The 109503-nt window shown below is 43.9% G+C and overlaps 6 protein-coding genes across 6 annotated transcripts; 2 read left to right on the forward strand and 4 right to left on the reverse strand.

Annotated features, from left to right (window-relative positions):
• Positions 1–18670: 18670 nt before the first annotated feature.
• On the reverse strand, positions 18671–67821 carry LOC128709669 (homeobox protein Hmx). Its single transcript, XM_053804675.1, has 6 exons — positions 67809–67821; positions 55503–56822; positions 55182–55370; positions 51250–51252; positions 42839–43026; positions 18671–18874 (listed from the first exon to the last, which is right to left on the reverse strand). Exons 1-6 carry the CDS (start codon positions 67819–67821, stop codon positions 18671–18673), a joined length of 1917 nt encoding a protein of 638 aa, XP_053660650.1.
• A 2767-nt stretch (positions 67822–70588) lies between these two features.
• On the forward strand, positions 70589–71242 carry LOC128709670 (general odorant-binding protein 69-like). The gene has a single exon (XM_053804676.1). It carries the CDS (start codon positions 70589–70591, stop codon positions 71240–71242), a length of 654 nt encoding a protein of 217 aa, XP_053660651.1.
• Positions 71243–76375: 5133 nt separating this feature from the next.
• LOC128719271 (zinc finger protein 33B-like) lies at positions 76376–78481 on the reverse strand. Its single transcript, XM_053812896.1, has 3 exons — positions 78335–78481; positions 78152–78270; positions 76376–78083 (listed from the first exon to the last, which is right to left on the reverse strand). Exons 1-3 carry the CDS (start codon positions 78479–78481, stop codon positions 76376–76378), a joined length of 1974 nt encoding a protein of 657 aa, XP_053668871.1.
• Positions 78482–79353: 872 nt separating this feature from the next.
• On the forward strand, positions 79354–99452 carry LOC128709672 (centrosomin). Its single transcript, XM_053804679.1, has 9 exons — positions 79354–79445; positions 93136–93176; positions 94261–94529; positions 94668–95252; positions 96022–96213; positions 96309–96344; positions 96924–97912; positions 97943–99090; positions 99160–99452. Exons 1-9 carry the CDS (start codon positions 79354–79356, stop codon positions 99450–99452), a joined length of 3645 nt encoding a protein of 1214 aa, XP_053660654.1.
• Positions 99453–101372: 1920 nt separating this feature from the next.
• LOC128709674 (ubiquitin-associated domain-containing protein 1) lies at positions 101373–104034 on the reverse strand. The gene is made up of 8 exons (XM_053804681.1): positions 103739–104034; positions 103056–103348; positions 102828–102988; positions 102429–102634; positions 102047–102368; positions 101809–101973; positions 101609–101747; positions 101373–101551 (listed from the first exon to the last, which is right to left on the reverse strand). The coding sequence occupies exons 1-8, from the start codon at positions 104032–104034 to the stop codon at positions 101373–101375; spliced, it is 1761 nt and encodes a 586-aa protein (XP_053660656.1).
• A 1162-nt stretch (positions 104035–105196) lies between these two features.
• LOC128709680 (40S ribosomal protein S8) lies at positions 105197–106498 on the reverse strand. The gene is made up of 4 exons (XM_053804690.1): positions 106495–106498; positions 106078–106184; positions 105602–106001; positions 105197–105306 (listed from the first exon to the last, which is right to left on the reverse strand). The coding sequence occupies exons 1-4, from the start codon at positions 106496–106498 to the stop codon at positions 105197–105199; spliced, it is 621 nt and encodes a 206-aa protein (XP_053660665.1).
• Between the last annotated feature and the right edge of the window lie 3005 nt (positions 106499–109503).

Below are 109503 nucleotides of genomic sequence, written 5' to 3' on the forward strand. Positions count from 1 at the left end.
GTGGCGGTTAACGATGAGGAGGGAAAAGTTAGGAAAAAAGAGAACCGATCATTCCTACCTCCCAAAGGCCCACCGAAGGGATCATCCCGCGACGCCGGAACGCACAACCATTTTAAATGATTATTTACGACGTGTGATTTTCTACCGGTCACCACCGAAACGTTCGTATTTCCAATCGGAACGAACTGTATCGGTGTCCATTTTTGGTGGCCGTGGCGTGTGTGCGGTGGATTTAATTATGACCCATCGCTGCCGGCTCTAAGCCGTTGTCCGCACGAGTATGCCCACAGGAAAACCTCCAAACCGAGCGACATAGAGGGAGAAGCGCACAACAACAAAACCCCGGTGGCAAACTTCATTATCCGAAATAATAATGATATTTATCATCATTAGAACAGTTAAAATTATCATCAACACTTTGCGTTCCGGCGCACCCCGGACGAGGTTTAAAACGTGCATTCGAGGTGCGTTTTCTTCGGGTTTCGGGCTCGATCAATGCATCCCGGCCAAGTGGGCGCAAGAGTGCGGTTGAGTCTTTTTCTCATCTGGTTGTCGTGATGGACTTTTCCCACAACCACCGCTGGTAATGTAAATAAATCGTAAATTTTGTCAACACCGGTTTTCGGGCCAACGGCGTATCGCCCGTGGGGGGAGAGGTTGCGTATAATCCCAGCCAATAGGCGTACACTGGGAAGATGAAGGCTGGTTTGACTGTTTCTTTGCTTCTTCAGTTAACGGAACTGGACAGATTTAATGAGCCGCTGTTCGGAAGCCGATGAGTCGATGCCAGTAGCAGCTAGAAAGGAAGAACTTTCGTAACAGGACCCGTGCGTATCCGTATCATAACCACCGGAAGAGAAAATGCTAACCGTACGTACACACCCTGAAGCTATTATTCGTATGCGGATTTGCCTTCCTCAAAAGAAGCAGGTCAACATCTGTTGAATCGATTTGTTTTCCGTCGCAGGAATCGGAAGGATCGTTTGCTTTTCCAGCTGGATTCCCGATTCTCTTGTTTAATGTTTGGACGATTTTGATTTCCTACCAAGTGATGCGTATCTTTATATTTCCTTGTATCTCCTCCGTATCTCCTCTCCAAATGTCTCGACAGAGGAGAATTATGAGCTCAAAAACGAGTCAATAGCATCAAAACTATCTCAGAAAACAATAAATAGTGGACATGTGGACAATGAATAACAAAAATACTTCTCCAAATTATTCTAATTTTCCATAGAATTTCCTTTATCTTTTACTAAACAATTTCTTAGCTAAAATAATGTTAGAACATAATACAACAGCAAACGAAATTAGCTCAATTCTGAACACAAACAATCATAAAACACGATGGTCTAAGAACGTCTGCGATAATTATCGGTGCCACTGGCCAAACGTAAATCCTTCCGGTTGTTGATGATTTTCACGGCGCAGGAAAAACTCTTCTCCAGCTACAACCTTGACGGAAACCCAACAGACAAGAACAAACGTTGCTAATATCATCCGCCACCAAAAAGACAGTGAAACGATAATGCAGACTACGACACAAAAAAGTTTTGGGAATTTCCGAATTCAATTTCCGCAGCTGGTGGTGAAAGGGGAGTGCAGCTCTACCGGCAGACCGGAACAGTTGCCAGGATCAACAAGAGTCGGACATTAATACGCACCGAAAACGATCCGATGGACATGGATATGGTTGCGCTGTTAATGTTTTGCCCCAAAAAACAAGAAGTCAATAGCAGCCAAACGCTCATTGCTTTCCCTTCCCTAGCTTCCTTCTGTTATCCTCTCGTCTATTATCCTTTCCATTCTTACGCCGGATATGGTCCGGCACACGGTGCACCCATGACTGTGCAGTATGACAAGGTGACGAAGGTGTCGCCATGGTGACGCGGAGCAAAAGATTAAGGGTATGTTATTGTTGTGCTAATTTCCGCCGAGTTTCTTGTTCAATTAACAGAACCAACATCGGAAATCGATAGCCAAACATGGGTCCAAAATGGACGGTGCTAAAGGATGTGATGGAAGGACCTGATGGTAAGCAGAAAACCGGAACCGAAATCCAAATCGGAGGTCCTAAATCCGGATGATCAGGATCGCTTTTTTCCATATGCTGCTTTGTGGCTGTTGTTGAGTTTTATGTTGAAGAAATGACTTTTTTCCTGAGAGGGGTGGGAGAGAGGTTGGAGGCGGATTCTGTTTGCGTCCTGAGCTCGCTGTGTATCCTCTCTTTATCCTGATATTGTACCGTTCCTCTATGGGTCCGATCTACGGAAGGTGGAAGTGTAAAAATCACAATAATCCGGTATGTTTGAACGTTTGATTGACTTTTAGACCGCTCGCTATTGTTGACACTGTTGCCTATTGGCCTTTTATTTGTTTGTGAGTTGTTGCTCTTGCTGTTCGTTTTTTTCACCACCTGATCTTGCTTGAGGGTAAAAGGTACCATTGCCCTTTTATTACGAAGATCCTTTCCAGTAAGATTATTTTAATTAATTATATATCACATGTCACAATTAACTTCACTTAATCAATCATGCTGAACTTGTCAAAACCCATCTGAATGATTTATATTATTCATGAATATAAGTAAAATTTATTCACATTCCTCACAGTTTTTATGTCTGCTATGCTATAAGATCTATTGTTTAACAATCTCTTAAACTTTATGATTTTATTCTCAATGAACTAATGGCTGTATAATTTTATCGCACACTGTGAAAGGCTGATAAATTCGCAGTTAAATAACAAAACAAGCCCTAATTTACATTTAATTTTACTTTATTACACTGCTTTCATATTTTACAACCTGTAATTGCGCTGAGCTCGCAATAAAAAAGGGCTTGTTGTAAGAAACCTTTTTAATCGCTGCAATACAACACAGCGACTTCACTTGGGCCGAATTTTCTTCCCGCCGGAGTGTAAAAACGATTGTCATTCCTTGCGTCTTTTGTGGACAGAACCATTCCAGGCACAAGGCCAGGGCACAAAGGCCAACGTGGGCGTTAAACATTTTACGATCGACCGTACATGCTGTCGATCATGTCCCACAAAATGCATGTCCCGCGGGAAGGACAGGGAACAGTACTGTGCCATCCGTGCTGTGTTAGAATACCTTCTACAAACCTTCGTCTTCGAGGGAGACGATCAACCGTGACGCAAATTCCACGGGTTAGCAGGTCGTGCTTTCGAGTTGATTAGACCATGTATAGGAAGTTACCCATTTACAGCATCTTTAAGCTCATCAATTGCGTCCATTCGCTGGAAATGATCGCTCCCAGTCAAGGATGGGTCGTGTGAAAAGGTAAACATTTAAAGAAAAATAAAAGCAACACGTTGTGATGTGTGTTGTTTTATTATTCCTTTGTTGTACTCCACACTCCAGACATCGCTCCACCCATCACCCGGTGCTTTCGGTCTTTTGCTTTCCTCCCAGTTCGTGTTTTAGTTTCCTTTGCCTGTGTTTGCTGTAGGCCATAGCTGGTGTTACAGCTCTTATTTCTCACCTTACTGTTTTATGTGCCAAGCTTCCATTCCTTCCACAAACACGCACGGCCGAAATTCTCTTCTCTGTAAGACCAACACCACCTGCCAGGGTGGTATATGATGTGGCTGGCATGCTCCATCCAGCCTCACACATTAACTCCCAACGGTGCATAATGCTGCCCCGTCAATCGCCATTTTCTTTCCCCTCGCGTGTCTCACGCTTGTTAGGTGTGTTTGCTCTTTTATGTAACACACATTTTAATGAAAAATACATACCACTTGAATGACTAACGATGGGGCAATAAATTATATACTGAGAAATGATTACTGACAGGCAGCCCACCTTACGACAGCGAAACAAGGGGAAGAAAGAGACGGGAAGGAAAGGGAGGAATGGGGGAGCAAACGAAAGAATTGACATGGCAAAAGCACTGGCCGCTGAAAACGCCAATATCCTTGGGCGAACGAGAACAAACAGTTAGCTTTGGCAGGCTCGTTTGGTTCGCGAGTGATCAAGGGAAACAATGCAAAGAAAAGGGACAAAAAAACACTGGAAAATATTTCCATCATAAGGAAGGGGAAAAAACAATCCTAGCTTGTGCTTATGTTTTATGGAAAACATCAATTATTATGCTGAAAAATAGGCAAAAAACGATAGAGCAAATATCGTAGTGTTGTTTTCGTTGTTTTATGAAGATGTGTTTGGTTAAAATATTGCTAAATAAATTTATTTCTCATTTGTTCACTTCAAAAAAAAAAACTGTTCTAAATCCTTCAACAAACTTTCAACACTTTGCTTTTTCTCCCGAAAGAAATGGCGTACGTCAAAGCGAAGCTGCAGACATCATCGATTCATCCCACACACAGTTAAACGGTTTTGCATTCTCCTTCATCCACCGTTCTCTGTGCGTCATGGGCCAGTCTCCATACGCTGGAAACCACTTAAGAAACGGGCAGCGAAGTCGAACCAAGTGCGTCTGTCGATAAGTATTCTGTTGCATCATTAAATCGAAACGCTCAAACGTTCATAGGCGGTTGAACGATCGAAATGAGAAGGCGGTTTAATTTGATTGGAAAAAAGAAGGAGGAGAATGGATGGAAGCAAACGGGTGGTGGTAAAATGGTTTTTGTTCTAAATGTTAGTTTTTGTAACATTTAAACCATTATCAACTATTAGAAGAATTGATTTGCTTAAAGTTTTATTCGAACAATCAGTGCATTGAAATTTTAAGTTCACAACCAGCAGCAAACGCATTGCTGTCGGAAGCAATTTAACAACCTACGAAAAAAAACCCAACAATTGAACCATTTTATTGGGCGCTTTAGGACGGAAGTTTCTTACGGCATCCCTACGTTCGAGGTACCCCCTCATTTGTCCCGAAACGATTCGCATTTTACGAGACTTGATTTAATGTGATTTGTTTGACATTTTCTTCGAATTCCCGATCCAAATCATCCGGGTCCGATGCCGAGTGGCCGACCAACTGTTGCCGAGGGGAGCCATTCGTCTGGAATGCTCTGGTGCTCCGGGCCACGGTCGTTCATCTAGTTGGTGAGGCGATGAGTTATGAATATTGTTTGCCCTCCGCACCATCAGCATGCACTGACGCGGACCGGTGAAGCTGCGTAAGGGGCGCAACTTTAACTTTACGCCTCATTAACACCGTGTTTTGGGCTGCTTGCCAAAGTCAAACAGGGGAAGCGTATTGGAGATGCGTTTTGGAGACGATGGAGCGGGTGGAACATGGAGCAGGATTTGCCTTTCAGCTGGTGGCATTGTAGTTTTTAGAGCAGATAAAAGCGACGGAAACAAATTTGAGGAAACTGTAATTGGTACTATGAAATATTCATAAATAATAGTTGCAAGGAAGTGAATCCTATTCCTTGGAAGTTGATATCGATTAATGTCTAGAAGATAGAAATATCAACTGACACTGTTCAAACGGTGCTTGTTTTTATTGTGTATTTTTTTAAAAATTATTCTAAATACTTTACATATAATTGTGGAACTAGAATCAATACAAACAGAATTGGTGGAATAATTCTTAGAGTTAGTTTCCGAATAAGTTCCGAGTTATCTCTATTTAGCAATTACAAGAAATAACAACTTTAAATGTCATCAAACGCCGTAGAGGGTCCGTTCCACACCTTTGTTGTCTTCAATTTTAACATATCTACATTAGCGTGTCCCACCGATAATTAGTCAGCGAATTTATTTAACGGACACTCGGCATTTTTTCAACACACACTTCTAATGGGAGACTCTACAACAATCCTGCGCCAGCTATTCAAACCTTCCAATCATCGTCCCATCGTCATCTTTTTAACCGAAAATCAAACGTAATCAACTTAAGGATGCATCTCATAAAATGGACTTTTTGTCATTGGACAAACCCATTAACATCCGGTCCGTCCGATGTTCTCTAGGTCTGCGTTGCAGGGAACAACTTCAGCTTCGCAGTAACATGAGATGGCACTTATTTCATGTACCGAAATTAGATTACATGTTGCCAACCGACAAGCTCCGGACCCCGAACGAAGTCGTACTGCAATCGAGCAGGATCATGCTTGCAAAAGTCACCCATAATCGTCAAACCTTCCCTTGGTGTCGATGCAGCGATCGGACGGAGGGTCGAACTCACCCGGCCCGGCCGTATACGCTTCTTCACATATCGTTACCGGTGCAACGCCACAAGGGTAAATAAAGGCGTCGAAAATTGTGATAAATAGTGAAAGCGTTTTAATAAAAATAAATCACATCCACAAATTAAGCCATCGGGTCACGGCGCGCTTGGCCGCGTTGCCCCGATGACAGTGCTGATATTCCATTAAAATAAAAGCCGCTCCGTTGATGAATTTTGCACGCTGCGCACTCGCTGCAGCTTCGGTACGGAACCGCGGGTAAAAACGTTCCTGTTGATTGAATTAGCAGCATCGGCCGAACGGGCTGTACACCACTCAATAAATTGAATTTATAATCGAAAATTAATTGATCTCGATGAAGTGCCCGGGGACGGGTTTGTTTTTCAATTTTGCTAAACGATTCGCTCGCAGTGCTGGGGAGCGCATCCGTTTGCGTCGAGTTAGAAGTGATGCTTGTAATCGCCTTTTTTGTCACTGTTTATACAATGTTAACTAAGTGTGGCGATGATTTGTAGCTAATCCGTGACTAAGGTAATTGTAGAAAGAGAGTAGTTGGAAGTGTCAAGTTTATGATTGTTGTGTATTTGTTTCATCTTTAGCAGAAGTTCATGTCCGGGAGGGATCAAGGGAGGATATACTGTGAGTAGGCTAATATAGTTAAGGCAATTCGGATACACTTTGTTTTTAATTAAAGCTATTTAAAGCTTAAAACCCCCGAATAAAGTATTGTTACTGTATAAAAATCTAAAAAGTTTGAACTGTTCGAGTACCTGACTGTAGAACTCTCCATAATAGTTCTTCTCAACCACCAAAAACCTTCAAACTATTGCACATTGCTTAAATATCCCTGCAATCCAATAAAGTTTATGAATATTTCTTTCCCCGATCGAAAAACCCATCTTTCCATCACTTTTACGAAAAAATACCCACGAATGTTCCGTCCACAGCAAAAGCCTGTAGAAGGAACAAAAAAAAACAGTCCCATTTTGCTGGAAAACGATCAAAACGGTTAAAAGATTATATTGTTTACGATTTTCGTTTCACCTTACGAATGGGATTGTTTAATTTCCCTAACAAGCGGCAATATAATCTAGCCTATAAAAGAGAGGCTGTGTTCCATCACATTGATTGGTCTGGCTCGAACTATAAGCTGTGGATGATCTTTTTATTTTTGCTCGAGACCACCAACGTGCAATGCATCGGGTACAGTGGGCGCGTCCAAGCGATGTGGCTTAAATTATATTATAGAATGTCTTATATTATTTTTCAAATATGCTCTAAAGATGTATAAAGCATTTTTGTAACTTATGCAATAATGCTCAAACAAAATTTTCCATAATTCATTCAACTCGAAACTGTGATCGTTTGTCCCGTCGATCGTTACGATCGCCCGAAGTGCGCCGATTTGAACGCTTTTACCGGCAATGGTCGGTACAATTGCCGGGCGAAGGCTAGCTGACCCTTTCGGTCAAGGATTCGTCCGCTATATCACGAGAAGGTACTATCCGTCATGCAGGGTTCATCGGGAAGGCACCATAAATCTATCGCCATAAAACTTTTAATCGCCTTCCATCGGCGACGGCGCACCGCCCTCGAACAATTCTATTTCAATTAATATTTCCTATATCACATCAATAAATTAACATAAAAACCACCAGTCCCGTGCGTCTCCGTGCCCGCATTCATCACCGTCCGGTGGAAACTGTTGCTCAAGTTTGCCGAGCCGAGCTATTTATGGCCAGGACCCCGTACGCGCCGTACTGGAATGCTGAGGAATCCTTTGCGCGTCTTTTATTGCACCGACTTTCGGGGCGTATCGGGGTGGCCACTATTGTACGCACAGTTGTGCGTGTCGGTGTGTGGAACTGTTCCATAATGTAAATCGCACATTTTAATAGTTTATTATTGGGGAGCTATATCACGCCTCGTCCCTCGTCCCCGGGGTTACAGTCGATCCTTTTCTCAGCTGAGAGTGCTGAGTTATTTTCATTTTATGATCCATCGCTTTTGATCGATTCTGTTCATCATCAGTCAGTCAGCACGGTCGAAGGCTTAAGATACGCTTCGGTAGAGCCCCAAAAGTAGCCCCAGTGTCATCATATGGTGGAGAAGATGGAACAGGTCGTAATGAGAAGTGACAGAATGAGGAGATGATTAAATTTATGGTACGTAGTTTACACGCTGTGGCGAAAACGAAACGAAAAAAAAGACAGAAACGGCTTTACTCCGATCCGTCAGCGGGGCAATTTATCCTAACGAACGTCGCTTTAAAACGTCGAACACATCATGATCGACCATCGACCGTATGATCGGCATGGTCCGTTTTGGGAAAGCTAGCCAAGGTTGGTGGTGTTCTGCGCCGGCCACATTTAAACACTAACCGGTCACTCTTTCTCCCTTACTCTCTCGCTCTCTCTCTCTCTCACACTATCCCTCGATGGGGGATGAAAATTGTTAATCGAATTCTATTGACTGTTGTCCATGTTTGGGATGCTCTAGCCCGCCCAAGTGTGCGATGGGCTGTTTCTAACAGCAATGCCAACCAGAAGATCTACACGAAAAACCCCAACCGAACGAAACAAAATCGAAAACTGGATGAGCACGAGATACATAATCAAAAATAACACCGCAATACCGCAGTTCACCAATAAAGTGTCATAAATCTTGCAGTGAAAAAAAGGGATTAGTTCGGGCGGGTTGGGCCCCGTTCCGTACCGGCTTACCAGTTTTGTTTTTCCGGTATTTTGAAGCGGAATGTGTTTTTATGCGATTTAATCAACCAGGCGGCACGAACACTGGCAATGAAAATCCTACCCTCGAAAGCCATTGTTATGACCGTTCGGATTGCGGCTGATCGATTGGTGGATCGAGAGTTTGTTTTACGCTTTTTTCTTTGTGATCACTAATGAAATTATAATACGTGCTCGATTTTGCTGGGACCTACAATTTCTAAAATGTGTGATGCTTGTTTAGATATGATGCACAATATTTAAACTAATACATGACTGTTTCACATATTTTGCTGATGTATTGATTTTTAAATCATCATACAATCCAAGCGGAACAAACGCAACCAAAACAAATCATTTCAAACAAATAAACTCACACATAGATTTGAATCCTGCTATGATTTATCTAGCGCATCTTCATCCATTTCCTTCGCGCTCCACAGCCCCGAAGACACCCAGGCTGCCAGGCCAGGCCACACACAAAACAATGTTCCATTTTGTAGCAAATTTGATTTGATTTCTTTCGGCATTCCAGCTGCCCATACTTTGGCTCCCGCCTAACCCGCCCTTTCGCACATTTACTTTACCCCAACCCAACCCGGCCACCGAACCGACCACGAATTCTGGCATCTGGGGAGCATTGGGTACACGTGCGAAAAAAGAAAGAGAGAGAGAGCGAGAACGAAAAGAAAAACAAAAACCCCCCCTGCAACAAACGGAACGATAAATCTTTTGGCGAAACAATTTTTCACCGCACCCGTTGCCGTTGCCGTTGCCGTGACGTCGTGGGACGCGTGTATGATTTTTCGCAATAAATTTTGCATACCAGCAAACCGATTCGCGCCACCGATTCAGCGCCACCCAACTGGTATACTGGTTCGCTTGTTCGCACACACCGCTTCGTGAAGTCGATCGAAATGTGGAAGCGTGAAACAGACGCGAAAGCTTTTCGGTGAGCCTGGCTGCGCTGCGGAGGCAAAGCAATGTAGAGAAATCATAATGCACGGCAGGGTTTTACTTGCCCCTGCCCGTCATTCAATTTCCGTGCCGCTTCCGGTCTGTTCGGTTGGACATGGGTAATTTTTCATCGACGGTTCGATCGGCTGTCAAAAACTGTCAGAAATCGAAGCACGGGGCCAAAAAGTTCGCAATAGGCACGAGCTCGATTTAAGGCTATCGGAGGATCTTAGCACACGTACGCAAAAGATTCGTTGAGAATGTTAAAAATGTGTTGCGAAGAGTGTTGGATGCACATCGCAGCTTATGGTGCTGGTCGGCGAATCGACGAAATTGTTTATTTATTTTGTTTTATTATTTCGCCTTAACCAGCTCGAACGCGATTTTACCGAAGGTTTTGGGTGCTTGTATGCTTTTCCCAAAACTCATTATGGTTTAAGCTCTCTGTAGCAAGAAGTTTTCCACTCTGCTGCTTTAAGACACTTCCTGTTAATAGAAAATTGACGTACATTCCCCGTAGACGTCTTCAAATTTACATTCTATTATTTTTAACTCTTCACCTTCCGTTTTGTAAAAGGTAAGATTTGGGACAATGTTTTAGTGGTCACGTTCCATGAATCCCACAACTTTATATAAGTAGATGTAGCTCTTGCTGAGATATGTCTGATATGTTCGCGCAGTAACTGATGGTAATTGTGAGCAGAACTAAATATTCTAACCTGAACCGCAAATGCACCACCAAGCCAGGTTTTTTTTTCTAGACCTTAAAAGTCCTTAGTGTCACTTATTGTTTCCATCTAATTTTGTTCTCATTCATCAGCTTAAACAAACCAACCACCATTTAAAAAAAACTTTGCTATAATAAAAACCGTACTGAAAACATTAATTGTAAGCCATTCCTTTGATACTTTAACATGACATTGATTAAGGTTATTATCCTGTACTTATACATGGTGCAACATTGCTGCACACGTGAACTCGTTACTAACTGATCCATCAATCGAAAGAAATAAAAGAACCTCTTAAGAAGCATAGTTACTATCGCACAAAAAACCCCACTAGTGCTCCCATTCACTATGCACGTCGATCCATTTTTTTGTATCTTTCTTGCCCATCTGATCAGGACGGGTCTGTCCGGCGATGTGTGAGCCGTCAGATGAACGTGTCAGAAAACCGGTTACCCTTTTGGCTACAGCCATCCTGGGTAGCAGGAAGCGGTCACACTCGCAACCCAGCACGAAATCGGAGCGATTGGGGCAAGATTAGCTCCCAAACGGTAGCTGGCCGGCTGTCCAACACTACAGCGAATCAAACATCAAACAAATCGCCCAGCGCAGCATAAACGCAACGGTGTGATCGGCCGCCGATCCGACGTTTCGCCGTTCGACCAGCCGTCAGCCGGCTATCAACTCGTTTACGCGCCTCTTCGGACATAATTAAAATTGATATTCGCTGCGAGAAATTAAATAATTTCAACTGATGAATTACAAAGTCCCCATCGGCTGGCGGGATGAAGGAGGACAGTTGGACTGCGTTATGCTTTTTTTTTTGTTGTTGCACGCTTCACATTCGATCCAGTCTGAGGCTCCAAGAGGCGGCTGCTACTGCTGCCGGGTCGGCAAAATGTGATACGCTTTCAGATTTCCGATCTTTTAATACGCTCGGTGAGTGACTTTGATTCTCACTTTGCCGGATTTGGAAGCGGTTTCGGTTGCTCCGGTGTCGGTTAGCTTCAAAGATCGAATGTCACGTTCCCTGGTGATGTTTTCCTCTTATTTTCACGTTCCATTCAGTGTTGCGCGTCCACATTCCTGGCCGCGGATAGCGTAGTGTTGGTGGAACGGCAACATAATAAAATATGATTCGTTCGCGCAATCGTACGCGAATGGATGGATGGCAAAGGGGTACGCTATGGAGCGGTACATTTTCTCACGTTTAATTGCATTAGCAGTTAATCTTGTTGGCCCGATTGATCGATTAGGCGGATTGGTTACAAAAGTGGAGTCGAGATAAATTTGTGGTCAAAGGGTGGATGGTCCGGTTAACGGTCACGGTGAGCAGTAGGACCATATTTCAATTCAGTTTGGTTGGGTGGTTAATCCATTTATGCTGCAGAAAGATTGGAAGCATGTTGGATGTAGGCATTTAATATCTGTGTATTAAATGACTAAGTGTATCGCCGATAATGTGAGCTGAACATGTGCTTACTTGAGGCAACCATTGCCATTGAAGAGATGAAGTGTTCATAGAATTTTTACAAATTTGGGAGCATAAGATGCCCTGGAATTCTGAGAATGGACATCAAAGGACTCTGTTAAACTCCAATTGAAAACGGACCAGCTTTTTGTAACACAAAACAGTAAGTGATCTCTGGAGTCTGCTCGGCTAACTCCGAGATTGCATACCTCAGTCAAATAATTAACATCTTAGCCCAACAGTGAGTGTAATGATCACTAATCGAAATATCTGATTGATATATTGAGCTCACCTATAGTACGAGACGTGAAAGAAACCTCCAAGTTTTTAAAACTTTGTAGTGTTACAACAATAACATCAAAAGCACATCAATCATGAAAGTTATTGCACTATTTTTGAAGTCTACAACAGTCAATTCCAGTATTCAGAGACAGAAATAACAGCAAATCGTGTGTGATATCAGCATTTGCGTCTGTCAAGAAGATTAAACGGGTCAGAATTGCTTTTGAAACACGAGAAGTAGACACAAGTGGTGTTATTTAATAATTTAATTGTTTTCTACAATAATGTATGTATTTGGTTAACACTTCCCATCCTACTTGTTCAAATAAACTCCGTCTAAAGAAGCCGCCACAAAACCTTCTAAAAATTGGAAAAATAATTAATTATGTTGCAATAAGTCCACCGATATTAGATGTAACTTTAATTGAGAGTAATTAATAACATTAAATTACAATCAGCATCACCCAGCTCTTCGATACGTCGCAGCGACATCTACATTTTATCGATCATTCTAATGTGGAACATCAATCTGGCGATTTCTAAGCAATTTGTTTGTTTACAATAAATCCCCGGGTCCGTTTGGCGATGATGAACAAGAAGCATTGCCACACCTCGGTACGGCACACCATCCGGACCCCTTGTAACCCAACGTTACAGTTTGATTTGGTGTCGCATCCCTGCCAATGCGGCCTATCACGGCCGTAATAAGGAAGCACTGATGTCTGTCTCGAGATGAGTGATCGGTTTTCCCGGGGTAAGATAAATCGGTGATGAATTGGGGTGTAATTAGAGTGACAGCTTATTAAATTGCACGCCAAAGGGAAACACCGCTCCGACATCGGTTCAAGCAGTAGTCTCTGCAAAAGCTGGCTTGTTCCCTTCCACTTTTTGGACGAGATCACTTAATCGGCCTTGCTATCCCACACCCCGTGCGAGTATGCCCGGGAAAAATGGGAATCCGTAGGGAAATGTCCTCCTTACAACCACGACCATCACCACCATTACGGTTGGGAATCAAAGTTTTCTACAAATTAATTGAATACATTTAGGCAACAAAAAAAAACAATCCCCCCACGAACCATCGCTGAACATGGACCGGAACATCATCTCCGCATCCATTCGGACGCTTCGTCGTCCATTTTAAAAATATATAAGAGACCAATTATTTTCTGTTTAAAAATCGATTATAATTTAAATGAAATGACGGATTTGCTCTTGTTTTGTGACTCATTGGGTCGGCTTTCTGCGGTCGGTAGGATTTGGGGTGTAATTATTTTTATTTTATTTTTGAGCGTTTTCCTTTCTTTCCCGTCGTTGTCATCGTCTTTCCCTTCTACTCCGACTCGAAGTGGAAACCTTTTTTAAACGGTTGCTTGTTGAGGTGCGGTAACATACACCGGTGGTGGAATAATTTACTCACACCGTTTGTTCGGCGTAAGCGTGAAAGAAAGAGGACAAAATCGCACCTTGCGCGATGACGTGACACACAACAAAAATGGCCGTTTAAAAAAAAAACGCTAGCAACCGCTAAATGCCCTGCTAGCAAGATTAAGGGGCTTTTCCTGATGAACGGAGGTATCGTTTTTATTTGGCTGCCGAAAACTTTGAGTAATCCCATTCGCATCGTAATTATGCACGACACACAACACCAGACAACAAAAAAGTACTCAGCCTGTAATGGTTCCGCTGGTGTTCGTTTCCTTGGTGACGGAGAAGGATCTTGTTCCTTTTGCACCTTCCAATGCTGGGTCGGTACTTAAACAATAGACGATTGTTTTCAGCACCATTAGAGCCACATTTAATAACTGAAGCCAGATCTTGAGGGCGTAATGTTTCGGGGGCTGGTGATGGTTTTGTTTGATTGCCTTTTTTCTTCTTCGTTGCGTTTGTATGATCCAGCACCATCAGCTAATCGATTCACGGCATTGTTGCAGGCTTAAAGGCTTTTCTTTTCTGGCTGGCACTTGCCGATGGCAGCAAGTTATGGCGTGGCCACTAATCTGTAGGGATGTTTTAAAATAAATATCATCCCATCAGCAGTGACACCATTACGTTCCGAAAGCGTTCAAATTAGATTGGATCGGCAGAAAAGCTCCATCGCCGGACAAAAACTGGGGGGCTGAAAAAGTTTGTTTTTCGTTTTGTTTCGCTTTCCCAATTGAAATAAGATGGCAATTTAATGGGTGAAATTCAGTTACACAAGTTTCGGTGTAATTGTTTATGTTTTTTTTTTTATGCCCAAATCAAGTTCTTAACACAGTATAAGCCGAAATCGGGCGATTGGACAAGATAAGAGCTCTCATCAAATTGTGGTAATTTTATATTAATTTTGCAGATGATGTGAAAACCCATTTTGGTCCTAATCACATGTTCAATCTGTGGCTAAATAAACAACGAATAAAAAGGCACTTCGGAATATGAATTTCATCTCAAATACATCTGTTGTCTAATAATCAAATTCACACCCCCTAACACGCTCCACCTTAACAACCCCCGGAGCGGTGACTCTTTTTTCGTTCTCCAGTTTGGTGGAGCCTTGATTATGCTGTCCCAATATCAATCATGAAGAATCCAATCAAATCTCATGCGAGATTGACGCACAGGTCAATAGATCTATCATTTTATATCCGTTTATCAAGTAAGGGGCTGAGGGCTTACAATATTAGAATAAAGCAGGATTTAAGCAACGAAAGACACCCGACAAAACTAGGAAAAACATACACCCAAACACATTACCATACGCAGTTGTCCAATACAAAGCAGTGGAAAAACTTTGAAGAAAACTAACCTCAAATTATGCGCAAACCAAACATTCGAATGATAAGTCAACATTGTTGCCAACAGCAACACATTGCAACGTCGGATGATGACGATGAGGATGCCGCTGGTGCTGGTGCTGAACAAATTTCCATACGGGGCGTACCAACCTTTACCGATGCGTTCAATATTTATCAACCGTCTTCGGGGTTGTCCAATCATCCGGCGTTCTCGCCCATCAAGATGACCGCCCGACTGCTGCATTCCATCACGTTTCACCACTCTCGCCGCTTCGGTAGCAGCAACTGTCACTTGAGAAATCCCTTGCCTCCTTAGACCAGCATTTTCTCGCCCACCAGACACAGCGCATCGCTGGGGCAATAAGGAATCAGTTCGTGACGAGACGTGCCTGCACCTTTGAAAGTGGATGATGTGGACGAGCTGTACCGGAAGCAGGTCGAAAAAGCGCCCCAGCCAGATTAAAATGCTACTTCCAGACAAGCGCAACGGACCAAACCATTCGATTATCCTTCCCATTTCCATCCATTGCGCTCTCGCACTGCCTGGCCAGGCGACGCAACCCGTAATAATGCCAAGGCAGATGTGCGGTGTGCGGAAAAGCTTTTGTGCAAAAAGTCAATCAGGATATAAATATTTTTCCCCTGGTTGGAAAATAATAAAAACGAACACAAATCAAACGCTCGATATCGGATTTTGGGTCCCTTTTTTTTTTTTTGCTTTCGGGTTTGCAAAACACAATAATACGATTTCGAAAATCCATCAATACCTTTCGGATGGTCTTTCGGATTGTGTTGGGTGCTAGGAAAGGTGTACATTTTGGGGTGATTTTACCAATTTTCTTGTTCTGCTTCTATTCTAATATGTCTGCGCGAATTGGTGACAATTTTTGGCAAATGCAGCAAACAACACACACGCACTCGCACCAATCATTCGTAGCACTCAGCAGTGCAGTTTAGCAGGGAAGATTAATTTATATCGTCTTCGCCGGGTGAGAGTTTTCCCTGTTCCGGGGGGTTACATGTCAACAGGCCGTTAGAGGACCGTCTCTCGTACACCCGAAAGACATTAATGATACGGCCATTGATAGCAATTAACTCGGAGTAAATTGATCCCATTCTGCTCAAAAAGGGACGCGAACCGATTTCGCTTTGTCGTACTGCTCGGAAACAATTAATTAATGGTTGTCATATTGGCAAAATGCATGTAACAACTGTTCATTATGCTGGAGATATAGCCATAAATTAGTACAACAAATAAGCGTAATTAGATCAGGCAGCGAAATTGAATAAGTGAAATAAAAATGTGCAAACATCTCTTAATGCTGTGTATGGTTAAACAAAAAAACTAACGTTTTTGTAATAGGTTCGTCTTTCAGCGAGGAAGTGAAGAAAATATATCGAAATTTCATTATATCTATTAATAAGATATTGCCGCCTCACTTCGGAGTCATAGCTGATCACATAAGAAAACTTCTGGCCAAACGCTATTAGGAGCAGAGTTTATTGTAAGGGTACGCATTAAAAACTGCCTTAGGCATCTTCCATGCTCCCAATACTTCAGCATCAATTTTTCTAAAAGTACCTAGGATATTTGTGAGTTTATATTACATCAGCTTTGTTTCTTAATTATTTGAAGGAGTTTTAATTTGGAGGATTTGGAGGGTATGGCAGCCTAGCTAGCAACGGTGACAAATGTACCGGCGGCAAATAATTATCAGCAAGTTATTTTTAAACTCTAGCGTCAACGAAAGCAAAGTCATTTTCATGAGACCAGAGTTCTATTGAAAGACATCCGACTACATCGTATTAAGATACAACGGCTGGACGTTACTACCATCATCAACAGCAGTCTACACAATTCTCGAAAATGCTCCAAAATGAATGCAGATGAATTTCTAACACTGTACAACTTTAGAGTGAACATCCATGAATTAAGCTTCCTAACCCAAGTCAGAAGCCAGAACGAAGGACAAAGGAAGGACCTTAGACAAGATCATTCGGAAGGTAAATCCAAAACAGATTAGCTAACATCAAAAACTGGTTTCCGGACTACAAGAAGATCATCTATTCTTACGACGTTGCACATTCTTGGTGAGCTTCTGTTAGACTTCATCAATGAGATCGGAATCATCTTGAAACTAGTAATAAACAAATTTTAAAGTAGTTTCGGATACAAAAGTCAACAAAACAAAAAATCGTGCTACCCAATTTCGATTACTTTCCAGTGTCTTTATTAAACTTTTGCTGACTGTATTGTTGGCGTACCGTTGACGTACAGTTTTGCTCACTTCGCTCAAACCCCCATCGTACTACTGGTGGAATGTACTGGGTGCTTTTCTATTCACCTCTTTCCTCAACACAGATTATGTTGCTTTTTTTTAATTTCTTTCCACTGTTGCGAATCGCAATTTCATTTAGTGAACTAAAACATTTGTATTTGTTACCTCCATTCCTTAGCATTTTTCGTGTTTGTCGCATTCATCTTCCCTGCGGAAAAGATTCGATTCAGACGATTCAAATAGATTACGTGAGTGTGTGGTGGTAAGGTGTAAAATTAAATGTCCTACTACTTTATACACCATTTCGCTTTGCCTTGCGTTTACTGTTTGTTTTGGAATGTATTTTTCGATACAGTTGCAGCTCAAAATTTATGTCATTATAGGATTGGCTTTGTAAAATTTATACATCGTTTTTTTTTGTTTAAAATCAGCACCAACAAAATGAAACGAAAGAGTGCAGAGTAAAGGAAGAGCCTTCCTGTTCTGGTAGCGTTTCCTCTTCTGTCTTATTGCACCTCGCATCATTGATTGATTTTTGAACAAATGCTTTGGAGTCTTCCAAACGAATAACGAACTTACAGCACAGAGAATCGTTTATTACTGTCTGAGCACATCAGACCTCGTTTATAAATTATATGGAATGCCTCGTCGTGGGTTTACAAGGAACCTAATCGTACACAATACGCTCTATCCTATGCAAGCTGCTTCCGATTAATGCTTTATCGTGCATAAAGTATTATCCCTACCGTACTGGTATGGCTTCCGCTAATTGCTACTTTTACTGTTTGTACACTAAAAAACCCCCAGCTTGAGGAGCATGTTGGGCCACCCTGATCCGGGGTGTTCAAGAAATAAGTCTCCTACAGAATAGTATGATAGAGTGGTAAAGTACATACATACAGTCGCCCATCGATTTAGACCCTCCCTCGCTCATGCACACAAACAATCATACATCATACATTTACATAGCGTCCCTAATTAAACAAAAGTAAGAAAAAAAAACAAACAAACTGGTACGGCATATCATGCGAGTAAGCTTCATCTGCTTCTTCCACGGCTAGCTTTTTTAGTAAAAACCGTGCTTCTGGCCCTGAATGGCTAAAACTAACGTGTAATAAATTCGATTTTTCATTTCGCTTCGTCTCTGCGTGTGCGCGTGTTTTGTGATGTGATGCTGCATCCCTTTTTCCCTATATATATACTTTGCATCCCTTTCAAAGCACCACACGTACAAGCACATACATGGTCGCTTCGATGAGTTATCACTGATAAGGTCGGTGATATAGTCTTACCCCTGGGGGGGTGGCGGACGCAACATTCGCTAATGCTAATGTCGCATGTCGTCCTCCATTCGGCAGCGTTTCCGTTGGTTGCTGCCGGTGTCGACTAGATCCAGGCTCTCGGAATCGGAATCCATCGGTTCGCTGCAGTCCCCATCGCCATCGCCCAGCTCTTCCTGTTTCCGTTTGGCCGTCGCCATTTCGGCCGCATGTTTCTTGCGCCACTTGGTGCGTCGATTCTGGAACCATACCTGGGAGGATAGAGAATAAGCAGAAACGAAACAAAAAACACTTTAATTTTGTTTGTCAAAATAATTTAATTATGTATGTCAAAAAAAAATATCTTCAAAAAAACTGCCAAACCATACCGATGGAAAAGAAACACAACCTCCCTATAAGACGGACAATGACTCGCAGTTTCTTTACACCGAATCCCCTTACTCTGCTCAATGATCATTATCGGCCTCATCAGCAGTCATGTTTTAATAATCCGCTTAACGTACCGCGGCAGATGCGAAGCATTTACACGGCGGCATATCGATCGTCGGCACAGATTTCAATGGGACGGAGTGTACTCACCGCACGATCTTGCGGCATAAAAGTATGATAAATCTCTGATCAACACCGGCACTCTGTGCGTGATCCCGCCGGCATAATATGAGATGATTGTAAGAGAAGTTTTAATTGTGCTTACTGGTGCGGAGGGACTATAAAATCTTGGGAAATACGAGAAGATTTAGTATGGAAGTGATGCATCTGTAGCTCTGGTGAGGTACTTTTACTAAATAAATACAATTCTAAACAATGCAGCAGTTGTTCATCAATTGATCACCAAACAATCACTCATTGTCGAATACAAATACAAATAGCAATACAAATGCGAGATCAGCAAAGGACACGAACACTGAATTCTGTACTAAAAAATGCACCAACACATCACCGACCTCTCAAAACATAACCTCAAAATGCATCCCGTTGAATGCTGCCAGCGCAACCAATGTAAATAAATACTCATTAATAATAAATTTCATCCCGAACAGGAGATGGCAGGAAATGGAAGCGAGTTGCTGATCCTGTTTCATCCCTTAAACGCAACTTCCCTGACAAATGATGGCAGGCAAGCCCACGAACGCAGAAGCGTCCATAATGACGGTGACAATCGGTTTGATCTGTGGAACTCGCGTCGCACCCCGTTCGCTGGATGTCTGACAGGTGTAAGAGCCTGTGTCCCTACACATGTATCGGTTACGGGACGCGAGTTCCAGCCTGCGCTTATGGTCGAAAAGAGTGTATGTATGTGTCGTTTTTTTTTCTCTGGGCCGGAAGGGTGAAAACAGCAGCATAATTAATCATCCTTCGTGGGCATGGTCGATGAAATGTGGCCACTGACCGTCAGTCTTGTTGGAGAGGGACCACGAGATGGAGTGGTGAGCTCAGTAGTAAATACAACGGACACAAGACAGAGAGAAAACACACGGCAGGAAAAGGGACATAACTCCCAAACTCATCGATTGACATGCGAGGCATTAGCGATTTTCCGGTTAGTGAACGATGGAAACAGATGAAAAAGTGTATCACTTAACAAAAAATAAAAGTAAAACCATCCGATGAAGCTGATTTCAATGAACAAACCGACAAATGAGAGTCAGCGGGCAATGCTCGCACTGGTGGTAACAGTTGGAACCGGCAATCGTCCTGTTGTCTACCCTCGAGCACGGATTTGTACAATTTGAACACAGAGTAAACAATAATTAATTGATTGAATATTGTAGCGCTAGTCTGTGTGTGTGTGTGTGTGTGTTTGTGGAACGATTTCTGGGGAAAAAACCCATCATTTGAACACAATTCCGCCGCTAGATGAGGAAGGTGAGAAATGAGAATGAACTCGTACGCAAATGATGTTGGATATTTATCTTGTGAACAGATCTTTAAAAGTATTATAAAACAATATTAAACTGTCTGGTAATGTTGCTAGATAACATTTATTAAATTTTTATATGTTTTGAGAACACTTTGTAGACTAATTTTACTTCAAATATTACATCTCACATAACACAACAACTCTACGCATGGTTTACGAAAGATGTAAAGATCAATTTAATTAAATCCAACACGCTCGGAAAAGTCCTCCACTTCAGTAATGTAAAGCCAAACCACCGTACCCAAGCTTGCACCAAGTACGATAAGTACTTTGCAGCTATTCTAGCCACCGTGAAAAGGTCACTCCAAGTCATGCAGCCAAAAACCCCAAATGGGATGGGGTTAGATGGTTGATATTCTTCACCAACTTTGCTAGAATGTTTCATACACTTGGTTTTTTTTTTTGGACAAAATGCAGCCAAATAACCGAACACAACACACGCTTTTATGAGCGGACCCCAACAATATACGCCAGCCGGAATGCCGGAACTCGTAACTTCTAAAAAGCCCTTGCGGCAGTAACGCTACGCTTTTGCATGTCACACGCAAGCTGAGTGATTGATTGCCCCGGAAATGAAGCGTTCCAATGATGTCTTGGGTCTCTTTTCACACAAACCCCCCCCATTTTAAGGGTGATGGGCTAGCTCATCTTCCCAAGTTTGGGAGAATGGAACGAAACCGTGGCACTTTTATGATTTAATCAAGTGCGATGCATTGTCTGTGTGTTTGTGTGTGGTTGTGGGTACTTGACATTATTTTCGGGTACATGAAGGACCGCTTTGCATGTCGGACGTGATGGTCTCTTTGAGCAAAAAAAAAAGAGATATTAAAACACACACACACCGAAATGTTTTTGCCCTGAGTTTCTGGTTCACCTAAATTATTCCAACGCTCTCCAACGTTCTCTCCAATGCCGTTGGAATGTCTCCAACACGTGGCATTGCTGGCAGACCCACTGGTGCACTGCTAATTTTCTTCCATTAAATCTAGATTATATCTTTCACCTTGGGAGCTGTCGTAAGCGCCTCCATTTCCACCCCAACTGGGACCCAACGGATACCCTCCCCAGTGCGAAACGGAAGCTGTGTAAATGACCATTAGCAGAGAGTTTCGATGTTTATGCTTGCGGTTGAATCGGTCAGCCTGGCCGTACAGTGCCCAAACCGTAGACTCTTCGCCGACACACCTAATTAGTATGCAATACTCACAAATGACCAAACACACCGGTGTCCGATCTACCACCAGAAACGCCTTGCAGCACCGTCCTGTTTGTGAATGTCGTGGGGCTGGGTGCGTTTTGTGCACGTGGTTGTTTTAATTTACTAGCTGTAACACGTGCAATTATGTGAGGGTGGCTAGCGCATTTAATGTCTGCCAGGCCAGAAGCATTAGTAATCTCACATTCGAAGAACGCTGGCCGCATTAAACCCCCCGTGGGGCAAGTGTAAAGATGTTGTGTAAAAGAGTCGCAAACGTAAAAATGATGCAACTGATTGTCCGATAGAAACATAACACAAACGACTACACACGGCTGTTCGCATTGTTTGGTCATTTTGCGCGCTGGTTTCAGATTGTGTTACCTCACCCACGTGCACCGATGGAGTTGTCTTACCGATTTTTATTCACCTCTTGCTTTCTTTCTGGAAGCCTCCTTTAATGTCCGTACCGGATATCCGGCACATACCCAACCGGATGGGGTGTTGGGATCCTTTTTTGCCTTCTCCACGTTCGCAGTGAAGCACGTTCGTAGTGGAGTGTATGGAGTGCACTGATTTATATTAATATAATCTTCATTCTCATTCCGATTGTTTCGTGCCAAAGTCCGGAGAAAGCAAATGGAACACATGTGGCTTTTCGGGCCGAGACAACCCTATGTTGCCGCTTCCAATCGAGACAAGCAGAACCACACACACACACACGCCACAATTCATATGCTCCCTCGTATCGTAATGGGAGCAATACAAAAAATAAATAAATACAGCCAAATAGACGAGATTTCTGCTCGAGGAATCGATGGAAAACGCCGGGAACGTACTTCGGGTACTGTAATTGTGACAACGCTCTCTGGCCACAGTTGATCATCGTTTTCCTCTTGCACGTAATTAAAGCTAATATAATTAATTTTCCCCATTTCCCCATTTCGCATCGCCCCTTCGTCTGTTCGCACCACCGGTAAAGGCACAAACAAATGAGTCTGCTCCTTCCAACACTCACCCAAGAAAGGAAGGTTTTTGGAGCAAAAAACAGGGCAACGTTTAAACAGGAACAGGACTCGATCGGTTGCCTGGTGGTAGTACAGCATAATTATTACTTTTAAATGTGTGTTTATTAATGAAGATTCATTAATAATCGTCAAGTGGTATTAATTGGCCCCTAGCAGCAAGGATTTGAAAGGAGCGTGTCGTGCGGTGGGAGTAGGGTTCACGTTTTTGATGGTAAAAGTTGGAAGATAACACAGATGTAGGCTTAAATGGCGATGCTGCAGGAGCAATGTTATTCATTAATGATGAGCTAGCTTCGTTGGCAGTTTCGTGTCAAGTGGTTTAAAAGGTTTTGCAGTATCGATTTCTTAAAGTTTAATAATTGATTCTAACACGTAAGGGATACAAGCATGCACTAATATGAAATGAAAAGAAATCTAGAACTCTTGAGAATTGGAAGTAACATTTAAAAATAATTTAAAGCGCCAAGGGAAAGGCAGAATAACGAAAGTAAAATCAACTTTAACTAAGAAGAAGTTCAATAACTTTTTTAATTTTGAAATAATTCAGCACTGTAACGGCAGGTGATTGTAACGAATATTAATCTACACTTTTCTATTGTTGGAAGCCAACTCCACAAGACCCGACAAACTTGCACAAACACTTGTATCAAAACTGTTGCAGCAATGGATTGTACAATAACTAGCAATTATACAAAGAATAGCAAAATGAGAAAGAGAGTGAGAGAGGGACATAGAACCACAGAACCACACAGCACAACACCGTGCATAATCATGAAAAGCATAAAACAACAGTCAGTAACACCACGACAGCATGGTGTCCGGGGTTTGTGTTTTTGTTTTTACGATATGACATCACTTTTTGCGTGATGTTTTTTTTTGCATTTAATTATGGAACAATTATGTTTTAGAGTTTTTTTTCATTTCGGAGTCCTGCCGCTGCCGTCCTCAAGAGTTTCGTGTTGAAAGTCACAGCTATGTAAATCTATTAAACTGATGGTAGCATTTTTCTCATTAAGTTTTTGTTTATGCTCCCTGTGATGTGTCTCACCATCCTGTACTTGAAGACAAGAGTAGAGAAGTGGAGATGGAAATGAATAAACAGTTCCGTACATCTCATTCTCCAACTTCGGGCACTTTTGGTGCCGCGATTTTTCGACTGAGCATTAGCCCCATTACCTAAGTTAACATTAACAGAGTTTTAGCATTGTTCAATGCTGGGCAGAATTTTGCACCTTCAAGTGTGCTGTACCGATCGATGCATTTAAATCATTTCATTCTTTTCATAACGGCAGATGTAAAGATAGCATAAAATGATCGTAAAAACAATTTAAATTTGAATGAACAACAGCTATTTGCAGTAAATGGGATGACGCGCAACTACATCCATGTCTATGGTTTATATGTGTCTTTCCGGTTTTATCACCTAACGGCCATACCCGGTGACCCTGTGCTGCATTCCATAGCTGCTGCTCGTAAACAGAATGCAATCTTTATGGCCACCTTCTTCGCGTCTCCGTGGCCTTCTTCCGTTCAGCAGGGACATAAAGGGCGGAAAGAAACAACCGTACTCGTACGCGCGTTCGTTTGTCCGCTGGGTCCCATTTGCTTTCCTCTTCGTATCAGTCTCCTCCAGGGAATGCTATCAATTTAATGCAAACATGCTAACCCGCTGTGCCGGTTTTCCATTTAAGTGCGCTCCTTTGCTCGGGGAAAACCTTTCGCTCCATTTCGGGCCCTTTTATGGATCGGTTATGTGGGAAAGAAAACACTACAAAAAAGAGAATTGTGCAACATAGACATAGTACACAATAGAGAGAGAGAGCATGAGAGAGAAAAAATGGCGAAACGAATTGCTTCCAAACATCTTTTTTTTCGGGGCTATGATAATGTCCGGTGCAACACCAGATCATGATTCAATGCACACGAGGCATTGCCGATTTTTTTGCTTCATCAAATGGAATGCATAGCGGTTGGAGAGACAATCATACATGCGAGGCAATCGAGGCTAACGCCAAATGCAAAGGGGAAACCGTTATGCGATGACCAATGGCAAAATGGTTGTCATTCCGATGCGACGATAAAGTGGCATGGCATTCAAAACCAAAGCAAAAAATAGAAGAAAATATTGCTTCCCTTTTGGTACCTCCTTTCATTTTGTCGGACCCAAATTCTTCCATTTTCATTGCAGTCCGATTTTGAGTGGTTTTATTTCTTCGCTCTTCCAACTACACAGCAAACACAAGCAAGCTGCCATTGAAATGGATGACTTCTGTGTGCCTCCGTCCCATCATGGCGAAAATGTGTCCTTTTCATTCATCCCAGCAGACGACATTTCCCTTCCACGGGCCACCAGTTTCCACTCCAGTTTCAATTTATTCTGCTCGAAATTTCGATCAAGATATGCACCGAATTTTAATTGGTTTATTGCTCTTGCTCACATCCCTTTCTCATCGGTGGAGTCGGGTGGGTTTTGTTGTTTTTTTTTACAAAATATTCCATTTGTCTTTTCCCCAACATTTCCCCAACAACAATGTGAATCCATTTGGATTTTAGTGAGCTCCAAACGGGCTTATCCTGAATGCTTGCTTTATAGAGCAATGGCGCCACGAATGATGTGTGCTGGTGGTAGTGATCGTGCATCTTGCAATATTATTGCACACCTTTACTGATGCAGTTCCTCTGGCACTCGTTTGATCGGTTTCCATCCCTGCACTAATTGATGTCTCTGCTCCAGTTGGCTCCAATTCGTTATTCATTTTTATTACCGTCGAGTTATTCGATTGCGAGATTTCGATCCTTAAAATTTCAAAATAAGTTTTCCATAAATTGTTACATACAAATTTAAGTTATACATAAGTTATATTTAAATTTTCAAAACATATTTCAGGTGGTAGCAAAACAACAAACTGATATTCTAAAAATATAATTATCTCATATTTGTTACATTAAAATTCCCGGGAAATTAAAAGTTATTCGTCTCTAGTTTCATTTTATATCATTTCCATTGTGCAGACCACCCAGTTTGAGCCAGAGATGATGATCTGCATTTTAATTACGGTCGCGTTTAAACTTTTGCCGTGAAATATCGTTAACGGAACAAAGCAAAACAACTTCTCCGCCATCCGCAGCAGCGTTCTATAACTGCATCTTCAAGAACTCCACCACCCATGGGGACCCACCCTTGAAAAAAAAAGACTTGTAATTATGATTCTTGCTTTATGAATTGTACCGAATGAGATTAAAAGTTGCAGATAAAATTTGAATGCAAAAAGAAAACAACAACAAACACTTAAAGAAAAAACTACCCCCTATCGTGCTTGACCCTTTCGTTACAGGGTAAAAGGGTTTCAATGATAAACCATCCACCACCATCCAACGGTAAGATAGCGAATTAAGAATGTATGTCTTATTCGCATGTATAACAAGGGACAATGTTCGAAGATGAAACCCCCCCCTTATCTTCATAACCCTTTTTTTCTTGTTATACACTCTGCACTTTTTTATGAGTCTACTATCATTGCGCAGTCTGATGTTTTTTTTTATGGTATGCTCTTCGTTTTTTTTTCTCTCCGCTCAGCTTTAACTGCGTAGTATTTCATTAAGCAAAAGGGGCTTGGGCTAGATGTCACTGCCTCACCATCGGGTGCCACATCGTGAAACAAATTATGACTACCGAAAGGGACAATAAAATGATACAAACAAATCCAACCGACCACGGTCGCACCGGTGACAGGCAGGGCGGGAACGATTAAGGTGAGGATGTGAACAGTTGGACGAATTTTAATTAAAATACTCTCCTTGCGGTCTCCAGCGGTTGCCACCGGTCAACGCAACGTGGTAAACGCATCTCCCCGAGTGACATCCATCGGGTTCGGACCCGTTTGAAGATTGTGGTTTTCCACCGAGTGTCTTGGTGGCCTCCCAAAGTTGGCCTCCCAAAAGTCTTTGTTTGACTTAAAGCTCAAGCGGTTTGGTCGGTATGTGTACAGCCGAATAAGCTCTCAATTCAAATTTGATTCGAGAGGCTTGAAGCTAATTAGAAACCAATAATCGTTTCGAAAGGTAAATAGATCTGTGGTTTAATAAGCGACAACTTAGCTCAGTCACTAAAGGCACAGAGTGAGGACATTTAATCTACCTCAAAAGAAATGCTTTAATTATACATGACTCTTTGCTGGTTTTAGTGAACAGTCCAAATTCGCCAACTTTCATCTCTAAAATTGCTGAAAACCAATTAATATAACAATAGACTCAATTAAGTCCATTAACAAATGTAAACCTTAGATGAATTATCTGTGTTTGAATTTATTTTTTTGAATAAGACACTTTAAGATACGTCAAGAACGATACTAGAATGTATTAAATTACCAACACTCATTCTTCAAATATTAAAAGACAATCCGAAATAGAAAAGAAACTACAAGAACGATTATTATACAATGATTTGATGGTCAATATATTAATAAACCAGCGAGAGTATCTTTCTCAAAACCTTTCATCAACTCACAATCGCTGCAGCGAAACGATAACCCCACTTCGGTGCTATTTATTGCCACCCAATAACAACGCAAATAAAACAATCCCCTTCAACTGTAAACATGGCATTCGAACGATGTATAAAGCGTGATTCTGTACAGGCCCACGCTTCGCTTACAAATACCACCTAAGCAAAGTGGCCCACTACTACCACTACTACCACCAGCAGCGAAATCCTCCCAGTGCAAAACATCCCTTCAACCTCCTTCCCACGGGCTTGAGTGTGCGCGTGCTCACACTTGTAAAACATCGCCAATCTTACAAATTTGGCCCTTTGTACAACATCCTGTCTACATCCGTCTTGACACATGCTGCGGGGATGAGTTTCTTCCCGGCCTGACGCGCAGAATGGCGGTTTCGCACTTGACTCCCTCTGCGGGCTGCCCGCATTTTTCCCGATTCCTTTCTTACAGCTACTGGCACTGTCTCTGTCGCTCTTTCCAGTTCTCGCCATCATCGTGTCGCTTTCGTCCTGGTGCGAAAGAAAATGCGCGGGCGCAAAGGGAAAATGATATCCGCTTTTCATTCTCGGGCGCCACCAGCTGGGAGGGCGTGCGCTGCATTGAATTGATGAACATTTTCCCGTATCTGGAAGGATGGGTTCGTTCGACTATCAACTTTCGGTGCCGTTCCTCGTAATGATGTGATAAGGATGAAGAGCCGGCACAGCCCGAAAGTGTCTCGCCTTTCGGATTATTATAACTGATGTGCGAATATTGTACATTTACTTTGAACGGATTGTTTGAAATTCCCCAAACCAATTAGGTTTGCTCAAAGGTTTTGAAGTAATTGTTAACATTATTGGTACATTATAATAGGGTATATTCATTTTTCATCCAATTCGAATGTAATTCCCAAGTAAAATCCTTGCTCATTGCAAATGTCACAACGAGGTTTGCAGCTTAGATTCAAATATATGTAGCAGTTCTTTTGCGATTCTACGACTTCTATTGCTCAGCTTAATTTCTGGCTTTGACTTCGTCTCAAAAATGACGCGTCTCTGTTCAGTCTTCCTTCTTGTCAGTTCTCTTCATAACTGAGGATAAAGTCGTTTAAGGAATTCTTCAGGTGACTTCACTTTCAACGTACAATTTCTTTCATCTTAGAAATTTCGTCATTTAGCTACTTAAGGTGCACATCGTCTATTACGAAGCAACAAATTTTACCAAACTTTTCCAGCATTCATCCAGCCCAAGGACACCCATGGGTCATCATCCGCTGCACACCTTCATTCAAGACCAAGTCCCACCAGAGATGCGTGCAACAAAATTAGTTCACCAAAACCGATGAAATGTAATTGAAAAGACACAAACTTTTACCCTGGAACAAAGAAAAGCGAAGGCTCACATTGACGCATCCCATTGTTCCCTCACCACCCCAAACACACCAAACCGACACTAAAGATCATCATCAGCTTCATCGTTTCGTTCGCCTGTTCGCTGCTGATGGTGATGGTGGAAAATTTTAAACGCAATATAATGTACCCATCCCAGTGCCATATTTGGGCCGGCTTCGCCACCAAATTGTCCTTACTTGCACGCTAGCATAGGCCACAGTTAGGCAGAGACGATAGCACTCTGGGGAGACATGAAAGTAAACAAACGAATGGCCAACAACAAGAGAAAAAGATGAAACCCATAATGGCGCACAGTTCGAAGCCCATTCGAAGCGCGGAAAAACCCACAGCCTACGCTGGACGACCCCGTCCGATGTGGTTTTTGCTGCGGTTTTTCTGCGGCAACTTCGAACGCTCTGGACGATAAAAAGCCAATTTTAAAACATTGACTTTTTATTGCTACCCAGAGAAGAACCGTCCGTATTGTTCTGGTTATCGTCCGATTTATTCCTCCTGTTGATAATAATCATACGCCAATGGTTAGGATAAATTTGCCTCTTTTTCCAGAGATAAACGATTACTGTCACCGGTCACAACTCGCTTGACGTGGTGTGCGTTTTTCTGGGGGTGGGTTTGTTCCACTACCAACCACGTGTACGAAATTGAACGAGGGACTATCAGCGCGATAATAAATCGTTTGTTGTTGTCCTTCTGGTTTGCTGCCGTATTCGAACCGTGTGACAGAAGTAACTTTAAACAACCCAACGACAAAGAAAAAATCTCTCCTAGATGTAGAACATATTTGTTGTTAAAACTAGAGCGCTTTAAAGGTCGTTCCAATGTTGTTATCGGCAGGGATAACTGATCTGGTTTAACGCTTTTTAAAATAACAACATTGACACGCGGCCCAACTGTGTCTATCGACTGGAAAATCGGTACACCACGAAGTACCACGTGTTAACGATAGCCGACACGCGCCCTGAGTCTGCAGCATAATGTTGACAAATTAAGAAGGATAAAGCGGCATACGCGTAGCCATGTTTAGAGCTAATCGAATTGAAACCATGTATCATTTGTAAGATGCAAAACGTACCACGCCAAGCGATACCCGCAGTGGAAGCATAAATTTTACATCATAAATTTCAGCTTAAAATAGCATCTCTTGCAGCCGGGCGGTACTGACCATCGGACCAAGATTAAGGCTTCCACCATTACGCTTGCTAAACTACAATTTCCCAACAGCACAACTGCCATCGAAACCAGCACAGTCGCCATTACCCACCAAAAGCGCAAGCACATCATCGACCATTGGCTTCGCCTGCATGAGGCACATGATGGCAAACGATGATGATGGCCCCCGTCGTGGCCCACCATCGTGACGAACGCAGCGAAACGACATGAAGCAAGATGACGATGATGGTGATGAGGATGACGATAAGGTTGATTATTATTTCCAGCAACTGTGTTCGGAACGAAACGAAAAACTGACCATCCGTAGCGAAATGTCACGTCAGTACGTCCCCGTACGGATCGTAATGTCCAGCGCCCTCCGCTCGTGTGCGATACCCCTCCCGGGTGCGCGATACCATTACGTACACACTGGGCCTGGCGTGATTCACCTAATGATGACGACTAATGATCTCACCATTGCTATCTTTGACGACTTTTTGGCGACCCATCCTGCAGCGCCAAACGAGCCCCGAAACCGATGTGCTGCCGGGTTTTGGCCGGGTGGCTAATGGAGTTGGATGGTTTCAGATTCTTTGGCTACGGTTCATCCTTAACACTGCGGAACGGTTTCGAATTTCATCGTCCTGGTCAACAAACCCTGGTCCGCCGCTCGGATTTGCATTTAGGGAAATTCCTGCATGTCGTGTACGCATCCCATGCCTTCAGGGAAGCTAATTATTGCGTCGAAGCGCTTTTTTGGGACACGGTGCAACGGTGCACACGACCACACGATGTATTTGCTACGAACTGGAAGTGCTGGCAGTTCGGTCATACTAACCATCCACGGTTGCACTAAATGATTATCTTGCCCTGTTCCTTTCGCGCTTATCGAATTTCTCGCTAGATCGCAACAGTGAGGAATGATGTTTGGATGTCCGCAAACGGATCGTGTTCTTTGCCCAGTGTTCCGGCGGGCAAAGAATGGTTTGAATATTGATTGAATTTTATTGAGTAACACCAAACCATGGCCATGGGGGTACGACAATCTTGCACTCGGAGCCACGCGAATCGGACGCAGCGTCGATGTGTCATGTGTTGATTGGAAAGTATGAATCAGTGATTTATGGTGTTGTGTTTGTGGCGATGAGTTTTCTGCTGCAAAGACGATGATCATTATCGACTTCATCGGACATCTAGCTGCAGTCGATAATCTGTGTCGGTGAAGGCTGTTGAAAGCTGTCTTATCGTTTTATGCTAGCCCCAGAGTAAAACCTTTTCTTTCTCATCAATTTCCATTGTGTAACGTGATTTACCGATGTACTTACGAGCGTTTATTGAAAACATTTTGGATTCTCTTCTTCGCGCAATTATGCCTTTTTTCCCTTGCTTTGTGAAACAAGAAAGCAAACTTTGTTGATCACTTCATTATTCTTAATTAAAATATTGAATTGAAGGAGAAATTCATGAAATCACATTCCTTAAATTCCCCTTCCCCGTCATCATGACTCGTCGAAACGAGGAAGTGTGTCTGTCCTTTATTATCCTTTAGAGCCCACTTCTCGAGATCTTCACGAGCTAATTCAATTGACTTCTCATCTAATTCGATAAAGAACCTTGAAAAATCACTTCCGCTACCCTTTGTAATGGAGCAGAGCACTTTCCACATTCCACACCATTAAGCAGCACCCTTCGCGACCGTTCACCCACGGTACATCCCTTCCATCAACCGGGACACAATTTAATAAAAGGAAGCGTTTAGCGAAATTAAATGCCACCCTCCATTGCAACACACGTTCCGCTTGTGTGGCGATGAAGATTTTGCATCCCTTTCCAACAGTGTGCGGGACGCGGTGTGTGCTACGGTTCGGCCACATAGGGAACAGGTTTGCGCCTCCGTAACATCCCTTCCCCCAGAAAAAGGCGAGGAAAATCACGCAACGCACAGTAAGCTGTCAATTTTTCACGAGCCTCACATGGCACCTCGCATGGCTGTCGAACGGGCACTCGGACATCGAAGGGCAATTTACACCATTTGCCCTGCGTTCGGTCTTTGAATTCGCCTTTTGCTGCTTTTATTTGTTGCCGTTGCCGGATACGCCAAACCAACGGACAAACAAACGAACATCCCCTGCGATTTTCCGCGTGCGCATTTTTCGCGAACTCGGGCCCAGGGTCAGTGTGGTCGGTTGTTTGTATGTCATAAATTAAAAACGATTTATCGGAAATTAGGGCGATAACAAGGGCGCTTGTGGATTGCGGCGAAAGTGACACCGGAGGAAGGAATTGACAAATAAAATCCTTTTCATCTACTTAATTAAACACGACCATTCCCCGTCCGAAAGTAATCGTATCTGGAGCCGTCCGATACGAGGTCCGTCCGACCGAAGGACGTGATCGTTTAGCTCGGCTAACGCCGTACGCTCGGAAGATCAACTCGAACAACATTCGAGACGTTCGTGCTGTGGTGCTCTGGTGGACAAATAGTTTAATCATTATTTATGAGTGACTTGATTTCTTTATCCTTTCGCTTTGCCTTCGTGTTTGAGCATCTGTTCGTCCAGAACATTCTGAGTGAGCGTGTAGGCATTTGGCTTTCCTAAGCGTGGAGTGTCCCTGTTGTTGTGTGGTGTCTGGCTATTAATTCTATGCTTTTGTTTATACAAAGCTTCACCATCTACGCGACTGTTCTATTGTACACATTCTGAATAGAATTTATTGGTATTACCAATCGGAAGCGTACCCCAGTTCATTCTCGTAATGAAGGAATGCAATGCCAATGTTTTTCTATGAAGTTTCAGTAACCAAGTATTCAATTGAGAAGAGATTTTTTTTCTTTTATTTTCTTTAATTTGTTCTACGTTTCATTCTTTTCCGAACTGCACTTTTCGTGTCACACACTGTTTAAAATCGAATCAATTCCAGTGTGAAAGCCCATTCAATGTCTAAAACATACAGTGTACCAATTTTCCTAGTGGCCAAAGACGGACTCATACATCATACCCGGGCATGTGTGGCCGTTCGGCACAACCCTAACACCGGCATGGGGACGAATGTATCCTCCGCAAACCTAACTGCCGCCCACCAACAGCGACAAATGTATTCCGCAATTCAACGAAATTCCTTTCGCTACAAACGGTACCATTTCTAAATCGCTCCAAACCCAACCCCACTCCCACACTTCCTCGGCCACCTTTTCTTCGCACCCACCGTATCCCTTCGCTCCATCGGAAAGTATTTACATAAATGCTTACAAAGTACTTTGAATAAAACACATTTGGATCACAAAGTGCGCACAGATGCAACAGCGCTCGAGCCAGGGCCGAGTAATCCACGGCGGACGGGCAAAGTTTGGCCGGACTTTTATTGAAACGATCGATCGACCATTTTACGACGACTGCTACTGTACTGCACCTTGCCACGGGTAACAGTTGTGCAATAAGGTGACAGTGAAAAATACGTCACCGCACTGCAGCGCGAAATAGAAGCACCGAAATGGGAAATATTATTTATTGTGGCAAACATAGTTAGAGAATAGTTGTTAGTTGATTTTTTTCTTTGTTTTGCTTGAGCATTTTGTGCAACAATTTGGTACAGAATTTGATGTATTAGGAACTCAGCTGCACCTGCATTGTTCTGGAAGAAAATATGATTAACTAATCAATCATAGAAATTCTCTTCGACCCTACTGTATTATTATTATCATTTCAAATTAGAGAAACGAGCAAAACAAAGGGACAGATAAAACTGTCGAAATACCTCCCAAAACAATGACAAAACATGGAATTGAATAAAAAAAACAACATTTACAAATCCCAATTGCTTTCACTGCTACTAACGAGGCTTAAATTGAATTCTGCATTCTAATATTCAAGATTTATGTGGAATTATTTCCGGATTATGAACGCATATGTTACAATAAACACCCTCTCCCGATGATGATGATGGTGATGATGATGATTCACCCTTCCCGAGAGCGGAAAAGAGATGGACAGGCAAAGAAACAGAAAACCAAATCCCGTCCAGCGTCCAGCGTCAGCGCGTTGTACTGAATCACAGCATTAGGTGAAAAATGTTACTTTATTATTCTTCTCCCTCTGTCTCTCACTCTCTTTTCTCCCACTCCACGATGGCATTAAGGGCTAAGCTATGCTTTTCTTCCCGGTGAAAAGTTGCCTTCCTTCGCATCAAGCCAAATTTTAGGCCATAACACACAACGCACCAAAAACCCACTTTCATCAGCTGTTCTAATGGCCGTCGAGGCGGTTGGTTCGGTTTGTTCTACAGATTTTATGCCACGCTTTCTACCATGCACCAAATTTTCAGCATCATCATTAATATCCGGCCCTTCCGACTGGCAACATAATCGTCGGCTATAATGCCCCAGCCGTACAGCACATGGGGTCAAGTTTGGCAAATGGTCCAACACCACAACGAGTCTGTTGTTTTCGTCCTTCTGGGAACGGAAAGCATTAAAGTTTTGGTTGGGGGGAGCTGCTCGGAATAATTATTGAAAGTTTTAATACACAATTTACAAATGCTAATTTTGAACTGATTGAGCCCAAAGACTAAGGACTTCGGTTATAGCTTCTTCGAAACCATGGCAACAAGATGGTTGTCATTACAGTCTCTGACGAGTGGACAAGCGACCGCGGCGTAGGAGGCAATGCATTGAGTTCGTTTGTCTTTTATTCGCCTTCAAGCATTCAATTAGCATGTAATGGTTTTGCTGTGTGTGCACAATATTGTTTTTTGCCCATCGCCTGGCACACGGCGGAACGGCGAATGATCGTTCGCAATAAATTTTATATACCTATAGCTTGCTACACATTGTCAACCCATAAACAGGTTGATTATGGTACGCTGATGCTGATCGTTAAAATATGTTCGCTTGTTCTGTGGGGCAAATTGAATTCTCCACCTACCCGAATAGCAGAAGGCACTTTATTAAGGTGGAAAGAATTTAATTATTTGTTTACAGCGTGACACAGTTTTAATTACCCCGGGGGTAATAAAGTTTTGTGCGGCTATATCGCCCTGTCCTTGCTGTTGTTTGTTGAGTTTCCTTGCAGTCCGTAGCACTTTGCAAATGTAAATTCCATTTTTCACCAACATCGAGAGCAAAACTTTCCATAACCCCCGAAAACGAAAGTGCGTTGAACATTTGTCTGCTCGTAAATTGGCTCACAATATTTTACAAACGACCTACAAAACAAATCGGACTCAATCAATGATCACCCTCACCGGTTCGCTAGCCTGTGGCCGTCACCTTCATGACTTTTCGTTCCAATTTCACCCCAATCACCGTGTCCACTACTCGTTTCGTCCTTAGACCACCATGAGGGATTTGGTAGCATATGGTACAATTAACAATTTTCTGCAGCATATCGTCACCTCATCAATTTTGTAGAGCAGCTAATGTTTAGTGAGCTCATTGGGTATCACATTGCAGATATGTGGAATATTGGAAGAACCAAGAATTTAGGGCAAAAATATTCTTTCGTGTGATGTTAACGTTTTATAATTGATATATCAAAACTAAAAAAACAGTTTGTAAATAAAAAAATAGGCAGCATTTCCATTAGGACACACCAACCATAGGCGATAGATGCATCGATGGACAGTGTAGCTACAACTATCCTCGTCGTGTTATCTGCTAAAAAGGAACAGACAATCAAACCGAATCGAACCGTACCGATCGATAAAGGCACAAGCACATCATCCAAGTACATACCCCTGCTAGCGGAACAATCGATAACAGCTATTTGGTAACGCTTCATTTCGACTTTATCAGCAGAAAAGTAATAGATTATCATGGGATATTGATTCAATTTTCTCCGATTTTTATAGCTGCACGGGACGGTCCATTGCCTGCCTGTTTTTTGGGGTTACCATCGAAACCCTGTTTTAGCACAACCAAACGTTCCACTAAAAAGCACCAACACATCCACTGCCAGGGATGAATACTGGAGCAGGGTTCTCTAGCCGCCCAGCTCTCGAACGACAATCAAATGGTGATGAGGAATGTCGGTTTTTTATTATTATTTTCGCTTTTGTTGTTGGATATTGTTTGCTTCTTCTTCTGCATTTGTACGCAAGATGTCTTTTCTCGCTCGTGCTTAAATGTATTGGTAAAGCTAATGCTAAGGATGCTCTTTGGAGTTTCCCATTAAATAAAAAATAAACGGGTCTCATCCTTCACGCACACACACATTCACCAACACGCAAACACCCCCAAAAAGACAAGAGGATGCCCACATTTGTGGCAGTGTGTTTATTTTGGGTTGTATTTTTCTCCTTCTTTTTTTACTTTAGCCGATTTTATGAATTGCTATCAAAACGATATCTTTGATCGTGAAATTTTACGGCCCCACGATTGTCATCGTTTCGTGCTTTTACTGCATAAAAACACGCTCGTCTTCTGGTTAATGTCAGCCATACCAAAACATCAATCTAATGTGATCGGTTTTTGTAACATCGGCCACCAAACACATCGGACGGTTGTTCACGGAAAACAAAAGCTTTTTTGGCACATTAAAAACTTCTTAAATCAGCCTGTTCGGAACCGGCGCTGCTCGACGAGCGACGGAAGATGATGCTGCTGTCCCCGAGACCTAGTGTAGCAGGCGAGGAATTTTTACAACACTCTCGTTCGAAGGTTTGAACAAGAGGGCCAGTGGTCAGGTTTATGGGACATGTCGCGTCTACCCCTTGAGAAAAGCCATTCAACGGTATAGCGAGAAGATCGACGGGTCGAACTACAACCTGCTTGTAACAATAGTGCAGCCACAAACACAGACACTGACCGGTTGGCTGGCTGAGAGATTTCGATGAGCGTGTCGATTTATGGCAGTTTCAAATTGATTTTTCCACTATCATTTCTGACCGAGTGGGAATGTACGGATGATGCATATGCGGTATTGGTGTCGGTACAATCTTTATGACCTTTTATTGCACGGCTACATTTATCTCGAGGAGTCTGCTTCCTCGGGCTGTAGAGGCCGTACACAGGGTGAAAGATTTCGCTGCCCCGGTCTACATACCGATGTGATCATCCAACACCACGCTGCAGACCGATCGTTACGGGCGCGTTTGATTGATATATGATGAGAATCTTCCGTGCCGAGGGTCATAAAATCATCGCCCCATTTGCCAAGAAGGTCGCGGACGAAGAGCGAAAGATCGGCCAGCATAGCCTCACAAAACGCCAATACCGGACGTTTATGGCATCGTTTTAAGATAAACCCAGAGCGCAGTGAGCGAAACGCGACGAAAGAGTGGACCGGTAAGGTCTGGCCAAGAGGCTAACATGAGTGCGACTTAGTCCGTAAATAATCTCCCCACCCAAGGCTCATCCTTTTCGATCGCTAATGGTTTTCCCATTTCTATCTTAACTAATTTGCTTATTGATTTGTCGTGTTTCATCAGTGTTTGATTGCTTATCGCGTAGTGGTCCAAAAACCATCGCTCTCCACTACTTTTGCCACTCCGGTCGAGATCCGTTGCACTGATCAATGTTCCTTTTTTTCGATAACATACTGCAAAACGACCAATTTCATCATTGGCGCCTGCATTAATCGATGTGCCGGAACATCGATCGATTGTATCGTCCGCTTCGCTTCTCCGTCACTTAATGTATGCCTCATCCATGACCACATTCGTGGCGTAACGTGTTGGCAAAGAAACAGGTTAATTGACTAAATGCATCATGATTTTTATGGCATGTTAATAAAATGTCCGACAGCATCATGATTGAAAGGCATCACCTCTCGTTCACGGCGATCTTCACCTTTTTACATGCATTCAGCAAGATGAAGATGATGTTTTATTGCATGGCATTATTATTTGCGAACATCAAAGCCAATCCATTATTATAATGTTTTACTTTAAATTAATACATTTTACAATCACACTGTTTAAAGGAAAGTTGCCATTAGGAAAACCTTGATTAGTGTTATCAAATTTATCTTAACTCACTGTTACTTTGTGCACTAATTGCGTTCTCGCAACAATCCTTTCCTTCACCAATGTCACAAAAAATAGCAAAAAAACACACCGAGTCGAACCGGATATCGCTCTTCCGGGCTTTGTAATTATCATTTTAATTGCTATTAAATCCTGCTCTACAGCATTTTATCTGATTGGTAATCCCCATTTAGTAAAGTCAACCACAGCTGAGCCGTAGCTCACATCGCCATCCGTAAAAAGGCTTACTGAAAAACGGTGGGGGAAAAACGTCACATCAAAATGGTTTTCCTGGGCGTCTTGCCTACATGGAAGCCTGGCAGAAACGTCTTAGGCACTATTTTTTTCCTTCCTAAAACGCAGAACCCATTATTTGCCACATTGCCTCCCGTAAACGATGACGACAACGGCAACCCCGAAACCGAATGAACCGAAAATGCCAGTTCGCGGCAAAGACAGTACGCGGCGTAACGAACGGTTTTAATGGGGTTTTGATTGAATCTATTAAACTTTTGTCACCGCCACCGAAATGAACCGAACATTCATGCCTGGATATCCTTTTCTCTCTCTCTATCTCTCTCTCGAGGGAATTAAGTGTGACTTTTCTCAGCCGCGATTCGGGAAGTTGCACTAGGGAAATAAAGGAATTGGGCGAGCGAGGGTTCAAATACCTCGACCGGCTCGTAATAGACCATGACGAATGGTTGGTTTCGAAGGGTGAAACTCGTCGTAACCGATTACGGTACCGTGCCGGATGATGCGGTTACCGCCAGGGATGGCCAGACCCAGGATCAAGGATGAGGTGGCATCTGAAAATTTGCATCACAAAGCATCGCTGAAAACTGTTGTCCCTGTTTTGGGTTGGCCTCATTTTTTTCCTGGCATGCTCGATAACGGGAAGGAAATTACTAAGTGATTAGGTATGTTTTGAGTCACATCATGTACGCTCTGAAAGAACGATCAACCAAATGACTAATTATGCCGCTACGGTACGCAGTCAAAACGGGATAGAAATTTGATGGATGTGCTCTAGCAATAGCACAATAGGAACTGAACAATTAGAGCTTCTTCATTGTCAAAACGAAAAATAAATGGCAAAATTATTAAGAATTATTGCAACACATTTAGTAGTTTATACCGAGCCCAACTATTTATCCGATCGTTAAGTTTAATAAAATTCCAACCCAATTCCAATTTAACCATCTCCTACTTTCTCCTCCTTTATGTTTTTATTTTGTCGATTAATATAACTAAAATATCCTTGCCATTACCAACCGGGTCGACACCATCGGCAAAACGTATGACTTTAATTAATTTTGAACCGGTAAAATTCCCAGTTTTCTGCACCATCATTGGAACCCTAAACACCCATGGCGGGTAGTGTATGAGTGCTATGATATGGTTGGAAAGTATTTACATAGCCGTTTTCCTTTCGAACAGAAGGTAAAGCCCATCGTAAGGATTATTTACATATCACGTATGCTTTCCGTAATTAAATTTGTGTGCTGTATCTTGGCTTAATTGGTTTACGAATAGAGGCCCTCGCACAGGAGCCTCACCAAAGGCGTCTAATTCAACTGGTGAGCTCATTATTAACATGATTCCAAGGACAATTATTTTGTAAGGAGAGTAAAAGTTTGTTCATTGAAATAAAAGTGTTTTATTTCGAGCAACACATTTTTTTCTGCCTGAATTGTTCGTCGTTCTATTGATTTCTGCTGAGAATTTGAAGAGAATTCAATTTTTAAAAAAAGTTATTCAAATGTATCTTCAGAGTCATGAGAATTATCAAAAGATTCATGAAGTCTTCAAAAGTCTAATGAGTATTAGTAGAATTTTCATAATTGAACTTCAGATCAGATTCAAGGAACAATAAAATTGATCATCCTTTGAGCTATTACAAAATTTTACTATCTGATAAATGTTGAATAAAACTCTTTCACAGAAGTCTCTTGCCTGTATGATTGCTACCAACAAAAATGATTCACTGCTTTTCACCTTATTCATATGCTTTTTTCCTAACGAAAACGATCCCACAGTGTCGGTAACCGATTGAGGGACAGCAACAGCAAAACAAAAAGCGCAATGACGCAGAATCATTTTCCACCAGCGAGAAAGCAAATGACAACACGACAACCCCTCAAACTCATTCTTCCCCTAATACAGAAGTTAGAGTCCCCTCGCTCATTGGTCCCCTTTGGCGAATGTTGTGCCTTTTCGGCGGAACACATGTAGTTAAATTAAGAGGGTATTTAGGGAAGATGATACCGTTTAAACGCTTTCCCCACGCGTGTACCCACTCACACCGTTGGGTTGAAGAGCGGGAGGGATCGTACAGGGCACAACGGGACAACTTCTCGATGTGTGAAACGGTGTGCAGGAAAACGACCGGTTTTGTCTCCATTACCCATCATCGACATGCTGCTTAAAGGTTGTCGTGGGTAGAGCGTCTAGAAGAATTCTTAACCGTCGTAGTTTCTTCGTCGGTCGGGGCGTTTGCTTTTGCATGGCGAACACCGCACACGGGAAAGAAACCGCCCGTCGATGAGGTTTTCTCCCGTTCAGCTCCCCAATTAGGGAAATTGCATGATTATATAGCTGATACTAGTGACATCGCTCCGTCACGAGGCACGAGCTCCGTCGACGGCAAGACGACGCTGTACGGACGCCGTGTTTTTGAGCGCACAAAGAACAGATTTGCATTATGTTTGCTAGTGCGGGTATGATAGCGAAAGGATAACATGCTGGCAGTGGGTTGAACAAAGGATTTTCATTTGTTCATTTCTCTTACCAGCACGTGTCGTTGCTGGAACGGATGAACAGGGATGATGATTCTCGTTATTTTCGCACCATGTTCCGCTCTGCTTCGGTGTGGAGGGCTGAATGTTTGTTTTTTCGGGATGGGTGTGGTGTTTTCTTGCGTGAAACTATTAATGCTACGCTTGGTGTAGGGTATTCCTCTGGGAGAAATATTGGATTACGTACAGAAACATAGCAGTGCTGCATAAATTTGTTCTATCATCATTTCCCAGCAGCACACATTATTTCTCTACTCGATCTTTGCTTAAATTCTCCTTATCATTTTTTAAAATATATAACAGAGATTTGTATTTTAAACGCTAACTCTTCAACTTCAAGTTATTTACATTTCTTTACATTCGCATCTGTTAGAAAGGCCTCATCCAAAGTAACAATAAAATTATAGCCACACTATTCCAACCTCATAGACATATCAGCCAAACATGACTTACGCATTCTACGCAAAATCCCAACCTAATACCCACAAATCCCCTATTTGACAGAAATCCTTACAAATCGAACCATTTAAAAAAAAAAGCCATCCCGACTCGGGAAGGGATCACCTTCAGGATAACGAGTGAACCATGTTCCCGTGTGTTACAACCGCATGGCAACGACCAACAAATCGGTAGCTTTCGGGGGTTACCCTCAAGCTCGCTCAAACTCAAAGCTGTCAATCAAAGGTGCTAAAACCCTCAATTGAAAAACATCCTCACCCAATTACCCAATTTGTAAACAGTGGAACGCGGGCTCGACCGCACCGGCCAATCGGCCAATCCCCGGTGCAAGCTATCCCCTATCAGTGGTATTCCCGTCCATTTCCCATCCACCGAAAAGACGACCCTTTTGCCTTGCGTGTCTTTGCAATCCCTTTTTCTAACCAATGCACACACGCATTCGCATAAAAAAACCCTCCGTGCAAAGGGGTGGCCATCCGAGAAAATGCGAAGGTTTTAATTCAATTGACCACCACCGTACAGCCGCCAGATACTCGGGACATTGTGCTACATCCTGTTCAGTATCAACATGAAGCAAGAAAAAACAAAACCAACATATCGACAAAAATGTTCCACCGCCCCCCGGGGCGAAACGACGCTACCAGACCAGACGGAACAATCAAAATCCCATCGATTATCCTTACAAGCCTTTCCGTTTCGAGTTGGTGTGGTTTAGAAGGTGGTGATGGTTGTGGTTCTGGTTGCGACCGTGTGGCGTCGTAACTGACTGACCCTACTCCCAGCTCTGCTTATCTTGTACGTACTGTGCGGGTTTGACTGCCCAAGTTCTGCATTTTACGGGTCGTATGAGGACAACGTGGAGCAAATCGTCTTGGTATTGGAAGCGATTTGTCTCAAAATGTCCAACAAATCGAAAACGTTGAAGTTGTTGAGTTTCTTGATGGAATTGATAGGCAAGCGCTTTCCAATTTAAAATTGCCGTTTAGCTTACACATACAGATTAATTTGCGTAACTATTATCTTAAATTACCTTTTTGCTGCATACAATGAATCTATTTTCACTCGATTTATTGCAACTTCTGTGTTCTTAAAAGATATAACTATGTTCCAGGGTTTCCCTTTACAAGATTCATAAAACTGTTGGCAACCGTTCAATCGATACATAAACCACGATTTAATACATGTTACAGCAAGGCCCCAAATGAATACCAATGTCCATTGGTACAGTTTAGAACATGGTCTAAAAATAAAAATTGGAGCCTCAGTGATGTGGCTGGATATTGTTCAATAACCTCAGAGCGGCTACAAAACAATCAACTCGCAATAAAAACCGGCACGTACACGCACAGACACACGCACTGCTGGCTCGTAACAACCGTAACCAACCCGCCGATCTAATATCAATGATTTATCGCTCATACCCCACAGTTTATAGGCTGTAAAACTGGGTGATTGAAAATCCTGCAGCCTTGCGAATGTGGGTGAAGCACGAGCACAAGTCAACAGTAGCGTATATTTATATTGCCCAGCCATTCCACCTTCAACCGGACGCTTGGCGGGTTCTGCTTTTGGGCTGCGACAAGGGTTAAAACCCGCATCCCGACGTTCGTAGACATTTTCCGATCGGATTGCGGTTGTAACCGCCAATCAGAAAAATGTGTTACACTCTCCAAACAGGGGTTTCGCTTCTTTTGTTCGGTGGAGGTTGATTTCCAAGGATCGCTTCAATTTCACCGAAACCCGGCAGCCAGTTATGATTTTTATGAGGTGCAATAGATGTCCGTAAAAAGGGGCAACTTCGGTAACCTACCTTCACTTGTGACTCGGTCATACCGAGCGCGTACGCCAGCTTGGCCCGTTCCGGACCGGCCAAGTACTTCGTCTGCTCGAACGTCTTCTCGAGGGCGAATATCTGCTGACCGCTGAACGTGGGCCGGGTGTGCTTCTTCTTGCCGTCCTTGTCCTGGGCGTGATGGCTCTGCGACAAGCTGGCGGACACTGGACGGGAGATTGAAGAGAGGAAAAATAAAAATTGTCAGCAAAATGTAACCATTCGAACGGGTGGGTATTAGAATCCGCCAACATCCAGGAGGTGGAAGATAATTAGACGTGTATGTCTGGACCATACGGTGGAGACCGGTTCCACACTCCCGAATAACCTTCCTGTTTTCCTTCGGTAAAGCTTCCAAAACTCCGGTTGACACGGGAGACGCAAAGGCCACCGCGCCCCAGAAGCAGCTGTCACCGACGTGTCGTAGCTCCAGACCGCACCAGGGAGTTTACGTGCGTCGCATTCGCAAACAGGCGATGGCGTGCGCGTCTTGTTAGCAAGGTCGTTACAAGCTTCTCGGTATTTTAAGATTATTGCTTACCACTACTGGTGGCATATTTTGGAGCATTTTATAACTTCATCTCGCAGTGAAGATGGCAACGAGTGTACGGTGCGTGCGAAATACGCTGCTGTTTACCTTTTTTGCTGCGTCCCTGGCGTTGGGAATAGCTGTCAAATTACATGCCACAGTACAGAACCGCTACACACGTTGGTCTGCGGTACGTCAACTTGATGATACGCATTTTTGTAGGACTCTCCGTAACTTTGATATTTTTTACATAATTATATTTGTATTTCTTATAATTTTCTCAATACGGATGAAAATTGCTTCATTCATCTCTTTTAAAACTATCACTAGAAGGATGCTGTTAGGAAACATTTTAATGCCGACCCTTAATTTCACTCCATTCATGGCAGTACACACAACCTCCATGAAAAAGAGTGTCAAACAACGGCGAAAATCGTTATATTAAAGCTGATACAAATCCTTTAAATCTCATTTTTCACCACATCGCTACAAACAGGGCGGTACAAATGTTCCGCTTTTCCGAAACACGGTACAAAACAGTCTGTCAATGGACGTGGAAAGGAAAAGCCTCTTGTGACGATAAACATCGGGAAAAAAGCAAACGAAAACCCTAGTGCCTAGAGCACACATACAAAAAAAAAAGAAGTGGTGCCACGTGGGTGCAGAAACAAATTGGCTAACAACGAGAGAATGCCGACGATGATAGCCGCGTCGTACAACAAACATTCACCCCGCCACGGTGAGCTGTGGGTCGTTGATCAGCAAACGCAAAGACGATGATGACGGTGGTGATGATGATGTTGTATAGACCGTACGGTGTATAGAGCTAGGAGGCTGTATATATATATGAGAACAACCCCGGAATCGCCAGCGGTTTTCCGTGGCGCGCCAAAAGTGGTCACAGCTGGCAGGCAGAAAAAAATGAAACGCTGGGAAAAAATACATTTGTGTTGTGCTGTGAGTGTTTCGATTTTTTAGATGTGCAGATTGATGAAAGTAGAGCAAAATGTTTGCCTTGGCAAACAGCAAACATTGTGTGTGTGTGTTGGGAGGAAATCATAAATGTAACCTATTAATTCATTACAATAATTGCTCCAACAAGAAAAGAATAGCAAATAAAACATCCATTTGGATAAAAATTTGAAGCACAAAGTACATCACTAGCTTTAATCCCCAATAATCAATTGAAACACTGACTAACACTGCAACAAAGCTGCACAACATTGTGCATTGGTACTAATTTGTTGCGACATTACCGAAACATCCACACACGCACACAATTAATCATGAGCAACGCGCTAATGACAGTCGAAACCAATTTGAATACAGCGTAAATAATGTCGCTTCTGTTTCGCGTATCATTTCTAAATGGAGTGATAGCTGCCACGAGCCGTAGCCGTTTTATTGGCCGGAAGCTTTTTTTTTTGTTTGTGTTGCTCCTATTTGTGTCCTATGCCTCAATGTCTTCCTCAGCTGACAGTGATACATTGTAAATGACGTAGCTGTTGCTGGCGCTGTCGCCTGGACACAATACGCTTGGCGAAATAGAGAATTAATATCTAAAACTAATGAAACTCTAATTAATGTCCCAAAAGCGCGGGCAACCCTCCCCACGATAGGCGGGAAGATGGTGTCACCAGCTCTCGCAAACACACCAATCCACAAAAGCCACTGGTGTTTCTGGAAAGCGTGGAAAATTATATCACAAAACGAGCGATTCGGAAATGACATCCGCACCTCCGGCATCCCCCTCGGCTAGCCCAGATGCTTTGGGGGGAGGCGATAGATAGCCAGGGCTTTCAGAGTCCCCCGCCATTACGGCCGATGGGTCACAATTCCGGGTGGAACGGAATATAATTAAAGCGAAATAATTATGCCTATGACATATGAATGTTGGCCAAGATAATGAGAATCCGACCGGCATTGTGGGGGTTGTTTGAGCATGGCCATTATTGCACTGCCGAATGTGCATTCGATGGTGTTCGCTTGCGGTCGCGCACACAGTATCTGATCAAACCCCGTGCGAACCCTCTCCCGGGTTGATTGGGGGTTTGTTGTGCGAGCAAAAGGTGGAAATGGTTCGTGTCGTATGTCGCACAGAAGGCATAAAACATCGATTCGGTATAATTATAAAATAAACGTAACATTTATTACAATTAAAACTACATAGAGGCGAGATGGGATGTGATAGTAATTAATTGATCGGGCGTACCGGGAGACACAGTGCGTGCGAAGGATGAGTGCTATCGGTACGGAATCCCATGTCCAAACGGGTATTGGTGATCGTGAGTAGAAGTAACAGCAACATGACGTTTGCGATAACGGAATATGGAGGATCTAGATGCGCTACGAAGATTTATCATACGACAGATGCATGATTGTAAGGCTAATCTTCATGAATAGAATAGGGTTGAAGTAATTTATTGTATTTCTGACATCAAAGTAACCGTTAAATAGAACATTTTCAATATGCAATATGTGTTATTAATACCCATACATTCATTTAAAAGGTTTGTTTCTCCAATCAAACCCATAAAACCAAAGCATATTTAAGGCAATGAAAGAGTTCACTGCATTTCATTATTTTCTGCTAGTACTTTAAAGCTAAACTAACAGCGAAATCACGCCTTGCTCATAGCAGATAAGTGTTCCGAACGTTATTTCAATCCCCGAAATCCCATCCCAACCGTACAATTCAAACCCTTGTTGGTGTTCGCCCAATCGGAGACCGCGCCAGGGACTGGATTAATTATTCATATTTCCACCATTTTAACCAACCATTTGTATGTAAATTTTTACTCCTTCTTTTAAACCCGTTTTCCCAAAAATTCCAGCACCATAGCATGACGTTGGAAAGAATGTGAACCCCTTTTCGCAATCCAGGACCGAAATTGATCTGGACCCTTGGACCTACGGTACCGAACACGGAACACGTTCCGAAAGGACTAATAGTTCCACCAATAAAAGGCACCATTTCCCAGCGGAAGGGAGCGGTGGTAACGCTAAAGGATGCGTTTCGTGCGGGGCAATTAAAACGGCAATCATAATTAAAGTAATGAATGCGATAAATATTTTACCCCATAGCGCATCACTCCTCAGCAGCAGTAGCGTGCTGCCTTTGTCTTTGCGCATGTAGCGTGTGTAGAAAGTTATAACCTGCAAACGTGGAGATTGGCAAGCGAAAGGCATGTAAATGGTTCTTGGAGGGCGCATCGCTATGGTCGTAAAATTCATTCCCGGCCACTGTCACTGTTCACCGTCCCGGGAGCGCGTAACCGAGCCACGGTTTTGGATCGTTTTTGGGTAGCACAGTCGGATTTATCGATTTATGATCTGCTGCAACCACCTAATCACGTATATAAAGGCCAAATGTGCCGTCTTCCGAGTGATGCAGTCAACCTCGAGGCGGAGATATCGAAAGGCTAAATAACCAACCAACTCCATCAATCCTGCCTACGGTCAAGCCAATCAAAATGTTTCGCTATTCGCCGGGGTCTTGCCATACAGCGACCAGTGTCTTAGATACGCAGCACCACGACACGCAAAGAACGTTTGACCAAAACATTCGTACAAACCATTACAAATGGGCGATAATTCTTTTACGACCATTACCGGCCCCATTCTTAATAGAGCAATTTTATGGGCTTTTGAACGGGGTTGAAGCGATATAATTAGCGCAGCAAGCGGAACGTCCAATGACCATTCCCAAGGACCGCACCATATCGAGACATTATCGATGAATAGTTCGCTTTGGTTTCTTAGGTTATGATGATGATGATGATGATGTTGCCGTTCTTGGCCCATAGTTTCACCAGCTACCACCATCTCGTTGGTCAAGCGGAAGAAGGACGAAAAAAAAACAAATCAATTTTATGACCCGCCCTGTGAGCTGCCGGACGTAGGACGGGGAGCAATTTACTGAGGCCACAAAACAGGACACTAAAGAGCAAATATTTGACCAAAAGCCAAAAAGGACATCAATTAAAGGCTATTTTATTTCAAGTAGAACGGTTATTATGTTGCCATAACTTATTGTTGTTAGGTTGAGTGGAGTGCTGAGCTCAGCTAGTTGTTTAGCTTAGACACTATTTGAGGAAGTGCATTAAAACTACAGCGAACAAAGCTAATTTTTTTCTACCTTTTATACTCTTCATTAAAAACGAATGGAAGCAGCGAACATCTTTGGCAACAATTTCAACTATACACCCACTTCCACGTAACCACAAACATTAGACGAGGCCACATCGCAAACCTCAACACACCGTGGTGACCGCGTAAAGAAGCTGTTACACCAAAGCATCCCCCCTGTCCAAACATCATTAAACAGTGTAAAGTAACTAGAACGATAATGATAACGATAATCACCGGGAGCCGTTCGCTCTGGCAGCACTTCCAGCACCCGATAGCAAACAGTGTCCAACTCGTCGGAGGTTTCGCATGCGTCGCCGAACGAGAAAACACCCATTAAAGTTAGCGGAAGCTGCGTCACCGTTCGAGTGAGCCATAAACATAAAAATGCTATATTAAATCCAAGCCCAACACCAACACCTTGGCTTGGGTCTAAGACGATGGCGATGGAGTATCTGATACCGTGACATGACAGAGGGGAATAAGGGTATCAGCTGTGGAACAATGTCGTCTTTTTTCCACCAAGAAAGACAACACAATATGTTAAGCATACCGACGGCCAAACTCAAGCGTTCTTTCACTCGAATCTTGGCGAATGGTGGAAAAAGTCCTCACCGTGTCTTCCAGCGGGAGAAAGAATTTGTCGGTAGCATCAGTCAAGCGGCAGCATTCTGCTGCATAATGGCCAGCAAATGACGCGAAATACTGCGGAATTATAACATTTAATGATCATTAGTCTGGAAGAGCTGTGGCGGGAACCGCCCACACGCACCCACAGGAGTGATTGTGGGGAAGAACAGCAAGTGACAACCGACAGGATTCATCCACGTTCAGGCCTAATGCAGGCCTCACAACTAGAAAAACAATCACTCGCCTATCTCTTTCTTTGCACGGTAGCTGTCAACGGGCTGGAAGCTGTGGCACGTCAACTTCATCATAGCGTAGGACGATCGGCACAGAATGGCACAGCGCACTTTTTTGTTTCCGTATAGCTCCAGTCGCTCCGAACCTCGGAAGGCATGCCGGTTCGATGCTGGCCACGTCATTATCGGCAGATGGTGCTTATTATATTAACGACACATCACGTGATGTACCCCCGACATTACATCCCCCCGTGCCCGGACGTCCATGTTGTTAGGTAGACACATTTGCCTGTCTTCATCTTCGCTGTGCCCGAAAAACAGTTAAAGTTTAACACTCGTTTTTTGGTTGTTTGATCAGTGCACTAACACTTCTTGGAACCAGTAACAACGTGATCTATTAGACGATGGTTTAGTTGACAGGTTAGCAACAATTTAAAAGTAATATTATTTATAAATTATCTTCTCTGTCCAAAGTAAATAAAAAAGTTGGTTAATTAATTTTTTTGTATTTAAGTAAATTGTACAACTTGTATGAAAACAGATCTTCAACGTCTGCCCATTTCCCAACGGGAACTTGGATCAAAATAAAAAAAAATCCTTCCAAGAGCATTCTTCCACATACATTCTTGCACATCGAAATAAAGGGGAAAAACCCTGCACACATGCATACTCACCCACACACACACACACAACCAAGCTGGGAAAATCTATTTTCCAATACGAACACAAGCGCACGGAACTGCAGTTATCTCGCTTGCACAAGAAAACGCTCCACGCAGCATCATAATCATCAACCCCCGAACACAGTTCTTACACAGCTTCAAACCCCCTCCGGTTCGGGACATAATATAGTAAGGGCACACATACAACGGTACCATACCAATATCTATGTGTGGGTGATGTTTAAAACATTCGCCCCCTCCTCCTGTCACGAATCTCAGTCCGTCACATCCCCCGCAGTACGGATATGGCGTCCCGGGGTTTTGCGCTCGAAGCGTACAAACTTTTCCGTTTTCCCCGTCGGGTGGTGCCGACGTTTGGGGATGGTTTTTTGAAGACTCTGTGATTGGATGATTATGGAGCAACATCATTATGGCTACGGGACGCCACGTCAGAAGTGCACGCTGGAGCCGATGGGTGAAAATTCGTCTCACACAGCTGTGTGGAAGTGTGTCAGCATCGATCTCAAGATGCGAGCAGTAGCTCGCAGGGAGCGAATGGGCTCCAACGGTGTATCCAGCGAGAGATACTGAATCTTCACCACTATTCACCGCCGTTTTATGTATATTTATGAGGGCAGCTCGTCGGAAAATGAGATTTCTTTCTCTTCGCTATCAGCTGAATTGTGCTGCACTGTGTGTCTGTGTATGTCCTTCTGAAGGAGCAGAATCTGTAGAACGAACGAGATCCTTGCCGAAGGTTTCTCCACGTTCCTGTCTGCCGATACAGTGAGCGTAAGCTGTGCCGTTTTTTGTTTCATGCTTCAGCGAATGGTGCAAATGTTTCATTTATTTATGAATGTATTCCATTTTGCTTCAGCAGCCCCTCGCGTTCGTGTTGTTTTCCGCACAATCTATTTTCTAACACGTGTCTCGTTTCCGTTTTCATCGCTTTATTGCAGCGAGCCCCAAACAGGCTCGCCAACCGCTGGCAAACGCCCGGAACATACATATTTTTCGGGCCTTCATTTTCACCCATAGAACACCCATTTCGGGGCGTACTGAACGGCGCCATATAATATGCGTTTATGGTCATCAAATTTAAATCGAATCTCATCAACAAGATCCTGGGCGGTTGGGAGGATTTTTTCGCTTTGCCTCTTTACGTCGAGCGCAAAAACGACCATCGACCACGAAGAACAAATGATTTGATGGTGTTTGAAACACTAGACATAGTTGGACGCATGTGGCCGCCCGGAAACTCGGCCCCAAAACCCCACCCTCCCGGGTGGGTGCTAGGGTCCGCGCATAAATAAGGAAGAGACACTTTGTTTCCAAAAATAATCAACAAGGTATTTATGAACAAGTCGGGTCCGAGAGGATACTGCTGATTCAGGGAAAATAATGATGCCATCGGCATTAATGTTCCACTAGGTCAGGGATTGGGAGTGTTTAAATGGAAAACATTCATGGATGACATTACAAGAAAATTGTTTAACTTAAGATTATAAATTTTATTGCGTACATATCATACAATTTTTATTGAAATAAAAGAGCCGAATTGCAAACTCCTTTAACTTCGGAAATGTTAAAGTCTCGGTCTTATAGGAATACGTGAAAAGCATTTATTAAATGATTTTACAATGAACAATTTCATTCATGGTCCTTTAATGCTTTTTGTGATTTTTCATCTCCTTTCAAAAAGGATCTTCTCACATACAGCTCTCAAACGAACGATTGCAATGTACGACTGCAGCTTTTTTGGTGTGCATTTTCCATTCTTTTCGAAACTAAAACACACCAACCAAACGGACAGAAGCACCGCTGAACGTTCGTGTGCGGAGTTGCATAAAAACATCGCCATTCTCCACCAAAGCGCATCACCACCATCGCTTATGCATGTGTGTGTGTGTGATGGTTGACTGTATAAACGGAAAATTCAAACCCCACCATGTGAAACCATGACCATTTCCCTTTATACCCAACCCAGCACAGACGCTGCGGTCGGTTGTGGTCGTGCAGGTTGTGCAGCCATTTTTATTTAAATCCACCCCGTAGTACGAAGTGCATCGATTTTTCTCGCACCCTGTGAAAGCTCAGCCAATGCTGGGATGTATCTGTTTGGTTTGAGCTTAACCGATGAAATTAACTTAAGTTAGAAGTAGTGGTTGTAAAGAAAGGGGGGGGGGGGGGGGGGAAACACAATAGAACTGGCTGTAATTGCACAAATGCAATTAAGTTCGATGAACTTCGCAACACTCAAAGCGTTTCCATCGTAAGCACAGATGGACAAAAGCGAAATGGAATAAACAAACCATTTCCATTATCAACACCGCATTACATATGCACTTGTCGTTGGGTCGTTTGGGTTCCATATGTGTTTTTTTTTTGTATCGTAAAGGTAATTGGACGTCGTTGGAATTATAATCTCCTTTTTTGTCTTGGGTGGGAAAATGAAACGATTTTCAGCGATTAAGAACATTATAATTGCCCCGGTGGTGTTTTATCGGCCCCAGAAAAGAATATGCTCACGTGAAAAATCTCGAAACGTCTCGAGCGCCACTCACCTTCTGCCGTCGACAACCACTACCATGCGCAACGTAAACACTCCGTGTGTCAGAAACCATGGCACGTTCGGCTGTTAATTGCATGTAATAGAAATGTTTGCTCGAGAAATGTCGACCGTACGGATCCGGGGACGGAAAAGCTTTGCGAAGGAATGTGGCGTTGGGGACGGGCAGAGTCACCACAAGCGATACAGAAATTACCGTATGCTGATCATATGCCGTGTGCAAGAATATGACGGTACAACACATGCCGTTTATCGGGTCCATGATTACTTCCTCCGGGGGAGGGGGGAGGCGTACCGGAAATATGGCCACCCAACGGGCACCGGGTACGGTTTAATTAAATGCAATAAAATTCCAACCATCGTGAAATCGTGAACGCACGCTGCATATCTAAACAAACTGCGATGGGTCACGTGCCGTGTGTGCTCGGGGTTAGGTGTTCCGTTTGTCCTTCGATTAGCTCTGAGTGATGGTGACGATTGCTAATGTCTGATAAGAAAATCGAACAGGTCGATAGCCTGTTGTGTCTGTTGTGGAAATGAATCGTCCAGGAATTTAAGTGTTTTAGGAATTACTTAGAACGTCTTTATTATACTTCTAAAAAATCCTTTAAAACACTTCCCAAATCAGCCAAAATTGCACACATGTTACACACTCCACCATCAAGGAAATTATTCCATTCGTCATACCCCTAAACAAATGCTGTCTGATTTGATCGATTGGAACAATATTTATTTTTATGACCTATCGATACAATTGACGTGATAATGGGCGCGTATCGTACGCTGATAATGCTATTTATTTACCTTCCCATCGGGTTAGCCGTGGAAATTCCCTACTCCCATCTGCCAGCGTGTGTGCATTGCGCATCGATTAGTTAACCCCATAAGGTAACAATTGTTGCTTTACGACTTTTTTACGTACCTCAAATCGTGATTTTACACCACTTCACTTGTAATCAGATAATCAGGATGCTTTCAACACCGTTGACAACATATTTCACCTGATGAAATTCTCCGTGGTGGAGCTATCACAAGAACATTGTATTTACATGAAGCTGATTGAATCTAATCCTTTCCACTGCCAATATCTTCCGGAGTACGTTACGATACAAAACACATCCCTCGGTTGGGTCTCATGGAGATTGCCTTCTTGTTCGTGCACTTTGAACAACTCCCAAGCTACATTCCGACCGTCCAATCCGTAGAAAATCAATAAAGAAACAATTTAACAGCTGTCTATCGGTCAATTATCTCTGTCAAAGCATCATCACCGGACATGCTGGTCCTTATTTCTGCACCAGGAACAAGAACGATTCGCGACGATTAAAATCACTCTTCAGTATAGAAGGGAGATGAGGAGTGGCCAGCCGAACTGTGCTCCAACATGTTTCGAATAATTGATGATACTTTCCCAATGGGGTTGGAAAAACTGCCCGGACACTGGCCGAGCTTCCAGGCCAGGCCGCCCGATGTCACCTTCCGTGTTCGTTTGGCCACCGGGTTTGCAATTTGCAGCAACTTCATCAGCAAAACACCGGACATCGACAAGCACCCGATGGGAAGTGCCTCGTAATTTCCACATCATTTCAAGAAGCACGTTCACCGGCACCGGACCATAATACTGACCGCCTGCCGTTGAGTGCAATAAACGAGCGCGTACCGTGCCTTCCCGGGTAGGCTCCTTCTGTGGTGCTGTTTAGACACAGGTCCGTTCCAATTTTCAAACCAATTCTGCTCGGCCCATCATCATCATCAGCAGCAGCAGGAGCGCAAGCCCCGGGATCATCATTATCCGGCTATTGACATGCAATGGACGACTTATAATAGAGAGTCAAAAGTCTGTTAACGTGTGCCGGTGACTTCAGAAGTTCGTCCAGTCCCGGCTTCCCAAACGGATTCTTCCGGCGGGCTGCACCGGACACAAACGTTAGTGCACAGCAGCCACTGACCGATGCAACGGACCGATGGCCCACAGCCTGCTGCATTGCATTGGGCAACCTCTTAGTCATGTCGTTCATCCGGTTCGGAATCCTGGGAACTGGGTTGAACAATGTGCACTTGGTACAGGTTTGCCACCGGGTGTGTCACGCATCGCGTAGCTTCTAAATCGTGACCCTGTCTGTGGAAAATCTAGCTGCAAGCTACCCGTGGCGATAGGTCTGCAACTAATACGCTACCCGATACTGGATGACTTCAGATGCTAATGTCCCAGATATCGACCACTCAAGGGACGCATCAGGATGTAGCCCGATCGGGATTTAAACACCGATACAAAGGTACGAAACCACTGCTCCACACCAACTCCCGCTCAATAACGCACGCTGATGTGATGGTTTCCGAAAAGGCTCTCGTGTGTACAGGCCGAACATGCACAGTGTGCGTACAATGTTTCCGGCGATTCTTCGCAACACCAGTCCAGACCACAGTGAACGGAACTCGTGCTAATAAGTCGATACATCGGTTGTTTGGAGACAGTGTGGCAAGTGTTGGCAGTTGCATGCGTAGCGTGAACTAAGTGACAAAGAACCATGGGACAGTTATCTGTCTGTCCAATATCTAATGGATCGTTGGAATAGTGCCCAAAACGAAAAGGGAGGCTATCGAAACGAACTGAGATGAGCAAAATTCATTTCTGATATCTATATATCAATAAACTTACAGGCCTACAGTGAATACGTTCATAATACATCAAAAAGAAGGAAATTACAAGTGGATTTCGAACTTTCCTGGAAGTTCTCATTTCAGTTAGTAAATATATTTATTTAAATTGAAATTTACTGATATTGTTTCTTCCTATTTCTACGTTGCTTCATCAATTACTCAAGCAGAACCTCAAACATTCAAACAGGTATTGGTATATCTCGCTGTGAATATTTATTTCCATCAAATTTATACATCAACAATAGAGTCATTCACTTTTGATGTCCTTAAATCGCTTAAAATCAGCAAAGCCCTTTTGCATCATAAGTGATATCACCGACAAAACTATTCGCCCAAAATTCATCAGCAAAGATAACACACCAATATATCCCGATAGCAAGTACCCATCATCCCGTAGCACTACAGCTAATTGCGACCGAAGCTTACAAAAACAGCGAACTTAAACATAGCATCAATTGCCCTCACTTTCTCCCCAAAAAACACGCATCTTCCCCAACGGACCCAAATGTACGTTCGCCCTGCATAAGTGTTATTGAAATTAATGCGACGATATTAGAGCCCAATTACACGCGCTGCACATGTCTGCGCACAACACCCGCCACCGTAGTGAGGGGTAGTGACGGACAGCTTGTAATCGACACCGTATGGTAACCCCTGGGACACAGGCACACTATGGCCTACTGTCTGCATCGACAGTTTTTGGACCGTCGGCTTTTACGACATTCAATCATCGTTTTTACGGCGATCCATCAAATTTTCGATGATTAATTGGACGCACGGGCGGATGGTGTTTTATGGTACCGGCCAGGAATGGGGCACGATCTGCGTGTCACTTGCGGGGTAAAGGGTTTTCCGTGCCCCTTGGGCGACACTGCAATCAACGAACGTGTGCAGAGCGAAGGATACTTACTGGAACCGAGCCGATCTCGCCATGCCATCGGGTTGGCCACCAACCCCTGCAGTCCGGGCCAGTACAGATGCGTTCGGTCGACGAGCGGGCCGGCGTGTGCCTTCATCGGACCGTTGGCGTGGTTCTGTGACAGATACTGCGCCATGTTGGCTGCCGCAGCGACGGCCGCCGTGAAGCGGGGCATTCCGCCTGCAACGAAAAGTTCAGCACGTGCGAATGGAGATTATTTTCGAGTCCATCGGCTAGCAAGCTTGTACCGAGTATTTTGTTTCAAACATCTCTGGCACAGCAAAAAACCCTCCCAAAACCCATCAAACTCACCTCCTAAGGCATTCAGTTGGGCGGTGGTGACGGGTGGTGGCCGCGACAATATCGTATCGATACCGTGCGGATTGCTGGCCGCGCTGGAGTGTGTTTGCGTCTGTGACACGGCCGTCTGATGACCACCGGGACTCCCCGGACCGGAATGGGGCCCTTGGGCGGGGTGTTGCTGTGGGTGCGAGTGTTGCTGATGCTGGGCCGCCTTCATCTCCGTCATCGAGTGAAGAGCCGCTAGCGGTGGCCCGAGAAAGCTCAGCTGCAACTTGTGATCCAGCATGTCCGAGATCGTGTGGGGAGTTTTACCTTTCGAGCCTGCCCCCAGATGGTTGTGGTTTACCGCTCCGGTACTGTTGTTATTGTTGCTGTGCAAGTGATGCGGGTGATGATGGTGATTTAGGTGCGGGTGTTGCTGGTGTGCCAGCTGATGTCCAACCGCGGAGAGAGCGAAGGAAGCAACCGACGACCCCGAAGCGTTTGATGGCTGATGACACTGGAGCGATCCCGGTTGTGGGCCGCAGGTTCCACCGCCGTGAGAGAGATTTTCAGGACTTCGGGACGATCCGACACTATCTTCACCGCCGTGCGGACTGCCCGACAGGGGATAGCTCCCGAGTCCCACCAGTTCACCGTCCTTCGTTTGACTAGAGTACGAACGGGCACTTCCCAGCGGACTTCCGCACGATTCGTCGGGCCGATGTTTGGAGCCGGACTCCCGACCTTCCGGTTCCGGACTACCTTCCGAACCGTAGTTACTACTATTGAGCCGCCCGTTTACCGGACTGTTGCCGCGAGATCCGTCCGGCAGGATGTTGATTTCGTCGTCCTGGTCCGGTTTCTCCTGCTCTATTCCGTAGGACCCACCGAGACCCGCCCCGGTAAGATGCTCCGAAATGGCCGAAAGTCCCGTGCCGTCCACGGAGCCGTGATACGATCGTCCGTACGGACTGTCCGCACCGTGATGCTGATCGTGTGCACTGTCGCGCGCTATCGCCCCAGTGCTGCCGAGGTACAAGTTGACCGGACTGCCGGTATCGCCGTGATGTGCCGGAACGCCGGACCGAAAGTGGGTGCTGGTGGCGTGCTGCGAAAGGTTCAGCAGTGAACCGGCGGCACCGGGCGGTAGGGCAGGATGGCCGGATGTGTCGTACGTGGAGGACGGCGACGTCGTCGATGGATCACGGAAGCCGAAATTGCTGCCGAAGCTAAATCCATGCGTTCCGAGCAGTCCAGGTGATCTGAAGGCCGCCAGCGTCAACGCTTGGTACCCGGTGCGTACCGGGTCGTCAGGACCGTACGACTCCGTCCCCGCGAATGCAGGCGCTGCCAATATTCAGCGCCTCCAACGGATATCTGCACTCCCGACGCAATAACGCCTGTGCCACGCGGACACCTTCAAAAATCTATTATTCTTTAAATGTTGTTGATCCTTCTCTCAAAATAGCATATTTATCTGAGCCTTATCATCAATAACCTGAATTCAAATTGTAACACAAGCTATACGTATCACTTTCCTACTAAATGGACACCGTTTTTTAAATCACTTTTTGTATTAAAATTTTCTTTACTCGTGCAACATAGGTCAATTGATACACTTTCACTTATTTCCATTCACTCTTTCCAACTAAACAAATTATTTGTATTGCCATAAACACTTCGTGCCTGAAACTTTCTTCAAACGCTTCTGTCTAAGTTTTTCCACAACACTATTTTTCCACACACTGGTAGGTTAAATATGTCTTCACTGGTCCAGTGGTACTCAACTCCTCCAATATTTGTTTATAATTTTACCACTTTATATAGAATTTATTTCCAATAGCTTTGGAAATTAAAATCTTTTACGCATCTTTTTGAACAACTCATTAAAAATGATCATAATCACGACACAATTCCATCACAACATGACACTTCACGCACACGCTCGGTTAGTGTAAACCCCGCACGCACACAAAACACATCCGGATGTTGCGAGGCAACGTGCTAGAATGATGTCGACCGCCGCAATTCGAACCGGATCAGGTAGGCCTCGATATGCTGTTTATCAACTCGCCAAACGAATCACTATCAACGCCACACACACACACACGGACACGATTACGCAGGAAAACAATGGTGTGTAAAAGCGATCATCAAAATAGACTTCCCGTTTGCAGTGTCGTCGGTTTTCTCGGACAGAAGTTTGCTCCGTTTCCGGCGAACCCCGTACAGCAGCAACAGCGAACACGTCCCGTTCTGGTCAGTTGTTCAACATCTTCTCAGCACAGCATCCCAAACGTCTACCAACGACCCCGGCAGCGGGAGAGATCCGTTCGCTCCGCCCATCGATTAAAAAGGGATAAAAAGGTGGAGCACCGAAGTATGCGCTGGCTCTCGGTATACGCACTTACTGCTGAAGTGAGAGCGAGCATGTACGAGATGACTCGAAAAAGAACAGGACATGTGTGCAAAGAAGCGTTAGGAAGCGAGAGACAAAACATAATCCATCCAATGTCTACGTTTGCGCACTAACAAGCTGCACAACCACATGCACAGAATGACAAGCGGGGCAACATTAAAGCAGCATAAACGATGCAACCTATCCCGCTTATGCTCGTACAAAATGCCCGGCCATGATGTGATGGCGCTTGGTGTCTTTTTTCATGGAATGGAAAGTCCGGAAAAAGGGGCAACGTAGAGCAAACAGGGTGAGTTTCCATCGCAGTCAATGCACCAGTTCATTAATTCTTCGCTCGCTCTCGCTCCGTCTCTCATCATCTCTCACTCTCTCTCTCTCGATCGTGTGCTCCATCTTACATCTGCTCCTCATCTTAAACTTGTTTCCCCCCCAACCGGGCGAAAAGGCTTCTATTTCACATTAGTACCAACCTTTCCGGTGAATATCCCTTCACACAGCCGAGTTTCAGGGGAGGGTACACACTTACACACGTGGCCCGTTTGGCGCGGCAACATAAACAACCACAAGTGCCTTCCTGTGCGCGAAGTTCATATATGTGAAGCTAATCCTTTTTTTGCCTTTCTTTTTCTTCTGTTTTGTTTCATCCGCCCGTTTTTGTCTTGCATTTTCGGGTGGCACCATACAAGCCACCCACATTGCAGCACGGGCTGGAGGAGAGTTAATGGGCCCACCCGCTAGCCCGCAAGTTCCGTATCTTCGATTCGGTTTTTACTCATTTTCTATACAACACAATAATGATGTTCAGCTTACAGCGATGCCTTGGCGTTTGGTTATCCGGCCGACCCTTCGGTGGGTTGTTGCAGGCTGGCGCGGGACGCGGGGTTGTTATAATTTCGTAATTTTTAGCGTGCACTTTGTCTTTGTGAGGGTGAAAGTGACTGTGGCATGGCTTCCATGGGCGGGCTGTCACCGGGGTTCACCGGGCGGGGTGTGGAGAAGAGGACACTCGTCGGAAAAGAAGAAAGATTATCGTCAAAGGTGACATCCGGCGCTGGCGATTGCGCATAGGGTGCAGCAGATCAACGACATGGGGTCGTGTACGGCTGTTGTAATCCTTTTCTCGCACCATTTGCATAGCTCACACACACACGCAAACGTACTGGTTCTGCAATTTTTTGCGTGTTTTTGCGAAGTGCATTCAATTCTTTCTTGGTTTTCTTGTTTCTAAACTGTTTTACTGCTGGGATGTTAAGTAAAAATTAAAAATTAAGAATGTTTTTTAATGCTAAAATATGAATGCGAAGAGTTCTAGACAACCAATGGCCACTCGATAAAATGTTTAGCAATTTTCCTTCAATTAGCACCGCAAAAACAAATAAATACAAAGCTAACGACAGTTAATATTACACTGCCTAACGATGTCGTAGAGTTCCGGCCAAAACCAAACCCCAACCTCCCAAAAACCAAAACACCGTCCACCTTCCCTACACACCTTGGCATAAGTGCAACATGCTGCACATACGGCGTGCATGCACACGGAAAACGAAACCCACAAACACACAACGAAAAATAAACTTCAGCCACCTTCACCCATCCATTCACAGCTCCCCGTTTTTGCGTCCACCAGGAAAAAATGGAAAATTTGGAAAATTGTGCAAAAATGTTGTTTGCACCCTGAGAAAGCTTGAAAGTTTTTTTTTTGCTGACGGGCAGTTTGCAGCTGCCGGTTTGTGCAATCGGAATTATTATGGGAGTTTGTACGTATTCCGTGTGCCGAAACTTGCATTATTACCAAATGTTTCACCTGGTAATGTTTGGTGCCGTTTGTTTTGCTTCTGTGTTGGCTCGAAGTTGGTTCTTGCGAGTGTTTTGAGTTTAGTTTTACAGAAATGGTTAAAAACATAGTGATATATACTAAGGATAACAACTTATTATGCATTAATTGTCTTGCCATCATTAGCAACAAGTAAGTCGATTAGCTTCAACTCGTTACAAAGCTAATCACTTTGAACTGGTTACGGTTGTTATGAAGCGCAAGAAACCCCAACGACTCTACCACTTTTAAACACGTCCATGCCGGCTTCTCCTCAGCACCTTTTCTATCTAAACCACATCACAAATTAAACTGCCGTAAAATTATCACACCTTACCGAATGCATCCGGGACCCATCGGTTTTGGGAAGTTGTGCCTCACACTCCCGATCCCGATGGGATGGCCGCTGCAATGGCGAAGGTAAAACGGAATGAAAAAAGGGAATAGGAAATTGAACGGATCCCTCTTTAACAATGGCTAATGGATGGGTGACAGTCGGTCGCATTGAGCGCATTGTCTGTTGATCGTTTGACTTTTTTGCTTTGTAACTTTCCAACCCCTAAATAGGTTGCTTTCGGAGCAGCGAACGGATATCCGGTATTTGCTCCGGTGTTTGCTGCTGTCTGTGCTGAGATTCAAGCTAGTTGACTTGAAGCTATTTGACCATGGATTAATTTATAGATATTTATCTATAACTACGCAATGAGCCTCAAATAGTCTAATATGTTTCATAAAACCTTGTTTAAGATATGTCCTCAAATATAATTAACAATTTATTCAATCAATCGCTCAGACATCAGGCATCCTCAAACCAGCTCCCTTTTCACAAATATGTCTGTTCTGTACGTTCGCATAAGCTATTGTTTGCTTTATGTGGGATCGTTCATTTCATTAGGCACCCCAAAATGATGTTGACTTTTACGGGCAATTCGTCCTAAGCCGTGCCATTGTATCCAACCATCCCGTACCTGATTTTGGATGAATTTTTCAGCTTTTCAAACTACACAAACCCATGCCGATGTACGTGTGTGTGTGTGCAAGAATGTTTCATTTCCGTTCCCATTTCCCACACAAGGGACCCTTTTCGACGACTGCAGGGAGTCTATAATATTCAGCTAAAATTTTCTACGCCTCATCGTACAATCCCTGTCGGCATTCCGTCGCCGCATTGCTGCAGTTTTCCATTGACCAGGCACGTTATTGGTGACGTGTCTGCACAACAGACAAATGGGCGAGCAAAAGAGGTGCCAGAAAAGGTACATTAGCGTTTATTATCGTTTTGGGGCAATGGAAAATAAGATGTGATTATAAATTTATGATAAAATCAATGCAGTAAAATTGTTGGAAAGAATCATCATCATCAGCAATGAAAGTAATTTTTCCCCATGGAATTCATGTTAATGTTTGTAGGAGGAAATATAATTGTTCGTATCAAGTACATCACAAAAGCTTATTAAGAATTAAAACAGTCTTAAACACGACTAAGTCAAACTCCAAGTTAATGATCATCCAGCTTCTACCCTTTGCAGCTAAACGACGCTCGCACTCACAGCATTTAACGAGTTAAGCAAAAAACCATCATCAACAATTAAAATGAACTCGCTGAAAACGATTCGTGGCATAATTTATGAGCTTCCAACTAACGCGTCCTCCTAATTTGACTCCAGTTCCCCTTGCCTCCATGTCTTCCAATGCGTTGCAAACCAAAATACAAAAAAAAACCAGATAGTTTTCCATGGTTGACGAGGTTGCAGTGTATGCAACCGTCTGTTGTGATCACTTTTAATGATTCACAATTCTCCCGGCACAAAGACAGAGCTATTTTTTATGGGCTAAAGGGAGTCCTGTGCCGTTTCTGTGTTGTCTCGATGCCATCCCGATGGTACTTTGTTTTGTATTTATGAGCGCACAATTTTCCAACACGCAACTGTAACTCACGGAGCCATAGGACAACTTCGCAGGTCCAAATTCCCTCGGGAGCAATCTTCCACCGTTCGGTGTGCGAATGGAAGCCAATGGTGTTCAGTTTCCGGTTTGAATCTTCCGTCGTTTACCTTTCCATTTCATCGACTCATTCAAACCAAACATTCTTTTACCGCCGCCATCGGTACCCCCCGGTAAGCGGTTCCGGATTCAGCTCGGTGCGACCCTTCCCAAACCCAGATGAGGTCTTTTCAATTCTCAGGGCGCAATGACAAACATTCGCACAAACACACGCAGCCAAGCCTGGTCAAATGCCTGTAGTTCTCATGCATATGGGCATTGGTTGGGTATAATAGATTAATTGACGTTATTTATGGACATTTAATTGCTACAAATAAGTGACACTAGAGTGAAAAATTATTATTGCTCCCATTTCGAGCGAAGTGCGCACCGTTTAGAGAACCCCTCCTCTCGGGTACCCCTGGACAATAATGCCTCGAATCGGTTGCTCAATTGACAGAGATGAAAAGCTCAAGCATCAACGAAACACCCCGGGATGTGCGCTTTAGATGTGATCTTTACCTGACAGAAAAGGTGTACGATGCAGAGTGCACATTTGCTACCGATGTGATGCGGATCCCGTACGGGAAGATGCCGATTGCTCCGGTCTGGTTATTCCGCTTTACATCCGTAGTGATACACTGTTAACCTATCCGTTGTCGGATGATGCCTTGCAGCCTTTGTGTTCGGTATGGTTTTTGGGGAAACGCTTCTCAATGGTCAATTATGTTGTCTCCGGTTAAGCGATACCGGTCAGCCTTACCAGTTGGAACTGGATCTCCTTTTTTAAGTGCGTCCATAAATCACACTCGCTGAGTGGTGTCGACCGGATGGACTTCCCATTCTAGCGCCATCACTGCGTGTAACTAAAGGGTCGTTATTGTCAACTGGTGATATAGTTATTATCGTAGTATAGAACAGTTACAACGAGCACACAAGCGTTGCAAAGCATGAGATGATCGATAACAATCGTAGATTATTAATAACAACTTAACCGAATTTAAATTTTAATTTTGTAGATATTCTTTTAGGTACCTTAGGTACCTAATACACTGAAGGTCTAGAATCGAGGCTAAACTGATACACCGAATGCATCGGAAGGAGGGAGGCGAATCACTATCGTAAGGAACCTGGAGGATGTTAATTTGGTTGCCCCTGGACCAAAAGATTATAACCTAGTTGCTGTCAGATTTTTAATATCTAAAACCAACACACCTACCATATCCGAGGCATTATCGAGTCTGTGACTCTCTCACAAGAAAAGGTTAGTATCATAGCATTAAGATCACTATTTGCTTACACGAGGCGTCGAGGCGTTGAGTTCCTGATATGAATGGCTAATGGTGTAAAATCTAGGGCTTTAAAACATTAATCCTTCAGAGACAATTTACTCCTCAAAGACTATCTGTCCTGTCCTGGAGAGATATTTCTGGAAAATTCCACATTCCTTCTGCAGCTCCAGATAGCCAATATGTCGTGGTGTTTGGTATATTTGTATATTTAAACCGTACTGAATGACCAACAAACGGCCTTGTCACTTATAGAACTAACTTAAGAGGCTAGGAAAAACAGAACAGAGACAAGTATAACGCAACACCAATTACCTAATTTAACACTAGTCCCAGTCGAAACAGTCAAATTTTTTATTAAACCTAGAAGCCATAGCCGCCTTAGGATTATTGTCCCTCGCAAGTCTGTTTTGGTCAGTTTTCAAAGGCCTAAAGCATCTTAGAGTACGATCAGGTACATTGAAATTGACTCTACTCAGTGTTCATTTAGATTATGAAGAATCCACTACAGAAGCGGCCACTACACTTTGTAATGCGAACCCGACCTATCCAGTTGCTCTTCTCCGCGAATATGTTCATAGTGTTTACTGTTTGTTCAGACATAATCTGTACTATCCGAGAGAACGTATCCTCAAAAGACACTCCGATATACGTTAATGTCTTCAGCTTATTCATGGCCTCCCATCATGGGCATTGCTGATCTCTTTAAACCGCATATTGCTTTTCAATATTAAGAAATCATTTATTCGAACTGCTTGTTTTCTCAATTTTTCATCTTCTGTCCATTTGTAAAACATTTTTATTTACCAACCAATAGCATGAAGCATTCTTATCTGTCAAAACATAAAAATTCAATGATTACAAATACCAAGGTCCACAGCATTGAGAATAGGATGATATTATGGAAATTTCTCCGCAAGCGACTCAGAACTCGCCAATACGCGTCTGTATTCATTCGCCTTATCAAACCGAACCACTTACAATGTACGTTATTGCACACATGAACTACGTCTTTCATTCGATCAATGGACGGTTGTTTTGTGCAATCATACATTTGATCACCGATCCAGAAGCGGGTCTGTTGCTTCCTTACCCTTTGCACCTAAATGGCGCACTGTGATTTGGGTGCGGGCTCTGCAGGGTTCGATTAAACGCTGCCAGCGCCCTCCTGCCGGTTGTCGGTTTTCTTTATTTTCCGATCGAACGGACACCGAGCGCACCAATAATTGAATCTGGAAAATATGGTAATAAAGGTGTATCCTCTTTTTACTGTCCCAGCACGTGTGCATCGCCGGACTGTGTGCTGGCGATGCCATAAACCGCAAACCCCGTACGCTGTTCGGTATCAATTTGCCACGACTTTTAGATTTCCTTCCGATCGTTGGCGGGCGGTGGAGTATGTTTTTCCGACTCATGCTATTGCCTTTTTTGCCCACTGTGTGTGTGTGTGTCAGCTACCGTTTTCCTCTCGCAGTGTCAACCTTTCACTGGGCGGCGTTGTTATTTTACTTCACAAATGTACATAGTTCGATTGTTTTTCGGTGCTACAGCGCGCCACATCGTTATGCTTATTGTGCATGCTACGGAGCAGTTAAAGCATTCGTTGTCTATTCGGTGCACGAACTTCGGTAAAGCAATCAAAAGCTATACAAAATCAAAGCTTTGGAAACTATGCCAAATGTAACCACATTCGTTCTTTAGCATTAATAGTGATAACGCATGAGTAGATCACTGTCGCTCTTTTGCTTAAATAAATGAAGCTGAATTGTTTGTCAGTTCTTAACCGATGGCCTGTATGCTGATTATACTTTAACCAACCTTTCGCCACCGATTTGTTGCACATGATGGCTACGAGCAATGAGGAAAATGGGAAAATTATTGAAAACCAACACTTCCTTTTATATCTTCATCACAAACACCGTTCAATCCGTTACATTCTTGTCTAATCGCTTCTTCTATTTCCCTTGTTCCAGCACAAAAAGAAAAGCGTTTTATGGCAATAAAACTATTCCCATATCGATGGCGGGCTACCGTTCACAACAATCGGAAAATCGGGCGCGGTTTGCAAGCGTCGTAAAAAAAAATCGCATCCAAAACATCAAAAAACCGCATCCACTTTTATGTGAATGTTGAATGAAACCCAGGAAGGGGGAAAAAACATGCTGGCTGGTGCTGTTGCCGAGAGCATGGCCAAGGAAGCAATAAAAAATGGTATTTGAAACCCGTTTTTTTGTGTCCGAGTCACAAAATGACAACAAAGCCAACCATGGCACCAACCCTGCCCATCCGTTGCATTGCCGCACGGATATCTATTTTAAGGATCTTCATCTTCGATCGTTTCGCACCGATCCCGATGCTACTTTCTGCGAAACGCACACAATTTTGTCCTGGGCCGCACTGTGTTTTACGCGATTCCGTTTTTTTTGTTTGTTTTAGCGTTGCCTACAACCATTCCCCGAAACAATCGACCGGGAAGAAGCATAAAACGGGGAAGGAAACCATTCGGACCGCTGCGGTTTCCACCGCTGCAACCGAAAGCAATCAAGGGAACGTGGAACGTGTTATTGTTATTATGATTGCTTCACATCGCAATATTAAGGCATCGAAGCGACGGGAGGCCGTATGATTCGCGGCCACACCTGACCCGGGAGGCTGCCGAAAACAATCCTCCCAAAATGAATGCTCAACCGTACGGAGATGGCAAAAACCGCCAAACGGTGGGCTCTGTTATTTTGGAACAAAAATACGCATGTGAACCTATCTCAATATGTGAGGCCCTCGGTTTCTCGACGGCAGGCAGCACTGTGCCCAGCATCAAAAAGAATACACCTTTATATGAACACCCTTCGGTGGCGGGGCGTAGGCGCATCGAAATTGCCTTATTGCTAGCGGTTAAAGGTGATTGTATACGGCGATTTTATGACCGATGAAGCTGTTGTCATGATTGTGTCGCGTTCGATTGCAAACTCTTGCCATGCTGGGGAAGGGGTTTAAATGGATTCGCGATTTTTGAACAGTGCCATCAAACGTTTTTTTTATCCTTCTTGAGGGTGGCATGGTGCAAGAAGACATTCAAAATAGCCCCTTTTTTTCTCTACCCAACCGCTCGTTTTTTGATTGCCTTTTTACTAATATCTTAAGCAATTCGATAGTGGCCGAAATTTATCTCTATTAAATATTCTAAAAGACAATAAAAGCATGTGAATTTGTTACAATATGGTCAATTACAATATAGAAGCCGAAAGTTCTTGACATTATTAATTTCAGATTTTGTTTCTTTACTCTCTTCGAATAGATGGGTTTTTAGGACGATTAAGTGAACCTTTGCTGATCCCAATCTAATGTTCTTTCGAAGGAGAAGATCATCGAGAGCAAATAAATTTAGAATATTCGACCATTTAATACTCGTCAATATCTGTCACAGGCTTTATGGTCCCGTTTTAAGGACAATCCTCCACTGTTCGCTACAATGAGGAACTCTATAAGCCGTACGATGAACAACAGAAAATTCCACTCGCCAGATTCCGGTGAGTCACGTCATTAGAATGATACCAGACGGCCCAGTCCGTCAATTCCTTTTAGGTTGTCCACATGGACAGAGGAGTTGTGGTAGGCACAAATTGAGTCCACCATAAAGGCTAGGATTATGGATTGGCAGATGACGGTTTAGTCGGTGATGATGATCACATTGTCAAGCTTTTCAAGGTGAAGGCAGTCGAACCCAAGAACTCTAGATCCCCTCGTTGATGTTAAAAGCTAGGATTAATTAGACGTAAGTCCTGGACTGTAATCATTCCCAATATTTCTCCATTTCTAAGCCTTGGTAGTTCCTCTCAGCGTATCCTCAATAATGCGTAGACCCTGTTGTGCGGCGTGGCTTCATGTACTATCCTTGTTCATTTTATTCGAATGATTCTGTGCACAATCCGGACCGATCAAATCACTTCACCTGATCTCTATCTTTTTGCACCCGTAACGAATAGACTAAACTACCCTTAAAATCGTTCCCCAGCAAACAACAACAACCACATCGAAATGCCCTCGCTGCATGCATATTCGGCACCTTCGAGAAAGATAATCTAGTGAATTATTATAAATTTGCAACATCTGCATGGAATAGGTTCCGCTAGTCGTGTGCACGGTACCCCCGACACCGTACCAAGCAATCGTCGATGATCTGATTTATTTATCACCAACATACAACATTTGCTTCCCGCCTTCCCGATGAATGGGACTTGGGAAGTGCAGTTTTTGCTTTTTGAGACAAATTTATTGATTTCCCTATTTCCCCGAAATGGTTCGATCGTTGCGCCCTACGCGAAAGTGCGCGCTAGTGTGCGCTATAAATTCCTAATGCGCGTGACCTTGCTCAATCAATTTTTACCGCCCATTCGATTAACTTGCCCGGAACGATGCACCGTACGGTACTGTTGGTCGTAAAATTTATTTAAATTTTGCACAAACTTACACTTTGGCAGCGGATTGGATGATGCCAAATAGTGAGCAGAATCGTGGCCCTGTAGTGCAAAAACCGTCCCCGGCGAGCGGACTTGCAGTTCAACCGGTAGCGCTCAATTTTTCATGCAACACATGCCAAACCTATAACAAATTATTATTCACATCCACTTCCGATCCGATCGAAGTATTTACGGCACAGAATTGTGAGGGAATTGAATTATTTAAAAAAATAAACCCTCACTCTTTTCAGTTACGACTGCGTGCGTGTTGGTGTTGTATATTTGGCCACGCAGTAAGTAAGTTATAGTTTAGACCTCCAGGAAATAGAAGAAAAAAACATCTTCATGATCTTACGCGAGCACTTGCCTTACCTCGGGTAGCCATTTGGCGTTAACATACGGATTAGCATATTTTTTTAATTAATCAAGTACAATCGTTAATTAAAATGTCCATTCCGGTTTTGCAGGGTGGAATGCTTCCCGGCAGTGATTGTTCGCCAAAAAAAAAAAACAAACGGAAACAAATAATCCTCATTACACCGTCCACCGTCACCGGCTGACCGATGTTGAGATGAAGACGATGGAAAGAAGCAAAAAAAAAAGTTCCCTCCTTGCGTGAAGCAGTCTATGGGTGAAACTTTTCTCGTCCACCCAACCAAGGGGTAAGAAAATGTCATCCAGCGACTGAGGAGGAAAAACCTGTCACCAGCCAATGGCGAGATTGGACACGAAGTGAGAGGGAGTCGGTGCGCGAAAATTAAAAGCACAGTGCCGGCAGAGAAGAAAAAAACGTTATTAAAAAAGAAATCACATCCTTACGGCTTCGGTGCTTCCCAGTGTGACGAAGAACATGGCCCCGAAACAGAGAAAGAAGTCAAAAAAAAACAAATCTCAGAACCTGCCAACGCCATTTGTCAATGTTCTTGGGTTGACAAGGAAATGAAAATTAAAACACTCGGACGGCCGAATGGTGGGTTCGGTGCTGCGTGATAAAATTCACCAAAAACAGAAGAAAAAGCATCTACAAACGCTACGCCTAAAGTGCTAAACACTAAAAACAAAGCGCAAGGTGCTATTTAGGAGAAGCGCAACAAAAAAAAACGCCAGCCACGTCTCCGGACGATAAGATGTGACTCGTGTGACGGAAACAACAAACGGCAGCAAAACGGAAAATACTACAATTTGCCGCAATCGGAAGCAGCACAAAACAGAGCCCGAATAAGAAACATAATATCGGGGAAAATCTGTTTTTCAACGCTAATGTATTTGCCTGTATTCATAATTTATCATCCAATAATGACCCATCGTTTTCCTCGCAATGGTCACACAGCTCCGTACCGTGCCTGCCGGTTCGGCTGTCGTTGAGCATTTTTGCCGTTCGAGTTGCAACCATCTTGGCCAAACGGTAGCAACCGACCGGTTCGGTAAGTTTGTGCCACCGATCTCGCCCAATTCGAGCGCTTCTTGCGCTCCCAATCAAAAGGCCACTTTCGTCCATTATTCAAATTCGATTTTCGATTTCCAACTCCATTTCCCGGTGGTTCCAACGACGCACAATTGCTGCAAGAAAAATGACCTCCTCGTATTCCGCCTTCCCTATTCTCCCTGCCGGCACGGACCCCCTGACTGTGGGGTTCCATTTTGAATTGACTTTTGCACGGTGCTTTCGCGCAGGGGCGACAAAACGGCCGCTGCCAAACTGTCAATTGATGGAATTGATTTCGCCTAGTGCAATTTTCATTTCCACTTGCGACCCATTTGCTTCTCCCGTAACTGATGGCGTAAGTTTCTGCAAATCTTATTTCCCTTTCCCTTTTGCATCGGAGGGAGGCCACCACCAACACCGAAAAGTAAGGAAGCTTGATCAACGATAATTCTTCATTACAATCACCGTCGTTTTTCCTCCCCGTTCCCTGTTTCGTGCTTTCGCACGCTTTAATGCAGCCATCCATTTGCAATTCTTTTTGAATTTCCCTTTTCGATAAGTACACCGATTTAGCGAGCAAAATCGGGAAAAGTTTTTCTTTCATCCACCGAACACCAAACGGGGCGAAGCAAACGAAGGGAACGAACGAACGATTTGGTGACTTTCCGTTATCGAAATATGAATTGTGCCAATTATGAAATTAAAACACATTTATCATTTCGCCAGTGTTGGTGAGGTGTTTGTTTCCATCGGCTTGGGATCATTCATGACTCGAGGCTTATAATTATTATTATGTTTTTGTATGCTTTATTATTTTTTTTTTCCTAAAATTGAATTTGGAATTCATTTCAGTTTAACAAAGGAATAAGCCTGATGAGCCAGGGTGATCTTGAACATCAGAATTTGGCTTAGGATTTCGGGTTTGGAGGAGTTTGCTACAATAGTTGTGAAATGATCTACAGTTTCGAGGAGTTTTTGGTTGTCATTGCAGCTCTGGCTGAGGTCCATCCTCATTTTTGCATCCGTATGCTTCTGAAATCCCTCGGAGATTTCACAGATTATGATGATATTTGTATAGTGGAACGTAATGCTGTTGCTACCCCTCTGATAAATATCTTCCAAAATGGCCGACTTAATTCAACCGACCCTTAATTGGTGTTCGGCCAAACGACTCGTGACACTTCGTTACAATAAACAACTTTCTTCTTCTTTATTGGCACAACAACCTAAAGAGGTCTAGGCCTGCCATTTCTGGCTTTATGTGACTTTATTTACCCGTAGTTGGGTAGTCAGTCCTGCGTGCGGAGGAATGGTCCGGATGGGATTTTGGTCCAGTCCGTTCGTGTGAAGGCTGGCGCCGCTACCATGTCATGCCACCGGGCCCGCCCGCAATTAACAACTTTAAACAAAACCAAAACGATATACTCCCAAGCTGGTGTGCTTTTAAACGAAACTCTACGACGAGATGGTACAAAGATATCATTTTCATAGAAAATTAGAAAAGAAAATTATTTACATTACAATGTTATCAAATATTGCACGGCTGGCGTCGTTGCATTGCATGCCGAATGATACAGCACACCGAGTTTCGTAGACAACCTTCATAAACCTCCCACTGTTCCGGGGCCTGGAGTATAAGAGTGCGTGGTACAGCCACAGCCACGATCACATTGTATCTACTCTCGTGCGACAAACCAACGTGAACGTGCGTGCGACCAACAATACGATGCGCCGTCTACTTGCAGTACTGTGTGGTGCTTGTTTCCTGCTACCAGCGAGTGCATTGAAACATCACATTCTGACCAAAAGCTGGGACGAAGCTCAGGCTGATTGTTTCGAGTATCTACGCATCGAATCATCTCGGTTGGCGCCCTATCTCGCACACCGGTACGAAGATACCCAGACGGCGAAAGAACTGATCTTCTGCATTGCGCTGAATCTGCGCGTATACGAGGCAACGCAAAATGTGCTGCGCGCTGAGTTACTGCGTCAATTCTTCAACCCCGACGTGGATGACACGCTGTACGTGAATCGCACCAACGAATGTCTTCGGCGTGTTGAATGTCCACGGAAAGAGGACAGTTACTACGGCAAACACCCTTACGTCGGTGCGATCGAGTCGGTGTACATGATGTTCCGATGTTTTTATCACTATTACGGCAATCTCAATCAAAATGCACCGGAACTTCCACCGACCGTGCTGGAACTGCAGCAGATACAACAAGAGTGTGCCAAAATCACCGGCATTCCGGAGGGGTTGCTTCGGTGCGGATCACACCTGAAAGGTCATCCGGCGTATAGGAAATTTTCGCACTGCGTTTTGCTGAGGAGCGGAAAACTCGCACTAGAATTATACGACAATGCAATAAAAAGTTTATAAAAGCAATAGTCGTCAGATTGACGTGATGACTTAGGGAAAGAAAAGAGTTGCCTTTACAAAGGGATTTTTTTCTTCTCTCTTTAGTGATGCAGATCGACGATGTCGAATTCTTCGCATATATCTATATAATAACAACGAAGAGGAAGAAGACAATGTAAACATAATTTAGCATAATGTGTGTGAATGTTTATTCACACCCGGAGTAAGCAATTCATCAAATATTTTGCACTATTTCTCAAATTCAACATCCATCATAAAATGCCTACATCTTTTGTGAATTGTTAGTTGATAGAACTTTGTTTTTAAGTAGTTAACCCAGATGTGGGGAAGGACTTCAACTAATATTGAACTATTGGACTATTCGTAAAACACAGACTTAAAGGTTACTGAGGTAAGAATCTGTTGGACCATAAGAGCACTCTTCAGGAACATGTGCTACAGCTTCTGCCTGCAGAGTCTCAGATGGATCATTTGAAGCTTAAGCTAGTCTTCTTTTTATGCCATTTTCATCACAGACGTTCACCAATTTTACCAATTATTCCAACAACCGTCAAAGAGGTGGCTCAATAGCAAACCGATAAGTTATTCCAAATTCCCTTTAGGTATCAAAGAACGGTCGCCATTCGAATTCGAATGGAATCATTTGTCTTGATGTTTTTCGATGGAAGGAATATAAAACACATTATGCATGCGTACAGAAACATCCGGCGAGCTGGTAACTCTCCGTACGATAGGACACCTAATCTCACCTTTGGCCAACCAAACGTCCCCGGTATGTTAACACGCTGGAAAATAAAAACAGAAAAGCACCTAGCAAAAATCTTTCCTTTCCCCTTTTTTTTTCTTCACCCACACCCCCCTCCCACCACCCCATTCCCCCCTCTCGTCCTTTATCCATCGTACCGCTTTGTTGGCCTAATAGTGCAACATTCCCTGCGGCAGACGGGGGTAGAAAAGATTAGGAGACACCACCCACCACCCACCGGTCCCTGTCGACTAATTTGGTCGACCACTTTACGCTAAACACCGGCACCGACCGGCAAAACAAATGGTTTGATCATTTAAATTTATCAAAAATAGTTTTGCACCAGTGTGCGCAAACTACAATCTAATGCCGGTGTCGTCGTCGTGTTTGTCAGGGTGTCCAAATTGGGGTCTCTTCCCCCCCCCCCCCCCCCCGGGGCTACATTTTTCTGCCTGCTCACATATTTTATCGCATTTATTTGTGACAAATGTTGTTCGATGAGTGAATGCAGTTAGAAAATACGGTGCCCCCCCCCCCCGGGGGGTGGTGGAGAGGCGTCCTTGCGTCACATCAATCTAATTGCAGTCTGTCGCAATTCGATTGATATGCATCCGTAACTACTGGGTAATATGATTGATGCAATCTGCTAATTGAAACAAAACGAATGAAATAAAACTATTTATAAAAGTAGTTTGTTCCTTTAACAGCAGTTCAAAGGGTTAGTACACTGTGGTGGTCCAAAAAAAAAAACCGAGGATTTCTGAAATTGTTTCAAAGATACCTTTTGATGTATCATAAAAATGGAATAAATGTGCCGTTTTCCGGCTACAAAAATGAACTTTTTAGGTTAAGCTTATTTTGGGCAAATCCTTCGATCGCTTCGGCTATTTTATACTTAATTTTTGTTAAATTTTCTGTCGGCGCTTCTAGAATTTCATTATATTAAGACACAAAACACCGACAACGTTAAGCAAAATACGTAAGATTTTAGGAACTTTTAAAACTAGTAAAGTTTTCAATGAAGTAGAAAAAAGTTAAAGCAAAACTAGTAAACAATTATATGAGAATTGTTGTTTATACTAGCCCTTTAATACAAGTTACAAATTAAATTGCTTATTTATTGTTATGAAAACATTAAAACAATCTTTAAATATATATTTATTTAATATCAAGTAGAGAAACCTTTCATTTAGAATTCACTTACCATTGAGCAGATTTACGCAGGCAAAAAAAAGAACAGATTAAGTGAGAAAAGATCATATTTTATTTCCCAAACCCCTAACCCTATAGCATTTTAATTGGATAATTAAATGGTGTAAACACTGCTTGTAAACAACGCACTGTTACCAAATCGCACTGATCGCATAAAATCCGCCTGGCGCCAAAACCGCCGAACGAAACGCCTCCACGTGCCACGTGCCGGCCACGTGTCCCACGATGCTGCAAAAAGGGGAAACACACACGCACAAGCTGCGTCTTCCCGAAGAGTTAACCCGACAGTCCGTAAACCGAATTAACCGAAGCTACGGCCACGGGAAACAAGTGTCAACCGCGGGCTGGGTGTTCCCCGGCCGTCCTCCCAAGGGTCTCCCTTTCCTGTTCCGGTCGCATCAAGTGTCGCGTGTTGTCGTTACGCGTTTGGGTGTCGTAAATCTGCATCAACAACACATTAGAAGAAGTTACATATTTTCACACCCAAACCCTTCCCGGCATTAGGGCCCATGGGTTTGCCCATTTGCGCAAACAAATTAGATGCGCCGAAAGAAACACCAACCGCACAATGCAAACGGTCTGAAACAGCACGAGAAACAAACAAACAAAAGCAGTTGCACACTGGCATGGTGGAGTGGTAGCTGGATTTACATTTACAGCGGCACTTCGTGGTCAACCGTTTCACAACTTTCCGGAACGACATTTTGCACGAAACGGTAGCGTACCTAATTAAATTATAAACACATTTGCCCTCGGATGCGGATGGCTAAACTTTGATGCTACTTAAGTCAGCGTGCCCTGTTTCTTGACCACCGTATGTGGATGTTTTCGAGACGTCTTCCCAAACCCAGCTCCAGCCCCGGGTTGCCGACCGCCAGTCGAGCACACATGAGCGAATGAGCGCTTAAATAGATCATGCCCAAATGGAAGTGTTAAAAAAAACCGCTTCGCTTGGCTCGTGTTAATGCATTCGCAAATTGGAATTTATTTTGCGTCTCCACCAATAGGGGCTTGACAGTATTTGAATTTCTCTGCGGTTTTCGTGCTTTCGAGCAGCCAGACCCGGGAAGAGACCGGGAACGATTCTGGAGCAAAATTTATGATTCGGTCACGGGTTGGCACCGCATAAAAACCGTTCAATTTTGCACACATTGTAAGAAAGCGGCCAGCAAGAATGTGGCTTGAACCTATACATGTCTGGTTAGTAAATTAGTGTCCATTATCGAAATGGAGAAAGGCGTCTTCCACAACTCAGCCAGTGAAAAGGGCTTGGGCATGAGCGTTTGAGTTCGAGGCTGCGGTCAAACAGCTTACATTAGAAGAAATTAATAAAATCCTTCCAGCAGCCTCGTGCAATGTGAAATATATCGCTTCGGAAGCAAATAATTCATTCCGGAAACGATAATATGTCTCCAAAACAGGGTACATTTTATGTCGCTTAGCACGCGGAGAAAAATTTGTTAACAATCCGTTGTAATTGGAGGTTCTGTAAAGGCTGTAGTTTGGTCTCGAGGCGAATAAAAAGACGACCTTCTATCTAACGCCAGCACAACGCTACCGACCGCCAACGGCAAATCTCCATTCCGTGCAACCTCATCAAAATGTACATACATGATCAAATGCTGTTCAATATATTCAGCAACAATATTTATTATGTCGTGCAGCCGATGTGATGGTGTATCGGCCGGAAGGTATTGCACGCTGGGTCTCGGGCGCATAAATATGCCCGCACGTGTAGTATGTGTATGGAATGGCACCGTTACCGCCACAATCGTGTGCTCGTTTTCGATCGCTGTGTAAAAATTCCACCTCAGGGATGCTACCGGTGCCGATATGTGGGTATAAATTATGTTTCTTCTGTGTGTGGCCGGAAATGGAAATGCGAATTTCGGCACCGGGGAAAATGCTCACGAGAGTGGGAGTAAAGGTCTCGCAGTTGATCGGTTATAACGTTTCATCTATTGAAGCAACACCTGTCGGCGAAGGAACGGTGTGAATGTTTGTTGTTCCATGTCTGATTACGTTTCATATTTGCGAATATACAAACATTTTTTGGTTAAAAGTTTTTCAAGCGCCGGTTTGAAACTTTACTAGAAATAAATTGAGGTAAAACTTGTTTATAAATTGTGGTGGAAAAAACTTGGTAAAATAATTTAAAAATCTTAAACTGGTAAAAAGTCCTTAAAGCGACTGATAAAACCGTTTATTCGGCTCTTGTAGAGGACGTATCATATCTTCATCCTAATTTGGATCTAGTCCTCTATTCATGATCTGGGTCGTTCGGTGTCATTCTAATGACATGACCAGCCCATCGTAGTCTGGTTAGCCAGTTTCGTCTATTATAGCTGCCTCAAAGACGTCTCGTTCGTCCTTCGACACTTTCCAGATCATGATAATTCTGATCATTTTCCCCACGCACATGACTGAAATCATGAGAATAACTTTTAGACATAACCTCTGGGACAGGGCGAGTTCTGGGACTAATTCTAATGCACATAAAACCATAGCTTCGGAAGTTGCTTCAAAGTGCATTGGTAATGTTTAGAACATCTTTAAAGATGCTTTCACCTTGCTGTAGATGACCCTTGCTTAATCCGGTCTTTATTGGCAGTAATGCTGGTTGCGGTCATCATCTTTTTGAAGTTCAATTTCCAACACCATCCAAATCAATTAGATCTCAGTTCCCAGTAATTTAGTCTAACTAAACTGATTAAAAATATAAAATATCCGTTTTTATGTTCGCATTATGTTTTCGACGTACGTCTTTTGTCTACTCTAAAAAAAAATATCGCCCACATTTAACCATAAGCCATTTTATTCAGTTAGATACACTACATCCTTAAATTTATGAGCAACTTAATCCATTATTTTGATGCAGGGTCTGTCATACGGATTCAAGAGTTATACCGTTGTAATGGGCCGATGGGGTCAATTTCAATACGTACCACAATCAATAAAAAAATAAGTAGAAGTAGCACAATGTACAGTGAAAAACTTAAAATATGTTCACATTTTACTATTATAAACCGTAATGCAGGAAGAATGTACGAACATTGAAATTCGTCTGAATGAAACGTTTACTGCCGGGTAATTCATTTCCAATTCGTAAACAAAGACAATGGTAACAAACTCTTTCCAGGTCGGTCTATTCCTTTTAAACCATCGTCAGCAGTTTGTCATTCCGCTTTCATGTGTGCCCTTTGGCGGTGTTTTATCAGTGTGCTGGAATCGATGAAGCGCAAACCGCACGGTTCACACTGATACGGCTTTTCTCCAGTGTGTATTCGTCGATGGACCACCAACGTCGTGTTGCGTTTGAACGTCTTGCCGCAGAAATCACATGCAAACTGCTTCTCGTCACTGTGGACCAGCGCGTGACGATCGAGACTATGCTTGTGAATGAACGTCTTATCGCACACGTCACATTTGTACGCCGGCGTCCCCAGGTGCTTCGTTTCATGGTCCTTCAGCGTAAGCTTCTTTTCGAACTTCTGCCCACAGTGTGAGCACACGAACAGCGGTTTATTCTCCCGGTGGCTGTTGTACTGATGCTTGCGTAGCTTGAATTCGGTCGAAAACTTGCGCGGACACTGATCGCACTCAAACAGTTCGAGTGTAAGCGAATGATCCTCGGTGAGATGGCGCAACAGCTGATGGTCGATGCGGAACATTTTGTTGCAAATTTTACACACCGTTTCCGATTCTTTCGCCTTTTTCGTTTCGTTCGGTTTTACCGTCGCACGGCGATGGTACGCCTGGTGGCGTAGGTTTTTTTCGAACGAGGTAAACTTTTTCGAACAAATGTTGCATGGAAAAAGGGTAAGCCGAAATTCGGAATGATCACGCTCGATGTGGCGCGCCAGAAAGGAGTTGTTGTCAAACTTCCTATTGCACACCTGACATATGAGCAGATTTATAGCCATTTTGCTCGTAGAGCGTTTCATTGCACCAGAAGTAGCCTTTGGTTCCAGCGCGCGTTTGCGTACGGTTTTGCGCATTTGTACATCCTTTGGGCCGGTACAGCCCGATTGAGTGTGGCGTCGTAATTTGATTGCTTGTGGAAACGTACGTCCACAATCACTGCACTTATGCTTATTCCGTTGCTCTGCCGTATGCTGCCTTTTGTGTGCGTTCAGATGTGTCTTGATGGCGAACTCGGCCGAACATAAGACGCAGCGGTACGAGTAACATTCCTTGTTGTGCTTGCGCAGTAACTCCTCGCTACAGTACTTCTTTGGACAGTATAAACAAACGAATGGATACACGTGTGTGATGAGATGCTGATTCACATCGTGCAAGGAATCAAACTGCAGCAGACATTTGTTGCAATGGTATGGCAACAAATCTTGGTGAGCAACGTTTAAATGTTCCTCCAGTGTGTTTTCCGAATCTGGTGAATCCATGCAAATGTAGCAGCGAATGTTCGTTCCATCAAAATAACCTTCACCATCAGACGAACCTTCTTCAGCATCAACAACCTCATACAAATTGTCATTGCGATGTTCTGACTCGCTTTCTGCTACATCTTGCACAGTGTCATCCTGTTCTGCCATGAGTTCTTCAGTCATGCTGCCATCATTCGTATCGTTCATTTCATCCTTTTCCTCTTCAATAATCTCATCGATGTCCAGATCGCTTTCGTTAAGCGTCATCTCTTCGCACATAAGTTCCTCCTCGTCATGTTCTTCCAGCTTAATAATTATGTCAGACTGATTGTTTCCCTCCTTTAGTAACATATCCGGCTGTAGCATATCCATCTCCGTCTTCTCCACCACCAGTTCTTCAATGACATATTCGGCGGGTAGGTTATTTACGTTTTCCTTCGATGCAGAATTTTTGCCCTTGTTAGTCGAATTGGCTTCTAGATGGATACGCTTGTACTGGCTGCAACAGAAGGAAATCCATTAAAACATAAAAAAGTAACTATTTTGTCATGCGTTTGTTTGACGTACGTCCAAAGCACATCGAATATTCGATTTTTTTCATAGATTTCGGAGCGAATACTTTCAATCACGCGAACTTCCTTGATGCATTTCATGCAAGCGCTGTGGAAAGGCCAATTTTCTTCCAGCTAAAAAACAAACAAATCGTTTATTGTTGCATGAAAATTTCACTCCCTAACCAATCCTACTCACATCTATCTTGAACAAGCCACCGATGACGTTGACCATCTCGTTTTCCGTCAATGCAGCATGGAGCGGCTCGAGTTCTTCGTTGCCTCCCAAACATAATCGACACGTGTGGTTTGATAATTCGTACGTATGACCGATTTCCGGATGCATTTTCTTTCCCAAGTTGCGCTTGTAATAAACAAACGGCATCCAGGGAAAAACACAGCAGCTTTTCTTGCGCTTGGGAAACAAACACGAACTGTCACAACAATGGCCCAATGACATCTTCAACCAAGGTGTGTAGATACTTTGTAAAAGAGAAAACTGATCTAGAGAAAAAAATGAATTGAACCTGTCCTGAAGGTACACATACACAGCATATTAATTTTTATAAAAAATAAGAACAAATAATATTTGTATAATGCTTTGATGATCATGCTCATGATGACTTTATTTTGTGTGAAAAATAATGTATTTGTTTTAAAAAAGATATTTTTAAGATTCATGGAAATTTGGCATCAGAACTACTTTACAAGACGTTTCCATCAGAAAAATTTGATAAGTAAACGGATTGACTTAAAATAAAGCTTGCATGATGGAAAAATTAAGCAAAATACATTTTCTACGGAGAAATATTTTTACTGTGAAAATGTGGTTTGAAATATGACGAACGCTGTACGTTTCATGCGCCCGGTGTGCCAGCCACAACACAACAAAGCGCGAATGTCAACCAGACGCCGCTTTTTGAAAAACAACGGCAAAACCCGCCATTATGCCTGCCTCCGCATTGTTGCTGTAATTTGTGTATTGTGTAAATGAAATTTCATTTTTGTGCCAAGTTTTGTTGAACGTATCGAAACCCAAATCTAGTGCAGTTCGTTTGTAAGTAGTGTTCGGTTAAAGGGTAATGTTATTTTCGTATCGTTGTCACCCAGTGTTGAGGTGAACCTCTTCGCGCACAGAATCGGTTGCATCTCCTATCCGGTGGAAACGTCGCGGCCGAGTTTTTGCAGTACGTTCACGGTTGATTCCTGACACAGAGGATGAGCTCCAGTGTACCGAAACTTAGCACCTCGCTGGACGAAAGTCAGCTCAGCCAGGTGCGGGAATGCTTAACCAGCTTTGCCGACCATACGTAAGTAAACATATGCTGGAATGCCCACTTTATTTCATACCATATGTACCCTCTACAGAAGACGGTTATGAGTATCCCATGCGTAGTCGGAATTACGCTTGTTGTTCAAAGCGGTCTAGCATTTCATAGTTGGGTGAGATACGTTCGGACTTAATGTCGTGCTTGGCCAACAGCTGATCGCATCTTGCACAGTGCAGATACTCACTGATTGGTTGCGACAAAAACCACGACAAACAGCACAGTGGCCAACAAAACAGGAAACAGGAAGCAACCGTTGACGACCAGGTGACACTATTCGAGTGCGATCTAACGATCGGTATCTGATGGGCACCACAATCCGGACAGCAGACGGGTTGACCTCCCGGACGCCAGCTGGTTAGTGACGTTTGATAGAGAACCGATCGTTGCGATTCGATTGATGCGTGTGGCCGAGGTCGTCGCTCACGGTTTGATGGAATGTGTTCTGTATCTTCCGTACTACTGCTGGTGCCAATGAAACTATTGTGAAGATCACTTGCCCGAGACCCAAGTCGTACCCTGCGAAGTAACACTTCAGTTTCGGAAATTTCATCTTCACTGGAAGATGAATGGTTAATATAAGCTTCGTCCTCCTCCTTTTTGCCACCGGTTTGCGTGTCGTTCGTCATCGTTGTTTTTGCAGCAGAAATTGACGTTGTTTCATAACCGACCGTCTCCGAATGTTCGTTCTGCAGGTGCGCCAGTAACCGTGTTGTGTCCCCACGCTGGCAATCAAAGAGCAATCCACAGTAGACACACTTCACTTTCAGGCTATTCATCTTCTTTGTCTACAATGTTGAAAGCGTACTGCTTATTGCTTATGTGCATGTACACTGTTCAGCACCTTTTTACATAGTAAGCCATGCTTACTGTGAAATTGATTTGAAAAAATAGAATGTCTGCTTTGAATTGATCTGTTTTCTTATTCTATTTTTCGGTTGTGTGCCTGTTTAAAACTAAATGCATGTTGTGCCCTCGTAATGAATTAACAAAAAAAAATCTACTCTGTTTTTTAGCTAAACACATGCCAGCCACATGCTGAAAAAGTAGAAAACGAAAAGAAAAACTCAGAAATAGAAAACATCTGTTGTGCAAAGGAAACACATTTCGAAGGAGGAGAATTTCCTGTTTCCTGCGAACTACCTGGAAATGGGCCGCCAAGCATCACAATGCTCAGGGTGATCCTTTTTTCCCGACCTCTTAACGATTTTGCTTTCCATCTTCAGCGGTTTTGGGTGTGTATTGCTATCATATACGAATGCAGCCGGCATAAGGCGCTTCCGATTACCACGTGCGCTTCGGTATGCTATCAGGTCACATCGCATCCAACCAGCACACATGTTTGATGGCTCTCGGTGCAACATAGCACCAGGAACAACAGATTTCAATTTCTCCATCACAGTAGTCCACTACCCGCGGCGGTATGTTTTGAACAGCGCTGGTGCGTTGGTATGTGTGTGCCCTCGTCCCTTTCTCTCCCTGTGCACGCTCGATCACATCTGTTGCATTTGAACCGCGTCATTGCACGCACAGAGTGTGTTCAATGTGCCATGGCCCGAAAACGACACTCTCGCTGTGTACGCTGAGAGCACCCTTTTATGTTACGGGTTCGGCCTCCTGCGAACGGCCAGCACATCGTCGCACTGCATTAAAGCTGTGAGCCGCGTTTTCCATCGTACAATGCGTAGAACATGAGCGGGCCATACATACAGCGTGTATGTCCGTTACACTCAGGAACGTTTGCCGCGTGGTAGTGGTAGTGTTTCACGTTATTTTAGGGAGCGTCGTCGGTCGCCTTCTTGTACGCGCGCACACGTTTATCTATCCCGGTCATTCCAATACACGCAAAAGACACGGCCCTGTCACGACGACGATGCTGCTGCTGTGGGCCACACTGCCCCGTGCATCGGTCGCCGTTTATTAGTATTCACGTGAAATCTCGGAAGTACAGATCGCGGAGCGGAACACGCCACGGTCCCGTTGAAGATATTACGCTTTTTACCCACGCGCACGCTTTCGCACAATCGGTGCGATAGTTTACATTGCTCGGGAACAGTTTTAAAGTGTATTTCGGTTGCATTTATGATATCGTGTGGTGTACATTTAGTGCAAGATAGTTTCGTTTGCTGAGTTTTCTTCGGCGGCACATTGATGGTATATTGTCGGGTTGATTTGTTTGAGCAGTAACGACAATAGCGTTTATTGTTGTGTCCAATCAGGCGGAAACGTATGATCACGCGGTGGTTTTGCAGTGGTGGTCCGTTCTGGTGGCGATGATGTGGTGTTTGATTGTGAAATTAGATATCTTCCACTGTTTGTGCGGTCTTTCGCACACTGCACGATCTATGCTGCATCTGCTACCCTTTCCGTGTGAGAAATATGTTCCATGCTTCTTCCAATGTGTGACTGTGTGCGTCGGATGATGTATTTAAATCATGGCCTGCGTTGATTAATTTGATGTTTTTCTTAACGTTTGACATTTCTGTCGAATAAATATAAATGTGTTTACTATTGTCAGTAGTCTCCAAATCAACAGAAAACACCAAAAAATGTAATTTCGTTCAAAATATGTTTCTAAAAAAAGAGTATCGAAACTTTCTCTAAAACCCAACGCAACACAGGCAAATCTTCCTCCTAAAGCATGTACATCAACCATGCTTATCCAATTGTGCTAGCGTTTCTATGTGTGTTGGTGATGGAATTAGTGGCAAACTGCTGATGTTCATCAGCGGAAGAGTATGTTGTAATGGTTGAAGGAAGGATGCTGGGCCGTGTACCGTAGTGCTCTCGCCCTTTCGGATGATATTCTGCTCACAGCACAGCATACACCGACCATGCGCACTTGATGGTATCGGTTTCTCGTCCCACCCCACCACAGGGCGCCACGATATGGCCGTTTTTCCTCCCAAGCCGAAGGCCCACGTCCAATGACAGTACACACGCGAAACTAATTAAAAAAGTTCCATATTATTTACGACGTCAAAGAACCCCAAACGTGCTCCGAACTTAACGCCATTCTAAGTGAGAATTTAGTGGGACCTCTTGGTTTGTTATGTGCTAAATATAAAAAGACTAAACAAAAATGTTTATTTAAAAAAATAAAACGCCCGCCAATATGGCAATGTGACGTTGCAGAGCTTGGTGGAAATGGTTTTGTAAACAAAAACAGTCACACTGTTGGTGGTTTAACTTCGGGAGTATTTGCAGGATGAATGTGCAGTGCAAATATCTTCCTGCTGACGGCACGATGCCATAAGAACAGGACGTGAACAAATAAATAGATAAATATTCTTGCAATTGTGCTGATTCGACCGAGTGGCTTTTGGTCACCCAATAGATAAGTCCAACCACTTATCTTAAGCTGCAAACTCATTAGACATCACCGGGTAATACCGCAGTGTGTTATTCGCTCAAGTGCGCCGTAATTTGCATTTTGCCCGAGATAAAGATCAAGCAGAGGTAATTAACAGATCAACTGTGGCCAGTGTTACCGTGGTTTTCCGTTCGTATGTTTCTTCTTATCTTTGGGTGTTAAAATGCATCGATAAAGTGCAAACCGTGCGCGTGTTTGCTATTTCCACGATCGGATCGGATCAGTGCAGTTGAAGGCAAGACAATTTCTAAAACTGTCTGACACAACAAAATCGCATTGGTATCGCAGTGGTGTTGGTGTTTATTGATGAGTCATCAGTGTGCGGCCGCTGTGGAACGGTTTTGCTCGCTTACCCCTCGACCTTAGCATCAGTCTAGTCCCCCCGAACCCCGCTGCTGCTGCAATGCCGATGAAAATGGTTGCTTCTAATCCCAAATCGGTCGTGAGTGCCCGAAACGGCGATGGGAAATGCACCGCCATGCATTTCGGCACGCAAGAATAGGACGAACAAAACGTGCCCGAATGGCGCAGGAGATGCAGGCACGCTTCGCTGCCAGGGAGTATCGTTCTGGTCGGTCAAGGTTTTCCTTCCTTTTGTTTGGCAAATGTGGAGCAGGTTTGTGTTTGTGGGACCGTGGAGGAGGATGGCTTTTCGGGGTGCCGGGTGGTCGTAAAGCGATGACCCTCAACGTGTGGAGATGCTGGGCGTTTTGGAAAATTTCTATTTTCGGATTTTGATGAGCAGATATTTGCACATCAGGAGTTGTAAAATGATTATTTTTTTTGCAATGGAAAAACCATCATTCTCAGCACTCGGACATAATAAAATATTTGGTGACTGGACAAAATTGTTGCGGCAAAATTGAGCCTAACCTAAACTTTGGTCTATTGGGGAAAAACTTCTCTGAAATTGATTAATAGACAAGATTTGTTCACAGATTTGCTTAATATGAATCCTCAGTATCGTCTGTTCGTCGTCTTCCAACTATGTGCCTTCCTTCTGCTGTAATATCCCAAGGGATTGCTGGATTCTTTGTGCGGTGCATCGTACCGGTTTCGTACGGCACGCGAAGCACTGAATCGTGGCAATTAATTTACCGTGTTTTAATTAGAACCTTTAAACCGCGAGCCGAGAGCAACCTCCACAGCACACACCATTCATTCGGGGACTATGACGGGGAGATGTATTGCTGCGGCCCAGTACGGCACTATGATCCTCTAGTGATCATCATCCGTTGCTTGCCCGCAGCACGGTGGCGTGCTTACGTGTGCGGTCCCATTTCCATTTCCCATCGCATCTTCATTTGGTGACAGGAAAATGCATATCCAATGACAGCCTAGAGAGGGACACTCTAAGGAACCGCCGAAAGAACGGCCACAGTTTCCCGAAGGCAAAAGAAATAGAATGAAGCGATACATTGGAGAGTTGGATCTCCAAATTTTCCTCACACGCGCGCAACGGTCGGGTTACAAATGGCCTCAACGAGTTCAAAACCCGCATATTTCGCTTGTAAACCCCGAACCCGAACCGAAAACGAAACACCCATCTCGACGGCGGAAAAGGATGTGTTTGATCGACAGTGTGGGGAAGGTTTTTTTTTTGAAAAATTTTTAAAAATAACAACCCCCTTGCCTCCTACCGCATGATGTGCGCGGGGCCATGTGGGGTGGCCCGTCATATTGTCGATGTAACGTGTTCGTCCACACGGCGTGCTCGGTTTTCTCCCGCCCGGATGTTGTGCCTTTTCGTGCATCATAACGCCATCTGCAAGGGCGGTGATCTATTGTAACAGACGTGCCGCGTTGTGTACGATCAAAGACGGTGTGGGATATATAAGCTTCCTTTCTTGCTGCATTTCGCCCGTTTGGATGCCAATCAAAACAAACTATAAATTATAAGCAAAATACGTCGGATGGAGACGGTGGAAGATACATGGAGCTGTTGTAAAGATCACTTTTGGTTAGATTTCATTCTAACCACACTTAGCCAAGACTTGAAGAATTTCAATCAAATTGTCGCTAGTCAAATTCCCTCCGGAAAAAAGAATGAATTTCGTAATAAGAGAAGTCACCCACGCAACTTCACGGGTCTCGATCGTCAAGCAATCGCACAGCTGCGTTAATAGTGCTACCGGCGTAACGTTCCATAAAATTTACTGTAAACATTTGCGTGTAGCGCTTGGTGATCATTCCTCACAGGGGATATTTATAGTGGGCACGGTTTCAAAACAAAAGCCCGAAATGGTATCAAGGCTTCGGGCAGAATATATGACACCAAACCTTCCAAACTACGAGTGAAGTTCTTACCCTGAAGGAAAACCGGGGATTGTTTTGGGAACACTATGTGTAAAACCCGGAGCTCCAAGTATCCGGACAACTGTTCGCTTAAATCAAATTTGAACGAATATCCCTTAAGTGGATCGCTTACCCCACCATACCATAAATTTGTACGATGCACTTAACATCTCTTTGCCCTCCAACAATGTTCGTTGCATCGTCGATCGATTGGTCTAACTCACAAAGATTCGTATTCCCCCAATACAATCTGGTATGAGGCGCTAAGACCGAGAGCGTAATCTCGTCTCATCGACCATCGCCTCCGAATGCTCATCACTGGAATTTGGTGGGATTTGCCACCGGCCGATAATAGCGTATTAGTGTATCCCAATCTAATCTCGTCAGATTCCGCTGCCCGATGACGTTGTGAGGCATCTAAAAAATTTCTTTCCAACAGAAAAAAGAAAATGGAAGCGATCCACCGAATGAGCTGTTTATTGCATTTTTCCAACACCGAGGTTTTACGGCTTTTGTATACGGAACGGATCCGCCCTACGTTTCTATGCGGCTCGGTGTGTTCCGCCATGTCCCACGGACGAGATGTGCTGTGTGCGAGATGTGTCTAAATTTAAATCACAACTTCTCCTGTGCGGTGGTAGCGTATTGCGTCCATCCATCCATCCATATTATCCGCACCGTGCGTTACCGAGGTGCGTGTGGCGGTATCTTTACCAAACGTCCACGACCTCACCTAGCATTGCGACGTAGCTTAGGTGCTGGCGTTGTCTTTTTCTTCCTGCGAAAGTCTTCTCCGATCCACAGCTCGTTGGTCAGAATTTACCTTTCGTCAATGTGGACGTCTTCTTGAAGTTGCCAAGATCTTCGCCTAGGCGGTGTCTCGTGTAGCGCACGTTTCCCCGTTTGAAGTACCATGCCTCGACGCATCCATTGGGAAAAGACATCTTCAAAGGGGGCACTCCGTCACACGAAACAGTACCGGTTCTCTTGTGGAGAGATCGCGTGGAGCACGTGTTGCGTAATCGATCATCTCGATCGGAACGATTGGAGCACGTGGGACCCGCAGTACCGGACGCGACGGCGAATTGAATCGAAATCACTGGAACAACGACATCACGTTGTTGTAGCTCCGGAACATTGGTGGCGTACTGCCGATCACCGATTGAATGCTAATTGTTCGCCTAGCAGTAGTATGCTCAATATCGTACGCGATCGTTCGGTGAGGCATGGTTAAACTGCATACCCATCCTACGCATCGTCCACGCCCACGTGGCCGACATAGTTGCTCATTGAACTACGCGCAATGTGGTCGTTCATGTTTGTCACTTCGTTCTTCCGCACAGGGTCGTTTGCATTGTGCTATAGAAGACGTTAATTTTTGTGTAATTTCGATTTGACCTGTGTCGACCACGTCCACAACAAGTATGCAAACTAGTGTTGGAGGAGTTTGGCGACATACAGCTTGAGAGGAAATTAAACATTATTCTCTTCCCCACGTGTTTTAACACCCTTCGAGTGAATTTGAATTATACATCTCATGCTAATTAGCTCACAATAGTGCGCCGCTCATTTCGCACACGCGCGATCGCCTTCGGGGTGATCGCAGTTGAGTGTTTTAATGTGTACAATATTTACTTTCCAAATATACAAACAACCGTTCTACAATGAAAAGGAAACACAGCAAACCAAAACCAAGCGACCGTCTAAGATAAATGGTGCCAAAAACTCTTGCAGAAGCTACTAAATCCTGGCTGCGCCAACGAAAAAATAGTTCAACTAACCGTTTCAAAGTTCTCACGACACCGTGTCGCCGGCCGCCATTTAAGCAATCGTTGCGTCTCGTTTACACGACGCAAGGTGCACTTCTGTGCTGGTATGCGTTTGTGGTGACCGTTTGCTGCTGTTGCGTTTGGTAGACAGGTTAGAGCTTACTAAAAGTCAAGCATCTTTTAGCACAAGCGGGTGTGTGTGTTTGGTTCATCCCTTCAACATTCCTCTGCCGTGTTACCGCCCGCCAATCGATGTTTGTCGGACAAATGGTTGTAAACACACAGCGGATGGCGTAGTTTGTTGTTTGTTGTGCATGTCTGGGATGGTCAAAGCGAATGTACGATTTTCAATAAATTGCATTTTGTTTACTACCAAACTCAGTGCAACTGACGAGACAAAGTAACTCAGCGTCTAGACACTATGTTTCGATCCGCCTGTACCGGTGGCGACTGTTGAAGTCGTGCGATTTTAGGTGAAGATCCACCTCCTTTCGTAGCTGGTGTTGATACATTAATGTTAAACACCAATCAAAAAGATTGAGTAAGTTTGTTTACATGTACTCTCCCCTGCGGTACAGCAAGTCTTTGTGCACAAAACATCAATAATATAGAACAACATCAATTTCGATCAAAAGGCGGAAAACTAATTTCGGGATGCAATCCAATTCAATACGCGACATTAATCTCGTTTTGGCAGACATCGGGAACTGTATGGTTTGATTTTCTCATTCAGCTACTCTATTTTTAGGACCATTGAAATGCCGCCCGTAACCTTCACGGCGTCGCGTACCCGATCGATCGTCCAAAGGCCACACACGACAACAAGTCCGGTCAGCTGCATAACTCATTCGCGATCAATAGTCCCATCCGTTCAAAGGTCACACCTGGGTGGTGTATGTGATTTTGATGCTGGATTAGGATGGACATTGGCATTGGATTAGCTGTAGGCGATTTGCAAATCAATTTACCCGAATGTTCCTCCGGCTTTCGTGTGACGTTTGGGACAGATACAAATCCTCAGACTTTAAGGATAAAAACGTTTACTGAAGTACTGTCACTAGCCACACTCGTCGCAGACTTAAACGAGCTTGGCTGAAGGGATGCAAACACACAAAAATACCCATTTGGAGCCAACACCGATAGCACGAAACACACAGTCGGGTTACCATGGCTTTGGCGCATAGTGTAAACAAATTCCACCGCACCGTACCTACTGTGAAGCCGCAGGTCCTTCCAAGGCGAAACCTTTCCCGAACATTGGGAACTCGCCATTCGGAGCCGTTGGTGTCGATGTGTGGTCGGAAAGTCACTCACTGGCTCGAGGCAACTGAGAGACCTCCTACGGTGGAGCGTACAATAGTGACCCAGTTCTAACGCACCGCAGGACTTGCAGTAAAGGGAGTAAAGCGCAAGCTGCTTGTTTAGTACACCACAACACACGCTTGCTTGCTTGTGTGTCTACCTTTCTGGTGGCAGTGGTAGTGTTACGGTTGAGACACGTCCCGTTCGGATTGTCGTCGTAGAACCCTCAACAGTACTGTCGGTACCACCTTCATTGCATGGCTGTGCTCGGTCGGGTGTCCGGTCCAATGTTCAATCAACACCGAGGTGCAATCGTAAGAGAACCGCGTACACGCATTGGGTTGAAGCAAACATTCAACCGAAAATAAACGTCGCACTCTGTGTGGAACTGTGTGTAATACGACGGTGCCGAGTCGATGTAGGTGTACCATCTCCCAAACAACACAAGTCCCGACATCATAACAAAGCAAAGGTATGTGGGAGTGAATAGCTGGGAGGAATATGGTTTCCCTGCGTAAATCCAAAGGTTTTGATTCAGTACAATAAGCAAAACGAAATTAAATTTCCCTCTTATTAATGTCGAGGATATTATATAGCCATGCCAAGTACAGCCAACTCTTAGTGGACGTCATTAGTCGTCAGGTTAGTCAAACCCCCATCAAAATCTGTTGGAAAACGTGAAAAACAGCATGAATTTCGAGAGTGGAGGCGAGTGTTTACATAAGGAAACTCCCATTCGTCATCATCATCCATTTTCGTTCGCACGGGGAAACTTCCCACCCACCTCACCCGTTTCAACCGGAAGCATTAGAAGGTCGGAACAGTAGCGGATTGATTGCCCAACCGAACCAGTTCGTGCTGCGCAGGGCGCGTGTGTTGAAAGATGCAACTGTTAAATACATCATTATTCGCCGTTGCTGTGTTGTTTTATAAAGTTTCATAATGAAAGGCAGCAGTTGGGTTGTGTTTCGTAGTGTAGCTAATTGATCGATTTTAGGGGACTGCCGTGTGTGTAAACAAATGTTTCTGTCTACCAGCAGCACGGCATCAAGGGATTTCCCTTTGGCCTCATTTTTACAACTATTTTCGAGCGAAATAGCACCGGACACTACGCCGTTCTTCGGACAATGTTTCAACAATGACTTCACGAGAATGGACGAACTGATTGTTCATGAGCTGACAAACCTTGACGCTACATTGGACCCGTTCCCCGTTGGAGGGGCTTAGAAGTTGTTCTGGTACAACATTTTAATGTTATTGTAGAATTCATCACTGCATAACTTGGAGAAATATGGTTTGCTTCTGCTTGTTTGCTCACAGATGCGGGAAAATGTGTTGTCCGATGAAATCATCGTCTCTCGTGCTCTCGGTACGATCAACGTTGACTAACGCCGAACCAGCGCTGATTTGTTGATTTGCGTCTGGTTCTGTTTTGATTTGTATGGTATGGCTGTATTTCTTACTTGCAGTGCAAAACATGCCGATGAGGCTGAGAAACCAACGGCAACAAAGCGACGATTGCCGTAGAGAGACCTCCTCGACTTTGCAACGTGCGAAACAAGGCACCTCTTTGACTTGTTATACATGAATTCCTTCTTTTTTGTGACTATTTTTGCTGTTCTCAATCATATTTATTGTGTGGTGCTGCTGTTTGTGGTTTATATTTGCTGGCATTTGGTACGGTTGTGTATCGTTTCCGGCGCTAATGACAATTGATCCGCAGGAAATGTGTTAGACGATCTGCTCGGTCGGGCCACAGCTTACAAGGGAAGGAAATGTACTAATCCATTTCAAGCTGCCATCATTTTAATGTAAACTAGCATGGAGAAAAAATTGTTGAACGTCACATGTTGTTGATGTGGAAAAATGCTTCATTCATCACACATAAATTTTCCTTATTTTTCCGATTATATTTGTTAATAGCCTAAAATTATATTAATTATGAAATTAATTCTAAAACGTCCAAACGTACAGCAACAGTTACCGAATAGTGAAAATCTATTGAAATTTACCGCCTTTATCCTATAAATGGGTTTAACGGGAAGCATTTATCATAATGAAAACATAAACACCACCTTGGTCCGCTGGTCTCATTGTGCCACGTGCTTCGCTAAGCAAATAATCATCACCACCAGGCGCCTCCACCAGGCACGTGTACCAACTGACGTTAGATCAACGATCGCGATATATTCGGGACCTACATGCTATTGATTAGTGTTCAATGCGCTATGTGGGTTGTTAAATTTTAATGATGTATTCTATTTTTAGTTGTTTAAAACAAGCCGTTTGTATAAATGAAAAGTGAGTAGGTGCGTGTGTGTGTGTGATTGTGTTAAAAAATAATGCATAAATTGTTAAGTTAACAAAAATGAACCATGTGTTTCCGTGGTAGCAGCATCCCGCAGCTATTCCGTCCAGTTGCATCCGCCCAGGATGGTGCCCAAAACGATCGTTAAAACCCCGATGGGATGCCCTATTGGGGAGGGGGGGTGGTTTAGTGTTGTAGTGTGCGTTTGAGTGTTTAAGTGAAAAGCTCCACAGGCAAATCCGCAGACAGTTCATTATCGTTCTCCGCTTTGGCAGCACCACGAGCCCGGAGTTTGGGTTCTTCCGCCAAATGCTTACACTTTCCGGTACGGCACACAGATCTGGCACACGCTTTTGAGTAAAGTGTGTTACTGCGTGGGGGGAGAGAAAACAACATCCGAAAGGAACCAATTTTTATGTGCCAAAGAACAGTGACCAGAAACCAAACAAAAAAAAAGAGTGCTTCCGAACGCGCTGGGAAGCAAAAAACCGATACGATCGGAGGGAAAAACACTGACGGTGTAGCAGCAGCAGCAAACAATCATGTCTGGAATCTTCAAATACACACCCAATCGGACGGCAGCGTCTACGCCGAATCGGCGATCAGCATTCGGCACCGGATTCGGGTAAGAGCGCAAGTGGTCCGATAAAAACTGAGTGATGTTGGTGGATGCATAACGCAAAAGTTAAAAATGCCCCCCGCCCGGGGACCGTTGAGATCGAAGTGATCCTCTCAACTTTTTCCGGGCGGTAATTCATTCGAGTGTGCATGCACAAATGTGGAACGAGAGTAATGGGCTAATGTAGAGCATGTGTTATGCTACCCTCAGAATGGGGTTTATGCAATACACTTAAGAGAAACCCTCCAAACACTGTTGCTCAAGCGGTAGTAAGCCATAACTGATAAGCGTTAAGTAGCATACAACATTTTACAGAATTTTGAGAAATCCTTGGACCAATTTCTAGGCCCAGCCGCTATTATCGTTAATGGGAGAAGCGTGTTTAGGGAAAATAAAACCCACTAATAGACCAAATCGCCACGGAACGGAATTTAGCACTAACGCAATGCTAATGGAAGAGTAGGGCTCACCTAAATCGTGTTGGAGTGAGTCACGTTCAGAACGATTTTACAGAATGTTTCTCAAATTTTATACTGTACTGGCGTACTGTAGGCATGCACGTCAAACAACATCTATTTTAATCAAATGTAAATATGAACAACGCACGCACTTTTGGGGATTATTGATTGCAGAGCGTCCAATAGAGAGAAATTCAAATACAAAAGGGGTTTTAGTTCTTATCTTTCTAAAAAAAACGGTTGGTAATTCTCAGGGAAGTGAGGGAGTAATGTCGAAACTCTCTAAAAAAATAGATTGTGTATGTGCGAGGACACAAAGACCGTCTTTTGGTCTACGAAACGGAACGATGCATGACTATTCTGGAGAAGACCCTCTGGACCACGCACAAGCCGCTGAAAAAGAGGTTAATAATTGAATCAATTGAACGCCGCGCTGTGTGCCGCCGGTTGATGAAATCATACTCTCAAATGATGAATGTACGAATCTAACCATCCCCAGCAAAAGATGCGACAATGCATCAAAATAGCAAGGCCAAAGAACCGCGATTTGTCTGCTTCCGTCTACTACCAACGTCCGAGCGAATGGTTTTACAGTGTGCGACATTGAAAAAGATCAACGCCCTGAGCGAATCAACCTGCTTATTAATGCACCGAGTGGGGGTATTTTGCACGCTGCAGCCAAATGAATATGGCCCCGCCAAACAGCCGCGGAAGCGAGCCAACACTCCACAATTAGAACACAACTTTTTGGTTCGGGCTGACCCAGTCAGCAGAGTCAGAGTTCTTTTTCCGCGTAGCGATCATCTTTGTAAAAGGTCCATGAGTATAGCGCATAAAGCACGCACCCATACGGGATCATATTTCAATTCCGGTCGACATCATCATTTATCTAATCTATCGCCGAGAGAGACCGCGGTAGAATGATTATACTCAGCGCAGCCACAAAACATTCGGATGATAAGTGTTATAAAGTGATGCAATTTCGTACTTAAAACACCCACCCAGTTACCCAGTCGGTCAGTCATGAGAGAGTCACCTATACGAATGGGGTGGCTGTGGGTGTGCCCTTTGTGTGTGTATGTTGGCCAATGAAATGTGGGGCACCCGATACCCGAATTCTTTTCAGAAGGAATATCGTGTGATCGTCTCCTCCCTTGCTTCGACTCGATCCAAACAATCATTTATAGCCGGCAAGATGATGATGCTGTAGCAGCAGCGTTCACCCACGGGTTACAATCAAGACGAATGGTCCACATCAATCAGACCATAAAAAAGAGGCAATATTTACTACGCCCTGTGGGCAGCAACAATCGATTTGATTTAAATTGTGATCTTTAGCGCGTAAATCTCATCTTGCGTGCCCATACCGGTGAGTTATGCTGTGTAGGAGAATCTTTAAACAGCATAGACGGGGAAGCAATGTTGTAACGAAAAGAGATTCTTTCAATGTAGTTTTTCAAAAGTAACATAAATGAGTGAAGCATTCAAGAGCTAGATCGATATTGTTTCTCATTTCAATTATGTCTCTGTCTCTATTTCTCTTTACAGAAGTCCCGGTGTACACCAGGATGCCACCATGGATAACTCATGTAAGTATAAGACAGTATGAGACATGAGTTTATGAACTTCAGTTAAATAACACGAATGTGGGTATTACAAATTACATTGATTTCTCAAGAGGTAGAAATGGTTTTAAACTAAAAGTACGACGATTCCTTTGCGTTTTTCTTTGAATAAAGAAATTCGAACAACTTGATTAAGTGTTGGAGTTCGTACTATAGCTTAGTTATGTAAAACTCATGCATAAAATACGGTAGAATTGTTTTAATCGGTACAATTACTTGAATAGGTAGTAGATGGAAGACGGAAAATTTAATTCATTTGAAGAATTTAAATTAGAGTTGAGTATTTAATTTGAGTTGGGGCGGCCCGGTGGCATGATGGCAGCGGCGCTGGTCTTCACACGAACGGACCGGACCAAAATCCCATCCAGGGCCAATCCCCCGTAGCAATACTCTTCGTGGAGATTTGCTTTGACGCACTCTCGAAAAAGATTTAAACCATTCGTTCATTAATTCATTGTGTTCATCACTAATCCATACGGAAGAATTGCTTTAAAGATCCCTGACTTCCAGGAACGGTCAAATTAGAATAGTGAAGGAAGAGCACATAAATTGAAACATCCACAACTGAGTAGTCACAGCATTATCAAATAATATGGAGCTTACTAGAACTAGCGAGTCTTGCCTCACTATACTGAAGTAACTGACAGGTTGATCAAAGCAGGCTTATTCTAGTACAGATAGTTTATTGCACTAGTCCAGTGCTTCTAATTCACGCTCAATTAGCAGTTTACATAATTACTATTAAAAAGGGTTAACAATCAAAGAAAAACATTCTATTGATAAAAAGTGCATAAAAAAAATGGAAGGAGTAAAACGAAAATTGTGTTGGAGCGACAATGAAGTTGTTACCCCAACTGATGAGCAAAAGGAAACAAGACAAGCCATCATCATGTCCAGTGGTTATTCGCATAAATCGTCGTCAACTGCACACATACACCGTCCATTCGAACCTACCTCCGGTATTTCAGCGAGTTTCGCAACTACATGCGCTTCGTAATGGAATCTTCCCGATGCGATTGTATAATTTGCGTACAATTTTCGTTTACAGATGCAATGGGATTTCGTTCTCCGTCGATAAATGCCCTCACCGGTCACGGTTCGCCCGTTCAGGTGCGATCGTTGCGCGACAATGAGGAGGAAATTTCGACGCTACGCAAGGAAAACTTCAATCTGAAGCTACGCATTTACTTCCTCGAGCAGAAGGCGGGCATCTGCACGGACAGTGACACTCCCATACTGGGTGTGACCAGCTCATCATCCACGACGACGAACACGTCATGCGATGGCAATTATTTGAAGCAGAACATCGATCTTAAGGTACGTATCCAGCCATCCCTCAGAAGTGCGGTTTCGGGGCAATTTTCCACGGATCAGTTAGCACGCGCAAAGCGGCCATAAATTGTACGATCGTTTCCTACGGTAGTCAATGATGTTAACGCACGATTAAACTTGCAGGTCGAGGTAGAATCATTACGACAGGACCTCCAGAACAAGCATGACCTGCTCTGTCAAGCGGCTAAGGCGATGGAAGTGCTGGAGGAAAGCCACAAGAAGGCGGAGGAGAAACACCGGGAGATGGTGAACGATTTGAACAACCGGATCGAGATGCACCAGTTGGAAATAAAGTCGCTGGAAAAGATGGCAAGCGAGTTGCAGCACCAGCATCGTGAACTGCTCCTGTCGACCAGCCGGGCGGGCCTCGAAGATGGAGCGAATGGCCACGCACGCGATGACGACACCACAACCGGCAAAGGTTCGATTCGCGATAATGTTGGTGAGAGTTTGCTAGACTTTCTCGATACGGTGCAGCAACACAGTGAGCTGAGTGTACAGGAGAAGCTGAAGGTGCTCGAAATGGACAACGCTGTACGGCAGTGCCAGGAACGGAACGAAGAACTGAGCCGCCAGCTCGAACAGCTGCAAACCGTGATCGACGAAAAGACAGCCAAAATAAGTCAGCTAGAGGTGGAGCTGGGTGAGTTGCGGTTTGAAAATGCGGAACTGCGCGAAGAGTCTGAGAAACCGCAATCTAATGTTGAGGTGAGTTATGGATTAAAGTGTTAAAAACGGTAACTTACATGTTTAAGGTATGGATTTCTATGAATGGATCCATTCTTTTCTATAAATTGCTCTGCTTAAGGAATCGTTTGATACAATAACTGGTAGCGAATGTTTGTTAAAAAATCGAAACGATCGCTCCATGATGCTCATGATCGGTAAGGAAATGACAGAAGCGACACTAAAATATTTCCAGCTGCAACAGCAAGAGTGTTTTACGGTAGAGAAGTCTATTGATGTAGCAAAATCTTCCCCAACCGACGATACTACGCCGATCGAGCGCACCAATTTACCAAACGTTTTCTTCCCTTGTGAGGAACTACAAAGCTACAGTGCCGTAAGGGGCAAAAGATACAGCAACTCGCCAACGGCCCAGCTCCTGTGCCGGCGCGTTATCAACGAATGGGTAAATCAATATTTCATTGTTGAATCACGGCCTGCGAATGATGAGTACCGAGCAAATTGCTGGAATGAAATCAATCATGAGCAAAAGGCAGATTGTCCCACCAGTCCCGTTCAGTGGTGTTTGCAAAAGTTGAAACTGTCGAGCGATGTTGTAACGACCGGCTTCTGATTTGCGACCCTTTTTCGCTACCAAATGAATTTTAACCATTCCAAATCTAAATTTGCCGATGAGATCACTAAATTTGTCACCATAGACTAATAAAGTTCTGGTTGATGTTTAGGTATGTTTATATCTGGAACAAAATGTTTTAATGTTTTGTGTATGTGCCATTCCAATTGTTAACAGATCGAACGACTTAAGCAGCAAAACTTCGACGTTCGTTCCGAGCTGGCCGAGAAGCTGTGCGTCCTCGATGATACGGAAGCCAAGCTGAGGGAAAAAACGCTCGAATGCACCAAGTCGTGCAAAATGGTTGAGAAGCTTATCAAAACAATAACCGAGCAGGACAAGGAGCTGGAAAAGTTTAAGCGAAATTCGGTAAGACGATTGCAGTTGATTCTTAAAATAATTTTTGTTTTGATTTTATGCTAATTCCTCTCCCTTTTCGCCGGTTACATCGTATACTGTAAAAGCCGGTAGAATTGAATGGTCGTGAACTGAATCGGAAGGTATATTACCATTTTTGTTTTCATTTAGACATGCAGCACTATTACTTTAATGCCTTTTTTTTGTACATAAATTGCATAAAACAACAAACTGCAGCCAAGCGTTCGTGGTGGAAAACCTAGTCCAAACACAATTAGTACAAGTCGCCGTTAGATCATCTTGCCATACTGAGCTCTCCTGGGCCCTTTTAGTTCGAGGTTCCCCCACCCCGTTCAGATGTCCTATTTATACTTCCTGCATCTATTCTCTCAAGTACTTTTACGTACATTATGGAATTGAAAATTGTTTTAAACTTGTTTAATCAAATCATTCACTGTGAGTAATATTTCTTAATAAGAAATTTTTTCATATCATCTTGGTGACGGAACGGGGTTTCAAAAGGTCTGTAAAATATCGAGCCAACACACGATGATTTAACACCACTTTCGCATACGTTACACGACCGCCTATCATACCTTTTGCACCGTCAACAGTTCACGGTTTTGTGTGTAATAATATAATTTAAGTGATTGTTTGTTTATATTATGATTATCTCATCTTCTTCTAATGAAACGACTTTACTTTGTTTCTCCCCCCTTTAGAACATATCACTTGCGTCCGAGCACGGTACAGTGGGCAGCAGTTTGCCAGTGGTGTCTGAAATCGTTGACCAGGACCGTAAACCTGTCAGCCAGACCGAGTACGATGCATTGGTGCAGCGGGCCAAGCTGCTTCAACAAAAGAATGACACACTCATACACAAGCTGTGTGGCACTGGCGGTGGCAATGGCGATCATCGGAACGATCGCAACATCATCATCAAGCAGTTGAACGATGAGCTCATCAAGGCGCGGGAAGAGGCAGAAAGGGCGCAAAAGTGGCGCAAAGAGTATGCGGAGATGTGTGCCATTTCGACGCATCGCTTAGAGGAGTTGGCCGGATTTCTAGATTCGTTGCTCAGGAACAAGGAACTGATCGGTTCACTGTCGACGGACAGCCGCAAAGCGATCCGCAATGCGGTGGATCGAAGTTTGGATCTATCGCGCAGCCTTAACATGTCCATCTCGGTGACCGGTCTGTCGCTGATTGGCAATAACAGTCTAGCGCAGCTTAGCTGTCTGTCCGGGTACTTGGATCATTCGATCGGCGATGTTGGAGGGCCTGGTCCGAGTGGTAGCGATGATGCCGAGGAGTATGACAAAGAAAACCGCATGACCAACATTAAGGGACAAACAATTAACAACCACAACAGCACTTTCGGTGGTATGAATCAAACAAAGCAAATGATTGAGACGCTGCGAGCAGAGAACAAGGCTCTGCGCGGTGAGTTGATGGAACATCAGCAGCAGCAGCAACGACCCCGGCGCCGTGAAAGCAAAGAGCGTAAATCCGTTCATGTCGGGGAGATTTATTCCGACTCGGAAACATGGTCCGAACCCGATCGGGGTGTGTCAAAGGCACGCATCGGTCTGGAGGACAGCACGGCGCTGAAACAGAAAAATTCGTCTACTGGTCCATCGGCCACAATCAACACGTCCGCATCCGGCGTGCTGGAGCTGAGTTCTACCTCCGACAACGAACCATTAGCGTTGTCCGGTATTTCCGGAGCAGGTTGTTTCAGTGCGCCACAGCGTAAATCGTTTTCAACGGTCGAAATTAAACAACTGCAGGATATGGTATCATCGCTCAATAGAGATCTACAGGATAAAAACGGAACCATACTCAACATCCAAAGCCAGCTAGTGGATATGGACAGTGAACTGCAGCGCGAACGGATGCGATTGGCGACCGTTCAATCCGAAGCGAACGGTAGCCGACAGCTGTCCGAACAGTGGGAACGAGAAGCGAAAGAATCGAGAGAAAAGGCTGAACGAGCGGCGGAACGGTTGGTCGTGCTTGAGAGTGACATCCGGCAGCGCGATACACTGATCGAGAAGCTGCGAAAGGAGCGCGAACAGGCGGCCGTTGATTTGCGTGTTGCGGTGATGAAGCTCGAAACTATGCACACCGAGTACGGTGAGCTACAGCAACGGCACAAGCGTGAGCTCGACGCAATACTGGCGAAGGAGCAGCAACAGCTGGACGAACTTCGCCACAGCTTAACCGAATCATTCCGCAACGAGTTGCAGTTGAAGCAGCAGTCGTTTGACACAGCGCTGGCCCAAAACTACATCTCCAAAAACATCCACCAGGAGAAGGTGCGCGAGCTGAACGAGCTACACTATCGGCTGGAGGATGCGCACAATGACATATCGACGATGGCACAGGCGGAAGAGACGCTCCGGAAGCAGCTGGCCGATTGCGAGCGTAATGTGCTGGCGATGAAGAAAAGTCTCGACGAGGCAACGCTCCAAGCGTCCAAAGCGGCGGTCGAACGTACCAAGGCGCTCAATGAGAAGCGTCAGCTCGAGAGTGAACTTGGGCTGGTGCGAGATGAAGTCCAGCAGCTGAAGGTGGAAAAGAACGAGCTGAACGAGCAGCTGCAGGCAATCGTGCGGGTAAAACAGAACACGCGTAGTCCACGGACACAGGACGGCGGTGGACACCTGTCGACATCGGGCACCGATGACGAACCGACTGGACGAAGGCAGCTGGAGAACTCCTCACCCGATCTGGGCATTGAGAGTGATCCTGGTCGCCTCTCGAACGTGGAGCTAGTGCACGGGGGGGAGTTGAAGTTTGCCACCTCGCCACAGCAGCGTCCCCTGCTCAAAACCCTGGAACTGACGAAATCGATGTCAAATCTGCTCTTGAATCCGGCCCAGGAAGGTATGTTGGAAATCGGTCGCACTTCCCATTGTGATCGATTGACGAATTCCCGCTTTCTTCTCTTTTCAGTCAAACTGGAGGACGGAGAATCGTCGTCGAAGGGTGGCGAACAGGAACAGGGTGAAGCAACAACGATTGTAAAGCACGACTGTGCCAAAATCGAGGTGGAATACCGGGAACTGTTGCGTCGATACAGCAAAACGCGCCAATGTCTGGCGGTGGCCTGCGACAAGATTAAATCGTCCAACAAGGTTAAGAAACAGCTCGAGGTAGACTTGAAGCAGCAGATCCACAAGACGCACGCCGTGCTGAAGACGGTGCACCGTAACATGGACGCTAGCGACGGAGGCAACGACAAGTGAAACACGGTCGATTTCTAGGCCTCTGTCGTGTGAAGAGAAGCACCCCATAACACCAATACTTACAACGTTTTGAAAAGTTTTAATCAGTTTTGTATATATAGGCAACGGAGAACGATGGGATGGGATGTTTTAGATAATTGATGGTGGTGTAGTTAAAAGAAAAACTGTGCACGTGACAAGGAAACTGTTCCATATTCCATTTCGACGTCACGATGTGCAGCTGGTTTGAATGCAATCCAGATGGTAAGACGCAGTGTACATTTTTACTTGAACGGGAATCCCATACATGCTGTGTAAATATGATATGGTGGCGGGTGTTATTGCGAGTTTGTAGAAATGCAACCATAGAGCAAGAATTTTACAAAAGCAGGTGTTGCAAGGTTGCACCAATGAGATTAGAGAGAGAGAGAGAAAGCGTACGAAGGATAGATCCTTGTAGTAATAGAAAGCGTTTGTACTGATTGATGAATGGTAGCGATTGACAGAAGAATGTGAGACTAATTTATTTGTGAGCTGTTAATTGATAATAGGTGTTGGTGTGCTGATTGGAAAAGGACTAGGAGTAGAGAGCAAAAAACAAATGAAAATAAATCCAGTACTGTTTGATAAGAGAAGAATGAGTACCGTCTTTTTATACCTCTATTGCCGGGATCTTTATGTTTTCCCGAAAGAAGGAACGCTTTCAGGGCTAATTTTGATATACTTCATCAAATTGAGAACAATCAGAATGGCTCCGAAGCCATCCGAAGAAGAATGGCTTCAACTCCAACGCCTGTGGTCGAGTGTCGTATAGCGATCGCTGAATCACGAGGATTCTGGTAGATTGCATCAAGCTCTTCAATGTCTCGCTTAGAGTCCCCGACATCTCTCGAAGATGCCTGGTGGTGGTCTGGTGTCGATTTTTTAATCGGCTTGCAATCATGGCAGTCCAAATATCCGGTAGGTATCTTTAGTCAGCTTGCTGCAGAGTTAATCAAACATTCCATTGCCTTAAGTCGCAGTGATTAACGCTGGAAGATGTGATGTGATAGCAATTGAGACAAAGTACACCAAACACGCAGTAATTTGATTGACATTCGTTTCACTATAGCCTAAGATCAAATATTTTATTTTTCTTTTGTCCTTCATCGGAATTGTTGTGCTTGTTCTCTTAAACTCTCCCAAGCTTGCTGCTATGTACGTTCGTTTCGGTTTGTGAATGCTCACAAGAAGTTCATACCATTTTAAATCACAAATCTTCGTTGACATCTTATAAAATATCTCGTTTTTGCTCATATAGTGTGCATCTTTGGCGTTTTCGTCACCACGCGCTCGTTTGCTTAAAGTCTATTCTTCGTACAATCTGAATGGGTGCTTATAATCTGTCGCGCTGTTATCCACAAGTGCTACAAAGGTACAACTATCTTAAAGCCTGTGCTTTGCTACCAAAGTAAACAAACAGATAACTTGACTTAGAAAAGCGTGTAACGCATGACTAGTGTTGTAGGATGGCTTTTTTCGTTTGTGTTTTTTTTTTCTTTTCTTCCGCCCATTTTAATACTATCGCATTCGAAACATGAGGCCAACAACGGTAAACTACTTGCTGTGAAATGCAACACGTAACTATGCACTACATCTTACAATTCGATCGTTGTCACGCCGGGCGGCAAAGAAGCACAAAGCACAAACGCATAAATTCTCAAGGCTGGCATTTGTTGTAGGCTTTTTACAAATGTTCCAAAAACGCTTTTAGTGTTTTCCACTGACCTCCACGATTGCCCGCAAAAGGGGAAGCTAGAAAATACATCTCATGCGTCGTCCTCATCGTCCCCATGTTGCTGTTACTGTTGCATATTTTTGTACGAAAGACTAGCGGTATATATTGACCATTGTTGCGGGGTTTGTTAGCCAGCTCAGAAAGGCCATCCGACGCGGTTCACATTACTGCTGTTGCTGTTGGCTGCTGCTGGAACTTCCTTGGGCATTGTTGAATTGATTGATGGCAACAATGTGTTTCTCCTCGTGGTACGTGCGCAGAATGTGTCCCAGCACCGATGACGTGTCGTTGTCGCTAAGCCACATAGTCATCGTGGAAGAGTTGTCCAACATTGAGATCAGTGCTAGGAATGAAAAATCTATTAGTACACGGAAACAGAACGCCACGTAACACTGCGTACCAATAAACATCTTCGGGTTTCCTAGACTAATTTGTACTTGTGGTGAACCCATCAAAACACGCAGGATCGGCGATTCTGCCGGCAAGCCATCATTTAACCCTTGTACACTTTTGGCCCGATTGCCCAGCAACCATTCACACTGTGTAGAGGGAACACATTAAAGGTGAAAAGATCCTCCTACATCACGAAAATCAACTTACGGCTGCCGCCTGATTGTTGTGCGTTGCTATCAATGCTTCACGAACGTTTTCCTCCTCGAAGCCCATTTCCGCAATGGAAGACACCAATTCCGGCATCGGGACGACTGTTTTCTCCGAGTACAGCCGTACAATTTCCAGCAAGGCAGCAATGTTTTCTCGCTTTATCTACAAGATAGAATATGTGTTAAATAGCACGGAAGCACAGAAACACGCAACACAAAGGACTGTTAAACGCAACTGTAAAAGGATCCACATGTTCCGATCCGTCTTCGCATTCCCCCTCATCGATTGAGTTCCCGGCAGATGATGGTGTTGAAGCCGATCGACTATCACTGTCGACGTTTGATTTCTTCCGTCCACGATGCAGTGCAACAACGGCAATTGTTGGTGCGGGACCATTCGTGTCGATCGCCGATTCGTTAGCCGCAGCATTTGCATCCGCCGGAATTTGATTCGCCATGGCGGAAGTGGACGCACTCGGAGCGGTCTTATCACAGTTAAAAAATCTCGACGTACTATCGTTCTGTATTAGCCAATCCAGCGCCGCCGGGAAAACGTTCCTGCAAAAGGAATTGAGAAATTAGTATCATCTCGGGGTAAGGTACTTCGATCGCACGCACTTCGTAATTTGTAAGGCTTGATTAATTTTATCCAACGAAAATCCCATTTCAAGCAGCGTCTCGACTGAGCTAATCTGGTGACGCTTTCGGTTGATGAGTCGTTGTTGAAATAGTGCGATCAGTTTGTCGGCACATGGTCCCGTCCCGTGCACGTAAGCGGACGCCCGGGAGAGTGATATCATAATGCGTCGGAGATCTTGTTGCAGCTGTGAAAGGAATACGAATCCGTCAATAGTATTTCACACAGTACAATTGATACTGAAAACGACTCATTGTTTGTAATCGAAATCAACTCCAGAATCGTATCCAAGTTTGGTTCAGAATTCGTCTCCAGAATTGACTACTAGCAACGCAACCGTATCTATGGTGACGTGGATTTGGGGCAAGTAAACAACTTACGTCTGATTGCAGCATGCCTAGATTAAAGTTAACTGATGCCTGATTTATGCGTGACAGTGGAATGTGACGAGTGGCTGCTAGTATCTCCGCCGGCGATGGTCCTTTAAGGCTTTCTTCGGCTGGCGTGGCATCGATACGCTTGGCCACAAGTAAAAATTCCTCTGTAAACAAACATAATCATCAAATTGTCATCTTTCTTCAAGCAGTTGCATTTCATACGATGCTTACCTTCATCATTAACATCACTAAGCAAATCGTCATCGCGGAAGATGCGCCTGTTGTGCGACCTTATCATACGGTACCGATCTGCCAGCTCATCCAAATCGGACGAAAAGTGTGGCATCGTGAAGGCATTGCTGGCAAATTTTTCCAGGGCGTACATTTTAAGCTGTCTCCCCGTTAGCGTACGAAGCACCTCCACGTCGACCATGCCACCTCGTGGACTTATAATGCGCAGCAAAACGGACTGTGTGGAGCAGTGGGCAGACGGGCCATCATCTTGGGTCTCTTTTTTAGTAGATCTAAAAGTAAAAAAAAAGAAAGAAAAATGTATAAGTGATCGGTGGAAGAAGAAACATCAGCGCTCTATCTCGGATTTCAATCGATTTTGGAAACGGAACACAGAGTTGCTTTTGGAGCGCGCTGTTCCCTCAACATGAATATCTCAATTTATCGTCCTATCCCTAGCACATAACGACATTCGGGGCTTGATGAATATTTAAACATCTACACTGACCTAGCATCTACGGTACGAACGAAACGAACGGTGTACGGTGGCTGTGGTTAACCAGAAGCTAAAGCCAATCAAACTCACAACAACTTACCTGGCGCTTTTATTATTTTTACGAGACCCGAACCACCATCTCAATACCTTATCCATCGGCACTTATTCACCTGCTTCCACAACTTACCTCGAACGCCATGATCCGCTGGTAGACGGTAACGGTTGCTGCGATTGATGATGACCTTTCGTTGCTGCACGTTGCCCATGGCGATGCTTGTGCTGACGTGATGCTGCTGGCTGATGTACGGGCGATACATTTGTTCCTGGGGTCGACGTACCGGACGACGGTTCCGGACCCGTGCCGGAAGAGACCGAACTGCAGCTAGATGTTCCATCGCCGAGACCGCGCGGTTGTTTGTTGCTGCGGGATTGTTGCCAGCGGGCACGTCGTTCGGCGAACTTTTCACGCATCCATGGTATCATTATTTTCCACCGAATTAGCCACCGGCCAACGTTGCACGGAACAATCAATAATAGAAAACCATCCGTAGAGCTGCTACCGCTGGTGGAAGATTTAGGTCAGGCGCCATCCTGCCGTAATTATTTCATTATCCAACCGCACTACGATTTAACACCGTGCCGTCTACACATGTCCACCCGGATGCTGCGCGCTTCGTTGGTGTGAGGTAGGAAGTGTTATTCACAGGAAATTTGTATCCAACGACGGGGCCCCTACTGCTTTTTTGCTGGAACACTCTCGTTGTAGCGATTTCTATTGATCTAATGCGTGTGTGTGCTTTTTTTTGCACCGCGCCGTTGACAACTTCCAGCATGCAGGCAGATAATTTTGGTTTATGTTTTGGTTCTTGCGCGATAGCCACAAAGTTACACGCGCAAACAAGCACAACAGCGGGTCAGCCCTCGGTCATGCTTTTGACATTAAATAGCAAAAATGTTTTTTTTTTTACACTTGAAAAACATACGATTTCAATAAGATATATATTTTAAAGAGAAATGTTTGCATAAAGGAATATTGAACAATTTTATTAAGATGCGTCGTGCGATGCATACGTCGAAAATTACATTCACTTTCATAAAATCATTTACTGGCTTCAAGTACATCATACAAACAGTGTCAGATTTGATAAAATACTGTTAGCAATGCTAACGAATTGGATAAAACCTTTTACCTTACTTATTCAGGATATCAGCAATACAGGATCATTTATCAACTGATGTGCATATGTTGATTTGAACAACCAATCAGCACATTTTCTCAACTTGTAGTGCCGTTTCAATGTTCTAATTGCGCCTATTCGATAGTCGTGTTTTGAAGTGTGATTCTAGACATATTTACAAATAAAACAAATCTACACTTCGAACAATTGTGGTTTTATGTTGTTTTATTCCTCCTTTCGACGCACATTTTCCATCCTTTAGTCTGCTGCTCTTCTGCAGTTGGCATTTGTTGTGCTAAAAAACTACGACGAGGAACGGGTCGTAGTAGCACCGCCGATCGATCGATTCCCTTTCTGCAATCCGGAAAACCATCACGGCATCACACCAACGTCCTTCTCCCAATTCCTCCAATACAACACACGGCAAACTGACCACACAACCCACCACAGAGCCATCGATGCGCTGCTTACTTGGACTTCTTGTTCTTGATCTTCTTAAGGTAGAATTCAAGTTCCTTGCCTTCCAAGATGTAACCATCGGCACGGCCAACTTGTCCGGGGCGGGAAGCGATACAGGCTGTAAAGGAGACAATACAAGTGTTTAGTAAGATGGAATTGTTAACTTAACAATCGAAGATGTGCATTTCGGCGCAGGTACGTGTGGAAGATCTTAATCAGTGTAACTATGACGATGGAGGATCATTTCCCACTGTTACCAGCACAGGCAGCTCAAAACGAGCACACCAACTGGCGAAATCTGCACCGAAGTGCAGACGTGAGTCTCATCTTGGCTATCATCATGCAAGAATCTTCCGTCGCCACACACCGAATTGCACACCCACTGTCGCCTCGTTCACGCCTCCTCTACATACCGAGCAGACGACCAGCGTTGAACTGTTCCTCCACCGCGGGGTCGATCTTGGCGTTCTTCTGGCGCTTCACATATTTCCGCGTGTTGCTCTTGCTACGCTTCTTGCTCAGCACATCCTCTTCGCCGGCCTTCAGCTCACGCTTCTTGCCCAGCGGCAGCAGGTAGTGGCTTTCGTACCACTGGCGGAATGGTGCGGCATCGATGACGATGATCGCGTTCTTCACCAGCGTCTTGGTACGGATCAGCTCGTTGTTCGATGCGTTGTACACCACATCGATGATACGTGCCTTGCGGGCCATACCCTCCGAGCCCCAGGCAAAGTTGCCCGAATCCAGACGGAGCGCGCGGAATTTCCTGTTACCACCGCGGGTTCGCACGAAGTGGACACGGTTTACACCAATCTGAAAAATAAATCAATCAAAGCACGTTTAATCGATTGAATGTTAGGGCCGTGCGATGTTAGTATGCTGAACTTACCTTGGTGTTGGCGGCCGGGCGTCCTAACTCATACTTCCTCTTCTTGCGGATGGCGGCCTTCTTGCCACCGGTGGCTCGCCTCTTATGATAGCTATCGCGGCTAATACCTGCAAACGGCAACGAGCCAAACACGAGAAACGATTAATCCACAATTCTCACCCGGCAGACCGATCATCATCCACGGGGTGCTCCATACGAATGCGGCGATGTTACAGCCATAACACAAATACATCGGAAAACGTGGACTTTTCAAACGGAGAAAAACACTGCACAAACCATCTCATTTCCCCACTTTTCACTCACTTTGTGTGGTAAGCTCTGCTGCGAGCCATTACACGCTCAGTCACACACTTTTCCGATGCATTTTCGTTCATTTCTGAGCACTAATTCCATGGATACGGGCAGGCGGCGACTTACCCATCTTGATGTGTTGATCGGGAAAGAAAGAGCCAAACCGGAAAAGCTATAGTGGCAAGCTTGGCATTTGACGTTTTCGCATAACATCGCACAGTGTTGCCAACGTGACGCGTTCCACAACTGTCAAATGTGGTGCAACCGCGGCGGGACTGGTATAATGAAAACATTTAAATTTGGTTGTACCGTTGGCAATCGATTGGTACAATACTTATCTATTCGGCGCTACAACCGCTTCATGTTCTTGCCTCGTTGATCTCCAACCCAGCAAGCATCCGTTTCGTAAGAGAGCCGTAAACTAATGATGTCTATGTAATCAACGTACGCCAGGATTTGGATTGACTTGTAGAAGGTGAAACCCGAAGTTTCCACCTCCGGATTGGTCGCTTTAGCGTTAGGTTGAAGAGCTCATCTCCTTAGGGTGATCCTTGATCCTTGGTGATAGTAAACAGCCTTAAAAATTTTCCGTTCACCGTTACTTGACATGTAGGTCATTATTGGTACCAGTCTGGTAAGATTGGCCAGGAATCCGACGAACCCTCGTGCCTAATTATTTTTCAGCGCTTGGCATTAGATCGTTTTTAGAGTGGTTTGTAGATCGATTGGCTTAATACAAACCAACAAGCAAGGTATGATTATAATTTCGGATAAATACATACACGCATATATCTCGCCCAACGACACGGTGTCTCATGTTATATTCCATACAATAACGTTTATTATTGTTTATTGTGTAACTGTGTGCCTATTTGTATGTCTATAGTTCTCAGATTGGTTTCATTCAATTAATTGGCCTGCGCTGAGCGAACATAATTTACCACGCACGAATCAATTTATTTCTTACTACGTTTTTGTCAATTTGTTTTATCGTATTTGGATGTAGAGTGTTTTACTTGGAAGTGTGTGGGTTTTTTTTTATTTAACTTTTGTTCACTCTCGTTTGCCATTTTCTTCCTTCATTATCGTGTGTTTCATTAGTACAGAGACGGTACACTGTTTGATTTTGTAACCGTGTTTGCAAACGATTTTTTTTTTTATAAAGGGAAGAAGGTTTGGATGGATAGGAAAAAAAGAAACAGTACGCGAAAACGAAACATAACCTCCATTTTGCTTTCCCCTTTTATATAAGACTTTCGGTAAATGTCTCTGTTCGTCGTCGTTTAACGCTACATCACATTCAGCTTTAGTTTTTTTTCTGTCCGCCCTTACACTTTTTTTCGAGGATAATGATAACGTCTAACTTTTATAAAGTTTCAAATCCGATAAAATGAGTTTACGACTGCGATTGTTGTAAAACTGACTATTTAACAAGCTATGTATAACAAAGGTGTGTTAAGCATAAAAGAACAAAATAGAGTAGAGGTTGCGCCGTGTAACAACAGCCATCATCGGCCAAATTCCTAACAATGCATGCTGTATAAGCAACAAAAGAAAAGGTTAAAGGTTGCAAAGAAACCAATACAAACGATAATTAAAATTAGTATGATTACAGCAGATTAGTGCAGAAAGATCTGTACAACACATTGTTTAAAGCAACGTTATCCTAGTTGAGTGTGTTAGCTTTTTACACGAATTGTCCCTGTTGCCGCCTTTAAACGCGCGTAACGATTTACAACTATGTGGTGATGGGAGACCGATCATATGGTTGCGTCGAAACGCTTACAACGTATAACATGGAAGCCTTTTTCGGGAACCTACACAGAGAGATAGCCAGATTACATAGAACAATTGTTCGGCAAGTTGGGAAGCAAACAACGTCGCTACACGTTCCCCTCTTGCCAATATAATGCTAACAACAATGAATGTTCAGACGCATAATAGATGTACTGATGTTTAAAAATAAAACATATTACGTGCATTTGTTTCTGGATGCAACAACCTTACTTATCTGCATTGTGTGTGTGCGTGCACAGTATTGTGTACGTGTCATTAGGACATGCGTTCCACTCGCTTCGATCATGTCTTTTTTGTGATTTCTGGTCCTGAATTTCCTTCACTAGGCATCTCGCAATCTACAACAAATCTATAGCGCGTATCCGCAATTGTACCTCCTCCTTTGGCGATGATTTTACACATATATTGTTTTCCATTCTCTTTCAATCTCCCACTAGTCGGATTTCCTGTATTCCGGTTTTCTATCATAATCTCCATTTGAATAGTGTTCACGCAACAAATAGTGTTCTCTGTTTTGTTTGTTTGTTTTCTCTCTATAAGATTTTGTCAATTTATAAAAATAGAAGTCTATTTTGTCTGTTACTGATGATTTGATTTGCATATTTCCATAGTCAAAATTCGAAATCGACTATCCAAGTGTAATTTGTTCTGTTCTATTCTATGCCTTATCCTTTTACATATGTATATATATAGTACGTCTTATCAACGCTATGCAGTTTATCTGTATTTGTTTTAGTTTCAGTATTTAGTATACCATGTTTCGCTGAAAATGGACTTTTCTTTCTTCAAAAAGCGTTACACATTTACGCACATGCAAAGGCGCGTTTCTATATCACGCCCACCGGCGAAACGTAACGCGTAACGTGGATGTCCTTGTATCCAATATGCAGCACTATGCAAAAGGACTGCAGGAAACAAATATCTAGGCAATTAATGTGGAAAAAAAACACAAGAAAACCACGAACATTTGTGTTTGTTTCTGGTGCTAAGATTCACAATCAAAGCTGAAGCACACTTACGCTAAACAACTGTGTATCGTGCGCACACGCACAATCAATATGACCAGTTCATGTGTGCGCATTATCCTTCTCTTCATATGCGTTACACGGTTCTAGATCCAACGATGTACCACGATACAGAAATGCAACAATATATCCTAAAAATTGAAACGAAAACCGTTAATCAACCGGTCCTATCTATTATCATCGAATTTTGCGTGTGTTATTAGTAGCTTTAAAGGTTCCAATAAGTGTTTACTTCATTTTGCATCCATTAGGCGCATTTCACTCGTTACGATGGTGTACCTACAGGAGTTGAATGTTTACGATTCCACTCTCT

The sequence above is a fragment of the Anopheles marshallii genome, chromosome 2 (assembly GCF_943734725.1).
Source record: "Anopheles marshallii chromosome 2, idAnoMarsDA_429_01, whole genome shotgun sequence".
Taxonomy (NCBI): Eukaryota; Metazoa; Arthropoda; class Insecta; order Diptera; family Culicidae; genus Anopheles; species Anopheles marshallii.

Bases quoted from the DNA above. Each gene is read 5' to 3' on its own strand.
- LOC128709672 (XM_053804679.1), top strand. From the start codon at position 79,354: ATGAGCTCCAGTGTACCGAAACTTAGCACCTCGCTGGACGAAAGTCAG. The intron at 96,345-96,923 runs GTATATTACCAT...TCCCCCCTTTAG, and splicing joins GTCGTGAACTGAATCGGAAG to AACATATCACTTGCGTCCGA. The intron at 97,913-97,942 runs GTCCGGTATTTC...AGGTTGTTTCAG, and splicing joins GACAACGAACCATTAGCGTT to TGCGCCACAGCGTAAATCGT.
- LOC128709670 (XM_053804676.1), top strand. From the start codon at position 70,589: ATGCGCCGTCTACTTGCAGTACTGTGTGGTGCTTGTTTCCTGCTACCA.
- LOC128719271 (XM_053812896.1), bottom strand. From the start codon at position 78,481: ATGCATCCGGAAATCGGTCATACGTACGAATTATCAAACCACACGTGT. The intron at 78,271-78,334 runs GTGAGTAGGATT...TTTGTTTTTTAG, and splicing joins GTGGCTTGTTCAAGATAGAT to CTGGAAGAAAATTGGCCTTT. The intron at 78,084-78,151 runs GTACGTCAAACA...CTTCTGTTGCAG, and splicing joins ATATTCGATGTGCTTTGGAC to CCAGTACAAGCGTATCCATC.
- LOC128709669 (XM_053804675.1), bottom strand. The intron at 55,371-55,502 runs GTGAGTTTGATG...TTTTCGTTGCAG, and splicing joins CCAACTGAATGCCTTAGGAG to GCGGAATGCCCCGCTTCACG. The intron at 18,875-42,838 runs GTAGGTTACCGA...CTATCCTCCCAG, and splicing joins TGACCGAGTCACAAGTGAAG to GTATGGTTCCAGAATCGACG.
- LOC128709680 (XM_053804690.1), bottom strand. The intron at 106,002-106,077 runs GTAAGTTCAGCA...TTTATTTTTCAG, and splicing joins GCCCGGCCGCCAACACCAAG to ATTGGTGTAAACCGTGTCCA. The intron at 105,307-105,601 runs GTATGTAGAGGA...TCTCCTTTACAG, and splicing joins CAACGCTGGTCGTCTGCTCG to CCTGTATCGCTTCCCGCCCC.
- LOC128709674 (XM_053804681.1), bottom strand. From the start codon at position 104,034: ATGATACCATGGATGCGTGAAAAGTTCGCCGAACGACGTGCCCGCTGG. The intron at 102,635-102,827 runs GTAAGTTGTTTA...TTCCTTTCACAG, and splicing joins TAGGCATGCTGCAATCAGAC to CTGCAACAAGATCTCCGACG. The intron at 101,748-101,808 runs GTAAGTTGATTT...CCCTCTACACAG, and splicing joins ACAACAATCAGGCGGCAGCC to TGTGAATGGTTGCTGGGCAA.